The 144,179-nt window shown below is 36.6% G+C and overlaps 1 protein-coding gene across 2 annotated transcripts; it reads left to right on the top strand.

Annotated features, from left to right (window-relative positions):
* Nucleotides 1-31,767: 31,767 nt before the first annotated feature.
* On the top strand, nucleotides 31,768-143,909 carry LOC149563778 (FMN binding protein). 2 transcript variants are annotated; one of them, XM_089826905.1, is made up of 12 exons: nucleotides 31,768-32,222; nucleotides 77,302-77,364; nucleotides 77,648-77,734; nucleotides 80,553-80,651; nucleotides 80,846-80,941; nucleotides 128,884-128,949; nucleotides 129,097-129,187; nucleotides 129,483-129,550; nucleotides 129,642-129,707; nucleotides 130,339-130,389; nucleotides 143,293-143,357; nucleotides 143,491-143,909. In XM_089826905.1, the coding sequence occupies exons 1-12, from the start codon at nucleotides 31,980-31,982 to the stop codon at nucleotides 143,549-143,551; spliced, it is 1,056 nt and encodes a 351-aa protein (XP_089683031.1). In that variant the 5' UTR covers nucleotides 31,768-31,979; the 3' UTR covers nucleotides 143,552-143,909. The 2 variants fall into 2 exon arrangements, with proteins under 2 accessions (XP_089683031.1, XP_089683032.1); XM_089826906.1 differs by having other exon boundaries at nucleotides 77,290-77,364.
* Nucleotides 143,910-144,179: the final 270 nt, after the last annotated feature.

Raw genomic sequence — 144,179 nt, 5'->3', positions numbered from 1 at the left:
TTAAACCTTTAATAGGGTTAGCTCCTAACAAAGCTCACTTCGAAAGAGTGAAAAAGAGTGACATGTTGCTGGTGGTTTTTCTGAAATTGGGTTTCCACATAAAATTCTAGTGTCAAACTATGATGAATGTCTTATGATTTTTTTGCATGTGATGATGTTATTCATTATGCAATGCAAGTTAATTTTATGATAGTTTTACAGTACAGACCAAGCAACAACAAGTTAAACAAGATCAGTTGAACATTGATGTGTTTACTATTTAATCATTCAAGTGGTACATATAGACCTTAAGTAATTGATTCCCCCCCCCCCCCTGTCAGTTATTCTAAACAGTTCTAACATATGGTTGTTGATTTTTCTTTGGACATCAAAGTGTGGAACACACTTTTCTATTTACTTTGGGAGTCTGATGCAGGAGCATCCTGGGTTTGCTTGGTGGCTACTTTGGAGTTCATGGGAGGAGGCTCAATAGTTTCTTTGGAGAGTGCTTGGACTGGTACTCAGTCAAAGAAGAGGTTCTCGATAGAGGTTACTTGGTCATTGCTTGGTAGCTCTTGGTTAAGAACTCAGTGGATGAATGGACTTGGCAATCCTAGAGCTACTTAGTTGTTGAAGGAGCTCAACATAGCTTGGGGCACTCAATTATCAACGGTGCTCAACATATATTGGAGAACTCAATTTACTACGTGGTTTGGTTGTTGTGTTGACCGAGTGGCTTGGTCAATGAAAGGGCACAATTATACTTGATGATTTGTTGATGCTCGATGTTGGTTTCTGACACTCAATCATGTCTTGGTTTGCTGTGTTGCCCAAGTTATCTATGAGTCGACCTTTTGGCATTGAATTCAAGTTGTAGGTGTTTAATGAGTGTTGCAGCCAACTTATGGCTTATGCATATATTTAATGCAAGGGTTTATTTAATTTATAACATACTAGGCCAACATGTGGCTTAGTTGGGTATAAGTAGGGGTGCTGGAAAACAAGGGGTATCTAATGGAGTCTTAAGTCATTATTCATCTAGCTTGGAGAAGAGGATGTATTAGAAGAGTGAAGTTTGAGAAGGGCTAGTAGTTGAGGCTTGAGAAACAAGGAGATTTCTTGGTGGGATTGCAAGCACAATTTTAGATATTCCTTGAAAGTTTCTACCAGTGTGAATTTGGACTAGCTAGTATTGGAATTGGATCTTGAGGGATCTTGTAGAACTATTTTTGTAATTGTTGTTGTATTTGGCCAAAACCCCAAAGGCCTTAGAGTCAGGCACATTGCATGTAAACAATTATTTTATGAATAGAGAGTTGTGTTTGGTATCAAATCTTGTATCTTGTATTTTGTTTCTATTTTTTAGTTATTTGCAAGGATCCAGATTACCTCTAGTAGGGGTACCTCGGATTCTCACTATGTCAATACCTCAATTAAAGATAGATAGGATGTGAACAAGACCTTCTCAACTAAGAATTAGTAACGTAATGTAATGACTAAGAAAGAGAAAATTAATGATGAGGTTTTTCATTACTTCTCTTCAATTTTTGCTAAGAAAGAAGATAACCATCATACATATATGTCTTTCCTTCAAGTTATCCTGAAAATCATTTCTAAGGATCAAAATAAAATGTTGATGATGAAAATCTCAGAAAAAGAGGTAGAATCTTCTCTTTTTGGTCTTGGGAGTTATAAGGCCCCAAGCCTTGATGGGTTCCCAACTTTGTTCTTTCAAAAAGCTTGGCATATCATAGGGAAAGATTTGTGTGAGGTAGTTAGTGTATCAAGAAAAGGGGGATTTATCTTCAAGGACTTTAATAATGCATACCTTTCATTAATCCCTAAAAAGGTTGTGAAAGAATCCTTTGATTATTTTAGACCTATTGCACTATGCAATATTGTTTATACGATGATAGAGAAAGTTATGGCGAATAGGCTAAAACAGGTTTTACCATTGATCATTTTGGTAGAGAAAAGTGGTCTTGTTGTGGGAAGATCCATCTCTGAGGGTATAATTATGGTGTATGAGGCAATAAATTCCATAAGGATAACTATGGAGGTTGGGATAGTGATTAAATTGGATATAAAGAAAGCTCATGATAATTTTAATAAGTAGATTCTAATGGTTGTATTAAAGAAGTTTAGTTTTGTAGACTCTTGGTGTGACTAGGTGTTTAGTTGTATTTCAACACCTCATCTCTCTACCTTGGTAAATGGAAGCCCCCAAGGCTTTTTTGATGCCACCACTGGTATCAGATAAGGTGATCCACTTTCTCCTTGCTTATTTATTATTCTTGCAAAATCTCTAGGGAGATCCATTAATAGAGAAAATAGCAATGGATCATGGAGAGGGATTAAACTGACAAGAGGTATAGAACCTGTGACTCACTTATAGTTTGTATATGATATGTATCTTATGGGGGAGGCTTCAGAAAGAGAGGCCAACATTATTAAATCTACTTTGGATGCTAACAACAATGCTTTGGGTAGTTTATTAATTAGGCAAAGTTTAAGATTTTATTTTTCAATACTTCTACGCCAGTGAAAGAGCATATTTTTAGAATCCATGGTATGGATGTTCACACTCTCCCCAGTAAATATCTTGGAATACCTCTTTTTGGAGATGCAAATAAAGAAAACCTTTGGAAAAACTTGATTGATAGTTGTGTGAAAAGGCTTCACAACTAGAAGGGCAAATGACTCACATATGCTGGAAGAATTCTGATGTTACAATTGATGATTTTTTATATTTCTATTTTTTTCATGGTCTATTTGAAGATTCCAATTAAATTTTTGAGATTTATTAAGAAAAGAATGCAAAAGTTCTTTTGGAACAACATGCATGAATAAGATAAATTACCTTTAGTGGTGTGGGTTTCTATATGATAGACTAAAAAGAATGGGGGTGTTGGTCTTTAGAAGTGGCATTTGATTAAAAAATCCTTAGGGGAAAAATTGGTGTGGGACACTTTTTGAAATCCATCACAATTATGGGTGTGAATCCTATGAACTAAATACTTAGATTTAATGGATGACAATAGATTTTTCATTATTACTGACCCTCCTAGGGATTTTGCAGTGTGGAATTTCATCTTAGATTATAGGCATGCGGTTATCAATCACCTAACATTATAGATTGGGGATGGTTGTGAGACCTCCTTTCACAAACACTCATGGAATGGAGGGTCTATCCTATTTGAGAAAAACAATGTTCAAATTCTTATGCAACACATAAAGAATCTTTGGGGAGACAAGATAAAAGATTGTGGAGGTGTGTTCTTCTCCTATAGAATAATAATGGTGCTGGAAGGATGTATCATCTATAGGCCTTTGCGAGAATCTTAGGGAAATGATGATTGGTATCTTTGAGGAGAGATCAATGTCTTTATTTGAAGGGAAAGATAAAGTGATCTAGTGTGCAACTAAAAGTAGAATTTATTCAATTGAATTATGGTATCAATTCCTATTAAGAGATGATGTTGAGGTGGATTTTCCTTATAAATTATGTTGGGACAAGGACTATCCATAGAAATCCAATATTTTTTCTTGGCTAGCCATTCAAAGAAAGATCCTAATAGGTGAAAGAAGGAAAAGATATGGTTTTGTTAGCCCAACCATGTGTTTGATGTGTAGAAATATAGTGGAAGATGTGGATCATATTTTAATACAATGTGACATTGCTCAAAAATCTTGGGACATGATGAGGTTGAAATTGAATCTTATTGGCCCTCTACCAAATACATTGATAGAAATATTTAAGGGATGGCCAACTCATAGTAAAGAATCAACTCTATCTAAATTATGGTTAATTAATCCCTCAATAATGATATGGGAATTATGGAACAAGCATAATAAAAGAAATTTTCAAGAGGTTTAAGAGTCAACAAAAAGGATTATGCATAGGATCAATGCATCCATTGATAAATTTATGAGCTCATCCATTAATAATTTGAACCCAAACACTATTTTCTCCTCTTAGGATAGTCAAATCCATAAACAATGGCTAGTGATTAAGGCTAGGTATAGAAATGATGGTTATTCTCCCCCAAAACCTACTACTGGAAGGTAGGATGTAGTTTGGTTTCTACCAGAGCCAAGTTAGATTAAGACAAATTTTGATTACTCTTTGAAAGGTAACCTTAAGGTTTCAAATGGGGGAGCCATAAAAAGATATTGTAATGGTAAGATTTTGGAAATGGCAACAAAAAGGTTTCAGGATGGAACTAACAACCAAGTAGTGGCACATGCTTATCTATTAGCAATAAGAGTAGGGAGTGTGATGCATGATGATAATGTGCAAATTGAAGGTGACTCTAAATTAATAGTGGAGGATTTGAAGTTGGGAAAGGCACAAACTTGGTATATACAAAGTATTGTAAGAGAAGTGGTGAAAGAGTGGAATATATTCAAAAAAATTAAGAGAAGTCATAAATTACATGAAGAAAATAGAGAGCTAGGTTGGATTAAGATAAACTTTGATGACTCTTCAAAAGGTAACCTTAAGGTTTCTGTTGGGGGAGCCATAAAAAGATATTGTAATTGTAAGATTTTGGAAATGCCAACAAAAAGGTTTCGGGATGGAATGAACAACCAAGAAAAAACACCTACTTCTCTAATAGCAATAAGATTAGGGAGTGTGATGGGTGATGATAATGTGCACATTGAAGGTGACTCTACATTAATAGTGGAGGCTTTGAAGTTGGGAAAGGTACAAACTTGGTATATATAAAGTATTGTAAGAGAAGTGGTGAAAGAGTTGAGTATATTAAAAAAAAATTAAGAAAAGTCATAAATTTCATGAAGGAAATAGAGAGGCAGATAAAATTGCAAATTGGGAAATAATTTTTAAGCAGTAAGAAAAATAGTTTTTGAAGATTATATAGAAGTGAACCTGAATTCAAATTCAATATTGATTTTGATAAAAATGGTGTCAAGGGAAGTAATTATGGCAATGTCAAGCCTATGTAGAAAGTGATTAAGGGATGATGGAGCCATGGAGATGGAATTGACATCTAAAGTGGCACATTTAATTCATTGAGTGAAATGAATTCTTTTAGAGATGGTTGAAAGGACAGGGTTATAATTATTTGTCAGGTGAGTGATATGAAATACTTATATGAAGATTAGAGGTGATGGCCTACATGAGTTAAAGGAAGGTGTGCTCAACAAGCCTAAATAAATCTTAATTATTTATTTATTGGGAGTAGAGTGGGTGTGTTTAATTGAGCTAAGTAATTTATTTGGGAACAATGGAGGCTACAATTTTTATGGATTCAAATAAACAACTCAAATCTTTTAAGGGTCCAACTAGTAGTGAACAAGTGAAAGGGTTGCTAAAGATTAAAATGAAAGAAAAGGTTGATGTGATTATTGTTGTGGTGGGTGTTCCACTTTAGTGAGTTTTTTGAAGATGAGGATGAGAATAACTGTTATGGTTATGTGTCGTTCCTATGGTGGAGAGTGAGAGTGGATAAATCTCTCATGTATTAGAGTGCAATGATAGGGTGGCAAAGAGTGGAAGTGGAGTTGGAGAGGAATGGTTTCTTTGTGTGAGATGGAAAAGATATGCATCCCCTTGCAAAGTGCACCATGAAATGGGAGATTCAAGAACAAGAGCAAGAGTGCAAATGTCCAAGAACCAAAGATGTTATGCAATGGAAGTACAACTAAACTAAGAGAATGGGAAATACAAAGTTAAACTAGCAAGCACGAAGTGTTACAACCTTCCTACTTAAGCTAGATGTACTATTCTAATACATGAAAAAATAAGCTACACTAATGCAAAATATTCTAATATGATATGCAATAGATGAGGTGATGCAACAAGTCTTCGAAAGCTCCAAAGGCTACCTAAGATTCTTGTAGCATAATGTTAGTAAAAGCATAAGTGATCTGAGATGAGGAGAGAGCTCTCCCTTTTAAATAATAATGGACGATGGAGATCATGAGGCAAGAGGGGTCTAATCAAGGGTGGAGGATGAGAATGGAGTGATCCTTCTACATAAGTGTTTCCACCAATCATAATAAAGAGTTGACTTTTGTGCCTCGTGAGAAAAAAAGGCTTTACATCTATTTTTAAAGTGGGAATAATACTTTATGTGTGCACAACATAGGATAAGTGGGGAATGGGGTCTTTTATTTAATTAAAGGGGGACACATGTCTTTTAATTAAATAATAACTTAGGATATAGTGATCAAACTATAGAATAAAATTGAATTAATTATTTTTTGAGGATTTGATCAAAATAAGTGAATTAATAAATTAAGCAAAAATGCTAGAAAGGGGGCTAATAGTCTAGATGACCATTTTTTTGTGATTACATTTTCCTCTCTTTGACTAATGTCTAATGATCTAGGAACACATCAAGTCAAAGAATGAATAATCCAAGCAAGTGATAGAGCGGTCTGACTCCAAAGAATGATGTGTAGAGAGATAGAAGATCCTAAATGTAGTATGTTAGTGGTAGTATTGAACATGAGAGAGAGAGAGAGGGGGGGGTGGCAGGTGGGGGTGGAGGGAGGGAGGGGGGGAGGGAGAGAATTAGAACCCAAGATGAGCACTAATATGTTGATAAAAGAAAACAGACAGATCAAGCATATGCTCCTACGAAATAGATAGCCATAGAAAAGAAGTGATAGAATATTCTTACCCCCTCAAGATTGAAATTGAAATGAGATAGAGGAGATGCATAAATGAGCTAAATATGATCAAATAAAGATAATGTTAGGTCCATGATGATAGATAATCGATTAAAACCAAAGAGTGATCACCAAGAAGTGATATTATGCTCCAGTTTGACTAAGTTTGGCCATAAAAGGTAAAACTCAAGAATTAGATGAAGGCAAGAAGGAAGATGAAATTAAATGGAGAGTGGAAGAGATTAGAAATGAGGAAGGAATGAAGAAATGATGATTCCCTAATGAGATTTGAAGATTAAGCCTCAAAATGTCAACCAACTGCATAGAAGAAGGAATAATTTTAAACTGCAGTTTTGACCACCAAGATGATCTCAAATTTTGATTTCGATCCCAAAGAGAGATCCAAGATGCCAAAATTAGATAGGGGTGAAATTTGCATCACAAAAATCCAATACTTTGAAAAATTAGGTCAAAATGTTATATCAAGGATCCAAAAGGGTAGATAGATGTGATGATGGGATGGAAAAGAGGCAAACAAAAGCCAAGACGAGATGATATGATATGATCAAGAAGAAGCAAGAGAAGCTTAACATAGTTAGCTGACACGTTTGTAAAAGATAAAGAGAGAGCTCTCTCAACATGCAAAATGCAAAAGCTAACCTATAATGAACTCTAGAATGCAAGCTACTATGAAAAGGTGCAATTGCAAGGGATGCATAAGTAAACTCTAGTTTTCATCATCAAGCCTTATAAGGGACATTGAAATATCATACAATCAGCACTAGTATAAACTATGAGGATATGAATATGATCTATATTGGATTGATATGTCAGAATCAAACCTATGCATCAAAGACATATAGGTCAAGATGACTAGTGCAATTAGATTCCCTAAGTTTAATATAAAAAGATTACACCTGTATCAAGGCATGAGTGCTAGGATAACCCCCAAGTGTGGTCTTGCAAAAAATAGACAAGGATGATATGGTGTAGATCTTAAATGTCAAGTATGAATACTCATGACAATTGAGGTCCACAAAGTATACCCACAAGTAGAAAATAAGAGAAAACATGCCCCATGCCCCCAGTCCTCTAGTCCATGACATCCTCAAGAGACTATTAGGGAGGGAACACTCAACAAAGAACCTGTCATAGACAAAACACAAAGAAAATAAAACTAATAAGCCTCAACAAGTTTAATGTTCAAGTGTGTGTGTGTGTGAAAGTCACATGACTATCTCGTTAAGAATCAAATTTTACTAGTGAGAAATATCAAAACATCCTAGACTATAGATAAAGTATCCAATAAGTGTTGAAAAATACTCGATGTCAAGGGGAAGTGTTGAAATACACTATTTTAGCAAGATGCCAAATAAACACCAACACAACAAAGAGACTCTAGAAAGTTTAAGTGGGTTATGCCCCCTGGACCTAGACAAGAGTCAGTTCCTAGCTAGGTAAGGCAAAGTGAAAATGAAGCAAAAGAGTGCAAAGCAAGAATGATAGACATAGGTGCAAGGGGTCTTAAGTAGCACTTGTTTCTAATTTTTCACCACTTGGCAGGATTGACTAGCTCTTAAGCAAGATCACATCATTTTGTTCTAGTGTCTAGCAAGGTGAAGGGTATGTTAGAGTAGCAAGATGGTGGATAAGGAAAGATAGATAGGCAATGAGTATAAAGTGAGTGAAAGTGATCCATAAGGATTGGCTCCTCAAGAGTCCCCAAGCTAGGGAAAATAGCTATATGAAGTAAGTTTTGGACAAGTCAAGAAAGTGAAGAAAGGAGATAGCATGTAGGATAAGCAATTAAAGTTGATAAGAGAGATAGCATATAGGATAAGACCAATAAGAAAGATAGCATATTGGATAAGTTGTGGAATCCAATGAGCAAGATAGAATATGGGATAAGTAGTGGAAGTCAATAAGTGAGATACCATGAAAGCATGTAATCTAGAAGAGTAGACATGTTAAGAGGCCTATAAGAACCATGTTTTTCTTTGTGTGATCAAGACCAAGAGGTCAACTAGAATAGGATAGTGGTAGGATATAGCAATAATAAAGGAGCTAGGTATGAGGGCTATGAGTTATTGATTTAAGATAAGAAGGATCAAAATAGGGTAGCTAATGGATAAGATAGCCTTTGTCCAAGGATAGCTCAACAATATCAAGATCAAATAGAGAAGAGGGAATAGATGGGTGATGGAATAATTACACATGACATCTATTTTCTAGGTTTTCATCATGGTAGTTATCCAAGGTGCCAAAAGAAGTGATTTTCACCATAGGACAAAATTATTTCTCTCTACTTTTCCTACTGAGTTGCCTATTTACCAAGTTTTCACCAAGACACTTTTTTGTTTTTTTTTGTTTTTTTGTCTTTCTTTTTTTTTGAATTTTTAGATAGCATGAATAGTGCTTCTATTGGAAGAATAAGTCATGATAGGCGAAGACCATAGAAAGGTATGCTCAAATATGTTGATAGGGTTATAGAAGGTAGATTATAGTAGGAAGAGCATATGATGGATAAGAATTCATGTCTTGGAAAGCTAGAAAGAGTATGGATAACATGTAAGTGTAGGATTAAAAGGGCTACATAAGGGTTGGTGAAAAATTGGGCAAGATCAATATCAACACACACCTTAAAGGGTGATGGAATGACAAAGTGATTGTGGAGGAAATAGCTTGAGGTTTAGCTATATGAAGTGGTGGAGTAATCTTGGAGGAATATGGAGTGGAAGGCTTCAAAATAGTTATAAGAAGATGTTTGGAAGAAGATGAAATGAAAGTCTTTGGAAACTTGAATGTCCACTTTGATTTATTTTCAAGTTTCAAGTCTTTGAAAAGAGACTTGGGAATCCATATAGATTTTGATTTTCCTTTTCCTTTGGAAGTTTTAGAGCATATTTCTTCAATAATGGATTTAGGAACCCATATTTTCTTTTATTTCACTCTTTGGTTAGTGGACCTTTGTGATCTCTTGATTTTATTTTTCTTTCTTTGTAATCACATACCGATTAGATAGGACATAGTGATCTTCATTTGTAAATGAATTATTGTGTTTGTTCTTAAGTTGATCATCCAAATTACTTTCAAAAGACTTGGGATTTGTGGATAAATAAGGATGATATGGTGGGATTATATGGATAGATTGATGTGAAGGGTTCAAGGATGTGTGTCTTTGAGGTACAATAGGAGAAGTGGATGATAAGATAGGAGTGGAAAATGTAGGAGATGAAGGAACATAAGGTCCCAATATGGAAGGAATGTTTAAAGGCTTTAGCTTTGATGGATAAGGACCAAGAATACACTTAGGATGTTCAAATGGATAGTGGATAGGGATATCAACATCTTTAGAGTGAGAAACATGACCAAGGCCATCAATAGACTCAAGAGTAGCTTTTATAGGAGCATTTGAAGATTGACCATAATTATGAAGTGGGTATAGAGAAGTAGAATAAGAAGGGATACTTTAATCTTGACAAGTATCTTTGGATAGTATAGGCATAGTGACTTTCTCATGATTTTCAATAAACTCAATGGAGATAGTGAAAGTGATGTCTTCATCATACTTAGGAGGTGGGTAAGATTTAGCATATGGAAGAGTGACATCTTGAAGGAGATGAAAGGGTGCTTAATCTTGACCTTTCTTGACATTTATATCATTAGATTTTTTAGTTGAGTTCTCTTGACATGGAGCCACTTCTAAGGACAAGGGAGAATGAAGAGATAATGGAGTAGTGCTCAGAGTAGGCATAGTAGCACATAAAGGTTGGGGCTCTTTAGTCTTAGTAGCATGAATTTTTTTACAGCCAAGTGAAGATTATCTTGAGTTTATTTCAGAGGTAGCCCTTGAGGGTACACATAGTCAACATGGAAAGCATTAGGTTCTTTGTTTGAAGGAGATATGTTGAAAATCTTTGAAGATATAGGAAGCTCACGCATTTTGGAAGAAGTAAAGGTGTCAAGAAGACCATCACTAGACATAAGTTCATCAATATGATCTTGCTCAAGAGAAGTGTCCTTATCACATGGGTCATTAGAGTTCTCAGTTCCAACTACCTTGTCATTGATAGGATCTTAGACTTTATGCTTCAAATCTATGCAATCTTTGGTTTTATAACCTTTGTTCCTATGATAATTGCAAAAGTGATCATCTCTCCACCATTGAAGTTTGATTTTAGGTTCATAAGGTCTATAGTTGTCTGGTAGTGTGATGAACTCATTATCAAGAAGTGTTTGCAAGATGACATCATAAGAATCTTCCAAGGGAGTAAAAGTTCTCTCAAGAGTATGTCTAGGATCTTCTTGTTGTTCATTGAGTACAGGGGATGAATCAATAGCTTCATCAAAGATAGGTTTATCATAAAATATTGGCACAGGCTTAGAGGAGGTATCACTTGCTTACTCTCTCAGGAGGTCTTTAGATCCAATAAATGAAGTCAATTGATATTTTGGAAAGACAAAGTGTGTAGACTTAAAAAAAGATAAAGAATATGATCTTGAAGAAGATGACTCATGTGCATATTGAAAGCTTAAGGGAAGCTCATGTGATGATTACATTCTTTCCTCTAACCTTTTCTCAATTTTAGACTTCATTTCTATCATGCACCTAGTGAGATGAAGGTGAGCAAGATCGTCTATTTCTTCTAGTTCTTTGTATTAAGAGTATAGATCTTGAAACTCTTTAATGACATAGAAGAACTTGTGATCATCTAGACTTGGTTGAGGTTTTCCAGCACAAGGTTTGAATTCTAGGAGATTAGAGGAAGCTTATAAGGTGACACAAGACAACTTTATGTCCAAACTAGAGAGGTCAACTGTTCACTTGTCAAAGAGAGGTAGCAATGAATGAGTGACTTGTCAAGAAAAGTGTCTACGCACCTTATGAAACTAGTGACTCAAGTCAAGAGCTATGCAAGTAGCCTAAATAAAAAAAATAGATAAAGCAAGAGAGATGACAAGTGGAAAACTTTCCCAATCAAAGAGTGTAGTCAATAGATCAAGGTAACCTTTCAACAAAAGAGGGTCCTAGCAAGATGACATGGACCATGAATATGGAAAAGAACAAGAGTGGTAAGACCAAAGAGCCATTTTAAACAAGTAAAATGATGAAAATATAGTGGCAAGATACATAGGAAAAGTGTTTAGACTTGATTGATAAAGTTTGACAATAGTGGATAGCATAGAAAGTTTCATGTTCAAAATAAATATTTTTCCAAGAAAGATAGTGACACATGGAGTAGTCTTCAAAAAATAAAGCAAGGGACAAAGAAACCTTGCATGATACAAGCATATGTGAGGTATCAAAAGGAAATCCCTAAAACTATTATATGTGTATGTTTGAATGTTTTCCACGAGTCTAGTAAATTTGAGAACACATCAAGCAAGATCTACCTAAAGGTCACAATTCATTACTCAAAAATTTGGACCATGCTTGATGCCCCCTCACCTCACACAAAGTGGTTTCCCACAATAGATGTTGGATTTGTCATGTAAGTGTTATTGACACAATCAAAGAGACACAAATGGCAAGTGTAAAATCTTGGGGTGATCCGAGTAGTCCACTAGGATTGATCCTTCCACCAAGATGTTGAGAAGATAATAAAGCTAGCTTCTAAACCCTAAAGTGTCTTATTTGCAACACCCCTCTTGCACTTAATAATAGGACACCTTATCTTGCAATAAGTAACGAACCTCATGACCACAAGAGTACCTTAAGTATTGTCACCTAGTAATTTCCTCATGGTCCTAATCCCACAAGTACTCTCCCTAGGTGAAGACAAGTGTTATTCCCCCCAAAGCTTTGGCCTTTGTCAAGGGGTTTATTTATTATAGTGGGTCAGGTTAGCTAGGTTTTTCTCATTCCCACTTCAAGTCATTCCTATTGGTATCTTTCCACCAATAACAAGTCCTCTGAAGGTATAAATCTCACCAAGAGATTAAAAAAAAATGGATTTGCTCCAAAGAGGTCAAGATTTCTAATTTACCATAGAAGGTGAAGATCATACTCTCCTATTCCTTAGTGTTTCCCCCAAACATGCCAAGATGACTTAATTAAAACCACTAAAAAGTGGAGCATCCCACTCACTTTCGAGATCCAATAAAGGGTAAGATTTTTGATTCACCTATAATGTGAAGAGCATACTCTCCTACCAACAATGAACCCTACTCACAAGTTTTATGTGCCTAATGAAATGAAACAACTAGTACCATGTCACACTTGAAAATGAAAGAAAACACATAGAAACTTGTTTGTTTGTTTTGCTTGGGTAACCCTGTAAACAAGTTTATAGCCCTTTTATCTTTTTCAAGCATTCTTTTTTGTTTTAACAAGAATGTAATGAGAAATCCCTACAAAAAACCAAGTTAGGGCATAAAAAATATAATGAAAATTGAATATAAACCTTGCAAAACCAGTGTTAGGACCCATCAAAAAATCAAATAATTGAAATGAAAGAAGCATGGTCTCTAAAAATGTACACTAGGGTAAAAGCACTACATAAATCCTTAATAGAGTTGTAGAAAGTAGTATAAGCACTATAGAAAGCAGTAAAAGCACTATAGAAAAGAGTAAAAGTGCTGAAATAGAGAGAAAAAGCATCATAGAATATGCAAAATAATCATAAAGTTTGTTCAAATACTTTTTACAGATGTGCTACAAAAACATTCAAATTCTTTACAAAAATATCCAAATGCACTACAAAAAATTACAAATGTGCAACAAAAAATTGCAAATGTGCAATAGAAAAATCCAAATGCGCTACATAAAATTATAAATGTGCTACAACATATTGCAAATGGGCAACATAAAGTTGTAAATGTGCAATAGAAAAATGCAAATGCACAATAGAAAGTTGTAAATGTGCAATAGAAAAATGCAAATGCGCAATAGAATGTTGTAAACACACAATAGAAAATTGCAAAAAATGTTGCAGAAAAGTGTATATGCATTAAAACAACTATAAATGCATGAAAACACCTCATAGAAGGAAGAGGGAAACATGCAAAGTAAATGCACTATAGAAATGAGGAAATGTGCTACAAAAATATTCATAAGCGTTGTAGATATGCTTAGATGTGCTACAAAAATTATCAAATGTACTATAGAAAATTGTAAATGCGCTAAAACCCCAATAGAACGTAAAACTGGAAATTATGCAAAAGCATTATAGAACTAATTAAATGTGCTAAGATACTAAACAAAAGCATTATTCCAGTATTCAAATGTGATGTAGGAACTTGTGGAAGTGTTGAAACAAAGTACAAAAGCACTGAAACACTACACAAAAGTGTTGTTTCATCTATAACCATAGATAAATAAAAAGAATGCTAAATACAAGAATATAGAGCTGGAAACTAGTTCTAGCCCCATGGTGGGTGCCAAAAATGTATACAAAAAAAATACACTTATCTAAGTCCTTCTATCTAAGGGATCGCATGGATTGAGAAGCTCAAATAGTGACTTAGACCTCCCTAGTCATGATGTGCAAAGGGTAAAAGGAATGTTGTATCTCTCAAATGAGCTTAGATATGCAGCCCTTGCAAGGTGCACCATGCAATGGGAGATTCAAGAACAAGATAAAGAGTGTATATGTCCAAGAACCAAAGATGTTATGCAATGCAAGTACAACTAAACTAAGAGAGTGATAAATGCAAAGTTAAACTAGCAAGCATGAAGTGTTACAACCTTCCTACTTAAGCTAGATGTATTATTCTAATGCATGAGAAAAGAAACTACACTAATGCAAAGTATGCTACTATGATATGCAAGAGATGAGGTGATGCAACAAGTCTTCAAAAGCTCCAAAGAGTACCTAATATTCCTACAACATAATATTAGTAAAAACATAAGTGATATGAGATGAGGAGAGAGCTGTCTCTTTCAAAGAATAACGAATGATGGAGATCATGAGGTAAGAGGGATCTAATCAAGGGTGGAGGATGAAAGTTGAGTGATCCATGTGCACAAGTGTTTCCACCAATCATAATCAAGAGTTGACAATTTGCTCCCCATGTGAGACAAAAAAGGCTTTTCTTTTATTTTTAAAGTGGGAATAATACTTTATGTATGCACAACTTAGGATAAGTGGAGAATGGGGTCTTTTATTTAACTAAAGGGGGGCAAGTTCCTACTATAGGATAAAATTGAATAAATTATTTTTTTGAGGATTTGATCAAAATAAGTGATTTAATAAATTAAGTAAAAATGCTAGAAAGGGGGATAATAGTCTAGATGACCATCTTTGGTGATTACACAAACCACAACCATATATGCATAGTAATAATAAATTAAAATAAAAAAATTAAAGAAAATTGATCAATGCTTAATGGTTTTTGTTACTTCTCTACACTCTGTTGAGATGTTGCTAGTTAGTACTTAGAGGAGAATCTGACAACATCTAGACTCAGATATTTGAAATAAATGATAAATAACCTGCAAAATACTAGCATAAGTTTAATGAAAATTATTAATGATGGATGTTTAATAAAGGAGGGGTTTATATATATTTCATAAAATGTATGGACATTAGAGATTGACAATGGAAAAAATAGATTGAACGAGATAATTAGAGACTCAAAAGATTTGGGTTGTTAGAAATATGTTTAGCACTCCCCTTAGGATTTGTGACAAGAGCTTAACTATCTCCTATGTACTATAAGTTGAGTGGTTCTATCAGGCATTGACAGATCAGTCTTTTGGTGCAACACTGACCTCACTCTAATAAGTGTAATCAGAGCTTGGACATAGGTTCAAATCCTTAGACCCTCAAGTAATGTTGAGGCGAAGATTGTTAGAAATTTGTTCAACACTCCCCTAGGGATTTGTGACGAGGGCTTAACTGCCTCTTAAGTACTATAAGTTGAGTGGTTGTATCGAGCATTGATAGATCATTCTTTTGGTGCAATAATGACCCCACTCTAACATGGATAACTTTCCAAAAATGAAGATTGGTTTCTATTTTGAACTTAAAAAGTGGAGATAAGATACAATTGGAAAAATATTTGTGCTTTTGAAGATAACATTCCAAAAATGAAGAATTGAAAAGGGAATGATTTTGAAATTTGAACTTTGAGAGGATTTTCAAATTTTCATAATTTTTTATTTTTCCATTTATGAGGGATTTTTGAATTTTTAGAAATTTGATTTCCTCATAATTGTGATTTTTTTTCAAAATAATTTAAATAGAATAAAAAATTCAAACTATGAGAAAGGTGAAATTAATATGAAATTAATTAAATTTAGTTAGAAATAATTCAAAATGAAATTAATTGAAAATTGAGATGAAATTAAATTAATTTGAGAGTTAATTTTGTTAGAGTAATAAGATATTGCCTTATTAATTAAATCATTTTAATTTAATTATGAAGTCACTTATTATCTCTATTTTTCTTAAGCTAAACTTTAGACGTATAATAATTAATTATTTTTTTAATTATTATCTTGCAGCCTAAGTTTTATCCTGTTAGGGTTTTGATCTCATTTTATAAGGATTAATCTCTTTGTAATTTTATTCATTCACTTTTGATAATAGCAATCTCTCTTTTTGCTCATCAAGAATGTCTCATTTATGGATTTGGGAATTCCAACCTCCATATATTTTTGCTTCTCTCTTTCTCTAAAAGCTTTTTGCATGCAGGTGATTCTTGGGAGCTATGGGGTTGAGCTTTCATCAATTTCAACATGGTATCAGAGCTCTAGATCTTCATGCCCATGTTTTGTTTATGAGAAGTTTGTCTTGGCTTTTAGATTTGTGCTTTTTGTTCAAAGGGTTTCACTTTTTAGAGTTTTTTTGTATTGAATTTGGGGGGTCACCATCTTTTCATGCACGTTGAGCCCAAACAGACATCACCATTGAGCTCAGAGCACCCAAAAGCCTCTATTTTCATATAAAATTTCTTCAATTTGGACACAATAGGAATTTGAAACTAAAAAATATTCCTCCCAAATTTGGCATGTTTCCCAAGGAGTCAACTTTCTAATTTTTTAGCATGTAAATTGAGATTTTTTGTTTGAAAATCAAGATTTTTGACATGTTTCCTAAGGTAGCAATTTTTAAAATTTGGTGTGCAAATCACAATTTTTTGAAAATTGATATTTTGGTACATATCCCAAAGTGATGATTTTGTATTTTTGCACAAAATCAAGATTTTTTGGGCACACGAAATGAGACAATTTTGGTACGAAACTATCATGCTTCCTAAGGTAATTTTTGATACTAGTAGGCACATTTTTTAATGTGTTTTGGCACAAATCCTGAGGCAGTAATTTTTTTTTCTTTTCCAATACTTTTTTGACCTACATGTGGTTTTTTGGCCATAACCGTTAGATTGTGGCGACTGATCAGGAAAGTACTGTACATACTTCATAAATAGTGGGGTTCGGGGCATCGCCCCGAAATTTTTTATTTTTTATTTGGAAGTAGCCGACATGGTAGCCGACATATTATGGCCGACATATGGCCGACATGTTATAACCCTAAAGTGGTTTAATACTTGTATAAAAGGGCTTAGGGTTGGGTATTTTTCATAATGCGGTGATACAAAATTAGTTCTTGCGGTGGTATTGAGCTGTAAGGGATTACGGATTGTAATCAGGTTGTAATCACTGGATTGTAATAAGATCGGACTTGTTGTTTGGTGGACGTAGCCCAGGGATTGGGTGAACCACTTTAAATCTTGGTGCCTTGTGTTCATTTCTGTGTGTTCTATTATTTTCTGTTATTGGTTATATTTGCATGTAGTTTTTATTTCTGTCCATGGTTTATCCTAACAAGTGGTATCAGAGCAAGGTTGTCTTTCAGTTATCCTCTACAAGAAAGTCTCACGGTTAAGTGGGAGTCTCACAGTTGAGTGGGAGCAATGGCAAATGAGGGTAAGTTGAGGGTTGACAGGTTTAATGGGCAGAACTTCCAGTTATGGAAGATGCAAATGGAAGACTATTTATATCAGAAGGATTTATGGAAGCCGTTGGAAGGCAAAGCCAAGAATCAGGGAACTATGTCAGAGGCTGAATGGGATCTTTTGGATAGAAAGGCACTCGGAAGCATTCGGTTATGCTTGGCACCATCGGTGGCATTTAATATTACAAAAGCAAAGACGACAAAAGATTTGATGAAAACCCTAGCGACATTTTATGAAAAGCCCTCCGCTTCAAATAAGGTATTTCTCATGAAGCATTTATTTAATATGAAAATGGCAGAAGGTGGATCTGTTGCAGATCATTTAAATGAGTTTAATACTATTACTAGTCAATTATCTTCTGTGGGTATCAATTTTGATGAAGAAATTAGGGCTCTCTTTATTTTGTGTTCTTTGCCTGAAAGCTGGAATGGCTTGGTAATGGCGGTGAGTAATTCTGTTCCTAGATCTAGTACCCTAAAATACGATGATGTGATCGGTGTTATTTTAAGTGAGAAAACTCATAGAAAATCCTCAGGTGGATCTACATCAGGAAGTGCTTTAAATGCACAAAGCAGGGTCAGAACGACTGAAAGAGGAAGTAACTCTAGAAATAGTGGGAAATCAAGAGGAAAGTTAAAGGGGAGGAGGTCTCAATCAAGAGGACCAAATGATTGCTGGTACTATGGGAAACCAGGGCACAAAAAGAAAGATTGCTGGAATTGAAAGAGAAATGAAGGAGATAAATCAGATGGAGACAAGGAGGCAAATGTGGTAAGTAACAAATTCGAAGAGGATGCTTTGCTTCTGTCTTTAGAGAGTGTTGATGATTCATGGGTTTTAGATTCTGGTGCTTCATTTCATGCTACACCTCATAGAGGTTATTTCATTGATTATGTCCAAGGGGATTTTGGGCTTGTTTATTTGGGGGATAATGAACCTTGTTAGATTGTTGGAAAGGGAAAAATTAAGATTAAGTTGCAGAATGGGAATCATTGGCTACTACATGAGGTAAGACATGTTCCAAAACTAAGTAGAAATTTAATTTCAGTAGGGCAACTCGATGATGAGGGTTGTGTAGTTCCTTTTAATGATAAAAATTGGAAGGTTTCAAAAGGTTCCCTTATAGTAGCAAAAGGTGTGAAAGTAGGCACCTTATATCTTTGTACAGGTCATGTTGTTCCTTCTACTTTGATTGTTTCAGAGAAAAATGAATATTCAGGAACAATTACTGTAGTTGAGCAGGGAGAACAAATAGCTGCTGTAGATTCTGATACAGCACTGTGGCACATGAGTGAGAAAGGTATGAAAGTACTTCATTCAAAGCAAGTTTTACCAGGTCTGAAATGTGTGAATATGGATTTCTGTGAAAGTTGTGTGTATGGAAAACAAAAGAGAGTGAGTTTTGTAAAGACTGGGAAGGAAAACAAAAAGGAGAAATTAGAGCTTGTGCATACAGATGTATGGGGACCAGCTCAGGTATCTTCCCTTGGTGGCTCTCATTATTATGTTACATTTATTGATGATGCAACTAGAAAAGTATGGGTTTATTTCCTTAGACAGAAATCTGATGTATTTCAAACTTTTAAGAAATGGAAATGCTTGGTTGAAAATGAGACTGGTTAGAAATTAAAATCTCTCAGATCTGATAATGGTGGTGAGTATTACAGTCATGAATTTGAAGATTATTGCTCCACTAATGGTATCCGTAGACAAAAAATTGTTCCAAGGACTCCACAGGAAAATGGAGTGGCTGAACGCATGAACAGGACTATAATGGAGCACGCAAGGAGCATGAGGTTGCATGCTGGGTTGCCCTTACACATGTGGGCGGAGGCTGTCAATACTGCAGTATATTTGATTAATAGAGGTCCCTCTACTCCTTTGGGTTGTGGTATTCCAGAGGAAGCATGGACTAGTAAGAAGGTGAGTTATTCTTTTCTCAAGACCTTCGGTTGTGAAGCTTTTGCTCATATAGACTCTGAAAATAGAACCAAGCTAGAAGCTAAATCAAAGAAATGTGTCTTTGTTGGATATGGAATTAATGAATTTGGTTATAGGCTTTGGGATTTTGAAAATCATAAAATTATAAGAAGCCAGGATGTCATATTCAATGAAAAAGTGTTGTACAAAGATCTGTTGCAGCAACATGAGAAGAAAGAAGATGATTATGTAGTGTTGGATGATACTCCAAAAGCTGATGTTCCAGCCATTCCTCATGATGTGCAACAACCGCAACAACAAATACCACACACACCAGTGAATGTTAGACGGTCAACAAGGCAAATTAGACCTCCACAAAGGTTTTCTCCCTCTTTGTATTCTATTTTACTTACTGATGCTGGTGAACTTGAAAGTTATGATGAAGCTGTGCATGTGGATACTAAGATTCAGTGGGGGTCTGCAATGAAAGATGAAATGGACTCTTTGCTGAAAAATAAGACATGGGATTTGTGCAAGTTGCCTGCAGGTAAAAAGGCTTTACAAAATAAATGGGTTTACAGGTTGAAAGAAGAGGAAGGAGGTAAGAAAAGATTTAAGGCCAGGTTAGTTGTAAAAGGATTTGCACAGAAAAAGGGAATTGATTTTGATGAGATATTTTCTCCTATTGTTAAAATGACTTCTATTCGTACTGTTTTAAGTCTTGTGACTATTGAAGATTTGCTTTTAGAGCAGATGGATGTTAAAACAGCTTTTCTTCATGGTGATTTGGATGAAGAAATATATATGGCTCAGCCACAGGGTTTTGAGGTCAAAGGTAAGGAGAACTTAGTGTGCAAATTGAAGAAAAGTTTATATGGCTTGAAGCAAGCACCTCGGCAATGGTATCTAAAATTTGACAGTTTTATGCATGAGCATGGATATAATAGGTGTCATTCAGATTACTGTGTTTATTTTAAGAGGTTGGATGATGATAGCTACATTATTTTATGCTTATATGTTGATGATATGCTTGTAGCTGGGTCTAACATGGATCATATTAAGGGGCTGAAATGCCAATTAGCACATGCATTTGCTATGAAGGATTTGGGGGCAGCAAAACAAATCCTTGGTATGAAGATTTGTAGAGATAGGAAGAACAGAACATTGACGCTATCTCAAGCTGATTATGTTGAGAAGGTGTTGCAACGTTTCTCTATGGAGAATGCTAAAGCTGTCAGCACACCTTTACCTGGTCATTTGAAATTGACTAAGGAGATGTGTCCCAAGACACAAGAAGAGGAGGATAAGATGTCCAAGGTACCCTATGCTTCAGCTGTAGGCAGTTTGATGTATGCTATGGTATGCACTAGGCCAGATATTGCACATGCAGTGGGAGTCATTAGCAGGTATATGAGTCATCCAGGATTTGAGCATTGGAATGCTATCAAGTGGATTCTCAGATATTTGAGAGGAACATCCAATAAGTGTTTACACTTTGGGGGCTCTACTACTGATTTACAGGGCTATGTTGACTCAGATTTGGAAGGGGATATTGATACCAGGCGAAGTACTACAAGTTATGTCTTTACTATTGGTGGGGCAGCCATGAGTTGGGTTTCTAGGTTACAGAAGATTAATGCTTTATCCACTATAGAGGCAGAGTATGTTGCTGCTACAGAGGCAGCCAAGGAGATGATATGGCTTCAGTTCTTCTTGGAAGAATTGGGACATCCTCAGAAGGATAATTATTTGTTCACAGATAGTCAGAGTGCCATTCATCTTGCTAAGAATTCAGCTCTGCATTCTAAGACCAAACACATACAGTTGCGGTACCATTTCATTCGGTCAATTTTGGAGGATGGACAGTTAAAGCTGGAGAAGATACATACCAATGACAATTCAGCAGATATGCTGACAAAGGTTGTAACAAGGGAGAAGCTGAACTCCTCTTCAGCTTCGGTTGGTCTTTTAGATTGAACATGAATAAAAGAACAGTAGAGTCCAGGATGGTTTGATCCAGTGGGAGCCCCATGTGGTAGTGGTATTGCTACAGGATTAGTGTCCAAGTGGGAGATTTTTAGATTGTGGTGACTGATCAGGAAAGTACTGTACATACTTCATAAATAGTGGGGTTCGGGGCATCGCCCCGAAATTTTTTTTTTTTTTTTTGGAAGTAGCCGACATATTATGGCCGACATATGGCCGACATGTTATAACCCTAAAGTGGTTTAATACTTGTATAAAAGGGCTTAGGGTTGGGTATTTTTCATAATGTGGTGATACGAAATTAGTTCTTGTGGCGGTATTGAGCTGTAAGGGATTACGGATTGTAATCAGGTTGTAATCACTGGATTGTAATAAGATCGGACTTGCTGTTTGGTGGACGTAGCCTAGGGATTGGGTGAACCACGTTAAATCTTGGTGCCTTGTGTTCATTTTTGTGTGTTCTATTATTTTCTGTTATTGGTTATATTTTCATGTAGTTTTTATTTCTGTCCATGGTTTATCCTAACAATAACTTGCTCATTTGGACTTCATTTTTTGATCTGAAAGAAGCACCAAAAAGTTGATTCAGAGCCCATTGTGATGGTGTTGTTTATTTATATTTTTGATGCTATTTGTTGGCCTATTTTTTTTTTCAAATTCATAAGCTCTTTTTTGCACTCTAGGAGACATATTTTGAGACATTTTATTTTCTAGATTCTACTCCAGGCACATCTCATTCAGTTTTTTTTTTGTTGCTTTTTGTACTTTTTGATGGATATCTTGGTTGTTTCAAGTATGGGGATTACTTTTGTTGTTTCATATGATTTTTCATGGGTTTTACTTCTATTGTATCAACCTTGTGTCTCTTTTGATCTTTGTTAACATCCTTTTGTAGTATTTTTGCAAATGAACTGAGATAAAGTGCCACTCTATTGCATTTTGGGATCTTGGAGATCTTTGTGTTTTGTTGTACTCACACTACATTATAAAGTTCCTTGGGGGTTTTATGTTGGCCATATTTGCCATCTTCCTTTGTCAAGTGAGTGTCCCTTCCATGACAGTATCCTCATGATGTGTCGATGCCATGTGCCAGTATAGGTGTTTGTACTTCTTTTGCACTCTTGATGCTCCTAGTTCTTCTTTCTGCATGAGATATTGCATCTAGTTTCAGTGTTCATGTCTTACCTCTTAGCATTAGAGGGAGGTTATGTTGGTTATATTGCTTTCTTGGTTTTATGGAGTGAGCTATGTATTTAGTATTTGATCCTATGCACTAGGCTATTGCGGTGGCTGGATACCTATGCATTTTGGTGATATGGATCATTTACCATATAGATATTCTTTCATTCCTATTTTTGGAGACCATGAAGATACCTTCCCATCTTTGATTGATCAGCTTTTCAGACTTAGTCTTCTCTACTTGGTCATGTTCTATATAGTGGAGGTTCTTCAGATCAATTGTTTGGCAGTGTTTGCAGCTTCATGCTTCAGTGGTGTTCTTCATGATCATCTTTTGTTCCTATCTTTTGGAACATTCTTTCCATCTCTTTTTGGAGTAGGGTTTTTCCCATGTGGTTTTCTCTATTTCTCCTCTTTACAGAGATTTGGTTGTGCTTGGGTACCTCATCAGGCCTTGTTGTTGGGACCCAAATTTGCTTTTAGAAGTAGTTTCTATGTTTTTAGCTACTCCCTAAATTTATCTTAAGGGGGGGCGTTAGAGTAATAAGATATTACCTTATTAATTAAATCATTTTCATTTAATTATTAAGTCACTTATTATCTCTATTTTACTTAAGCTAAAATTTAGGCATATAATAATTAATTCTTTTATTAATTATTATCATGCAACCTAGGTTTTACCTTATTAGGGTTTTGATCTCCTTTTATAAGGATTTATCTCTTTGTAATTTTATTCATTCACTTTTGATAATAGCAATCTCTCTTTTTGCTCATCAAGAATGTCTCAATGTAGATTTGAGAATTCTAGCCTCCATAGATTTTTGCTTCTCTCTTTCTGTGACAGGTGTTTGCATGTAGACATTCTTGGGAGCTGTGGGGTTGAGCTTTCATCAACTTCAAAAATTTTAATTTAGGAAGAATAATTAGATAACTTGAATAATTAAATATAATTTAATGAAACTATAAGACTTAGGAAATTAAATTTAATTAACCAATAAAGATTAATTAATGAAGGTTAGTTGATTAAAAAAATAGTTATTTAATTAATATTAGGAGAAAAATTAAATGATTAAGATATTAGACTCTAGATAAATTATGATATTTAATTAAATAATTAAATAATTATTTAATTTATAAAATAATAGAATAATAATTAACAATTAATGCTAACTCACAAGACTAGTCAATTTTGGTGTCTACAATTTCCCATCTTTGATACAATGTGACTTTGAATGTTGTGAAAAATAATGTTTGATCAAATCATGCCCTCACCTTCCCAAATGATAACAAATGTGTTCTATACCCCCTCAAAAAAATTAAGCAAAAATGTATAGAATACAAATTAATTTGTTGACAATTAGGAGGATACAACTATTTAAAGGACCTGGGTCCACAAGGATCGAATAGGATTCAAAGTCAAATTTAGGTTGTAGGCCAACAAACTATAAATTGTGACCATGGCTCTAATTTGGTCAATTTTCACTCAAGACCTCTCGACATCAAGGGAGAAATTTCTAGTGTTTATATCTGTCTGATTAAGCTATGGCTAGTCTTTTGGGAATTGTGCATCTATCAGATTGAGATCACACATTTTTATGGAGAGAGGACAATAGAGGAGTAGTGAGTATCATACCCTATCTCATAATTACATCATTTATTATGTATTTAATACTTTTGTTTTTCCCCAAATTTTTTAACTATATCACACTTGCCTATCATTATTGTCGCATGTCGCAATTGCTAGTTTAATGTCACAATTAAGAAAGACACCACATTTATTTATTTAAAATACTATACATGCCAACAGAATGCCATAACTATGTAAATAACATTTTAAATCCATAACTAAACCACAATTGTAATATGTGTACCACATTTAACTAGTTGAAAAAAATTATGATTTTCAATTGGTTTTTTTGAGCATGAAAATTTGACATGTATTATGTTGTCGTTGATTGCAAGAGGTATTTGACATATTTTGATGTCAGGAGACAAGGTAGCATGGGATGCCTATTTAATTTCAACCATTGGAGGATAAGAGAAGGTTTTGAGACAACTTGGATTGTACTGGGTTTATTACATGCATGCGATCATGACCAATTATGGTCTAACCTATGCTCTTCTTGAGAGGTGACACTCAAACATGTGCACCTCACACTTACTAACTAGTGAGGTGATGAAGACACTAGATGATGTATATCACATCCTATAGATCCCTATTTACAAAGCAAGTGGTTGATTTTTTGAGCCATCATGGGATCAAACACATTGGTGTAGTTAGTGAGTGTAATAGAGGATCAATTAGGCTTGGCAATTCATATGACATTTCATGGGCTAGATTCAAGGAGAGAGTATATTGATTGATAATTATTTTGGTGGGCTTGATATGTAGACACAACATGGATTCTCTATGGGATGAGGTGCAATTCTTAAGGTGATGGTCAGAGACATGACAATCTATGTACATTGGCACATTTATACTTCCATATGTACTATATGGCTTACTATGGAGGTTGATTGATTGTCTAACTATTGCTTGAGATATATTGTAGGGGAAATCATATGGGTCATATTATATATTAGAGGCAATAAATAGACATGTTTCCATATTTCATTTGGAAAACCATACAAATTATGCCTAAATTGGTTAGGCGAGGAGGTAAATTTATCATTGTGTAGACAAATGGAGATTTTTGATTGGTTGAACAATAATGGAGGCTCATATGATTGATTGAAATAAACTTAAGTAGATTTTATGACACTTTGGAGAGGTATAAGACATTGACTACTCTAATGCATTATTTGTATGAAGATCACATGATGTTACTACTGGGGTCCAATCATTCCTACCCATGAAATATAGGTAGAGTTTTAGGGATTGAGGTTAGTACAATGGACTTGGAGGTCAAATGTTCTTGGTCTATGGATGAATAAAAAATATGATGCCTACTGGTGAGTCATAAGCTAGTTCCTTTAACAAATATTATAGTTCTCATTATAGGTGTTCTCATTAGGATATCTCAAGGTGAGAGAGGAGGTAGAGGATGAGGATGCAAAGGTAGATGAGGTTATGATAGAAGAGGTTGAAGGGACAATAGATGTTGTGTCAATGTAATGTACAAGGTAGAGGAGGAGTGCCACAAATTGTAGAGGATAAAGAAGATCAACTATAGTTGGTTAGGAGAGTAGGGGATCACATAGATGATGCCTTAACAAAGGATGCATGAGAGGGAGGTAGAGAGGAGGATGACGAAGAGGAGAACAGTGAGTCCTCCTCGTCATTAGAATCATGTAGTGACACTAGAAATAGTACTCATGAAAGAAGGGGGTGATGGAGATGACTAGGTGGAGGGAGAGGCTCTAGAGGTGGATGCCCTAGTAAAGGGAGGAGAAGATGAGGAAATGAGTGAGTTTGTACAAATATTGAGGGCTTATATCAGAGGCATGTTTACTAGTATTGATGTAACAAACCTTAGGATGGTCAATGTAGAGAAACCACAGGTGAGAAGAGAGAGCTATAGATTTAATTAGAGGTGAGGAAATTCATTGATAGTATCCAAGATATATCATTTTAGGAGCCCATTTATGGAGATTTGGTTGAGAGGCACAAAGAGAGATTGAGTACTAGCAACAATATTATGAATGCATCATTCCATCAGACCAAGGAGTGCCTAGATATACTGCCTCATTTAGGGCCTCACAAATCATAGTGGTCATAGGGTAGTGGAATGATAGTAGAGCTAGTCTGAGTAGTGTAGGATAGTGCAGATGTACCTAAGACATCTACTAGATAGGTTGTTGTAACATAATCTACTATAAGATCCTTTGTGCCACCTCCTAGAGAGGAGGATAAAGGCAACACAATGTAACACATTTTATATGTTGTTTGTATAATTTTGTCATAGATATGTATTTATTTTGATTGATCTTGTAAGGTCTCATTGTACTAGACACATTTACTTTGAGGTATATATGTGATACATATTTTTGGTAGTGTTATGATTTACCTTATGTGTGTGCATGATTTTATGATATACATTTTATTTATGATATGTATGTCTTATGTGATGATTCTATAATCACCCATGCATTGATTATGATGTATGACATGACATGATTATGATACATTTATAGATGCTAGAATTATGATGTGGTTGTATGATATGCTTGTAATGCTTATATTTTATATGCCATAATTAATTCTAGAATGATGAAGATATATGCAATGATTAAGTGACTCCCATATGCTATAATGATGTATGACATGATTCCTATGTAATGATATGTGTATGCATGCCTATTTTTATGATATTTTTTGCAAGCAAAATAGACAATTAATCATGTATGTAATATCTAGTATGATATGTCTGACGACTTGAATTAGGGCTGACTTAGTTAGTTAGAAGAAAATTAATAATAAGAATGAATTACTAAAAAGAATTAATTATTTAGAATAATTAATGACCTTATTGTAATCTAGATGAATGATTTTTGTGTCACTACTGAATATTGTCACTAGTTTCATCATTGCACATTTTGAAAAGAATGAGATACAAATGTACATAGATATTGACCATCTAGATACTACTATGATCTCTATTGAAACAAGTAGATAACAAATAAGGAACATTTTAACTCCACTCTAAGGTTCATATACTTGGAGTCGAGGCATGTGTGATCTATCAGAATCAAATGTAGCCATTGAAATGCACATCATAATTAGATACTTGTTAGATATGTGAAGGTTCTCATCATATACATCCCAAGCATAATTTTCCTAAAACATCATCGAAACACTTCACAAACAACAAACAAAAAAACATGCTTATGATCAACCATGACCACTCTCACCACTCAATTGTATACTTGAGGGGTATTGCTACCACATCATGAAAGATAAATTCATAATAGATTGACACAAATAACTTTGTAAATAACCCTACTAATTCTTGATTGAATTGATTTTGATGTTTGATTAGGATATGTTTGGTTTTAAAAATGGACTACCTGCACATAACTGATTTGACTGGTTTTGAGTGTATCTTTCACTATATGTGATAATTGATTGATTAACTCGATTGATAGTTGATATATTGAATTGTTGATAAGTTAGATCGTATCAATCCATTGTTGATTTATAAAGCTCATTATTTTGATATGAGTTTGATAGTTGATATCACTTTTTGCTTGTCCTACCAAAGATGATTTTATTGCAAGGATTTTGATATGCTTTTGTAAAAAAATAAATTTAGGGGTAAAATCTAGACAAGCTTAGGTAAGAAGATTAATAACACCAAACTATGAAAGACACAAACTACTAATCAACACAAAGCCCTACAAATACATAAATATAAACATGATAATAAAATAAACAAAATCAAAGTAAACCACCGATGCATGACTTTCATTGCTTTGCATTTCATTGAGATGTTGCTAGTTGGCACTCAAAGATTAATCCAACAACATCTAGACTCAAAGATTCAACATAAATAATAAATAAATAATAAATAATCTACAAAATTCTAACATAAGTATGATATAAAAAAATTCTTCATGATGAATGAGAATGAAGGAAGGTTTTACATATATATTTTAGATGGACCATTAAGATTGATTCTAGAAAACTAGATTGAACGAATGAGATAATTAGAGATTGGAAATATTTGGGTAACTTTCTGAAAATGAAGATTTTTTTCCATTTCAAACTAAAAAAGCAGAGGTGAGTTAAGATTAGAAATACATTTCTTATTTTAAAGCTAAACATTCCAAAAATAAAGAATTCAAAAAGGAATAATTCGATATTTAGATTTTGAGAGGATTTTAGGATTTTCAGAATTTTGATTTTTCAATTTATGAGGGATCTTTGAATTTTAAGAAATTTGATTTCCTCATAATTGTGTTTTTTTGAGATCAATTTATGAGAAAGGCGAAATTAATACGAAATTAATCAAAATTAGTTGAGATTAGTTGAACATTAAGATGAAATTAAATCAATTTGGGAAGTAATTTAATTTAGGAAGAATAATTAGATAATTAGAATAATTAAATGTAATTAATCAAATCATAAGACTTAGGAAATTGAACTTAATTAATTAAATAATATTAATTATTTAATTAATTAGGAAAATGATTAAATAATTAAGAGATTGGACTACGTAAGATCAAATGCAATTGATTAAATAATTAAATAATTACTTATTTAAGAATAGAATAATAGTCAATTTTTTTGATAAAAATATTAATTGCAAAAATAAAGTATACATTAAACTCAATTTAGGGGGCATACTGGCAGGAAAGAACTCGGTGAAGAAAACCTCCTCTCATAGCCCTTGATATAAAACTTAAGATGTAAGAAACAATTACAATAACATGACAAATAACTAACAATTAATGTTAACTCGCAAGTGTGATCAATTTTGGGTGTCCACACATATTTGTTGATTACTACAAAACAATTTTGTATTCCTTTAACCCACCAAAAATATCTTTTTTGACCATTCTAAACCATTGAAATATTATCTTGAGGAGAAAGTGAGCCTTTATGGCACATTTAGCAACAAGGGGCATGAGAACTATAAGGAAAATGGATGAGTGACATTCCCATTCCTTTGATTTATCATCAATTTTTGGTGAGGAAGAATCTTAATTAGGGGAGGATATCTAGTAGTGGCTATGGCTAACTTCGTGCACTTAATTGAGGTACCAAACTATGTCAAACTTTCTTGATTTTTTATTGTTGTTCTTGTATGTGACATAATTGCTTAAAGCTAAGGTTTCAACTTCTTGCCAATAATGATGCACTCTACATGAGACATTATGCGCGAAAGAGTCAAAGAGTGGTCCAAAAAAAGTGTTCACCAATACTTGACCCCAAGTGCACCAATAATTATTATTTAATTACCAATAGTGGTTCAAAAAATGTCCAATAGTGCCTCACAAACATCTACTAGTGGTTCTCAAATTTCCAATAGTAGTTTATAAATCACCACTAGAGGTGCACAAATGAACCAATCACAATTCAAAAATAAAATAAATAAGAAAACCATATATTCAATGATTAAAACCGACACTATTAAACTTGATTCACTAATAGATATATTTCCCTAAACTCTTTATAATAATTAAGGAAAAAAATCTCTTAAAAATATTTATAATAGCTAAACATTGTAATTATTTTTAAAAAAGATTACATGTTGCTAATTTTGATTTTTTTATCCCCTTATAACAAGAAATTACTTATTAAAAATAAAATAAAATACTTCTTCCAAATAAACCAACATCCCAAATTGATCAAATCCCACAATGCCAATAAGAGACACAATGCGTCATAGTTCCTGCCTAATGTATTATGGTTGTAGAGGTGTAGATGAGTGACAATAAGGTTAAATAGTTCTAAATTAGCATTGCGAATGCATTAATTTTTTCCTAGAAATGCACTTGTGATCTGATAGGATGGCTCATATTTTGTTGTTAAGCTCCCATCTTATATTATTATATCTTTGGGCATTTAAGCTCAAGAATAAGAGGCCAAAGTCCCTAATATGGCACTAAGTACTTAATATCATACTACGATTAATACATATTCTTTAGACAAATTTGCACCTATCATTAGCACTGGACAAAAACTAGGATATAGATATCGATAGAGATAAATAGTTGTATGGAGCAATAACAACATAAACATGTATGGAGAGGAAAAAATGATAGATAATATAGATGAGGAAGAAGAAGAGAGATAAAATAGTAAGATAGAGTGATACCAACATAAGTTGTGTGTGTGTGTGAGAGAGAGAGAATTAAATACAATTATTTTTCTTAATAAAACAAATAGTCAAAATAAAATCATGGTTATAATAAAACATCAAAATATATTATATTTTAATTAATGAAACTAAGAATTTAATTTTTATATGAAAACTCACATTTGAGAAAAAATGAAATGTATTGAAATATAAAAAGATTTTATAAGTAAAATTAATAATTGTTTAATTTTACACAATTAAAAAAGGTTTACTATTTAATGTTTTGTATTTCCAATTTTTCCATAAAATAAAGTAATTTTTAATTATGAAATAATATCTATATAATTTAATATGTACATTTGTAAATAATAATATGTACATTTGTAAATAATAAATAGACTTAATACATATAAATTCGATACTAATGAATAAATATGATGTAATAAATAAGAAATAGAATATAACTATTTAATTTTAATACATAGTTTATAAAAACTTAATAATAATTTATATATCTTTTAGAATTGAATTATTTCTTTTTTGTGGAATATATCTCTTAAAATTGAATTATTTCTTTTTGGTGGTTATTTCCTTTAGTATATTTTTTTGATATAAAATATAATTATTAATTTAATATTAAAATATATATTTAAGGTTTAAATATATTTAAACTATATATAAATTGTTTAAATAAAAAATAATAATAACAATAATAAAAAATGATATAATTTTTAAATTGCAAAACTTATCCATTATACATATTACAAACACTATTATAAAATATAATTTAAAAATAATATTGTTTGTTTAATTTATTTTTATAAAAAAAAAATAATAGTAATAATTTAACTACTTTTATTAAAAAATCAAATTTTAAAAAAATTAGAAATTCAAATACAAATATATAATATAATGTTTAATTCTATATTTGATTAAAATATGCATATTTGAACTTGGGAAGAAAAATAGATAGTAATAATTTATTTTTGATTGGACATTCATTTGTGAAGTGGAGGATAAAAATGATAGTTTTTTAAAAAGTTAATCCACTTGTTACAAATGTGGAAAAGATAAAACTATAATTAATGCATTGATTGATTCTTATAAATCAATGTATTTGCAAAGTGTTTGAAAAATCTATATGTAATGAAAATTAATTTTACTCTTTACTATTTTTACTCCCAACCAATGACAATAAAGATAATTAATTTTTTACATATTTTAAAATCATAGATAAATGTATGAACTGTAGTAAATACATGTCAACTGGCAAAATTCTTTCTTTCATGTGATCGGTTGTTTATAAAGTTTTAATTGCACCCAACAGATGCAATAGTATCCTGCTGTAGGCAGGAACTAAAAATTCAATTCAACTTACTTTGTTCCTCTATAAGTAGTAATTAATAAAACACATCACCTTGCTTACAAATAAGAACCGAGAACACTCGCACAAAAATCCATCTTAAATTTTGGCCTCGTGTTTTTGGCGACAAAGCTGTCTTATTTTCATAGTGGTTATAGCTCCTTGCTGTCCTTAAAAAACTAGTTGTTTTTCACTGTTCCTAATTCTAGGTGGCTATTTTATTCCATAATTCTCATAACTGCCCCCTAAGGTGGGAAATACCCAAAACAATGGCTTCCAGCATGAATTGGACTAGATGTACCACCACCTACTCCCATATTTTCTTAATAACTCCTCTCATTTCCAAGAAACAATCTGTTAATTTTTTAACCCGATTCAATACAAAAGCAAATCCATTCAATGCACGATCGTCAATTAGGCTAACTAATCCCGCATCTACAGGAAGTTTCCACCATCAAATTGTCGAATCAAATCACTGGCGTACGATGGCCTCTGTTTCGGAAGCATCACAGGTTGGCATTTAATAGTCGATTAGAAATTGTATGCGCATCTATATCTATATTTTCTTGGTTTTTTATGAAATCATACTGCCATCTCTGCTAAGGAATTTGGAGCTCTTAATTCATTAGGTTCTTTTACTCGACAACTTTCTTCCTCTACTGTTTCAACACAGTTTACCGTACCCAGACGATAAAACAGTAGTTGTTTTCCTTTCTTAAAACAGCTATTTAAACATGACAAGTCAGGACTTCTCAGGTTGTATGGATTATAATTAAGGTTACCCGGAGTCTCTGTGACGGGGATAAGGGTATGTGTTTCTGCGTCCCTGATTTTTCAAGCCAATTTTGGGGACAGCTAGGGACAGCAAAGATGAGGGCTAGATAAAGAATATATATGTGCGTGTGTTTTGTATTTATATGAAACATGGATGATGCATGCATATTTACATATGGAACTTTTAACACTTGACATTTGTGTTCAACTGAACTATCAATTCAAATTTTCAAACAACTGAATTATCAATTCAAATTTTCCAAAATTAATACATAATTTGAAGTGCTCTCAGAATTTATTGTCAATATGCATTTACTATTAAAAAATAACATACAATTCGTGGAGAACTGGGACTGCCCCTTCATCCACCCACGCCTCAAAGTCCTATGGAATCTCCTCCCCCCACATTTTGCTGGGGTATTTGGAAGGAGAGAAACAACAGGGTTTTCGAGGAGGAGGAAAGGGGTGAGGAAGTGGTGCGAGAGATTTTGAGTAGGTTCATCACGGAGAATGTTATGGTGGCAAAATTTAAAGTGCCATCGGAACCCTCGAGTAGGAAGCAGGTGGATATTGCTGGGAAGTGGAATATTCTCCCCAACTTCCAGAATTTTGACAATTCAAAATTGGTTGCTAGAAAAAGTACTCGTTGGTTTCCCCCCAGTTGGTCCATGGTCAAACTAAATTTTGGTGATGCTGCGCGGGGAGGGCAAGTGGTAGCTGGAGGCATACTGAGGAATGAAAAGGGTGATGTGCTGGTTGCCTATTCGAGACATTTGGGTCAAGGAACCAATAATGTGGCGGAGGCTACTGCCTTACTTTGGGGGCTAATATTTGCTGTGGAATTAAAGGTGAAAAGACTAACTATAAAGGGGGACTCAACTCATCATTGACTCTGTTCAAGGGGGTACTCAGCATGGGTGGGCCCTGCATCACATATTGGGCGACATATGGCAGTACCTCACAACCCTGGATCACTATGACTTACAACACACCTACAGGGAAGACAATGCGGTGGCAGATGCCTTGGTTGGTTTGGGGTTTGATTTGGAGAGCATAAAAAGCTGGAAGAGGGCTGAATCGTTGCCTAACTCTATAAATTCCCTAATTAATAGGGAAAAGACTCCTCTAAAGCAGGTTAGATGACCTTCCAATTTTGGAGAAGGGGCCAATTTGGCGGAATTGCTATCATTATGATACTTAAGATCATCTTGAGTTTGACAAGACGTTTCACAAGGTTTAATTATGTGGATTAATTCATGAATGGGCACAGAGAAGGGGATGCAATTAATAATACCGGCTTCAATTTTTGCACCATCATTTTTCGGCATTATGGCAGGATTACGGAAAGAAATCACATTATGACTAAGGCTAGATTTCTAAGCTATTATGTGTGGATTTCTTACACTCCCTATAATGATACTTTAAACTGGTTGGTGCATTTTGGAATTCGCAGTCTCGTGAAGCATAAGATAGAGTTTTTTTACCACTAGTTACTGCATTTCTAGCCTCGCCTTTGCGATTTTCTAGGTGCAAATGAGAATTACTGAGATTGAGGAAGGAGATATTGCTGAGGAAGTTGTTCACATGGGTGGGGACCTAAACAGGTTGGAGCCCACTAAAATGGAGGACTTCTCCAAAAGATAGAACACTTGGATTCTGTTGAAGGAGGGAGGGTTCGTACCCTACATGCAGGCTATGGCAGGGTACAATGAGAATTGTTCGCAACAATTTGTTGCTACCTAGAAGGATAGGCGTGTGACCATTAATGGCATTACGTTTCAGGTGAATGAGGAGGCTATTGCCATGGCGACGGGACTAGACATTACTGGGAGGAAATGGCAAAAGGTTACGAAGGTGGTGGATGAGGAAAGTATGACTAGTTTCTGTAGAGGCAATGAGGCCCCAAACCGTTACCGCAATGGTTTTAGGAGGGATAAACTGTCGGAACCTTGGGACGATGTTTGTTTGATGATCATGAATTACCTGACGCTAGAAGGAAGGCATGGTGTGTATTACTTTTATCACTTCCCACTTCTTAATCATTTTTGTAACATGGAGCTTGTTTGCATTCCTTTCTTTTTAATGCACGCACTTGAAGAGATTGTGATGGATGTTAGAGAAAAAAGGAAGGTGCCAACTTCACTATCCTTCACCAAGGGCTCATGTTTCGCCTTTTCCAATTTTTCTTTGCCCTTTGCCCATCTTGTGTGATTGCTTTTGACAATGTCCTCCCCTCTGGGGCTCCCCTACGCTTGGAATTTACGAGTGGCAGTTATGCCCCCACCCCTCAGCCTTCCCCTAGCTAAACCCCTGTTAAGGGTAGGAAGAACAAGATGGCCCTGGAACAGACTACTAATAAGAGAATTAAAATGGAAAAGAGGGTGGAGGTGGAAATTGGGGATTCGGATGAGGAAGTTGGTGGGGATAGAAGAAGGTCGAGAAGAATTGCTAAGACTCGTGGAAGATTTAAGCAACTGGCTTGTCGCTCTCAGGAGGATGAAGAGGATGACACTAACTTTGAGGAGAGTGAAAAGAACTCAGGGGACGGCTAGGAGAAGGGGAAAGATGAAACAAAGAAAGAGGTGGAGCAATGGGATGATACCTTGGATGGTACATGGGATTTTGAGGCGGACAATCCCATCAAGGACCCCTCCCTTGACCCCACCCATGTCTTTGCCACCATCAACCAGCCTCCAACTGACAACCAGGAGAACTCCAAAACCATGATTGGCTTTCCTGACACCATATCCTCCCCAATCAAAAAAGATGGTCTGGTTAACCTAAAAGCCCCCACTGACAATTTTGTGGTGCAAGATAACAACAAAACTCTGGTGAATAGCAAGGTCTTAAAGGTGGGAACGAAGGAGAAAGGGGAGGTTACCTGGAAGGATCTCTAGGAGCTCAAAGATAGGTGCAATGTTGTGGAGGAGGGCTTCTCCCTGTTCTCAAAGTTCACCCTTAAGATGACTTGTGTGGGTGCTACTACTCTGCAGCTGTTGGCTGATGCGTTGAAGGAGGATAGCTTGGGGAAGGAGGACTCGAAGCTTCTCTATGGCTTCCTTGTTGAAGACTGGGCCAAGGTGCTCTTGACTGGAAAAGGAAAGAAAAAAGATGCCACTTAGTGACCTTTTGTTTTCTACTGTGTTTGGTACTTTGTTGGTTTTCACTTTTTATTCTTTGCTGATGGTTTTGTTTTTTTGGTTAAACTTTGTTTTGGGCTATAGGTGGTATGGTGCGATGACCACCTATATGCTTTTTGTTAAACTGTTAAACTCTGCTGATCCTAAGGGTTGGATCCCTAGTACTTTTAATTACCATTATTTTGCTACTTTTGTTTTTGATGTAAATTATTAAGGGTGCTGTGTGTGGTTGTCTGCTGGTTGTTGGTTGGCTTTTTGCTGGTTGTGCCACCACTGTTGTAATGGGCCAGCCCCCTAGTTTTAGCTGCTTTATAATAAAAAACATACAAGTTATAAACTTATAACAAACTACTTAAAGGGCACGCTTTGACATATAGTTTCACTTATAACTATGATATGCAAATCAAAATACAAAAAAAAAATGAAGTACACTATGGCCTCAAATTTTCATCTCTAAGTACCACATCAAAAATAGAGTCTTTTTAATCACTACCACCGCAAATGTCCACTTTATTCAATAGAATCCCATCGAATTCTTTTGGCTTCTCCTCCGCATCAACCTGGCCATGTCTTTGGGATCAATAATCCACTATAAAACTGAAGTCAAATATTCTATTGTTTGATGGTGTGAAGTCAAAGAGCACCATGGACATCCACTAGCTTCTTTGCTTGTCTAGAGGTTAAGTCTATTCCTCTTGATGGAGTGGACAAAGCAATATGTGGACCGATCTCTCTTTGCAATAGAGGAATTAATAACCTATACAAGGAAGCAAGTGAATAATCTTCAATTGTAGTGTATCTCTCTTGTGCTATGTCCACCATCCAATAGGTTTAGTTTGAGCTAATATAGTTCCGTCGAACTTTGTTTATGGTTTACTTGATATTGTATCATAAAGATTTGCAAAGTCAAGGAACTTTTTGCAATGTATTGAGGCCTCTTCTTTTGTATATGTTCTATCAATGACCCATGTTAGCCTATTTAAAACCTCTTGGTTGTCACATGTAGGCACCCTTTCCATCCCTTGGTGCATACCATTTGGGATTTAAAGGTTGTGACATGAAGTGAGGTGCTCATTGTGCTCAACCTCTGCATCACAATGGGCATAATATTTTGCTTATATGATCCCAAAATAGGATCCTTATTCAAACTTGTTTTCTTTATTTTTCCAAGCATACTGTCAAATGTCTCATATATCTCTTCGATACTAGGAGAGTCCGTATCAGCACAGGTAATGACATTTACAATAGGTGAGATGAAAAAGATATATGTAAAATGCAAACAAAAAGTTCAAAGAATTAGTTGACATTTTACAAAGTTTGCAAGTTGGAACATTGGACAATAAAATTAATATATTAAAATCAGAAATTTAATATGAAAGTCAGCAATGTTAAGTTTTTTTGAACTAGAATATGAGAATGCAACAATCAGAAATAAAATAACAGATGACACAATTATTATCTTGGGAAAATCCTCATTCTCAAAGGAAAAACCCAGCCACACCCAAAAAATAGTTCCTTTATTACATTCTTAACATGATTACAATATTCTCACACTTATGATTGATAACTCTTAATAGACAATCAATAAGCCTTTTTTACCTTACTCACAAATCGATCACTTTGGCTATATAATCAGAATAATCAGAAGTCAAGAATATCTCACAGGTACTACTAATACAGAAAATGACATACAGATATTGATCATACGCAATAAAGTATGAAAAGACTCCAAATATCTGATACATACAACACTAAAGATCTTCACTTATTACAAAATATACGAGTTCTCCAAATACATAGAAACTTCCTACCGCAACTAAAGTCTAAGAACGAGCCAACACCATGGTCTCTATGGTAGACTCATACTATTAGCATGAATGCTGATGATACTACTTTGGGGGAGTATCTTAAGCATTGGAGAGTATTGACATGTTGTATTCATAACTGTGTTTGTCATTGATGTCAACATAGTATGGTTTCTGTAATGACTGGCTGAGTAGTAGACATAAATTTTAGTCGTACGGACAATGGTTTGATTGTTTGGTGATGCGCGGTTATGGACATGTTCGGCACAGTGTCTTGATGATGTGGTTCAGTGCGCAGAGTCTAAGTTGAAGACGTACGAAAGTTGTACCTAATTTACAGAGAGCAGTTTAGAGACAGAGTATTGGGAAAGCAGTTCTTGATGTTTGTTCGCTCTCTTACATCTGAGATGCAATAAGAAGATGCGTGGTTAGGCAGTGATAGAGGACAGTCTATTGGTGACGTCAGCAAGTGCACAAGCCCTAGTATCACACGTGTGAAGTTTTGTATAGACTGTGAGCCGACAATGCTATTGTAATTGTAATTAATTAATTATCTTGTTATAATTAATTGGGAAAGTCTCAAGGCCGATTGAAGGAATTTTTTTGAAGATATGGTATAAAGGAAAGATGTTTTCCTTGTTTGTAAAATAGTAATAGAAAGTGCAAAGTACGAAAAGGAGTAGAGTGTTTGGTAAATGCATATAAGCGATCCAAGGGATTATTGGATGCAAGTTTTGTGATTTGGTTACAAGATTTGAAGGAGTAGAAGTCTGATTGATAGGACAAAAGAAGAGGAAGGAAGTACATTTCAATTCTATTATTCTGCAAGGAATAATACAAAGATCATTTGGACAGTGGGTTCATTGGTCTTGCCCTTGAAGCTATTTGGACAGTGGGTCCAGCTATCTTCCACAACTCCTAACAGAGTTGGAATCTCCTAACAGGGATTCAAAGTCTCCTAATAGGGACTCATATGTACTAAATGTATTCATAAACTCCTGATAGGGTCCATCCGCTAACAAGGGACATTTATCTTAGAACATCATCTTGTGGGTACTGTCATCACCAGGGTTTTCCCTTAGAGCAATGGTTTCCCTAGTTAACATATCTGGTGTTGTTGTGTATGAGTATCTTGTTGTGGTTTTTGATTATATTGCTCATATGGTTAAAGTTTAATAAGGTTGATAATTGTGATATTAGTTGGATAACTAATTCACCCCCCTCTCTCAGTTATATTGGTGGACTATATATTCTAACAATTGGTATCAGAGCGTCAGGTTCTTGAAGGATAAGCTTAACAACTTTGGGAGATCGATGACAAACCTTTTCAGAAAGGATAGTCCTAGATTTGATGGGGCCAACTATGACAGTTGGAAGGAAAAGACGAAGACTCATCTATTGTGCATGGGTTTGGGTTATTGGATCTTGATAAAGAGTGAGAAGGCAATTGTGGAAGAAGAACAACTTGAACAATGCACTAAAGCAGAGAGAGATTTGGTCACGTGTAACATGAGAGCTAGAGAAGCTCTACTATCAGCTCTTCCAAAGAATGAATACAGTCAGGTAAAGTCTCTTCAAAGATCTCATGAAATTTGGAAAGCATTAGAATCTACTTTTGAAGGTGATACACATGCTAAAAGAATAAGATTGCAGAATTGGATATGTGCATTTCAAGATGCTAAGATGATGGAAGATGAATCTGTAAGAAGCTATATTGGTAGAATATCAGAAATTGTTGCAAGAATTCGGTCTCTTGGTGGAACCAAGGAAGAAGATGATGTAGTATGGAAGATCTTGAAAATTTTGATGCCACCATTCAAGCAAGCAGCTTAGATGATTCAACTATTAATGCCCTGCACTAAGGATTTCACAAAGGAAACATTGCTTAGAAGATTAAAATCTGTAGAAGTAGATTTGAGACAGTCTAGAGATCTAGCTAGAGTCGAAACAACTTTTAGTGCCCTGAACATTCGACCTAATTTGACAAGGAGTGCAAGCACACGTAGAGATTTTGCTGGTAGCAGCAGGTCTGAGGAAGACAAGAAGATTGAGGAAGGTATAGCCCTTCTTGTGAGAAGAGAAAAAGATGGTAAGAAGATCTTTAAATGACTTGTGATGAATTTAGTCATTAAGCATCTAAATGTCCTAAAAGAGAGAAAAAGTATAAGGGAAAGTTTAAGCCTAGAAGAGATAGAAATTGTTTGTATGCAAATGAAGATGAAGAATCAGATGAGAAAGGTCAAAGTGAAAGTGATGATGAATTGAGATTTGTGGCTATCAAAGAAGATGATCTTGATAGAGAAATTAGAGAAGAAAGAGCTCTAGTTTCCCAAGTGGAAAAGAAATTTGATTGGATAATTGACAGTGGTTGTTCACATCACATGACTGGTGATATGAATAAGTTTGTCAAGTTCAGGAATCATGATGGAGGTATTGTTAGAGTTGGTAACAATGCAGCCTGCCATATAATAGGAATTGGATCCATTACTCTTGATGGTAAAACTAACACTGACGATGTTTATTTTTTTGATGGATTGAAGCACAATTTGTTGAGTGTTGGACAGTTGGTGGATAAGGGTTATCAATTACAATTTACTGAGAAGACCTGCATTATCAAAGACAAAAATGGTAAGCTGATTGGAACAGGCACAAGATCCAGAGGTAATGTATTTCAGTTGAATCCTACTTAAATGACATGTTTAGTAGCTAAAGTGGACAACAGTTGGTTGTGGCACAGAAGATTTTGTCACATAAACTTTGATAATATTGTACAGGTTAGTAGTACATTTGTAGTTAGAGACTTGCCTAAGATTACAAAGCCTACTAATGTTATTTGCAAATAATGTATTTTGGCTAAACAAAATCATTTCCTAGCAAGAAGTTCACTACCATAGAGAAGCTGGAGATCGTTCACATAGATTTAAGTGGCCTTTCAAGAACAAGAGGATTCTATGGTGAAAGGTACTTTAAGATTTTCGTTGATGATTTTACTAGAATGATGTGGGTAGCATTTCTTAAAGAGAAATCTAAAGCTTTTGAGAAGTTTAAGATATTTAAGAATAGAGTTGAGAATGAATATGGTGTTAAGATAAAGTGTTTGAAATCAGATAGAGGAGGAGAGTTCACTTCTAGAGAGTTTAACATGTTTTGTGAAGAGAATGGAATTAAAAGGCAATTATCCTCATCTAGAACACTTGAGCAAAATGAGATTGCCGAAAGAAGAAATAAATCAGTAGCAGAGGCAGCAAGAGCGATGTTGTTTGAGAATGATGTTTCTAAGACATTTTGGAGAGAAGCAGTCAATATAGCAGTATACACTTTGAACAGAGTACAAATCAGAAAAGGTATGAACAAGACACCTTATAAACTATGGTTTGGTCATTCACCATCAGTTAAGTATTTCAGAATATTTGGAAGCAAATGTTACATTAAGAAAGATGATGACATTGGTAAGTTTGATTCAAGAAGTGATGAAGGTATGTTTCTTGGCTATTTATTGAAAAGCAAGGCATACAAATATTTTAACTATAGAACCAAGACAATAGTTGAATGCGCAAATGTAAAGATTGATAAAAAGTTTGGAACTAAGGAAAAGATGGTAGATTATAGTTCAGATGAAGAAGAAGATAATTATGGAATTGTTAGACAAAATACAAAAGTTTTTTTTCAGACTAACAATAATTTGCAGAATGATGTGTTAATTGTTGAGCAAAGAGGAGAGAAGAGATCTGAACCTAGAGATGAGATAAGAGTTGAGATGTCAACTCCTACCCCTAACAAGAATCTGACAAAGAATCACCCTCCTAAGCACATAATTGGAAGCAAAGACAAAGGTGTGATTGTAACGCCCCGCCAAGGGACCCAAAAGAATTAACCTAAAGTTTCACTAAGTTTGCTAAACATTTTTTTTTTTTTTTTAAAAGTAAGAATGTATAACATACACATCAAACACATAGTAGCGGAAGCAATAACATGTAATCATCAATAACCATACTTTGCAAGTTACATTTCTTAAGGATCCCAAGACGTTGCGTCACGTTTAAATTTAACTAATTCTAAGTCTAACAACTATCACATACATATGAAAGAATAATCAGAAAGTCCCATGTCCATAATATACATTTGATCCGAATGCCTCTTGGCAAATCAATTCGGAATGCTCAATCATCCACTGTACAAGTCACAGGGTATGAAAGGCTTAAAAGAATATACATATGTAAAGATAAAGATACGACATCCTCAAATTCATGATACAAAGTACCATAAAAATATATGAAACTATTCACCATACATGATACATCCATACATCCATAATGATAAAACATCTATCATAAAATCTAACCATCCATCATAATAATCCAAGAACATAGTGAAGGTAAATGCCAATCACGAAAACTCCAGCCACGGTGACCACGGAACGGATCTCAATGGTAAGAGTAAAAGCACTACCACCCGACCGCGTGGAACCTAAATGGTCCACTCCCACCGCGCTGAGGAGATAGTCTCAAGTCCCAAATAGGATAACAAAACCTATAATCATAAATACTCTCTAAGTCCAGGAAATCCTATAAGTATGCTAACTCAAGGGTTCCTAAAAAGATCGACATCTAAATCCCAGAGGTACCACAAGACACGTAGGAAACCTAATATGCAAGCGGGAAAGTGTCATCGCAAAAGTCGTGTATAAGTTACCCGAGCAATCCCTTAGGAATCCCGGGTCCCTACTGATCCCTGCGGCCATTAGTATCCTCTCGTACCGACGAGGCATACTATGGAATGCAAGGTCGTAACCAAGCGTTCTCTCTACCCCATCTTAGTCTGTACTAGCACTCAAGGCATGGGAGAGAACATACCATTATCTTATTAGGTTCATTTTCCCTTATTTAGTGTAAATGTTTTCACTTATTAAAACAACTTACAATGGGTTACTCCAGGCAGCCTCTTAGGGCCGCGATCCCCATTGCAAGCCACTTCCCAACACTACACATAGATAACCTACCCTAGGCTCCTGAAATCATAAATCAAAGAATCATAATAAAACCACCTCAGTTCTATACAAGCAACTGAAAAGACATCATAAAAGATAAGCCACAAAACTACATCAGTTCTTCATGAGCAACAGATAAGCACCAAATAATAATCATATGACCACGACAGTTCTCTATCAGCCACTGAAGGCATCAATGATAAATCACAAAATCCAATGGTTCTCCAATGAGCAACCAGAAAGTATCCCAATAGTAAATTACAATACTGATCGAAGACTCCAAAATGGTCAAGTCAAAACATGACATCATCAAGAACATAACAAACACTTCAGTCCTCTCAAGCGACCGAAAAGCAATCCAAGTATAACTGATCGAGACTCAAAAATGGTTATCAAATATAACTGATCGAGACTCGAAAATGGTTAAGTTAGGTATCTCAAATACATACACCTTAGCTTCACACAAGGAAACTGGAAAGCAATAACAAACAGTAAATACATCCATCATAGAGCATACTATCACATTACCTTGGTTGGTTTGAAAAGATCGAGAACAAATCATCATAACATCACATTCACAACCCCGAGCCTCTGGGGACAACCTAAACTGGTCAACGCTAAACCAACCCCATAACACTCAAAGCACAAAGAAAACATCAAAGTCTCAGAGATTGGATTTGAAAGTATATTATTGAGCTAAGGTAAGGTTTATGTTTCAGTTTAATGTCGAATTTCAAGTAACTAAGTTTTCATAACTACCCCTTACGATTAACCCATTTCTATAATAACTTCCATTAAATCAATAATCCAAATCTATAATTTAGTCAAATAATATTCATTATTAATTAACTTAATTAAACTGATTTTAATTAAATTAATCAATGATTGCTTGTTCTACTTACTTATTTTAATCTATTTATTAATTGTTAATTTATTAAAATTTAACCAAAATTATTAATAAATTTATATTAACAAACTATGTTAAATGTATTAATATTTAATTATTAAATATTAATAAAGATAAAAATATTTAATAAGTAAATATCTATTAATTAATATATATATAAATTTTATTAATTAAAAATTTTAAAATAATAATAAAATTTTGTTTGTTTTTTTTTATTTTTATTATTATTTTTTTAATAAATAATAAAAATTATAATAAAACAAAAATCGAATTAATTAACACCCTTCCATATACGTTTAAAGCCCGTCGGCTCTGCCGCAAGCCTGCGGCGGTAGGTACGTTGTACCTGCCGTCGCAGTACCTACGACACAGGTACTGTCGACCGTCGGCAGTGGGGGTGGGTACGGGTGATTCACTCCCCCCCACTTAAAACAATAATTATATATATATATATATATATTTTTTTTTTTAATGTATATTTCTTTTTAAAAAAACAGCGATTTGTTTTTAAATCGTTTTCTAAAAAAAAAAATTTTTTTAAATGAAATTTAATTTCGTTTTAAATATATATATATATATACTAACTCAATTCCTCTTTAATATATTAATATAAATATATTAAAGAATTGCCTCTTTTTTTTTTTATATTGGTATAGAAATATAATCAACCATACGAACTTTTAATCTAGAATTTCGGTATTAGATTCAACCCTTTCCCATTTAAATCTCATGTATACAGAAGTTTATTGACAAGCATCTGATAAATTCCAATATCGTAATGTTTAAACATTTATCATAGAGAATTCAGATTTACAAACCCTAGACACGAAGAAGACAGGAAAGGATAATTGCATAGTAAATCGATAATAAAAAACACAAGACCCTACTTGATCCTGATGCTATTATGCAATCTCCAGGAACTGTAAAAGAATTCGCTCCTCTCAGTAACCTTCTTCTGGAAAACTTTTTTGGTATCAGCCTTCTGAAATTTGCTTCCAAAAGTAGTCTCCCAAAAATTCCCGTCCAAAAACGTGTCCCAATTCGTGTCCCCCAAGAATGAACCCCCAATGTTGTGATAAGCAAATTTTCTCCTCAAACTGGGGCACTTAATTGTGCGTTCACCCGAGAAGACTCTTTGCACAACTGAGTTAACTCCAAAATAACCTTTATTATCTTTTATTTTATTTTGCATTCAACTTTCATGCACATTAAGTTGAATTATTAAATAACTTTATTTAATATACCACTTGACTTCTATTTTAAATTAATTTATTACTTTAATCTCATGTGCACTTTATGAAATTAAAATAACGTTATTAATTTCTATTATTTAATCTTTTAATTTCTTACTCAAATTTAAACTCATGCTTAGATCATGCGATCTAGAATTCTTAATAATTTAATATCTTTCAACTTTTAAATTTATTTTAGAACTTAATTGATAACATATTTAATTAATTTAAATAATAATAATATTTAGCATTTATTTAAAAATGAACTCCAAATATATTATTATTAAATTAAATAAATATTATACTGTTTTAAATTTATCTTTGAACTTTAATCTCCAAATTTAATTCTTTTATTTAATTAATTTCTCAATTAATTAAATATTAAAGATATCATAATAATTCTCCATTAAATTAAATCTTTAATTAATCTTTTTAATTAGACCTTAATTAATAGAAAACACATCAAGGACTCATATAACAACATACGAAAACCCAACATAGAAAAACACATACCAAATCAAACAAAAGGGTTATAATCACGAAATTACATCTTTTGATGCATTCGGAGGGTACTTAACTCAGATACTTGTCCTAATTATCAATTAGGACAATTGGCTAAAGGGTTTAGGATTTGGACTTAAGAGTTTATCTCCCCTCTCTTACCATTGAGACAATGCGATAGGGTACGCTCATCCTGGCAATTCAGGGAAGTCGATACCCGGTACCTGCAACCTGCATAAAATCCACGCATGTACAAACACAATATTCTAAGCTAAACAGACAATGGCAAGAAGTGGTGCATCGTGTAGATCCCGACTAGCAGGTGACTACGACTCCCTTCCTTAACCACATCAGAAACACCATATAAATAAAAACAAACACGCACACCATACACATGCAGTATGGGGTAAGTATCCATAAGAAAGCACGTGTGATAATAAACCATCTAACTAATCATCATCGATAACTGAAAACATTGAATAATCATCATACATGCATGAAATATAGAGTACCAAGTAATCTCATCATATAATAAACTGAGTGTAAAACAACATCTGATAATCTCTAAAATAATAATAATACTAATCATCAAACATAAATTGGCCTAAAAGAGTTTGGCAAGGATGACAGAAATGCGACTTAGGGGCAGGCACTACAGTGATGACAAGAAACATAGCAAATGAGGAGATATGTTTGATATATCAAGTTGAACCTAGGAGCGCAGATGAAGCATGTAAAGATGATCATTGGATTCAAGCAATGAAAGAAGAATTAGAGAAAATTGTGAAGAATGATACATGGGAATTAGTTCCTAGACCGAAAGACAAGAATGTGATAGGAACCAAATGGGTATTTAGAAACAAGATGAATGATCAAGGCAAAGTTGTGAGGAAACAAGGCTAGACTTGTATGTAAGGGATATTCACAACAAGAAGGCATAGACTATGAGGAGACATATGCACCGGTAGCCAGAATGGAACCAGTAAGGATGTTCTTGGCTTATGCAACAAACAAAAAGTTCAAGGTTTATCAGATGGATGTTAAATCAACCTTTCTGAATAGAGAACTTGAAGAAGAGGTATATAGCCTGAAGGTTTTCCTTTACCAGAAGACAAAGACATGGTATGTAGACTAAAGAAAGCTCTATATGGTTTGAAGCAAGCACCTAGAACCTAGTATGCAAAGTTGGATAGTTATTTGGCAAAGCTTGGATTTGCTAAAGGTACGAAAGATTGTAACTTATATTTGAAAGAAATTGAAAATGGTTTGCTGATAATAGTAATATTTGTTGATGACATCATATTTGGAGGTAATAATGAAGCAAGTGATAAGTTTGCTGAAGAAATGAAGAATGAGTTTGAAATGAGCATGATAGGAGAAATGAAGTTTTTCCTAGGATTGTAGATTGTGCAGAATAGTGATGGTATTTTCATTTCACAAGCTAAGTACCTAAAGGATTTATTGAAAAGGTTTGGATTAGAAAGTTGTAAACCTGTTGGCACACCTCTGATAATTAGCCACAAGTTATCCAACAAAGATATGACACCTACAGTAGAGCAGAAGAAGTATAGATCTATGATTGGAGGTTTGCAATATCTGACTCACACCAGACCAAATATAACAAATGCAATTGGGATTGTAGCTAGATTTCAAGCAGATCCTAAGGAGTATCATTTTGCAGTAGTAAAGAGAATATTAAGATATTTGAAAGGAACATCTGACTATGGAATTTGGTATGATAGATTAAGTGATTTCACTTTGTGTATATATTGATGCAGATTGGGCAGTCAATATGGATGACAGAAAGAAAACCAGTGGTGGAGCATTCTTTCTTGGAGGAAGAGTGGTTTTTTGGCTAAGCAAGAAACAAGATTGTATTCTGCAGAGTACAACTGAGGTAGAGAATGTTGCAGCAACAAATAACTGTAACCAAGTTATGTGGATGAAGCAAATGTTGAAGGATATCAGAATTGAGTTTGAAGAACTTGTTATCATTTACTATGATTACACAAGTACAGTAAGTATGTCTAAGAATCTTGTATTGCATTCTAAGACTAAGCATATATCTATTAAGTATCATGTGCTAAGAGAGAAAGCAACATAAAAGGAGATCAGATTGGAGTATGTGAGTACCAGAGATCAGAGTGCAGATATCTTTATGAAGCCTTTTCCTAAAGATACATTTGAGTACTTGAGAAGTATGATTGGGGTTAAGCCCTTGCCTACTTCTGAGTAGATGATGCAGTAAGTGCATCAATCTAGTGGTATAGAGCACTATTGTTAGACTGGATTGAATGTTGATGCTTCCCGTATAGGGGAGTATCTGTGATGAGCTCAGTCATTGAGGACTCTTGGTATTTGGTTTTGAATAGTGTCTTTGGAGACTCAAGCTAGTTGAAGAATTGGAATAGTGTATTCACAATTAGTATTTAACAATTGGTATCTTGTAATATTGAGGCATTTGACATTGATGTCAATGGGGTAGAGAATATGTATGAAAAACATCTCCTAAGCAATGGAAGAGAAGAACCTCTAAGTATAGATGGAGAGAGATATCTCTTTAGAGAGATTTAGAAAGATTCATGTAAGGAAGCTAGAATATGCACTTGGTGTATTGTGAGTTGTTTAGTGTGAAGTGAGCAATTGTTGTCGATCCTAAAGAAGAAGAAGAATAGAGTAGTTCATGTAAGGAAGCCAAGATATGCACCTGATGTGTTGAGAATTATTTAGTGTGTGAACAATTGATGCTGGTTAGCAGCAACAACAGAACACTGTTTTGGTATTCTTGGAACGTAGATGGTTTTTCATCCATGTTGCCATCAATGCCAAAGGGGGAGATTGTTAGCATGAATGCTGATGATACTACTTTGGGGGAGTATTTTAAGCATTGGAGAGTATTGACATGTTGCATTCGTGACCGTGTTTGTCATTGATGTCAATATAGTATAGTTTTTGTGTAGACTGAATGAGTAGCAGACAAAGATCTTAGTCATATGGACAATGATTTGATTATCTGATGATGCGTGGTAATGGACATGTTTGGCACAGTGTCCTGATGATGTGGTTCAGTGCACAGAGTCTAAGTTGAAGACGTACGGAAGTTGTACCTGATTTACAGAGAGCAGTTCAGAGACAGAGTAGTGGGAAAGCAATTCCTGATGTTTGTTCACTATCTTACATTTGAGATGCAGTAAGAAGATGCGTAGTCAACAAGTGCACAAGCCTTAGTATCGCACGTGTGAAATTTTGTATAGACTATGAGCCGACAATGCTATTGTAATTGTAATTAATTAATTATCTTATTATAATTAATTAGGAAGGCCTTAAGGCTGACTCAAGGAATTATTTTGAAAATATGATATAAAGGAAAGATGTTTTCCTTGTTTGTAAAATAGTAATAGAAAGTGCAAAGTGTGAAAAGGAGTAGAGTGTTTGCTAAATGCGTGTAAGCGATCCAAGGGATTATTGGATGCAAGTTTTGTGATCTGGCTACAGGATCTAAAGGAGCAGAAGTCAAGTTGACAGGCCAAAAGAAGAGGAAGTACATTTCAATTCTATTATTTTGTAAGGAATAATACAGAGATCATTTGGATAGTGGGTTCATTGGTCTTGCCTTTGAAGCTATTTGGAAAGTGGGTCCAGCTGTCTTCCACAACTCCTAACAGGGTTGGAATCTCCTAACAGGAATTCGAAGCCTCCAAATAGGGATTCATATGTACTAAATGTATTCATAGACTCCTAACAGGATCCATCCTCTAACAAGGAACATTTATATTAGTACATCATCTTGTGGGCACCATCCCTACCGAGGTTTTCCCTTTGATTAAGGGTTTCCCTAGTTAACATATCTGGTGTCATTGCGTGTAATGCTCCGCTCGGAGATCCTTGGAACAAGGAAGAAATACAAGCCAGAATATTTTTTTTTTACAAGTATGAGTGCACATAACCAATGAATCCAACATGGACAACCCATTTCTAGTTACTTAAGCATTTAATAATGGTTGTTTAAACAACAACAACAAAGGTTACATAAAACACATAAGTGAACACAGTCATAAACATGACTAACCATTGCTACAAGAACCTAGTCCAAGGTAGCAGGTAAAAAGTACACAGTGCAATCTCTGCACACATCTCAAGGTAATCACAGAACAACCTCATAATACCACATCGATCTTGGTAACCACTGGCACAAACCTCGGTGAACTACAAATCACAACATAATCTCATAAATCAGCCAAAAGCAATAATCAAAGCAACTGATACAGAAACATAAATCAAATCACTTCAATGGTGTAGACCACTCATGGTCACAATCACATCGCAACAAAAGATCAACAAGGTTGCATCCATTAGGATGATTTACAAAAGTCAAATGGGAGAGGCACTACATCATCCCCTCCAAAGACTAGGCTTACTCCTGGAAGCCTACAATCCAAGAGTAGAAACCAAAACACATCAAAAACCAAAAGTCAAAACTGAGCAATAGGAATGACTCAACAAACTCTCCACAAGTCAAACTAGATCACTCCAACATTCTCAAACCATCTCGTCAACCCCCAAATCGGTCAACCACAAGAGAAAGGTGTCACACTAACACAAGGTCCTCCAACAAGGAACCTCCTATGTGCTAGGAAAACCCATCTAGCCATAAAGTTAACAATACAAGGTAAGGAAAAACCCACTCTACCTCGTCCACAGGTGCCCAACTAAACATGCACCTACTACGTGACCACAAAATCTAGTCAACACATGACACACTTCCAACAAGAGTTGGAATCATGGGGAAGAACCACCCAAAATTCCCAAGAATACTATCATGTCACACATGAGCATCCTTGAATCCACATAAACTCTCCCCGAGAACAAAGCGGATGACAGTTTACCAACAAAATTACACACTCCCAAAAGGCTACTCACCACCAAGTGTAGGAGCACAACGCCTCTCCAAGGTACAAAAGCTCAACTACCACTGGGAACTAGGGTTACACAACCCACTAGACAAGATATCACCATTCCACAAGGTTGCAAAGAATCTCAATAGTGGACAAAACCATGTAGTGTCTGCATACCAACTCATAAGATGGTAGTAACATGTATCCAACGATAACATGTCCTTCCAGCACCATGCTGGGAGAACCACACCCAACCTACCACTAAACTCAATCTCCAACCTCAAGTCAATGATCAATGAGAAAACTTGATTGAGATAATCCTCTAGAAGAAACAAGCTCAGGGAGAAAGAACTAGAGAGTATTAGGATTGAGAGGGAGTCTCTCACTCAACCCCTGCACTAAATCAGCCCAAGACGCGTTAGGGAACTCACAATTCCACCAACCATCAACATACTCATTTGAAAACACTAACTGAGCTAGTGGCATAACCATGCTTGCCTACTCTCTCAAGAGACAAAAAGGATGCGGAGATGCGCCAAAGACAATATCCAAAAAGGAGAATCTAGACTCATCAAAGAACTGAGTCACTCCCAAATGACAAGGCAACATCATCCTCAAACAAGGAATGCTCACAAACCACACTTCACCTCACAAGGGTGGGTCGATGCAATACGAAACACATAAACCCAAGCACAAACCCCAAAAAGTACCTAGTAGATTATGAAGACTAGATAACTCTTCCATTACGAATACCATGAAGAGTTAAACTTCTCCAATGGCCATAAATATGATATGTCATGATTGAATTGGCCTCTACTCGATAAAAAGGGTACTCGGAACATCGATCAGCAACTCCAGAAGTGCGAATGAGTTGATTGTTGTTTCCCCATGTGAAATTTGACATTAGCATAGTCTCGCATGAAGTTTCTCAACAAAACAGACGAGAAAGTGCAATGAACCAGGTGAGAAAGTGCATGACCACTAGTTTCTTGCATGAAATTTCAAATCAGCACAAAAACTACCTTCACTCCGAAGGCCATAACTTTCACGTCCGGACTCGGATTGACTCCATTCAAAAGTGTCGGAAAGATATCGACAAGGACTAGAACATGATGAAGCTAAGAGAATCCTAAGGCCTAAGATTTTGAGTCACCACTCAGGACAAAACCACATAGGCAAAATCAACAGTCTTGGTCACCAAGACAAGTGACAAACAAAACGTCCAAAACCACTCAAGAACACACATGCCTAAAACAACATAAGACATGGAATGATAGGTAGTTCACACACTAAAAACCATCATTACTTATCTTTCATAATTTCATTACTTAAACATAACATGAGCACTAATGCACAATGAAATTGAAAGGTTTTCAAAGCAAGGGTTCAAGAGTCACCATAAAACAAGTACATATCTTTCAATTTCTTTTCAAGAATTAGCATTAGATTTACTCATCTTTTAAACCATCCAATTACAGTAACAACTTTAAATCTACCAAAGACACACTATCATGTTCTCCATGATATTATCCCTTGAACGTACTACCAGAGGTTTGAGATGAACATGATAGAGTCACAACACACAACTAGGCAGCAGTAAAACACATCCAGAATAGTCATCATGAAACATAATCAAAAAGCCCAAATGGGGGAATTGTCAATTCCAACAGCAAATATCAGAAAGAGCTCATTTCAACAATAATTCAAGTGTGACAACTGCTACAAAGAGAGCGATAGATAAAATTTGATGACTATTCCAAGAGAGGAAAATACATAAAACCAATGTTAGCCCCACAACATGAGGAAAGTACCTCTAGCCAAATAAAATAGGGCATCAATCAAATCACATTACATGTGATGACTGAGAACAATCACATAAGAGGGATAGATCACCACACAATGCTAAGGAATACATTATCCTAGCAACGTTAGAAAACACACTCACACACATCAAGCAGTATACCATCAGTAATCTCATGCATATTCAGACAACAATAATTTCCTTAATTATTTTTCCATGCAATGCAATATTTAAATATTCATCAATTTAATGCAAATTTCCATGAGCTTAAGAAGCAATTAGATTGGGGACTTAAGTCATTAACCCAAGGATAAAATGCAAAACCTACTACCTTGCAATGATTCACAATAAACACTCATTTTACTCAAAGAAGGGAACCATTTCATTATTATAATGACAAAACGCAAAATCACAAATATGATTCATTGATTTACTTACAATTAGCAGAAAACAAGGAAACAATGCACCTTTCTCCACAAGGAGAAACAAAAGAGGCACTCAAAGCCAACACATGGACACCAATCAGTGGTTCCATCCAAAAAGGTCACAGATGCAACCAACCAAACAAAGGCACATCGATTCCATCTACAGAACAAGGGAAGACTCACTTCCTTCTCCTCACACTGATCGAGTTGCATCTATTGGACAAGCAAGTCCATCGCAAGTAGATACCAAAGCAACAAAGATCATGAGCTCTCACCAAGACACTCGCACTCACACAACGCAACATCAACCATATGGGCAACATATACACAGAGATCCCAATGTTTGAACATGGGCTCTAATACCAGATGTAATGCCCTGCCCGGAGATCCTTGGAACAAGGATGAAATACAAGCCAATTTTTTCTTTTTTTTTACAAGTATGAATGCACATAACCAATGAATCCAACATGGACAACCCATTTCTAGTTACTTAAGCATTTAATAATGTTTGTTTAAACAACAACAACAAAGGTTACATAAAACACATAAGTGAACATAGTCATAAACATGACTAACCATTGATACAGGAACCTAGTCCAAGGTAGCAGGTAAAAAAGTACACAATGCAATCTCTACACACATCTCGAGGTAATCACAGAACAACCTCATGATACCACATCGATCCTGGTAACCACTGGCACAAACCTCAGTGAACCATAAATCACAACATAATCTCATAAATCAGCCAAAAGCAATAATCAAAGCAACTGATACAAAAACATAAATCAAATCACCTCAACGGTGTAGACCACTCATGGTCACAATCATGATCCATCACAACAAAAGATCAACAAGGTTGCATCCATCAGGATGATTTATAGAAGTCAAATGGAAGAGGCACTACATTGTGTATGAATATCTTGTTGTGGTTTCTGATTATATTGATCATATGATTAAAGTTTAATAAGGTTGATAATTGTGATATTAGCTGGATAACTGATTCCCCCCCCCCTTAGTTATATTGGTGGACTATATATTCTAACACATACACTTTAGTTTTTATTTAGGGGGAGAATGGAAGCAATGAATTTGTTAATGTAAACTAGATGAGATGAGTTCATTAGTTAAACATCTTTACTCTAAGCCATTCAATACAAGAGAGAGAGGCTTCCAAACATAACTCTCAATATAACTCAAGTTAAATTAGCACCACCCAAGTGAGGTGAAGGTATGCCAATACTAAACCCAAATTATATCAAGGAAGTACACAAGCAAGTCTTCTTTCATGTAATGTTATCAACCTTAGATTTACAATGTAATTAGATTGAATTTATTCGATTGATTGATTAAACATTAGAATGATTAACTTGCCTAGGGTTAATTGATTCAAATGCAAGAAACATGTGTACAACCCTATCAAAGCAAGAACTTAGATTTGACACACAAGGACAAGAGATAGAAAGTAACTAACCTCAAAGATGTGTAGGGGAAGACACCTTTAAGCTTAGAAAACAATAGACTGGAAACTACAGGGCATAAACTAAGTCCAGATCTGGAATTAGGATAGAAAACCTAGAAACCTCATAAAGTGCTGATTTGTAGGTATAGATTGACCTTGTCAACCTTTACCAGTATATGTTCCACCAAGTCGATGTGTTCCCAAAGGGCAGAAATAAAGTTGACCTCAAATCTTCCGAAAGCTTCCGACATTAGGTTTTCAATTCCGAATTTGCAATTCTCATAACCTATTCTTGCACACAAGAAAATAAGAATTTTGTTGGGGGAGGGGCTTGCCTTGGTCAGACTTCTGTTTAGGAATTACCTTGAAAGAGACAAGTATGAAAGCATGTAAAGAAGTAAGACAAATGCAATAATTCACTTTACTTGATGAAACCCTTGTGAGGAAGAGGCTTGCTATGCTAGATGTTGTTGATGTTGAGTCTTCAATGGGAAATGTAGGAAATCCCCACAAATGCAATGGATCTAATCAATACCCAATCGTGAAGCCATGGATGTATATGTGCACATGGGAGGAAGAAGAAGAATGCCACAATGTAGATCTCCTCCCTTGATGAACGACAAAATGCTAGATCTTGAAGAGGAAATGCCCACAATGAATCCTTGAATCTTGAGAAATGCTTGAGAATGCTTTGAGAATTTGATATATGCCTTGAGTATGATTGTTTGATGTCCTTCATGCGTGTGTGTGGTATATATGAGATCGAAGTGCCCAAGCTCCTTTGTATAATAGTTTTTGGGATAAAAAACAAAGTGAGCCAACTGGGCCACCAAATAAAACAATTTAAACACTCGAGGCAATCCCGGTCCCGAGACCAAAAAGGGCCTCGGTATAGGTCGACTAGGTTAACCTATACCAAGGTCATCTCGAGGAGAAATAATCTGGGGTATCAAGGATGGTGCGAAAAGAATTGGGAAAAAGACAAGATAGGGGGAAAAATTAGCCGTTTGAGCACAAATGCTTCCATGGACCATAAAATCACTAGAAGTTGGGAGCTAAAATGGTCTTAATGAGTGCTTCCAATTTAAGATGCTATATTTAGTCCCCACTTTAGTGGGAGTATGAGTCTACCTCATACTCACGGTAAAGTATATCAAAAGCAAGAGCTGATCTTATCATGATTAAGAAGACAAAGAAACTACCAAGCCCCCAACAAACTTGAGTCTTTGTCATGTCCAAATTTATAACGAGAGAGAGAGAGAGAGAGAGAGAGAGAGAGAGAGAGAGAATGTTGTCAACCCGCCCAATAAAGTTTGTGTTCCTTATTGTAAACAATACCAAAAAGGCGCATTGCAAAAAGAGATGGCATTTGAATGGTCCAACAAGTGTGTGTGACATGCTAGTCAACCCATTGAGATGAATTGGACGGTCTAGCAAGTGTGTATGGCATACTTGTATTGCCCCTTGTACTTCTTGATTGAACTTTACAATCTCCTGGCTAATGAACTTGCAAAATATGTTAGTATTCCAATAAGGATAGATTTAAATTAATAAGATTAGATCTAGTTAACAAAATTTGTATGCAAGAATATAAGGTCCTAACTCCCTCTTAACTCCCTTCTTAAGGAGATGTTGTGGTTAGATGCTTAGTTCCTGGGGCTCTTATTATTTAGAACAACTCTCCACTAAGTACCATCTCCTCATTGTATATCCTCTTTCCAAACCTTATGGATAATCAATATTGATGTATCCATCCTTCCTAGAAGAGATTTCCTTCGTTCTAGGCTTTATGGATAACTTATTGAGTATACTCATCCTTTCATATGCATATGACTTAAGCTTTTCAGTACACTGACCTTCAGAGATATTGAATCTCCTTCTTTCATCAATTTGACACTCAACTGCTTAGTAAAGCCTTCAAAGATACTGAAATATTTGCCTTGTGTTGTCCTCAATTTTGACATCACAAAATTGAGACAAACCTATGGAATTTTCTCATGGATTTATAAGCGCATTCTCTTTGCTTTACACATTGACGAGGCATTATGAAAACGATTCATTATCTTCTAATTGTTCTTTATGTAGTCTTGTCTATGTGTTCTTTTGAAGGTTTTCCGTCGAGATTAACCCCAAATTGTTTGTAGGGAAGAATTTTCCTTCTCCCATTGCAAACACTTGATTTTTGGTTAACTTTCTCATCTTTTCTTGCTTTCTTTGTATTATAAATAGTTTTTGCTTTTTTTCTGCCTTATGTGAATAGCCCTTGGAATTCCGCTCGTTTTGAGCTAACTTAGGTTAAAATCAGAGTTGTCTAGCTCGAATTATAAGGGAAAAAGTATGGTTTTTTCAGGTCAACTGCATTTTTTAATAAAAAACTCATAAAATTGGGCTTATTATTGGCAATTAATTGCATGACATATGATTATATTTTGTATTTAAAGTGGATTTTGTGGTCCATTTTAAAATTTCAGCGCATTCTGAGTTGATTTGACCATAGTTTTTTTTATGTTTTATGAAAATAGCCCTTTTCAAGACTATTTTTCATGGTACTTTATTAAATTCTATAGTTAAATATTAAATATAATTACATGAGACAATTTAAGTGCATAAAGTGAGATTTTTATTACACATTGCATACATCAACATACAAATCACTATGTGAAACCCACTTCCAATAAAATATAAGTCCTAGCATTAATTAAATGGACTTTTTCAATGCAATAACACGTTTTAATGTTAATTGTAACAGATTTCCACAATCCATAAAATTCTGTATTCGCTTCTGGGTGTGATTGTGTATGTTTTTTAACATCAACGTTTCGGATCATACTCTATGATCCATCATCAGGATGATAAAGAGAGCTAAGAAACAAACGTTTTAATGTGTTAAGTGGGTTTTTAATATGCATTTGCATATTTAAAACTTATTAAATCAATGTAAGTGGCAAAATCTAACCCATTTACATATGTTGTTGCATGTATAAGTTTATTTTAATAATATTAATGCATTTAAATGGGGTTTTTCTAACCTATTGCATATACATCTTTTAAAATTACCACTTAATGGACTTTTTATGTTAAAATACATGTTTTAATAACATGTAAATGCACTAGGTGACAATTTTGGACCCAATTTTGCATGTGTATATAATATTTAAAAACCTATTTCACTTAGCCTAAGCCAAAGAGATGTGTTTTGGCCCAACTATATGCATTTTAAAATGTGTTTTCATTGTTTAATACACCACCAAGGCAAAGTGACAATTTTTTGACCAATTGCATGTTTTTTAAAAACATGTAAATAGTCTCCAAAAGTGTGTTTTGCACTAAGTTATTCACTAAAAAATCATGGTGGCAATTTTCCAAACAATTGCATGAGTTTTAAAATGTGTGTTTTCTTTCCAAAAGTGCGTTCAAGTGACTTTTAAAACCTTATAAGGCAAAATGATGATTTTGGAGAACATTGCAGGCATTATAATATATGCATTTGCTTAAAGAAATCCTATTTTAAACTTGCAGCCTGCATTTGGAGGGTTTTTGGGCACATTTTCATATGCAATTGCAACCAAAAGGTGCGCTTTTACTTCATAACATGAGACTTTTTGATCGAACACCCAAAAGTGACAATTTTTAGCCCAAAAAACACATGTTTTTGACTCCCAAAACTTCACTTTTTTTGGCCGTTTTTCTCCAAAAACGGATTTTGCAGCCTTCAAATGCTCATATCTTGAGCATTTCTTGGTCATTTTTGATGATCTAAGGGTTGTTTTTGTCTAAAATACCCAAAGAATACATTGGGCTACTACAAAATGGATTTTGTTGAGTGTTTTCTTCATCTCTCAACCCATCTAGAGCACTTTTTTGGTAAAAAAAGGCCCTAGTTTTGAACAATTTGCACCAAAACAACAAGTGATTGGATCAAGGTAAGTTTGAAAGCATTTCCAATCCTTCCTAGCTTGCATGTCTTCTAAATCACTTGATATGCTTTGGACACCATTTTCCAAATTCTTTGCATGTTGCATATTGCTTTGTCAAAACAGTTACTAAAATGATGCAATATTTTGCTCTAACTTTCTACACTTGGCAAGCTATGAATTTTGACTCATCTCTTGCAAGGATCGAGTCAAGATTCGAAGTCTATTTAACACTTCATCTTGCAATCTTTCTAAATCCAAGAAATCTCTTTGATTGCATTTTTAGATTTTTCACAAGTGCTTAAAATGATTTCTTCTCTGGCTTCTTGAGAAAAAGGTTTGATTCCTTGTTATTTTTCTTAAGGTTTTTGTTGTATACATTTGTTATGTTGTGTATGCAAGTCTCATTATTTCTATTTTCAGATTTGCATTTGTTCTACATATGTCAAGTTACTTCTTCTATTCTTCTGTTTTCTTCTTCAAGTTGCATATGCAAGGTCCCATTTACTTGCATATGCAGTCGGGGATAAAATCTCGTTCTAATATAGAAGCAAGTCCCTCTTTTACCCTCATGAGAATGCAAGTGCAAGTCCCACCAATACGCATTCGATGAACCTCCATATGGCTGCCCTATGGATGAAAAAGAATGTCCCACATGCTTGTTGGATACATAGTATAACTTACATCTATTAAAGCATGCTATGTTTCCATTTCATTACACTTCACTCCTCATTTGCACATCTTAAAGCTTGCTGTCCGCATATGCAATCCTTTCCAAAAAACCCGTTTTTGGTTTTTCTACTCATTTTGAGCCATTATGAGCTTAACTCATTTGCTCATTTTGCTCTCCGCAATCATCCCAAACACTTTCCCTATTCATACTTTGCCCAAATCCATGTTTTTGCACATCAAAATTGAGAAATGGACCCATTTATGCTTGAAGGAACATACAATGACTTCTTTTGGAAAATCAATAATGACAACTGGCATAACCCCAAACATGCAAAGAAGAAAGAGGAACGTGAAGCAAGAGTGATCACATGATGGAGCCTATAAGAAGGTGAAAGAATGATTACAAGCATAGATTGTTTTCAAGCTAAAAAAGGTCAATGGACACTCAATAGAACAATCAAGGATGCATATTCATTTTCCATTTCAAGATGCTTCCACCAAACATGAGCACAACAATCGTGGAATATTAGGCATCTTGTAACAGCATGAAGACCAATAAAATTCGATGTAATAGAATTTGTTTCTTGTAAGACACTATTTGTAATTGACATTATATGTGATGGAAAAATGGGATGTAATTGCATGTGATAGTATCATGTGCAAATTTGTAACATGTAATCAAGTTGCAATTGCATTAGCCATGCAACTTTGAATAAAGTCAAAGTAGTTAGTTAAAGATAAGTCAAGATGATTGAGGTTGTTCCACTTTTTCTTCCACCTCTCTCTCCTATTTTCCTATATAAAGGAGGGAGCTCATTGTAAATAATCATCTTTTGGCAAGGCAAAAAAATTCTTTCAATTTGTATTGTGTACTCTAAGACTTTGTGCTTGGATGTAAATTAGATTGCTATCAATAAAAAGAGGCAAGTTGCTTTCAAACTTGTGTTGATTCAAGGTGTTATGCAACAACATTTTTTGGATTTTGATTGCGAGCTTTGGAGCTTTGATCAAGAGGGATTTGAATTTGATTGTGCAGACTTTGAGCTGCCTATTGCATTCAGAGTCAATTTGAACTTTTGAAGACTTTGTGCTGTAGGAGGACAAATTGTAATTGATGGTAGTGGCTGCAATTACTTAGAGATAAAGACTTTGGGCTTCAGTTGTAAGTGCTTTTATTAAATTTGAAGAGTATCCAGTAAGAGACTTTGTGCCTTACTATTTATTCAGCTTGAATCTTTATTCGAGACAAGTGCAAGAGACTTTGTGCTCTTGTTTTTGTTTCACAAAATATAAAAGGTAAACTGCTGCCGCTGGTGTTGTTCTTACATCAATTCCAAGGTCACTAGTATTATTGTAGCAATAAGACACTTTTTGTTAAGTTGGAAAGTTAGAGTTGTATGCAAATCATTCTAAAAAAAACAGGAATTGATCAAGAGAACCATCCTTTTTGTAATTTCAATTAGGTTCCTATTGAAGCCACCTACGATAAGAAGGGAGCCTCCCCTATTGTTGAGAGGAGAGAGAAATCTCATGAAATGTTGCCTAAAGTCACAATTTTGTAAGAAGTGGTTAGTGACGTACAAATTTTTTAGCCAACACCTTGATTCCTTATAGGAATTATAACACTTAATGGTGTGTCATTGTTCGTAAATTTGATGCAATAATGTCCTCTATTACAAAATAATGTACCTTGGGATTATCCTACAAGGAGTCTTTAGACTTTTGTCTTAGTCCTTAGAATTGAATCTCTGAATTCTGATTTATGTGTTGTTGTGGAGCTATAGTGTTGTGGTGTTACTCAATTTATAATGGTTTATGGAGTTACACCAAGGGAATAATGATGGGAAGATATAGGATTTTAATGGCTTTATGAATGAATATTTAATATGAATATTATTGAGAATAGTTCCCCTTGTGCTTAGTTAGGATATTAACAATGGTGGAATGATAGTTATCGGGGTCTATAATAACAAGAGTATGGAGATGATCGATGGTTTGTTGTTTGTGATTGTATCTTCCTGATTGATGTGGGTATTACTTTCAGACTGTGATCATTCTCCTTGCCTCTGACGTCCTTTACTATGGGGATTAATTACTGGCGGAAGATCTTTTGTCTATTCTCCCTCTGTGCTATCTCCAAGACTCTCGTCCTTTTTGACTAATGAAGTCTCTTTACCATGAATTGTTCATATGCAACTGGTTGGTGTCCGCTTATTTAATTTTCTCTATCATCCTTGTTGAATCAAACGTTGGCCAATTCAGTCATTATGCTTGATCCATTGACTAACTATACTCCCTTTCCTTCAATCTTTTCCACTTACCTTTCTTTCTTTAATTCGATGCCTCCCTATTGGTTGCCGCGTAGGATATATAGCCTATCATGCTGACAGGATGCGACCGAAGTATTTGGTCACATTCTTCAACCTTCATATTCGATAATTTGTTTTAATAAGAAAAAATATTTTTAATAAATAAATCAAAGTATTATTTTGACAAATAACAATGGGGTAATTATTATAATTCATAATAATTAATTATCGATTTGATTAACAAATAAAATTATTATTATTTTGATTAATACATATTGATCTTGCTATCATTTTTATAAATGAATTTTATTTGGAAATATATTGAATTATTATTAAATTTTACTTAATGAATGATGGTAGTTTTAAATTATTATATTGATAAATAAATAAACAATGATTATTATGTGAACTGAATTAATTATTAATCTTACAAACAGTACCTAGGATTTTGAGTTACAGTGGTGAACCGATCCTTGATCAGTTTTAATTATGATAAGTGTTTGCCTTGTAGTTCAAGGGTCATTACAATGCTAGTTAATCCATCAAAGATTCATCCTCAAGGGACCTCGTGCCCCATAAGGGGGAATCTGAAAAAAATGACCTAGGCACGAGGATGTGTGTGTACTTAAGGGATTGGAAAAGGCACAAGAGCCAAGATCAATCTTCTTGGATTGTTTGGAAATCCAAGGAAGGATCAAAAAGTAAAGATCGGGCCTCGTGGATTATTTGGTAATCCAAAGAGGGATAAAAAAGCTGCAGGGATCAGGCTTCCCATGCTATTTGGTAACCCATGGAAGGATCCAAAAAGATGCAGAAGAAAAATCATCATAGTTTGTGTGTGCTTAGGTGAACAAAGTGTATGCCCTTACGCTAAAGTGATTGCAAATTCCTCAATGAGAGCAATGGCTTTAATAGAAGTGCACATGCATCCACTTGAGACGTCTCCACTATGAAATGCCTCCAGGAGAGAACATTTCAAGTGGAATAAACACATGACAAAGGAAAGAGCACAAGAGGGATCTACAAACTCAGGGGTCAATATGATCATATGGTAATATATGAACTATTATGTCAAATATAAAATACCATCATTCTCCAAAGGAAGTAGAACTACATCATGATGGAGGAAAAACACATAATAGGTACAAAGAAGATTCTTTTTAGGCCAGCATCACAGAGACCAAAATGAATTGGTACAGCCATGTCGCAAGCATCCAAGTGGATTACACAAGGCTACATATATGAACAATGACACATACAACACAACATGCAACAACATATAAAAGAAGAGAGATACAAATAGAGGAAATGTGTATAATCCGTTCAGTTACTTTATCACCTTGTGCTAATAGAGAAACAAGGATTGTTTAAAGCAATCTATACAAAACATAGAACAAGGAGTACATCGTGGGGGAAAAAATAGTACAATAGGCAAACACATAAAGACTACCATGCTAGAGAAGTCATATAAGCACGTGCGCACCCCCCATCTTGGTTTGTATCATTAGGGAAAGGTGGGAAACTTGCAAGAGGAACAACATCCAACACAGCCAGATCTAAACAAGAACTTTGCTAAGAGTCACTATGCTTGATACTGGGAGTAATCATCAACTGTTTGGAAAGCATGTTAGGCAAATCATGATCAACATCAATAGTCTCATATTCATCATTACTAACATCTGTATTAGCCTCACTAACTTCATCATCAAGAGTATCAACCTGATCAAGATTAATCCCAACAAAATCTTAGATACAAATAGAATCATGATGTTTATCCATTTGCATGTTATTATTATGATTTACTGCCTACAAAGGCTCAAGCATGGGTTGGTTGAAGGAAGACAGTAGTTGAGAAGATGATGCAGTTTGAGAAGCATGAGTGCGTGCTTTAGCTTTAGCTTGACAGTTCTTACAAGGCTTACAAGCATGTTGATTACAAATGGTTTAATGAGATAAAGTAGGATTGGGATCAATAGACATAGGTTTTGAGGAAGGAATAATGATAGGCTAGGAGATTAGAGATTTGAGGAATAGTTACTATGAAGGAGGAATAAGTAGAGTAGGTAAAATAGATTTGGAAGGATTAATCTTAAGTTGACGAAGTTCAAGAATCTTTTGAATTTTGAAAATTTGGTAGGATCGATAAAGATAGTCAGGATGGGTTGGCGGCTTTTGAGGTAAAGAAGGCCAAAAGAAGTCCATGTCAGCATAATCTTGAGGGTGAGAAGTTTGATAAAGAGAATGATTAATAGTGATGATTTCTCCATTGTGGAGAAATTTAAGACATCTATGAATGGTAGAAGCGACAACTTGCATGGAGGAAAGCCATGGGATACCAAGCTTGACATTGATCAGAAGTATGGATGCCATGTTTATCCATTTGCATGTTATTATTATGATTTACTGCCTCTAAAGGCTCAAGCATGGGTTGGTTGAAGGAAGACAACAGTTTAGAAGATGATGCAGTTTGAGAAGCATGAGCGCATGCTTTAGCTTTGGCTTGACAATTCTTACAAGGCTTACGAGCATGTTGATTACAAATGGTTTTATGAGATAAAGTAGGAGTGGGATCAATAGACATTGGTTTTGAGGAAGGAATAATGATAGGCTAGGAGTTAGAGATTTGAGAAATAGTTACTATGAAGGAGGAATAAGTAGAGTAGGTAAAATAGATTTAGAAGGATTTATCTTAAGTTGATGAAGTTCAAGAATCTTTTGAATTTTGAAAATTTGGTAGGTGAGGGTGAGAAGTTTGATAAAGAGAATGATTAATAGTGATGATTTCTCCATTGTGGAGAAAGTTAAGACATCTTTGAATGGTAGAAGCGACAACTTGCATGGAGGAAAGCCATGGGATACCAAGCTTAACTTGACATTGATCAGAAGTAGGGATGGCAATAAAGGTAGTATCCACAACTTTACCACAAAGGGTCACAGGCAAAGATATAGAACCTTGAGGACAATAAAGAAAACCATTACAAGTTTGAATCCAAACTTCAGATGTGTCATAGGAATCTTTATGCAATTGTTTGTTGAAAAGATTTTCTCTAGTGATAAAATTAACCATGGAAGAAGGATCAACTAAAACACCATGGGAAGGGATACAAGCATCCCTAGAAATAATGTAAAGAGGACTATCATCTGCTTTAATAGTTGTAGAATGGTCAAAGGTGATAGGAAGTAAAGATTTAGGTTCTAGTGGAGGGAAATTCATAGGTTGAGACTGAGATTCAACTTGATTAACAACATGGTTAGCTTCTTTCTTCTGGTCATCATAAGCACTATTAGTAATAGAGGAAGAAGGTTGATTAATAACATTTGTTGAATGAGAGGGTAAAGGATTGGTGTAAATTTGCAAGAATTGGTTAGGAGGTGCAATATATCTATTCACATTATTAATGTCAGCATCAATGGATATAGCATTAGAATCAATGGGATCTTGGATAACATTTTACAAAGAATAACACTCTTCAATATCAAGGCTAGGCTGATGACGATATTGACAAAAAGTATTTGGATTGAATGATTTGAGCATTGATTTGCTAGTATCCATAGGTCAGATGGGAGAAAGTATAATAATATTAGCATTAATTAACTTCGACATCACAACATGTAAAGGTTCAGATAAAAAAGTATGCTTATGATTAGTACGATACATAGAGGAAAAAGTAGCAAAACCTTTAGATGCGGCAGCAACCTGATCATCTATTGTGTTTGTTGTCTTGTTGATTTTGATATAGTTGTTGGGATTGGATAATTTGCTTTGATGAACGATGACATCACTCTTATCAATAGTCACAGGAGCTATTGGACTAGTGCTTTCAAACTGACTCACTTGTAATTGATAATGGTGAAGCATTGCACAAAGTTGTGAAAAGGAAGTATACTCAGTAAGGAGAATCTTATCGCTGATGTCTTTTTCCAAATTAGAAATAAAAATACGTTGAATATCATGATTAGGCACTGGATAAGATATTTGAGCATACAAATGTTTGAGTCTACCAATAAAGTCATTTTTTTCTGACAATTTGTTTACAATGCATTAAATCAGTTAAAGAAATTTGAGGACCAATAATGTTTTAAAATTGTTGAATAAAAGCATTGGCAGGCTTTTGAATCAATAGACTAAGGGGATAAAGAGCAAGACTATTGCAAAGTTTTGTCCCTAAAGGTTCGTGTGAACAGCTTAGCCATGAGCCTATAGGCGTGAGCAAAATCACTATATATAGTTTGGAAAGTCCTAACATGAATCATAGGATTGCCCTTAACATGAATCATAGGATTGCCCTTACTACTGTAAGTCTCAAGATAAGGTATCTCAACTTGTTGCAGAATAACAACACGAAAGATGTCTATAGAGAGAGGATTGTCAATGTCACATGTAGAAATGTTGTATTTGGATTGTGTCAATCAAGCAACTTACTGTTGTAAAGTCGAGAAAGTTTGAATTAGACTACTAACGGTAGGATTGGAAGATGCAATAGTAGGCATAGACACATTAGATGTGGTAGCAAAATTATTGTAAGAAGTAGAGGGAATATTGAAAGTAGTAGGTGGAAGAGTTAAAAAAGTGGGAAGAGGATTGGAATATATTTAAGGCACAACATGATATGAAGGCAATGAAGAAGGTAAGGAAGCAGGAGGAATACTTGTGGGAAGTGTGGGATTATGAAGACCAACAATTAGAGGGTTAGAATCTTCTGTAGAAGTTGAAATAAGAGGTGGCACATAAGTGGGAATGCTAGGAGTGGAAGTTGAAATAGGATTGGAAGGTTCAATAGTTCTGGAGGGAGAATTATGTAATATCCCCTTTTTAGCATGACTATGATGGTGGATTTAGCCTATTACTGGGTCCTTGTAGGCTGATACTAATGATTGGAGGACCCTGTTGAGGGTCATGGCTCTGTTTGGTGGGACTTACTATTTATTGTAAGTCAATGGATGGTTTCGATGAGCTCAGATGTGTTAGAGGAGTAGAATGATGCTATTAGTTTTTATTTTTGGCTTCTGGTTTGGGCTCCAAGAATCTTGGAAGGAATGTCTATTTTTAGTGAAGTCCATTTGTTTGAAACTCTGGGTGAATTCATCAAGGGTCTCCATCCACTGTATGCCAAGAATAACTTCCATGTCAGCTAGGTCCACTATGAAGAAGTCCTCAATTACCGTGTGATTTGCCATTGTGATGCTCAGTTGAGGAACAAGGTGCGTGCAGGGCAGGAAAGTCCCTCCAGCTACCTTGACCTAAAAGCTTGCATGTGCTTTTGTAGGAAGACTTCTTTGCTTTACCAAGGATGAGTTTATGAAATTCAAAGTAGCTCCGCTATCCAACATCACCATAACCCTTTGTCCTTGAAGGGTACCCTGTACATGGAAAATTGTGCATCTCGGACTGCCAGCCAATGCAATGGATCCTTCGCGCTGTACCAAGGCGGCGATTCTCTCCGTACGGTTTAAATTGGCCATGTTGGTGTCAATGTTAGGTTGGTTATCTTCGATCAACATTTCTTCCTGTTCGTGTTTGTCCTCATCATTGGACATGACCTCGATGTAATGGATCTTCCCCTTCCCGAGGCATCGGTGGCCAGGCTCCCAAGGCCCCTTGCAATTGAAACACAATTTCTTCCTTAAGAGTTCCTGTCGGTGGCTTCATCTAATGATGGCTTCTTGGGCAGAGGTTTGTCCCTTGGAAACGTCGCCGGTTTCAGATGTGAGTAACTTCGAGAGGATGAGGATGATGCCGACGACAATGCCATACTTTGTGCCTTACTGATTGCTTCTGACAGGGTAGATGGATTGAATCCCTTCACCCAACCTTTTAGCGATTCTGCCAGTCCGTCCATGAAGAGCACGACTCGCCTTCTTTCAGAAATGTCTATGACCAAAATAGAGAGTTTCTGAAACTCCACAATGAATTGATCTACCGATCTAGTTTGCCTCAGTTGCACCAAATCTTTGAAATTGAGCTCGGGATCTTTGCCATCAAATCGTTCTATCAATCTCTCTGTGAATTCCGCCTATGTCTTTATTTGATCATGCCCTAATGTGATGGTGTCGTGGTGCCACCATTTGTGCGCAACTCCCTCCAAGTGCAACGCGGCAAATTTGATTGCTTCTTCTGGCATAGGATTCAGCTGGAAGTAGGTATTGGCTTTCATCACCCACACTTGTGCTGATATAGAACCCGATCTGTCAAATGGAGACAAATTCACCTTACTCAACTTTCTCCTGAGATCATCGTTAAAGTATCCCCCTCTGTTTCTGCCTCCCAAATATCTCATTCTTAGATCTGCGTAATCTTTGTAGGAAATATCTTCTTCAAGGTTTGCATTCTTCCAGTCTTCTTTCATCTCTTCGAAAGTTGGTTGTCTCTCTCCGTGATGTGCCTTTGTTCGTGGTGGGAAAATTGGCATGGAAGGTTTAGAGCGTGCTGGCTGAGGATGTGATTTACCCGTCACTGAGTCCGCGTTGTGACCATTTTCTTCTCCAGATATTTTGTTCTCTGCCAACTTCTTGAGAGTTTCTTCCATGAGTCGCTTCGTGTTAGTGATCTGTGCCTGATTCCTGGCAAGTTCCCTCAGAAGAGCCACAAGTTCAGTAGCGGTTGGTTCCCGTTCGTCTGCCATTTGACCAATGAAATGTGTCCTTTTTTGGCTATAAATTCTCATTCACTGTCCACAGGCTGGCAGGAACGGAGTGCTTTGATACCACTGTAATGTCCCAGGCTATGGTTAATAGATTTCCAACAAGAAACAACTGCGAATATGTCCTAGTATGAAGTTCGTACGATTCAGGAATTTCTTCTGAAGTGGTCATACAATGATTGAGGATGATTTGTAGTGGTCGTATGGAATCAATTTGGAAGTGGTGAAGTGAAGGGTAGCCGTACGTGGTATGGACGTACGGTGGGATGAAGCAGCCGTACGGTATGGGGAGTGTGATGTACGGTGAAAGGACATCCGTACGGTGACTAGCCGTACGTTGCAACAAATGGCCGTATGGTGGGAACTAAGGGACGTATGGCAGGCTTTCTTGTTCGGCCGTACGTTATGTTAATGATGCCGTACGTGGGGAAGAACTTCCAAGCCGTACACTGATTTGGAAATGATGAAGGTGTGGGGTGAAGGGGAAAATGTGGGGTGAAGTGTGAAAGCCGTACTAGTAGAGAGAGATCTGTACTAAATGCTTGGATACCACGCGTTACACATGTGAATGCATAATTCATTCGTACACCATACAAGAAGATTAGAGACTCAAATATGAATTATTTCCTACAATATTTGGTGAAAGATACACAAACGAAATAGGGTGAGGGTTGCATCCCATCGAAACCACACGAGCCAAATAGGGAAGATCTTTCACTTCCGAAATGGCAAACAAGAGTGAATCCCCAACAGGAATTCGCAGTACAGAGAAATATAATCAAAAGCATACCTACAGACTTCCTACAAGCCATGCTTAAATACCCATTGGGAGAACCTTTCCGAGGGTGTACAAAGATGGTAGACGGCGACAAACTACGGAAACAAAATAAAAAATGGGTCCGAGGTAAAATAAATCAATCGGCCCATTACAAAGATTAATTTATTATTTGTTTTATAACGGGAACATTACATAGCTACCTTTTTTGGTGGTGGTCTCATGCCCTGTGTATCTCCTTGGGGTCCTTCAAAGTTGGTTCTCACCGTCTTCGGGCTTAGACCGACCATCATATTGATAGCGGAGAGCGGATCTGTAAGCTGTGTACTTTGGATGAGATTGAGATAGAGATTCACTTTCTTTTCCGTTGTCCTATCTACTATGAAATTAGAGGGAGATTTTTTTGTTTGTTTTGAGAGTGTTTCTCTCTTTGTCATTTCTTCAGTTACTATGATTAGTGGTGTCTTGCACTTTATCTTCAAGAGGCCACTTTGCTCCATGATAGTACTGTACAGTCACTCCTTCCTCATCGACATACTTCTACTTAGCTCATTACTGCCTTTTTCACACCATTATCTCCTTTGTGTGGTGTTAAAAGGTCGTCTAGCTCTACCAGCTCCTTCTGCCATTCCAGATCTACTAGATCGGTTAGATCCCGTACCATCTATTTGTAGCAGTAACACTCTTTTATGAGTTCTCAGAGACAGAGCAAAGCTTCTACCCATCGACAAGCTTATCCATCTGTGACTGATTTCTTTCTGCCTAGAAAGGACTCCTAGTCGTTTCTCTTGGCCTATCTTTGTTTCTTTTCTTCTTCTTATTTTGTTGTATGCTTTTATTTTCAGGCACTTTTGGGTGCTCCTACTGTTGTCAACCTCATTGTTGCAACCCTCTAGTCCCATAGACCTTTTGGTGGTCTTTTGTTGGACATTAATATCATTATCTGATCTTATCTTATCTAGCAAAAAATTGATATCCAGATCGAATGTTCCCTACCAAGATTCTACTTTGTCTCTATGAATTCTCATAATTGCAAATTCACATTATAAATTTAACATACCTCTATTTTGGCAATATTAACTCTCAGGCGCTATTGGTTTTTATTGTTCTAATCACAACTTGGATCGGTTGTATTATAGTAATACAAATATTGATTATTTCTCTACCACTAGATGATTTGCGTACTTGGGACTATCTATATAATAATACTTTATATCTTCCTTACTGCTTGTTCCTTTACTGGCAACACGTTTACAGAATACTGTGGCTTAGAGATTGTCTTAATTGGTATGTTCTATCCGTTCCAAAATGATTGAATGTTTGATACTTCTCAGCTTGACCGAGTCGCAGGTATAAGTGCCTGAGATTTTGTGTGGAATTCCGTTTGTCCCCGTAACATCATGTGACTTTACGTGGTGTGCTTTTCTATGTCTACTTGCTGCTCTTTCTAAAGGAAGGTAATTTGTCTTTGGAATGTTATGTCTCCCTACATCTTATTCAGACTGTACGATTACGTGTATGAGTCTGTTTGATGTTATTCGCTCCTTCTATATAGAATTCAACTTAACTTAATACTCAAGGATAAGTTGTACTGGCTTGCAATTGGCAGATTAAATTTAAACTTGATGCCTTATTTTATTGATCGATGTTGGATTTTCCTCAATCCCAAACTTTATTGGGTGCTCTTACTATTCACATATGTAGCCCACACTGTTGGGGATCTTGTCTTGAACATGCCTCCTCCACATCAATAGTTTGACTATTCGAGCCTCTACCTCCATAGATGATGGCTGGAAAATAACGTGTCTTGTATGATATTGCCCACTTATAATACTTGTTTTATTATTTCCATTCCTTATGATGTCTATATTGTTCAGGATGGAATGAATGACTTCGCCTATTATTCGATGATATATTCATTTGCTCCATCATTTATATATAGGATTTCTAGACGCTCAAAGGTTGACTAAGTTGTGTCCCTTGGTCATGTGACTATTAGTTTATATCGGGAGTTTAATTTGTATAATTGCAATATATTTAATTTGATAATTATGCAATAAAGTATGAAATAAATTTAGTTATTTCTTATTATTACTTATCGTAGAAATTGATTATAATCTCTACGGTAAGATTTCATATATTATATACATATTTCAAATATACATGGATTTCTTATTTAGGAAATTACATGCATTATTTGGAACTTGTTTCAGGGTTATCACAAGTATCTACTGATTTGGAATGCCTCTGAGACAAAAGTATCACTCTCGGCAAGATGTGATAAATGTGGTTCAACCACTGCTAAATCGCTGATGGAAATGATTGATTATGATAGTGATGTGATTGTCGACCAAAACTGAAAGCTTGAGCTGATCAGTTCTATTGTGTCCTCCCATAGTACAAATAAACTAAGGTTTTTGAGATCTATTTAAAAAAAAATGTTTGCCATATTTCATGTGATGCCAAATTGTTCAACAATATAAGAGTGGGAATTTTACATTGTGGGGGGGAATAATAACCAATGCTCCATTCCCATTGTTCGACAAATGCTTATATGGAGGCATTTTCTAATTTGATGTATATGGACCTTCATGGAGGAACTTGTATCAAAGATGATGTACAAATAAGTATTTATTATCCTTGAGTATTACATTTTTCTACTCATTGTAGTCTCTCTCTTATTTGTATTCTTATATGTATTACAAAGAGCTATTTACCTTGATCTTTTCCTTCATCTTTGGGGATGTTCTTGCAAGAAAAGAAGATTGGTACATTAGGCATATTACCAAATATTGTGCAAGACTCAATGTTATGAAAGTAGCTCCAAAGAAGTTTTGATCTAGGATTCTTTAGTCATTTGACGATCATGCTAGATAAAGTGAGGCTCTTGAAGTGAATATTTTTGATGATTGAGATTATTGAGTATCCTTCTATATCAAGAAGGATCCTAAGATTTCATTAGAGGCAACCTTGGACAAAGAGGTCAGGAGGGTACTTAAGAGAACCACATTATCTTAATATCTAATGTTTCCAAGCATGAGGATAAATTCACAGTGTAGTACTTTCACTCATGTTACTATGAATCAAGGTATGCTTTTGTGACAAAGGGAGCAAATAGATGATATGTTTCAATTGACTTTTGATGATCTTAATCATATTTACTCAAAGGGAGTAGACCATGTCGAGATGGATTCTTCAGTGGTCAAGAAACTATAATAGTTAGAGGACTATGATTCATGAGATGAAGTTCCATATGTGCAAACTAAAATGTCCTTATACGAATGCCTAAATCGTAGATGGATACTTGGAATGCTATTCATTTAGAGTACATTATCACTGAAGATTTGACAACCGATATTTTCTCTAAGCATTCTCTCAAAGTGAAGTTTGTACATTATTGAAGACAAGCTTGGAGTTATAGATCAGAGCCTTTAGTGAGAAAGAGCCTTAATGTCAGTGATTACTTGAGATGTACTATAATACATCCTTTTCTGTGAGAGATTGTTTGAGGTGAAAATTTTTGTTTGACTCTCTGAAAATGTTCATGGTTAATGTCATGTGAGTTACTACATGACTTTGTGCAAACATCATGGAAGGTGATGATCTTACAATAGTCTAACCTTCTATCATGATGGATATTATATGGTCAATAGCTAAGTAGATTATGATAGATTATATATTGTAAATTAATATCAATTGAGAGATAGATATTGTCACATAAATATCTATAAGTTGTATTATATAGATATATCACTAGGAATTAATATCTATGAACAAACCATGATTATAATGTACCTATGGTAAGTATCACATGGGTGATATGTGTACACATACCTTATGGATATCTTGGGTACTTGGTGAATATCACGAGACTTGATATTTGTAGGTCATTACTCCTGATATCATGAGATGATATCATTATGATGGATATCTTCAAATCAAGATATCCGAGAAAATGCATACAATCTAATAGCACATATCTCATAGATAACTTTTGAGTTGTTGTACTGAGATATGACATGGTGCATACTATGAGAAATAGTATTGGAGATACCATTTGTAGATATTTTCTTGGTAGGCATCATGGGACTTGATGCCAGCACATACCAAGAAAATATAAGTATGATGAATATCATATGATTGATATTCCTTGTTGAGTTATACTTTTGATGATATTGAAAGATAACATCTATTTGGGTGGGTATATGTTGATATACTTAAATACACCATTTTTGAGAATATCATATTTAGATGATATCTCTATGTATTGCTTGAGGGCAAGGTGTGTTAATTCTATAACAATCCTTCCTAGCCAAGAGGGAGTGTTAATGTTGCAGCTTCAGTCGGATTGGTTTAACCATGAGATACATTGTTATGATTACTAGTTAATCATTCTAATTAGTAATAACTAGACAATTAATATATACATACATATATACATATATACACACATATATATGTATATGTATGTAAATGTATGTATGTATAAATAATCATATATAATTAACAATTGTCTAATAAATACTAATCATAAATAATGAAACAATATGTGTTGATAAATAGACATGTCCCATGAAGAGAGTTTGTGAAGAAAGAGACAGAGTAAATTTGGTCACATGGCAAGTACGTCCTAAGATGGGTAAGACCGTAGGAGCTTTGAGGGAGCTCACTTGTAGATTGTTTCATGCGCCATTGGCATAGTAAATCTACCATCCTTCTTAATGCTAGTGATTAGTAGTGAAGGAATTAGAGCTTAAGTATGTATTATGAATTGATGATTGTTCTTAATATAATTTGATTTAAATGCATAATCTTAAATGTTAATCATTGAGAATTGGCATTCTCCTAGTAGAGAACATTATAAGTTGCCATTTCCAAGTGCAATCCAAACCTTGATTAGGAATTTTAGGGAAAATTAAGGTCCTAGTTGTTAGAGTAAATAATTATTTATTAATTATTTATTCTTTTACTTAAGTTTACTTAGGTTAATGCATTTATTTATTAGTTGTAGTCTAGGAGTTGTTGACAACACGGGAGTTTGTTCCTATCTAAGTCATACTTATCTCCTCACCTTGATCGAAGATATCCCACCTTTTGTAGATGTATGCTTAGTTGTCAACCTTATCTTCTAACACTTTCCAGCTTGTTCTACAAGCTTCCTTGAGGCCTTTATATTCGGGCTCTCTTATTGTAATTTTATAACTCATTTTTAAGGCATGTTGTATAGCAACATATTATTCTTTGTTTGCAATATCTTTTGTCTCAGTCCGTTTAGTTTTTCTAAGCTCCACCTCTTCCTTCTTTGGTTTCCCTTCGATAGGTTATTTGCATGCAAGTGATCTTGGCGAGTTGTGAAGTTGGCTTTCATCAACTTCTACATGGTATTGGAGCCTCCCTGCTACTTCTTGGCTGAAGGATTTTTGAAGCCACGATTCGGAGACACAAACCCTAATTTGTTTGTGATTTTTTTCTTCAAATCTGGGGGAAGAGGATTTTCGAAGCATTTTGGGCCTAAATGGACGCTGCCATTGAGTTCAGAAGGCCCGTTACAGTCAAGAGTCATATAAAATTTTCCTTTTTTGGCTTCTGTAGCATTTGGCAAAATTTTTTAGCCCCTCGGAAGGATTGTACGGACGAGTTTTCAAAAAAAAAAAATTAAAAAAAACCATTTTTGGGTGCACCACCACAGTGTAGCTTGGCAGCCACCATGGCCTCGCTAGTGCCCAGCCCGCGCGCCGTTGCAGCTGGCTGCGTTGCCATGGCGACATCGCAGCCCGACCGCCATCGGTGAACCTCCCTCCAGCCACCGTGGCCCACAGTGCCGCCAGCTTCAGCCGCCCCTGCGGCCAGCACCGCTAGTGCCGACCGCTTGCCCGCCGCCCACAGCTGTCTGCCCGCGTGGAGTTTTCGTCAGCGGTATTTGGCCTGTTCTCCGGCTGCCACATAGCACGAGTGCCATGTGGCCCCTAACACATCAGCCTCCTGCCACGTGGCTCTTTTTTTGCTGCAATAGCTACAAAGCTGTCAATTTTAACCCAGTGGAATGCTGACGTCAGCCTGCATCAACACCCCTACCAGCACTCCAGGTCCTTTTTTGACCTACTCGCGGTTTTTTGGCCATAACTTGAGCATACAGAAGTATTTTTCCGATCCGAAAGAAGTGCCGGAAAGCTGGTTCCGAGACGGAGACATTGGTGCAGGTATTTTCAGGTTTTGATGCAGTTTTGTGGCTCGTTTTTGCAATCAAAGTCCGAAGGTCTATTTTTCACTCTGGCAAACATATCTTTTGTGTCCCATCTCCATTTTTTGAAAACGTTATGTTTTTGGAAAGCTGGTTTTTTCATCTTTTTAGAAATGTCATTATTTTCCTTCAGATTTTGCCCCATGCTGTTTCTATCATGGTTTTGGCGTTTTTTCTCTATGGTGGATATCTTGGGTGTTCCAGGTCCGAGGATTGTTTTCATGGCATGGGATCTTTTGTTTTCGGCTATACTATCTTTTGTATCAGCTTTTTTCCTTTTCTGATCATTGTAGCTATCATTTGTAAGCATCTTTATGCAAACACACTGAGATAAAGTGCCACTCTTGCATTTCGGATTCATGAACATTGTTTTGAGATAGTTGCACTTGCACTATTTTATAAAGCACCATGGGGGGGATAGTTGTTTGCCGCTTTTGTGCCCTTTTCCTTTTTTGCCCCATGCAGAGTCGGTGACCATGCCTTTATAGGTGTTTGTAACTCTTCAACTCTCTCGTCGTTCTTGGTTCTTTCTGCAGAGGATTTTGGCCCACCTTTTTGGTTGCCTGTCATCTCACCTTGTCTACATTAAGGGGGGGTTATTCTGTTGTTCTAATGCTTCCTTGGTTCGATGGTTCGATAGTGTGAGCTATGTATTCAGTGGTTGATCCTATATACTAGGCGATTGCAGTGGCTGGCTACCTATGCATTTCGGTGAGATGGATCATCTACCATATCGACACGCTCGGTTCGTGCCTTCTTCTTCCATGGAGGTTCTTCAGATCAGCAGTTTCTTTCTAATGACAGAATTTGCGGCTTCTTCATGCTTCAGTGATGCTCTTCATGATCTTCTCCTTGTTCCTGTTTTCTGGGACATTCTTGTAGTTGGAGGCTTCTTCATTTCTTCACTAGATTTTCGTACCTCTTTTTGGGGGAGGGTTTTTCCTATGTGGTTTTCTCTCTTTCCTCGTTTTCAGAGGTTGCATTTCTTTGCATTTTACATGGGTACCTAACATGGCCTCGTTGCCGGGACCCATTCTGCATTTCATCTTAGCTGTTGTGAGCTTAAGTGCATTCCCCTAAGTTGCACTTAAGGGAGGGTGTTAGAGTAAATAATTATTTATCAATTATTTATTCTTTTACTTAAGTTTACTTAGGTTAATGCATTTATTTATTAGTTGTAGTCTAGGAGTTGTTGACAACATAGGAGTTGTTGACAACATAGGAGTTTGTTCCTATCCAAGTCATACTTATCTCCTCACCTTGATCGAGGATATCCCACCTTTTGTGGATGTATGCTTAGTTGTCAACCTTATCTTCTAGCACTTTCCAGTTTGTTCTACAAGCTTCCTTGAGGCCTTTATATTCGAGCTCTCTCATTGTAATTTCATAACTCATTTTCAAGGCATATTGTATAGCAACATATTTTTCTTTGTTTGCAATATCTTCTCTTTCAGTCCATTTAGTTTTTCCAAATTCCACCTCTTCCTTCTTTGGTTTCCCTTCGACAGGTTATTTGCATGTAGGTGATCTTGGCGAGCTGTGAAGTTGGCTTTCATCAACTTCTACACTAGTTGGGGACACTATATTCACTCTCATTACTACTATGACTCTCTCTAATGGTCTTTTTGTTGAGATTGAATGCAAACTTTAAACAGAAAAATGCAAAAAATAATAAATATGTCATTATATGCTTCGAGCTTTGGAAAAAAATGAAAGGAAAAACTTACCTCTTTGTAGGATCTGCAACCTCAAAGCCATAAATTGAATTTCTTTTCAAGTTGGCTCCTTCTATCCCTTCTCAAAAGAGAAGTTCTCCCTTCAAACCCTGCTGCCACTCATCTTTTTTCTTCATACACACATGTTGAAATGAGAGAAAATGGTACAGCTATTATCCTTTAGGGTGAGCTACGAACTAGGGCCTATAGAAAAATATTTTAAAATGTTTTTTTCAAGGTTGCAATGAGATGGGGCTTCTTGGAGACTCTTGAGACTGGTACAACTCTTTTTTAAAATAGGAGACTGGGGTACTTGGAGTTGCCTTTTTGGAAAAATATAATTTAATGATCTTTGGGGTGTTCCTTGTCATGATACAGGGCAGGGCTGAGGAGTTGGGGCCTTCGGCATCAAAGCTTAATCAAGGCATTCAAGGCTGTTGATGTTTTGTAGCTTCTGTCAGATAAGAAGATATATATAATTATAATGATTATTATTATGAATGGACATGTCCCTTAAGAGACATATCTATTCATAACTCATTCTCCATATAAATAAAATTGATTGCTGCAATTGAAAAACACATACCACAATGGCAGTGTCATTACATTTGCAGTGATCCCAGGAAAATAAAAAAGGCCACATGGATATTGATGGCCCATGGCATAATTCACACTTCAGTGCTTTTAACTAAAGCTTGAAATTCTTAAAGAAATGCATTTTAGGTTTACCAATGGTGTGGCTGTTGGCCATTCTGGCTCAGTGTGTCTCATACAAACCCAGGGCAGGGATAGACTGTGGGTGAACCTAAGCCTTACGTGGATTAGGATTAGATCCTGGCCTGGACCAGGCTGGTTTGTAGAGGCTTGCTGACGAACCTGGAAACATAGCTCAAACCTTTTTATAGCTTCCCTATGATCTGCAATAATTGTACTTATCTGTATTCTCTTTCTGGAATTTCATGCTTCATTGTTTTTGCCGAGATCCAGATGAGTTGCTATCCTAAGTTAAAGCTTTATAGTGTGAATTAGTTGAAGGGTCTTGGTTTGTCTAGGCTTCCTGCCAAATTTGGCAACATAGCTTAAACCTTCTAAGATCTTCTCTATGATCTGTAATACTGTATTTATCTATTTTCTTTTCACTTTTCTTTTCTTTACACTATTCCACTACTTAGCTAGCTACTTTTCTTTCTGGCCTTTAATGCTTCATTTCTTTGCCTGAAGTCCATACAAATGCTTTCCTATATTTAAGCTTTGTAATCTGAATTAGTGAAAATATCCAAAATAATTATATTGTTTAGAGCAACAGTTGAAAATGCAATTTGACTGTACAAAATAGCATGTTCCTAAAATGTTAGATTGTAATTTTTTCTGACAATGTTATAAAAGTGACTCTGGCAGAGTTTGGCTTCAGATAAGATGGATGAACAGACAAATTTTTGGCAGCAAGTCGAAGGTCATCAGGTAATACTCCTCTCTTCCCAAATGCATATGCATACCTAAATTCCTAGAACTAAAAAAGTGTTATTTAGCTGGTGGCAATTCAAGAACAACAGAATTATTTAATTAACAAGGAAAGAGATATGATCACCAGGAAGATAGATGTTGGATTTTTTTATGGAATTATTATTATTTTTGTTAACATTATTTTCAATAACTTGTTTCTAAATAATAACCTACATCAGAAACTGTAGGTTTTCATAAAGATGCTATACACACAGCTATCTTACACAATTTTATCTGACAGAAATTGGCAGCTAAACTTCCAGCAGTTGAAAGGGTCCGTACACTTATTGATTGTAGCTCAAGTGGCATACTCTCTACCTTCTCTCAGGTTATACAAGCTTTGAATTCTAGATCTGCTGTCGTAGTAATTAATTTTCTTGTACTTAAGTTATAGAAATGGCTAGGCTGGACATTGTTGGGGTCTTATCTGTTGCTTGCAAACAGATTTTCATTTTATTATTCTAGTTTTGACACTGGTTTATTGGGCATTTACTTGAAATTGTTAATTACATTATTTGCAATGTAGATTTGCCAAATTAATTCCCCTAAACAGCTTTGTGAATTCAAAATGCATAGTAGATAAGTGCATGATAAATTCTCTCGGAAGTATGTGTGTATTTTGCTTATATTTTGATTGTATTAAAGCCTCTGTAATCCTGCTCTGTTTGTGTTGACAATACACTGCAGAGACTGAATGTAGAATTTCCGTATGTTACCCCAGGTTTTGAGAACTTGTGTTGGCGGGGGGGAGAGGGGGGTTGGGGAGCGGGGGTGGGAGGCGATGGTGAGGAATGGGTTTCGGGGACAGATGTTCTCCTCAGAGCAGGGGGCAGCAGTGAGGATGACTATATAAAAAATATATAAGGAAATTTTAAATATTCATATGAAAAAATGGATAAAGCATGCTTATAAACATTATAATTTTATCTGACAGAAATTGGCAGCTAAACTTTGAGCAGTTGTAAGGGTTTCTACACTTATTGATTGTAGCTCAAGCAGCACACTCTCTACCTTCTCTCAGGTTATACAAGCTTTGAATTCTAGATCTGCTGGCTTAGTAAATAATTTTCTTGTACTTCAGTTATAGATATGGCTAGGCTGGACATTGTTGGGGTCTTACCTGTTCCTTGTGAACAGATTTTCGTTCTATTATTCTACTTTTGACACTGGTTTTGGGCATTTACTTGGAATTGTTAATTACATTATTCGCAATGTAGATTTGCCAAATTAATGCCCCTAAACAGCCTTGTGAATTCAAAATGCATAGTAGATAAGTGCATAATAAATTCTCTCAGACGTGTGTCTGTATTTTAGTTATATTTTGATTGTATCAAAGCCCCTGTAATCCTTCTCTGTTTGTGTTGACAATACACTGGAGACTGAATGTAGAATTTCCGTATGTTACCCCAGGTTTTGAGAACGGGGCGAGAGGGGATGGAGAGGAATGGGTTTCGGGGACAAATTTTTTCCTCAGAGCAGGGGACGGCAGTGAGGATGGCTATATAAAAAATATATAAGGAAATTTTAAATATTCATATGAAAAAATGGATATGGCATGCTTATATACATTATAAAACTTTTAACAAATAAGGTGTGTATTAAATAATTTACATTGAGAGTTCACATGAGAGTGGAATTTAAACGATTTATCAAAACTCACATTATTTAATTTTATGGACTGCCAGAGGACAGGTTTCTGAAAGTTTCTAAGTTTCCATGACATCCCTGTTTCCAGGACAGGTTAAATTATGCTGGAAATGTATCCCTGGGTGACACTGGAATTTCCTTTTCAATAAACAGTTTTAAATTATCTATAAGAGATGTGACCCTATGTGCAATAGAATCTCCAACCCTGTTAATAGTTGAAATGATTTTATCTAAAGAAGACAGAAATTTATAACAGTACAGATAATGATAATATTTTTTTTCTTTACTTGGCAAGGTCTTGAATATTTGATTCTTATTGAATCAAAGCAACAGTATTTCTGTATCCTTTCTGTTTACAAATTTAAAATCTTAGTGATGAACAGAATATGCAATTTCTTTCTTGCAACAAGAAATTTGCCTCGCGTTGTATGTGGCTAGCCCGACTTTGCTTCACAATCAAATCTTTACCCCTGTTTGATAATAGGTGTGAGTGCTTTCTAAAGGATACAGAAATGCATAGCAATTTAGATCTCTTGTCTTGCTATATGTACATTATGATGAGTTGAATTTTACTTGAAGAGGAGCACAGAGCTTCTATGGCCCCAATGCAACTGGCAGCATGAAAAAATGGTCAAATTGTTTCTTTTTCAGATTCTTATTCAGAATAGTGATAGAACTTGCTTTTATGATTCCAACTAAGGAGACATTGCTTAACATATTACAGACCAAAGGAGAAAACATAACATCCCAATGGCTTCTTGTATAATCTATTATAGACCCAAGGAATAGGATTACAATATCCTGCTTTCAAATCTATTATAGAACCAAGGGGAAAGGGATTAATTTCCCACTATCAGATTTGTCGCAGATAAGAGGTAAAGAGATCAACATCCCACTACTGTGTTTGTTTCAGCCCAGTGGATGAAGAAACTCGTTTCCACATTGGCAGATTTACAATTGATCCAGGCTTGAAAAGAACCAGACTTTTGATGGTAAACAAATATCTGGAGGAGAAAAAGAATAACATACACTTTATGGCTAAATTATAGACCTTGGGGAGAATGGGATAACCAGAGACCTAGAGATGAAACTAATATTCCACTGAAAGATTTACTGCATACATGACAATGTATCATTGGTAGGTTTGCAACAGACACAGAGGTATGTTCCACTGGCAGATTTATAAGAGATTCGGGGAGGAGAGTTGTCTAATATAAATAGTAAGGGCAACAAGATACTGAATATACGTTGAGTTTGAAATTAAACCAATCTTATTCTCTTTCTTGAATTAAAAGGAGTGTAATTTAATGATTAGAACCCGAATTCACTTTATAATACAGTCCAAATAAGCAGGTTGTTTGATTGGGTCAACTTATTTTTGCTCCAAGTTTTGGTTCTATTCTGATGTGAAATTAAAAATTTCAATCAATATATTGTTTCTAATTCTTCTTTTTCTACTTACACTGAGAAACCTTTGCAACGTTCTTCTCTGGATGCAGAAATATGACGGCTATCCGTCAGGATCAATAGTTGATTTTGCTTCCAGTGAAGATGGGTGTCCAATATTAGCAGTTAGTAGCCTTGCAGTTCATACTAAGGTTCGTAATATAATTATTCGAGTTTGATTTGTTGGTATAGTTTCATCCAAATGTATTCATCTGCTTTTGGATATGATTTCAGTTTTTAGAACTGAGATGGTAAATGAGATTTATGTTGAGTTTACAACTTACAAGCTTTCATTGGCATTGTGATTATATTAACCATAGTCCCTCACATGCATTGGTGATGGCAGGATCTTCTGGCTAACCCAAAATGTTCATTACTTGTAACAAAGGATCCAGCAGATAGAACAGATTTGATTGTCACCATCCATGGGGATGCATCTTTTGTGAGTTTTCTCTACTATTTCATTTGTTAACATGACATTATCTTTAGGCACCATATTTCTTACCTTATCATTTAAAAGATTTTCAAAGTTGATTAAGCTGAGGACTTGATATATGCAGCCAAGGGAAATGTTCAAAATCAAGAGGAGCTGCCCTAGATGATTGTTGTCCTATGATGTTCCAAATGGCATTATAATGTTGTCATTGTGGCATATCCTATGATTGAATTTCATTGCACAACACTTCTTACCTGATTGATTGAAATACACAAACAAATCTCTCTCCTCTTAGTGCTAGCTGAATCAGAAAAAAATGGTATTTGTTTTCAAGGTTTAGTATTATTAAAGGTGATAAGTAGAAGATTATATATGCAGCCAAGGGCAATATTCGAATCAAGAGGACCTGCCCTAGATCATTGTCATCCAATGATGTTTCCAATACTATTTTCTTAGTGGCATATCCTATGATAAGATTTCATTGCACAGTAGGACTCTCTCCCGCCACCCTAATTGAATTCAAGATTGGTCTACTTTAGACTTTACTTGCTATACCATTCCTTGAGCCCATATATGATGTTGCTTATTGTTTACCGCATGGGGTAAATAGTTTAATGCATACAGACAATAGAGAAGAACATGTAACACAACAATACTCCTATTATTATTCGGATATATGCCAAAGAGATTACATAGTGCTTCCAATGATGATTACAACCCTGATCCAAAGTCCATTTCAGACAATGTACATATACCATTCTGAAGGGGTGACTCAACCGTCGCGCCCATTCAGAAATAATTAATTATACTCGTCGGCTACATAATAATTACCGACTACATGCTAATCTACCTATCGGCTATTTTATAACTTTACCAACAACATCATCCCTCCCGAAAAGAAAAGTCGTCTCCGGATGACAATTACAAAATATCCACCTGTGCCGCTTTCTCGGCTTCCAACTCCTGGGTACATTGAGCCAAGTGTTGTTGTACTGCGTTCAACTGGATGATCAACTCCTCCCGAGCTTTCTATGCATCCACCAAGACAGCCTCACGTCCAACACCTACTCCGAGTGCCTCAAAGCGTATCACCCCTCTCAAAAGGCTTGCTCTATTGTACTCTCCACCTCTAGTACACAGACACTCTATGCTTGCAGCAGCTCTAAGTCTCATCAACTGGTCATACTTCCCACGATTGATAACTAAAGCAACTGGGGGTCTAGGGGGCAACGTCTCCAATGGGGTCGAGGGGCAGTGCCCCCGCGAGGTACTGGGGCAGCACCCCAAGCGTGCTCCCTGTTGCGATACAGGGCGGGGTTGAGGGGTAGCGCCCTTGCTGCCAAGACCAAATTAGCAATCTCAGAACCACACAAAATTCCATGGAATGCACCATTTTTGTGATTTTCTTCCGATCCCACGCTCTTTCTGGCAATTGCTTATGTTTTACTACTTGTTTATGTCTTTCCCTTCCCTTGGGCATCATGCGTTATTCATTCTGAACATTTTTGATTTTTCGTCGTTTTTTTTTTTTTTTGCTCCTCTTCTAATTGCTTCCTTTTGCTAATTTGTGATGGTATTATTTGCAGAGGCCACACATATAATACTGGTGGGTGCCTAATCCCTCCTCTTCGGTCACTCGGAAGATGTCTGCAAAACCCAAACCAAAATAGCTCTCCCAAGATGACGACCTTTGCCCGTGCATGCTCGTACGGTGGTAGTGCTTTTCATCTCCTTTTTTGTGTGATCGTACGACAGCAATGCCTTTTATTCACTGTGTTTTGCATGACCGTACAGTGAATGTCTGTGAAGAGAATTGACCATCGTACGGTTGAAGATCTCTTGATATCAGCCGTCCGTACGGTATGGATGCTAGAGAATTTGATTGTCGAATGGTCGAAGCCTGCGTGATTAATCTGCTGCCCATGTGGCTATGTGGATGTACGTATGGTTTTTCTAATTGTTCTTACGGCTTTGCAAATGCTCCCTATATGGTTTTTAAAACACTCGTACGATCGGTTTTATAAACACTCCCTATACGGTTTTCATAGTGCTCCTCATTATTCATTGACGGGGGAACGGTTCTCACATAATATATTTTTAACTTGGAACCATTCACCGCTTTTGGAATTTCTTTCCCGTCCAATGTCTGTAGCTTTATTGCTTCGTTATTGCCCACTTCCAGGATTTGGTATGGTCCGACCCATTTGACTTTAAGCTTCCCCAGTTTTATTTCGTTTCGTCTGCTATACTTCAACACCAACTATTCCGGTTGAAACTTGTTTAGTTTTAGGTGTTTATCATGCCACGCTTTGCGCCTGTTCTGTGTGACCTCTGTGGCCCATTGTGCCTGCAATCGTCGCTCATCAAGTTTATTTAAGTTACACGATCTCTCCCTCAGGTTTTCGATATCGCCCAGTTTGTTCTCAAAACTCGGTACCATGAATTCCGTCAGCTGCCACTCCTTGCTGTTAATAATTGTATTCTTGATTTTAAAACTTTCACTCCGTACTGCTGAAGTTTTTATTAAGCCCTTCCTCTTTGTTCCTTGTGTAGACTGTATGATGTGTTTTCCTTGCTGCCGGCACCTTTCTACTAATTTCGTGGTGTGGTGTAACCTTTTCTTTCCGCGCGGTCCATTCACCGTGTATCGTACGGTGGAATCTTTCCTTTTGTTGCCTTTATCTTCAGTCGTAATTGCCTTTCCTTCTTCCATTGCTTTGTATTCCTTCGGACATTCATTTTTCTCTCCCTTTTCGTTGACCCTTAACATATTACAGCTCGGAAAGAGCTCGTAATCCTCCATCTGCCAGTGGAAAAGGTCGTTCAACGAGTCTAAGTCGTCCTCATTCGACCCTCCTTCCAGTCTCAATACTCACTCTTCGTCAGGTTCCATTCTCTTCCCCTTGTCATCCCCTCCACCTTTGCCTTCGGAATCCGACGACGCTGCCTCCTCACCTACCATTTGTGTGTGCAGGTCAATTATGAATCTTCTATCTCCGTGCTCCATTAATAGGGTATTTTTCTTCCAGTCATGCTTAACCCTTGCTTGTACAAGCCATCCTCAACCCAGAATGGTGTCATATCCTCTCCTCTTCAGCAGGATGACGACGAAGTCGAGTAGGAATGTCTGTGTTCCAATAGTCATTGGTTGTGCCATTAGGATCCCGAGAGGTTTAATACCATGTTGGTCCACCCTTAGTAATTGGAACGTAGGTGGCCACAACGTCGGCTATCCCAACTTCTTCTAGGTATCTTGTGGTAGGATGTTTACCCCGGAACCTCCATCCACAATTGTGTCTGAAAGGACCGTTCCTAATATACCCATCTCTACGACCGTCGGATGCTGTCTGGATGTGAGCACTAGCAACATTGGGTCCGCTGCACTTGCTTCGCTTTCCTTTTCCCGTCCATGTTCTTTTGGTAGTTTATCAATCGGGGCTATGTTCGTGAGTGTTGTCCGTAGTTGAGGCATTGTGAGGATCAGATCATTTAACTTGATTGGTATTTCAGTTTGTAATATCTGCCTTATGATGTTTTGTTCTGCGCAATTCCTTGTTGAGGTACCAGTAGTGTCCTTCAATTGTGATTTCTCTGCCTGCGTTGCTTTCTCAATTTTCGCTCGTGCTTCTTCCAATCTCTTCTTTTCTTTCATCAGGTTGGGGTACAATTTTGCTTGTTTATAGGTGATTGCCAAGACTTCTTCTTCGTCCGCACCGATGCTAATCAGATTCACTCCAGATTTCGGGCACTTGGCATCTTCATGATCTCCAGGACTGCACCAGCTGCATAACAACTTTGGTGTGTTTGTTGATGTACAGTTTTGTGCAAGGTGGCCCCACAAATTGCATGCTCGACATTGAACCATCGGGCGGCCGTTCACATCGTACTGAATTCGGTTGTGGCCCCCATTATTATTGTTGGTATTGTTGTTTTGCCCTCTTTTATTATTTTTGTACCCCTCCGAAGTGGCACCATCATTGCTTGTGTTTCCGCTCCCTCCTGACGCTTAAGTCTCCTGTGTCAGGAGCATTTGTTGATGCCCTCTTGTTTTCATATTGAAGGGGCATTCTTTTGTGGAATGTCCCATAATCTGACAAATATCATAGAATTGGTTTTTCAGGCAGGATCCCTTCGTGTGACCTTCTGTCTTGCAATCTGTGCACCATAGCTCGTTTCCCTTTGTCTCTTTATACATATTCTTAAATTCCTTCATCATTTTGATCATATATTTCTGGAGAGCTCGGACCTTCTTATTGTCCTTTTTGTCACCATTGTTATCTTCTTCTGAAGACGAGTCATCAGAGTTGGATGAGCTACTTTTCTTCTTCTTTTTCGTTTTCTGTTCACTCTCTAAATCCATCACCCGATTGTATGCTTCGGTGTATGATGATGGCGGCACAATCTTAATTTTCTTCCTTAACTCCGAGCATAGTCTTTCAATGAACCATCACTTTTTCAGCCCATCTGCCGGCTTACTTTCCATTTTATTTATTAATTCTTTTAGTTTTCTGGCATACACACAGACTGTTTCATTTTTCCCTTGCTTTGTGGTGTAGATTTCTGTTACGATCTCATTGTCGTCTCGCAACAATTGAAACTCGATGATAAACTCCTTTTTAACTGTTGCCTAGGAAGTTAATTTTTGGGGATTTGCATCGGCAAACCAATCAATTACTACACCCCTTAGGGTTGCTGGAAATTGTCGGACCCATTCATCTGTGTCGGTTACGCCATTTGCCGTCCAAATTGTTTCGCATGTCTTATAGTGTCTGATTGGATCGGCCATTCCATCACCATCAAACTTTGGCGATTTTTCCTTTGGTCCAACCATTACTATCCGAGTTTGAGGTCCTTGTTGTGTACCTGCGTTGTTTTGCGCTCCCGCGCTGTTCTGCACTCCTCTGCTATTCTGCACACCCGTGCTGTTCTGAACACCCGCATTGTTTCGGATAGTCATCTTATTTCCCACAGCCATGCCATTTGGTGAAGAAGGGTCTTCGTTAAGCAAAGTTGTTTGTTCGGGAAGTGTATCGCGAACAAAGAGTTCACGCTTGTGCTCCCTCGGCACTCCGAGCCGTGCGAGTTAATTCCCTTCTGTCTAGATTCTCTTCCCTCGACGTATACAACTTAAGAAATTCCTCCCTTGTTTCTTCCACCGAATCCAATTACTGTCGAGTCTCTTCCAACAATTCTTCAGTGCTTTGGTGTCTGTCGGCAATCTGCTGAAACCTCCATCTGCGCTCGATCTATTGTGCCAAAATTAAATTTTTTTGTGCGGTGTGTATTTCATCTTTTTCCTTTATCTTATTCCTATCCTTGTTAAGCTGATTCGACATTAATCTTCATTCCTCTGCCTTCGTTCCAGGTCCATGGGGCAACGGCACCAAATGTTTACCGCATGGGGTAAATAGTTTAATGCATACAGACAATAGACAAGAACATGTAACACAACAGTACTCATTTTATTATTCGCATATATGCCGAAGAGATTACATAGTGCTTCCAATGATGATTACAACCCTGGTCCAAAGTCCATTTCGAACAGTGTACATATACCATTCCGAAGGGGTGACCCAACCATCGCGCCCCTTGGGAAATAATTAATTCTACTCGTTGGCTACATAATAATTATCGACTACATGCTAATCTACCTGTCGGCTATTTTATAACTTTACCGACAACACTTATCTTTTCTCCAGATTGATTCCGAAGAATCATAATAGAGGCAAACTCCAAGGAAATCAAGGATGCGCCCCCATATTTTTGGAGCATCCTTGCTTTATGAACATTCTGTCAACAGGGGGATGCCTAGGGATGCCCTCGAGCCATCCCCAATTTTGGGAAAAATATGGGCGATGTCTCGGAAACTTGGGGATGCCCCAACAAACAAAAAGGGATAACTAGCTATCCCAAGGACTTCTAGGGACATATTGATGTTCACCAACCGTCTCTTGATAATTACAATTAAAAATCGAAGAGCAAAGGAGGCACTTATTGATATTGTTTTCAAGAATCACATGGAAATGAATAAAAGTTTTTTTTTTTTTGTCGTTGGAAGGTTTAGGAACCTAATATAGGCCCACACGTGCACTTCTTCAGCTTAGAGCCAAGGACTGAGGGGCATCCACGCCGTCAAAATCACGTGAATAAAAGAATTTAACTGCTACTTATATCCTAGGAATAACTTTCCCTCAAGAATAAGAATGTCATGACCCCTCCTAAATTGACAACTCGACAATTATAAATAATTAGAAATTTACATATTAAGTAAATGTATAATAATATATTAATTAAATAATATATAATCAAGTATTAATATTACCTCAAATATACGTATAAATGATAAAAACTGTTATATACTTGATTGGAATCGAAGTGAGGTAATAGAAACATCGAATACATTTTTATACAATAAAATTGCAAGTCATCCTTGATGATAGAAGAAATGAATTGCCATCAAGTGATCACATTAATATCATCGAGACATATGAATATACGATCGTAATTCATTTAATATACTAATAATATCTATTAGCTCCTTATTCATTAATGTTGTGTGTTTTATTCAAAATAATAATAATATTCACTTATATATTTAACAATAATAAATAATAAATAATTTATAATTTTCCCTCAAAACACATACTTAATAAACTAAAATAATCAATATATACTTTCCCTCCACAGTCAAAATACGTAATTGCATGACATGGCATTTGGTGCATGTATATAGATAAGCAATGTAGCAGCAAATAAGGGATGGAGAGGACATATAAAACAATACCGATAAGAGGAGGCATAAGGCATTAAATGAAATATAGAAAGACAAACCAACAATAAGTAAAAAGAAGCATAGCATATTACTATATTAGCCATAAGGGAGAAAATAAAAAGACAAGTATAAGAAATAGTAAGGAACATGGCAGAAAATAGAATTTGTAAAAAGCTATTAATACTCATTGGGTATTGATGGATCATACTTGAAAAAGACCACAAATTATTGGCAGCCCATAATTAGTTATATAAAATGTCAAATACATGAAGGGAAGCATAATACAAGGGAAGAGAAGTAAATTTAAAAATACAATTACAAAGTGTAATACATCTCCATTATTTATGTAGGGCAAAGAAGTGAATTAAGAAAGAGTATACCATACTCACGTGCCAAGAAAAAAATAATTTATTAAGAATATTAACATTCCCCCAAAAGGGGAATGAAGAGGGAGTACCCCTTAGGTAGATTAAAGTGGCGAATATAGATAAGTAAGAGATGAAATAATAAAGTGGAAAAAAACATTTGTTTCTCTCTCCCTTTTGAATAAAAAAAAGGATTTTGAAGAGTAAATTTATTATAAACTGGAGTTAATTTATAGTAAGAGGAAATTCTTTGGGTAACTGATCAAAGAAAGAGCCACAAAGATGAAGCAAAGAGGAAGGTAAGGAAGGTATTACTTGTCTCTAGCTAATTCAAATAGTGGGGACATTACAATGGTATTAGAGCATAATCTTGTGATCTTGCGGGGTAGAAGAAGATTTATAAAAGTAGTTCTCCATGAAAGGTTAATAGAGAGGATAAAAGCTATGGATCAACGAACAACCTGTCACAAACTTGTTACTGAGCATTGCACCTATAAAAGGAAGATAAGGCAATGCAATCAATAACATTATAGTCATTAAAATAAATAGAGATAAGTTCCTTTTTGAATTATGTATATAATTTTTTTAAGTTATATAAAAGTAGTTCTCCATGAAAGGTTAATATAGAGGATAAAAGTTGTGGATCAACGAACAACTTGTCACAACCTTGTTATTGAGCATTGCACCTATAAAAGGAAGATAAGTCAGTGCAATCAATAACATTTAAAATAAATAGAGCTAAGTTCTTTTTTGAATTATGTATATAATTTTTTAAAGTTAAATATTATGCATACTATAATTAAGTTGAATGTTAAAATAAATTTTATCAACTTTACATAAATCTACATTTATGATGATGCAGGGATTTACTCGAATTAGAAATTATCATCATGAGTGGCATGTCAAAGAATATAGGATGGAGGGAATTGTGAAGGGGAATTCCAATATCAAGAAATTTGTAAATTGGACTTAATCGATAAACATGATAAGTAATAATCTGATTTTTATTCTATTAAAATAATTATAAGAAATTTATTTAAAGAGAGTAAAGGAATCCTACTGTAAATGGCTTTCCTATGGAGTCTACGGTCAAGGGAGAACCGTTATAGGTCCTATTGTAGTACTAGTTAAGGGAAAGATAGTAAGGAAAATTGCAAATAGATTTATGGAGTCTACAATTAAGGGAGAATCACGAGGGCGAAAACTGCTAAGAAAGCACCCTACTACTTTGTGATAAAGGAAGAACAACTAGGGCACCCTATTGTAGTACTAGTTAAGGGAAATACAATTTAAGCACACCCTATTGCAAATACCTTTCCTATAGATTCTACAATTAAGGGAGAATCATGAGGGCACCCTATCACAAAAATAGTTAGGGGAGAACTGTTGTGAAAGCTGTTGGCCATTTTTGCCCCCCATTCGGCCCATCATTGATAACTGATCTGAGAGATTTTCAATGGGTTGAATTTTTTGATGTGGGTTAACACGCTTTTGGTCGGGTTAACATTTCATGTTAACTCGGTCTCTTCATTGACCGAGCTAGTTCAGTTCCTTCATCGACCGAGTTAGCTCATTTTCCTTCATTGCCGAGTTGCGGGTTAACAACCATTTTTGCGTCAGGTTAACATTTTGCGTGAACCATTTTCACAATTTTGGGGAGTGACTTTTCTTGCTTCTGCAAAATTGCGAAATCACATGTTGCCTCCACCATACATTTGGGAATGTACTGACCAATAGATTCATGACACATGGCGGATCCTTCTTGTGTTGTGCTACTCTTGATCGTCAGATCTGTATACATATTTAGATATTTTTGAAGTGTATTACAATTGTCCATTGGAGAATGAAGTGATCTTGATCTACGGTTTGGTTTTAATCACTTGGTGAGGAGATTTCTTGCAGCTTCTGAGCCGTCTATTTCAGAATGAAAATCTACGTCGACAACTCATCTTATTGGGGGCAAATTAGTTTTATTCCACGCGGGTCGACTCTGCATTTTCACGGCAGGTTAACATTTCATGTTATCCCATCCCTCATTTTCTTTTGATAGTGGCGCAATTTCTTTTTTTACTGCCATAATACATTACAAGGACTGCTCTTTAATGCTGAGCGACATTCTTTGGCCTTGTTTGCATGACATCTATGCTTCTCCATGTCTCACTAATGATTGTAATGATCAAATCTCATGGGATTTGATTTCTTACGGCTAGGTGCATTTGTTTTGCCCTTTCTGTCACTTCATTACAACAGATTGTATTTCATGATCAGATTTAGTTCTGATATTCATTTATTGCTGCTCTTTGCAACTTGACTCCACCTTTGGTTGGGGTTTGAACTCCATCGTTTAGATCTGAGTTATGCTTGAACTCTATAAAAGGCAATTGTAAATATGTTTCAAGGTTTCTGGTTTTTTGAAAAAAAAGCATTTTGTTGTGATCTCTTAGGAGTTCTTCATAATATTTCTTGCAGATCACTTTGTAACTAGTTGGATGAATGTTGTTGAACTATTCTTTGAATCTTGAATAAAGGAACAATTCAAAAGCCCTTATTGTGTTCATTTTTGCTGTGTAAGTTATTGGTTTGATATAATTTTTGTGATTTATTTCAAATCCCTGAATTATGTCCTAGTTTTATTTGCAAATGAGTATGGAATATTCATATAGGTTACAAGTCGTGGGTTTATGCTTCTTCTCAGGTTGCTAACTGTGAGTGTCATCACTCCCCTCAACACCTTGTTTGAAGTATACTCTTGTGAAATATTTATATATGAGTTTTCTAAGGTCAATATTGTGCTCCCCTCTAACTGTTCATAAAAGCTTCATCGTGTTAGGTCAACAATATTCCCATCTTATTGTTTGGTGTATCCCCTCAATTTAGTTTTCAGCATTTACTTTCATGCATTCAATCCTTCTATCTCTTTCCCTCCCAAGTTCAATTTTTTGTTTAAGGAGCAAATAGGTGAAGCATCATAAGGAACCGTCCTAGAACCCGGAGATTCACTTCTAATCCCTGTACACCCACTACCTAGGAGTGTTTCCACATTACTCGAAGTGACTGAATTAAAGGATCCAGTCAGGGTGCAACTTTTAGAGATAACAATTTTGACACGCCCAATGGGACCAAGAGCTGATTTCTCTCAATTCTTTCCAAGCTTTGTAGGACTATTGTTTGATGTGGACAATAGTTTCTTTTGCCTTTGGAGGCAAGGTTTTAACACATCTAGCAGCTCTGGAAGTGTATCAGCTGGTTTTAAGCAGATTAAGTGCTGGTATGTGGAAAATCAGACTTGGTTTTTATGGTTTTCAATGATTCTAGCTATTTTCCATGTCATACAAATGTTTCAGCATGTCTTCCTATCATATAAATTAACCTTATCATCCTCATTTCCATGAAAAACCCCATATCACATCCTACCAACCATGTCAAGAAGCATATTATGCTGGTTATTACCAACAAAATATCATAAATCCTATATCAGCAAATATCCAGCAAGTTCCATATGTTTACGGACCACCCATCCCTTCTCAAGCCTTGTGGCAGTCTACCATTATGTGTCAACAACACTATGAGAGTTGATCTATTTCTAGTTATCATGATGATTTTCGAAATCAACCTCAGGATATTGCTAACACATGCCTAGATGACATTTTATTTAACTTTCAAAATGAGATGAGGAGTATTGACAGGCATCAAGAGCATATTATGCAGCAGGAGGAGTGGGCCTACCAAGCTGACCAAAATCAGCAGGTGATAGATTTGCAGCAAAGGCAGCATGACGAATATTTTGAAAGGGAGATAGCTGTAAAGGAGAAGCAGATGAGATGGTTATCTGCTCGGCTTCAAGAGATAAAGACCCGATCCCCTAGTGTCCTTGGTTTCAAATCAGAATCTCATCAGTCTATTAACCAGCCTGTGAAGGTGGAGGCCCCTAAAGAAGTAGAACAACCCTTACAAGCAGTTATAATGGCAGAGCATTCAAAGAGAAAGTTTCCTAGCTTCAGGCAAGTTGATTTTCCTCAGAATCCCATTTCAAGCTTCAAGCATGTTGAGCCTCTACAACTTTCAAGTAGGCCTCCTAATTTCGAAGTTCCAAGCTTTAGGGGTCATAGTGTTACAAAAGAGACAGGACAACCCCTTCATGAGTCTCTAAATGAGCAAGGTCAGCCAAATCACTTCTTTAGTCCTCAAGTTGAGCCTAAAACTGATAATCAAAGTATCAAGCAATCATGACAATCCGCTTGGACCAAATATCCTGGTTATGAAATGCCCAACCTCATTAAGCTTATCCAATGTGTACCCGTTCAAGACCAGAGGGCTGAAAATAAAGTTAATGTTTTTGGTTTAGAGCCTATAGAACAAATAGAGGAGGTTCAAGAGAAAAGCCAGGTGGTACAAGAGATACCAAACTTTATTGCTGAGCTGCCTATGTTTTATAAGCATGATGTTGAGCAATCAACAATTTTGGCAATGCTTGAAGGAGAACCGCTTTCTGAAGAGGAGGAGGTCATGTTTTGGTCTGAGGAGCTACCCTCTTTTGTTGAGATAAATGAAGAAGATTTGGGCACAAACGCATCAACATCAAGTTTGCCACAGCTGAAGGGTATGGGCTATTGTGATGGTTTGCTGGTTGAAGACTCTGAAGATGAGGAAGAACCTTCCCAAGACATGGAAGTTGACCAAGCTTTGGGAGAGGACCTTTTTGATAGTGTTATTAATGATTTTTGCAAGAATATTGATGTTTATATGTCAAATACTTGCATGATGGACGGAAATGTGTCAATATGTGAACAAGGTCATACCTATAATGAGTTGTTAGCGGCCTCGACAAACTATGATGGTCCTTTAACCTTAGAGGAGGAGATGATATGGCAAATGATTATGAAAGACAACCATCATAAGGAGCTAGAAAGAGAAATAGCCACCACGAAGAATTCTGATTTCACTTTCTTAAGAGGCTGCCTAGTTAGATATTTGTCTCAATTTGAGACAATTGAGATCTCAGTTATACGAGCACCCATGTCTAAGTATGCTGATGAAAAAGAACAAATCCAGCATGCTAACTCATTCCAAGTTGCCAATTGGTTCTTTCAGCTCGATGAAGTGAGTACAGTTAATTTTGTACTTCAAGAAATATTGCGTCAGCTGGCCAAATGTTGGCTATTTTTCCATCTCTTCATATTTTCCAATACACATATTTATCATTGCAAACTAAGAAGGAAAGGCAAATATTTCAGCCAACTAGTAAATGGTTTTGTTTAGCATTTCTTACTGCTAGTTAGTCTAAGATAGGTTAGTTTTCAGTTTTGTTGCTCCAGCACAGGCTTGCTTTAGTTCTTTTTGTGTGTTTTCCGCTTTCCAAGAAGTGCATGAGGACTTTTGCTCCTTTTCTAGAGTCATTCTGAGCTTTCTGGAGCTCTCTAGAGTTTAGTTTTTGCTGGTTGCAGAATTTTATGAAATTGCAGGTGGGACGTGTCATTTGTTACCGGTGACTCTATGCCCAATGGATTGCTTAAGGCCATTGATCTATGCTTAGCAGGCAAGCATCCCCTCTGAGTCGCCAAGAATGTTGGCCATTTTTGCCCCCCATTTAGCCTATCATTGATAACTGATCTGAGAGATCTTCAATGGGTTGAATTCTTTGATGTGGGTTAACACGCTTTTGGTCGAGTTAACATTTCGACGTTTCGTGTTAACTCGGTCTCTTCATCGACCAAGCTAGTTCAGTTCCTTCATTGACCGAGTTAGCTCATTTTCCTTCATTTGCCGAGTTGCAGGTTAACAAGTTAACATTCTGCGTGAACCATTTTTGCTATTTCGGGGAGTGACTTTTCTTGCTTCCGTGAAATCACGAAATCGCATGCTGCCTACTCCACCATACATTTGGGAATGTACCGACCAAAAGATTCATGCCACATGGCGGATCCTTCTTGTGTTGTGCTACTCTTGATCATCAAATTTGTATACATATTTAGATATTTTGAAGTGTATTATAGTTGTCCATTGGAGAATGAAGTGATCTTGATCTACAGTTTGGTTTTAATCACTTGCTGAGGAGATTTCTTGTAGCATTTGAGCTGTCTATTTCAGAATGAAAATCTACATCAACGACTCATCTTATTGGGGGCAAATCAGTTTTTATTCCATGCGGATCAATTCTTCTTTTTCATGGCGGGTTAACATTGCGTGTTATCTCATCCCGCATTTTCTTTTGACAGTGGTGTGATTTCTTTTATTGCTGCTATAATACATTACAAGGATTGCTCTTTAATGCTGAGCGACATTCTTTGGCCTTGTTTGCATGACATCTATGCATCTCCATGTCTCATTAATGATTGTAATGATCAAATCTCATGGGATTTGATTTCTTGTGGCTAGGTGCATTTGTTTTGCCCTTCCTGTCACTTCATTACAGCAGATTGTATTTCATGATTAGATTTAGTTGTGATATTCATTTATTGCTGCTCTCTGCAACTTGACTCCACCTTTGGTTGGGGTTTGAACTCCATAGTTTAGATCTGAGTTATGCCTGAACTCTATAAAAGGCAGTTGTAAATATGTTTCAAGGGTTCTGGTTTTTTGCAAAAAAAGCATTTTGTTGTGATCTCTTAGGAGTTATAATATTTCTTGCAGATCACTTTGTAATCAGTTGGATAAATGTTGTTGAACTATTCTTTGAATCTTGAATAAAGGAATAGTTCAGAAGCCCTTATTGTGTTCATTTTTGCTGTGTAAGTTACTGGTCTAATATAATTCTTGTGACTTATTTCAAATCCTTGAATTATGTCCCAGTTTTATCTGCAAATGAGTTTGGAATATTCATATAGGTTACAAGGCATGGGTTTATGCTTCTTCTTAGGTTGCTAACTGTGAGTGTCATCACTCCCCTCATCACCTTGTTTAAAATTTACTCTTCTTGTGAAATATTTATATATGAGTTTTTTGAGGTCAATATTGTGCTCCCCTGTAACTGTTCATAAAAGCTTCAACGTGTTAGGCCAACAATATTCTCATCTTATTGTTTGGTGTATCACCTCAATTTAGTTTTCAGTATTTACTTTCATGCAAGCAATCCTTCTATCTCTTTCCCTATTAGAATAATCTTTATGTTTCTTTTTAATGCTCACTATTGTATCTTTATTGTATCTCTGTAAATATTAGAATGTTTCTAATATTTAGGTGTAGTCTAGAATAGAATGTTTCTATTCTATTTGACTCTCCTCTTTGTATATATAGATCATTTTATCTCTGCTTAATAAGTTAAGTATTCTGCAATTTACATTTGTAACATGGTATCAAAGCCAGTACTTGAGTTTTTTGAAAAATTTATAATTTCATTCGAAATTATTTGCTCAAATTTTTCGAAACTTGCCTAGGTTTCTTTCTTGAAAATCGCAAAATTTTTTTTGGACATTTTTCACTTTCAAATCGAAGTTTTTTTAACCTGCAATTCGCGATTCTTCTCTACAACCTGTAGGATTTTATTTTCTTTGAAAATCGCAAGTTTTCTTTTGCAAAAATTGTGACTTGTTCTTTTGCAGAAATCATGGCTTGTTGGAATGATAACCTCGTCTAGCGCACGGGTCTAAATAAAAACGCAGGGATTTGATCCAAGGCAAATCGTCTGTCGAAAACGTGTTGTTTTGTAGAACGCCGAGATAACGACTTTCTTAACTAGCACAATCTGCCTTTTTTTATATATCCTTGTTCGAATGGTCATTTAGTACAAATCCGCCTTAATCTGCCATTTTTTTGCCCTCAAAACCTTCATTGGCTGCCGACTATTATTTTGCTCGAAACCCTAATTTTCGGGGTCTATTTTTTTTGGTTTCATATTTCTGGTGAGTTTTTCGAGATCTCAAATGGGTCTTCAACAGATTTTTCTGGGTGCCTGGATTTTTTGAGCTAGTGGATCCGGATTCCAACAATATATTATTTCTAGATTTTTCGAGCTCTCTTCTGGGTACTTCTCCGATTTTTCTGGGTCTTTCATTTTCTCACCTCGAAGTTTGTGCTATTTGAGATATTCACATATTATGAGCATCTGTATTAGCAACATCAGAAGTCGGACTCAATTAAAAAGCAAGCCAATGCTGCCCAAACACTCAGAGTAGAAAGAATTTATCTACCATGCCTTTAATGCCAGCATACCTACAGATCATGTGAAATCTTCTGCTTGGTACATAGATTCCGGTGCCTCCCGACATTTCACTCACAGGCGTGATTGGTTTGTTGAATTCACTCCCTATTCTAGCTCAGTAATCTTTGGAGGCGGCGAAGAATACAATATTGTCGGCAAGGGCAATGTTCAGATTCAACCCGGACGAAGAAGATTCATGTTCCTCAATGTATGTTATGTTCCTGGCATGAAACATAATCTTCTATCTGTTAGTCAGATTATGAAGCACTCCCCATAGTTGGATGTCATTTTCAGTGGAAATAAGTGTTTGATTATTGATCATGCTTCTCGCACTACACTTGCTATCGGTCTTGAGGATCATGGTATTTATAGGCTTGTAGATTCGAGCGATTCCCTTGAGCGTGCCTTCATCTCCAAATCATCCTCTCTCAACCGCTTCTGGCATTAGCGATACCGTCACCTGAACATTCAATATCTAGCACAACTTGCTCGGGATAATTTAGTCCATGGCCTACCTGATATCCAGACCCAAAACCATCATGTTTGCGGAGCTTGCCAAGCAAGGAAGCAACATAGGACACCATTTAAGGATGGTGAATCATGGTGGGCATCTAAAGTACTCCAGCTGGTCCACGCTGATGTATGTGGTCCTATGAATACTCATGTTACTGGGAACAAGTACTTCTTACTCTTTGTGGATGATTTTAGTCGCAAAATGTGGGTATATTTTCTTAAGCAAAAATAAGATGCTTTTCCTTATTTCAGCAGTTTAAAGCCCTAGTAGAAAAAGAGTCTAGTTCCCCCATCCGTACTCTTAGGACCGATAATGGGGGGAATTTTGTTCTTGTGCTTTCTCTGCCTTCTGCACTACTCATGGCATTAGACGTTAGTTCACCACACCTCACACCCCTCAGCAAAACGGTGTTGTAGAGTGTCGAAACCATACCATCACAGAAATGGCTAGGGCTATGCTAGAACATAGAAATGTTCCTAGAAAATATTGGGCAGAAGCAGTATCCACAACTGTCAACCTTCTTAACCGGTCAACCACCCTTGCAGTTAACCATAAGACTCCTGAGGAAGGCTGGTCTGGTCGCAAACCTAGGATCAACCATTTGAAAGTTTTTGGCTCTCTAGCATATGTATGGATTCCTGATGCCAAACTCACTAAGTTGGATTCCAAAAGCCAGAAACTCGTGTTTACAGGATATAGTAACACACATAAGGCCTACAGACTGATTTATGTAAACATTGATCGTTTAATCTTCAGTCGTGATGTTGTGTTTGATGAGGAACTCAAACCATTTCAGCTCTCTGCCTCCCCGCCGCATTTCGAGATTCAATCTTCAACAATCTTTGATTTGGGTCCTTGGGTCCTTCTATTTTATATGAGTCATCTGATGCTATTGATACACCACCTCAGCCACCTCCAGATAATATAGCTCCTGCTCTTGCTCCTCATCTAGCTATTCCGATAGCATCTGATATTGGCTCCTCTACCCTTTGGCCAAAATGGTGGGCTCAAACGATTAGTGATCTTCGTCCTGATGAACTCATTGAGGGTAGAACCTCTAGAAATAAGAGCATTCAGCACAACACAGTTAATGTTGCTCTTATGGCCAACATCCACAGTATCCCTGAGCCCCAGACATATGCAAAGGCCAAAGGAATTCCAGAATGGGAATAGGCAATGGATGCTGAGCTTCAAAGTCTTCAAAAGAATCACACCTGGGTTCTTTCAAATCTCCCTCCTGGGAAGAAACCCATTAGCTATAAATGGGTCTATAAGGTCAAGTACCATGCAAATGGTACCTTGGACAAATACAAAGCCAGACTTGTTGCTTGAGGATTCACCCAGCGCGAAGGCATTGACTATGAGGAGACCTTTGCCCTGACAGCCAAGATGAGCACTATTTGCCTTCTTGCCATTGCAACTTAGTATGGTTGGAAAGTTTATCAGATGGATGTGAAAAGTGCTTTTCTCAATGGTGAATTACAGGAAGAAGTCTACATGACACAGCCCCCAGGTTTCAAGGTTGCCGGTTCAGAACCAAAAGTATGTAGACTCTAGAAGGCCCTCTATGGTCTTAAGCAGGCCCCTCGGGCTTGGTACATAAAGATTGATCAGTACTTGGTTGCTCAGGGATTTCAGCGTAGCCCGTCAGACAATAATCTGTACATTAAACACTCTGGTAATGATATTCTTTTTCTTCTTGTCTATGTGGATGATTTGATCATTACTGGGAGTTCAGAACATTTGATTTCAGAAATCAAATAGGATCTATGCAGAACTTTTGATATGACAGATCTCAGATTGCTTCATTATTGTTTAGGTATTGAGGTTTGGCAAACTGACAACAATGTTTTTTTGTCTCAGTCCAAGTATGCCAGAAATTTGCTTGACAGGTTTCGAATGCAGGATTGCAAACCTACCTCCACTCCTATGGAGACTGGTCTGAAATTGTCCGCACAATCTGATTCTCCTCCTGTAGACGAAACACTCTTCAGGCAACTAGTAGGTAGTCTCATCTACCTTACTACTACTAGACTTGATCTCAGTGTTGCAGTCAACACATCTCATGGTTCATGACGAACCCCAAGACTGATCATTGGATTGCAGTGAAACGTATGTTGCGCTATGTACATGGTACTTCAGATTATGGTCTTCTTTACACAAGGAGTGCTACTCCTCAGCTCAGTGGATTCAACGATTCCGATATGGGCCAACTTAGTTGATGACAGGAAATCTACTTCTAGCTATGTGTTCAGTATCGGATCTACAGCAATTACTTGGACCAGTAAGAAGCAACAGGCATGGGCACTCTCCTCTATAGAAGCGGAATATAGAGGAGCTATCATGGCAACTTGTGAAGCAGTTTGGTTCCGTCAGATGCTTGCAGATATGCATATTCCTCAAGCAAGTCCGACTTCTTTGTTTTTAGACAATCAGGGAGGACTCAAACTTGCCAAGAACCCAGTGTTTCATGAATAAACCAAGCACATAGAGCTTCATTGCCATTACATCCGATAGTTAGTAGAAGATGGATCTATTCAGTTACTCTATGTCCCTACCTCAGAGCAACCAACAAATATTTTTACAAAACCCCTTGTTCCTGACAAGTTTGTTAAATTCAGGGGATCTATTGGTGTAGTAAATAGATTGAGCATTAAGGGGGGATATTAGAATAATCTTTATGTTTCTTTTTAATGCTCACTATTGTATCTTATTGTATCTCTGTAAATATTAGAATGTTTCTAATATTTAGGTGTAGTCTAGAATATAATGTTTCTATTCTATTCGACTCTCCTCTTTGTATATATAGATCATTTGATCTCTATTTAATAAGTCAATTATTCTGTCATTTACGTTTGTAACATTCCCTCCCAAGTTTAATTTTTTGTTTGAGGAGCAAATAGGTGAAGCATCATAAGGAATCGGCTTAGAACCCGAAGATTCACTCCTAATTCCGGTACACCTACTACCTAGGAGTGTTTCCATGTTACTCGAAGTGATTGAATTAAAGGATCCAGTCAGGGTGCAACTTTTAGAGATAACAAAAGCACCCTACTACTTCGTGATAAAGGGAGAATGGCTAGGGCACCCTATTGTAGCACTAGTCAAGGTAAGGACAACTTAATGAACTCTAATGCAATAAGCTTTCCTATGGAGTCTACAAAAGGGAGAACCACTAGGACACCCTATTGTAGTACTAGTCAAGGGAAAGATGCTAAGGGAGCCTTTTGGAGAAGAAATGAGGCAAAAATAGAAACAAGCATCCCACTAAGTAGACCACCTCATGTGGATGCATAACACCTGCCATCGGGGACAAGGGGGCCAAAGTTTTTCCCTTGGGCTTAGTATGGGATTGGCTTGGAGTAACTTATCATGAATCTATTTTTCTTTGAAGATTATAAATATGCATGTTTGTACCGATGTTTACTTTTTGGTTGTAGGATTCATAATCAAAAGCATAACAAGAAAAGAGTTTTATAAATAGGATGCATATATATTGTCTTCTTTGTGTCTACTTCATGTCTTCATGTATAATGTGTCTTCAGTGTATGCTTTGTGTTTTCATGCATCTATGTGTCTACTTTGTGTATGCTTTGTGTCTTCATGCATCATTACATATACCTTATCTATTGTTTGTGTCTTCTTGTATCGTATTATATATATATATATATATACATTCCACATGGGGAGATTTCTATGAAATATCATTGCTTGAGGACAAGCAATTTCAGGAAGGGTGGACTGTCATGAACCATTTCTATTAAGTAAATGTATACTAATATGTTATCAAGATATAATTAAATAATATATAATGAAGTATTATTATTATCTCAAACATACATATAAATGATAAAAAACCATTATATACTTGATTGGAATCAAAGTGAGATAATAGAAACATCGAATAATATTTGATACAATAAACTTACAAGTCATCCTTGATGATAGAAGAAATGAATTGCCATCAAGTGATCACATTAATATCATCGAGAGATATGAATATATGATCATAATTCATTTAATATATTAATAATATCTATTATCTCCTTATTAATGCTATGTGTTTTATTCATAATAATAATAATAATATTTACTTATATATTTAACAATAATAAATAATTTATAATTTCCCACTAAAACACATAATAAACTAAAATAATCAACAAATAATTTCCCTCCACGGTCAGAAGACATAACTGCATGACATGGCATTTGGCGCATGTATATAGATGAGCAACATAGCAGCAAATAAGGGGTGGAGAGGGCATATAAAACAACACCGATAAGAGGAGGAATAAGGCATCAAATGAAACATAGAAAGAAAAATCAACGATAAGTAAAAAGAAGCATAGCATATCAGCCATAAGGGAGAATATAAAAAGACAAGTATAAGAAATAGTACGGAAGATTGCAGAAAATATAAATTGTAAAAAGCCATTGATACTCTGGTGCCCCCACTTTTGTTCTTCACATGTTAAAGCAAATGAACCTTAGATGTTGAGTTAAAAGTGGTATTCTTCTGATTATCTTATGATGAGTCTAGGTCTAGTTTTCCTTAGGCTAGGAGGTCTTTATTGGGTTTTCCTCATTTGCTTTCTCTTTCGGTGAACCGGGTGGGTTATCCTAAATTCATGTCTCTTCATGGGTAAGTTTTAGTACCTAACCCGATAAAGATCATATTTTACTCACAACATAATGCATTTCCTCAAAGATGAAATTCAAATTCCCAGTCTTCATATTGCAACTCCTACGAGAAATTCCAATCTGCCCTCTCCTCAGCAAGTTTTGGCCCATGAAGGTAGATTTTTCCGACACAGACGAAAGAGTATTAGAGAATGATAGCGGAAGTCAGGTATCAGTGAGATCAGGTCAGATAGATAAATGAGGCATTGGATCAGACTCCTATAGGCAAACATGAGACATTGAAAATCATTAAAGTGGTAGATTCATTCTTATGTGGGATATTGAGAATATACTTTAGTGACTAGTGATGGGTAAACATTGATCGTGGATCGCAAATGGAGATAATGTACTATGCCAATCAGCGATAAAGAAACTAAGATCGCTATATGTTATAGCGATAAGGTGAAACAAAAAGTAGAACTCATGATCGCTATGGGGTATAGCGATTGACTGCATCGAAGCATTCAACAGTTTCGATGGAAGGTGATGGTCTTCATTCGATGCTCTGACAAAGTGACATCGCGGCGTCGTTGCAGGTAGTGTGCGGTCGTGGTTGATGGTTGCGAGGTTGCAGGCAAGTTATAAAAATGACACGATTGGCTCTCGCCACTTCGTAGAGGTTAGAAAGATTAGCTGTTTTTAAGTTGCGAAGCTATGGAAGTTTAATGCATACCTTGTCGCGTGATCTCAAGTGATCAAGGTGACAACAGTAAAGGCTTGGGTAGTTAAGTGTGAAGTCATCACAACGTCGCGAGTGAAATAAACGTTAAGCCTTGGACCATGGTTAAGTTGTGAGGTAGTAAATCAAACACTGATCGCATGTTCATGGCTTGTTCCTGGTTTGAAGGTTTCTAAGTTGCAATGTTGCGCAGAGCATAGAATGACAGTTAAGGCTAACCTATGGTTTAGGTTGCGAAGAAGCAAAAAGTTCACAATTGCACCATCGCAAGCAATTAAAGTTAATCATGAGTTAAGGTAGTGAAGCAGCGAAAAGTTGAGGATCATTTCGTCGCATGTGGTTAGAGTTGACTTGAGGTTAGTGTTGCGACAAAGCGAACGCATGCATTCACGGCTTTGTAGGTTTAGGAGATGAGTCGAGGTTTTAGGTTGCAAGGTTGCGATGGATGGTAACAGTCTTCTATGCAATCATTGCAGTGTCACAGATGTTAAGGTTGACTTTCAAAATTGGGTTGCGAAGCTGCGAAAGGTGATTTGGGCAGTTAAGTGTGAAGCGATCACATCATCGCGAGTAATAATGTAGTTAAAGATTTTCAAGTTGCAAAACAACGAAGGTTGAAGATCGCATGATCGCAACCCAGTTCTAGCCTAAAGAAATTCAAGTTGCGATGGTGTGAAGGGTCAACATGACAGTTAAAGTTTAGGCTGTCACAACATTGCAAGTGAAAGAGATGTTAAATCTTAGATTGTAGTGAAGAGGCGAGGTAGTCAGTTCAATGGTCATCACTAGATCGCAAGGTGTTAATGTTAATTCTCAAAAAAGGCTGCGAAGGTGCGAAAAGTAACCTAGGGCATTCAAATTTTTAACCGTCGCACCATTGCAAGTGGTTAAGGGTAATATGAGGTCAGAGTTACAAAGGTGCAAGAGACAACAACAATTATGTCAAACAGTTATCCCATGATCGCACAGGTTAAATGCATTGTATGAATGATAGTTGCGAAGAAGCGACAAGGATTAAAATAAGGAAGATTGCTAGGTTTTAATCGTGATCGTTGATTTGAGATTGACGTTGAGAATTCAAACTTATGTGACCATTGAGATCAAATTAGTTTTGGCGCCAAAGTGATTGTTACAGATCAGAGAGGAATATAAACCATTTTGAGGGTTTCTAACCATTTTTTCTTTCTTTCTCTGATGTATTGGATTGTAGCTAATGACTGTTGGATTTTTGAGCAATTCAAGTGCTTTGTTAATGTAACTAATGAATCTGTAATTGGCCAGGATTCCTAAGAGGGGGCCTATATATGTAATTTTCTAAGTTAATGAAAGGGTCGGAAAATTTTGGTGTGAAATACTCTTTGTTGCAGAGATAAGAAGGAAAGTGTTTGATACCATTGATTTATTGTTCCATGCATATGTTAGTTTGTGTATTTCTTTCAAGTTAGATTAGAAATCTGAAGACAAACAGAGTTTTGTTTCCTATTTCAATTTAACGAACTGACAAGTAATCAGAGAATTACTAAGGTTAAAAGAAATACTTCTATTGTGATGTGTAAATCATAGTTTTGCATCTTAGCTTCATATCATTTCGTCCTGCATTTTATTCATATTACAAGTTTCCACAATTGCATTATCAATTACACGGATTCATAATGTGTCTGAATTTCCGGAATTGATCTCATCCCAAGACCAATCCATTGCCTGAGTTAGTCTTGCCTAGGCCTAACTTGGTTTGCCTCTTCTGTTCTCTGGTCAAGAACATCCCATAGTAGAATTAGAAATTAAAAAATTCTTTGAAAATCATATGCAAGGGAGCTGTACCTGTAATTCAGAGGGAAATTAGTCATCAAATAACATTTTCCCAACTGTTGTATTCAATTGTTCTTCACACATTTGGGCACTTTGAGAGTTATTATAAGAAAGAACAATCTATTTACCAACATACTTGTTGGGTATTGATGGATCATACTTGAAAAAGACCACAAATAATTGGCAGCCCTTAGTTATATAAAAACTTAAAAGTCAAATATATGAAGGCAAGCTTAATACAAGGGAAGAGAAGTAAATTTAAAAATACAATTTTAAAGTGTAATACATCTCCAACATTAATGTAGGGTAAAGAAGTAAATTAAGAAAGAGTATATACCATACTCACATGGCAGGAAGAAATAAAATTATTAAGAAATAACATCCCCCCAAAAAGGGAATGAAGAGGGAGTACCCCTTAGGTAGAGTAAAGTGGTGAATATAGATAAGTAAGAGATGAAATAATAAAGTGGGAAAAACATTTATTTATTTCTCCCTTCTAAATTTTAAAAAAAAAAGGATTTTGAAGAGTAAATTTATTATAAAGTGGAGTTGATTTATGCTAAGAGGAAATTCTTTGGGTAACTGAACAAAGAAAGAGCCACAAAGATGAAGCAAAGAGGAAGGTAAGGAAGGTATTACTTGTCTCTAGCTAATTCAAATATTGGGGACATTACAAAGAATCTTTCAAAACAATTCTTCCTCAAATAGTTGATCAAGCTAAAAATAAAGATATCTAAAGAAGCTACTCAGCTTCTCCACTAAAATTTTTACCTTTATGTTTCTTGTCAATTAGCAGAATGTCTCTGATACTCTTGTACCTTGATTACAAATGTCTTTGATCTAGTTCTTTAATTTCTTACCATATACAACTATCTGCTATTGTTGTCTTTTCTCTTTGGGGGAGTATAGAATTTAAGGCGTAAATATTTTGAGCTTTGGAGTAGATTGCAAGAGGTGACAAATGTATTCCCTTCAATGATCCTTTGTATTCATCATCTTCTATTACCCCATCTTTTTGTTTCTCATGACAACTTAATATGTAGACACTATCATGTTGAATATTTGACCCCAAATTGGTCCTAGCAATCTAAGAATTAGTGGCCTTTGCACTTGAATAGATTTGTCCTTAAGTGGAATAGATCGAACTTACCTTCAAAGTTTTAGTTGACCTAAAGCAGTGTTGGCTTCTTTCTGACTCGCTTTCCGAGCACTTTTTTAGAGTCTTCAAATCAATTTGTTATGATTGTGTTTTTCTGAATTTCTTGACAACCACTCATAACTTTGTACAAACTTCCTCCGGAACTTTTCAAAGACTCTAGGGATAAAGAAACATCTTTCATTAGAGATAACATCAATTTTTGTGAATGCATGACCTTGAAAATAAAAAATTTGAATCCATTGCTCTTAAAATATTGTTGCCTTTGTAGTGTTATACATTTTCCAAGAGCTTCCATAATCCCTCCACGACCTCATCATCCTTGGAAGCATTCAGGAAATTGCATACAACTTCGGTTTAAGAGCATTGACAGCCATATGAAGAGGGTTGTTTGTTGTATTCCGTCTCTTTGTGACAATAGGCCTAATATTATCCTCATAGAATTGCAATTTGGGATTCTTGTTTTGAATTTCTTGCTTTATTTGATCAAGCATACCATCAAAAGTATCATAGAGATCTCCAAGGCTAGGTGAGCCTCAATCCGCATACTTGATTACCCCCATAAGTGATATCATATCGATAGAGAAAATATACCTGCAAGCAACATTTAAAAATTAAAAAATTATGATATTAATATTATTTAATAATTACCCTTCAAAAAAATTATTATTCAATAATTATAATTATAATTTAAAAATAAAAAGTAAAACTAAATATAAACTCAAATAATTTTTATTACCTGATATTGGATCACCAAGTGTCATTAAGCACTCCTTTTTTCACCTTCTTCCCTTCTTTTGTCTTTGATTGAGCTCACTTTTCCCACTCTCCACAAACCACCATGGATTGTAGAGCATCCTATACATCCAACATCCTCTCCATCAAAATAAAATAGCTTGCTTATGTAGTCATAACTGGTTTGAGGAAATAGTGCAAGTGAAGTGTGATGATTGCATACCAACATTCGTATCTCTCTAGCCTCTGCCACTGCTACCTTCACCTTATCTATTCTGCCAATGCCTTGCATTACATGTACACAATGCAGAGTTCAAAAAATATGTCTGTAAGTTCTCTAAACCATTAAACTGACTTACAAGAATGTGTTAAATCTGTCACAACCTGCACAATACTGGAAGACCAACCTCCTCTACGCTATCCTTCAAAATGGGAAACTAGAAATCAGTGTCCTTATGTTTCCCAAAACGATCAATACCTGTACAAAAGTATGTACTAATAGGGCATGCAATAATAATACTAATGAGTGGCCAATGTCAGATATCAGTCCACCCATCAATGACAATGGAACAACCAATTCTAACCCATGTTTACCTCATCTCCTTCATCAACATGTTTTCTTTTGAATATTGTTTGTGGAGGACGAAGTTACACAACCTATGTTCTCGAGGGGGAGCTTAAGAGGGTCCGATTGCTAATGTATCTATCAAAATAGCTTTGAAATAAGGTGACCTTGCCAAATGAAATGGAATAGCATGGGCATAAACAAGACTGACCACTGAATCATCAATTTGTTCACATTTTTGTATATTTATTAAACCCTATCACTGCTTTCCTCACCTACAATAAGTGGGCTTCCTCTTCCTTCGATCACAACTCTCTCCAACAGATGCATTTTTGCAAATCAATAGATGACTGTAATGTCCCCACTTAGAATATCTTGAGATTAAGTGAAAATTAACTGGAATTCTTTATACTTATCATGAATTACGATCTATAATATCGTTGTGATCTATGATAGGTATTTGTAAGCAGTAATATTATGCAACAACGAATTGGTAATAATACTTATTATTATAGGGTTATGCTTTCAGATGTGTTTATGTATTCTTACAATAATAATAATAATGCTGTTGTTTATCATCTGAATTCTTAATTCCTGCAACTAAGAGGCCCTCTAATATATATTCTATTGATTGCCACGAGTTTAAACCAACTATTTGAGCCGATATAAAATGGATAAAAGTAAGTTTTTCATGTGTCCCTCTATAGTTCAGGGGAATGACTCTTTATATTTGTGTTCTTGAGTGAAGAGTCATATTGTATGGGACATGTCCTTTTGCCCCTTCATAATCATCTCCCATCATAACTACTAATCATCTTTTATTATTACTTTGATTTTCGATGATTCTACATCATTTATATGATATGGTTATCAGTTTATTATCATTAACCTTAATCATTGTTTTTATATCATGCTCTGTTCATCATTTATTCTTCTACATTTGCCAGAAACTAATTTATTTATTAAATCAATCTGGGATATTAACTTTCTTTCATACTGAACCTTTTTCCTGATATCAATTGGTAATCAAATACTCATAACTAAGTAAACTGGTCTCGTTGATGGTGTAAGTTGGTTTCTCCTTGTTTCCGTTTTCTTCCATTACCGCTGGTGTTGTCCAATCTAATACATGTCTCTATGAAGTTGATAATCGACGATGGATTCCCTTTGCTTGTGAATGGCTTACATGTGAATTTGGCTTGCATTGAATTGTTTTTCCTAACTAACATAATTGCCGGCCATTAGAATCAATCCAGTTAATAATATTTCATTTCTCATGTGTACTTCCAACATCTATGGCTAACAATCTATTTTCAATTTGTTGTTCAATAGTTTTTTATTACTTTATATCGATGTCCTCGTGAGAGGCTTAAAGTTTTTTTTCATTGATGATATGATATATCACGTGTTTACATATTGTTTTGCCACTTTTGTATCAGCCGGTATGAGTAATTGGTATAGCTTCTAGATAGATTAACGTTATACATATAAGTATTCTTATGTAGTTAGATTGTAATTTATTATTTGTCTATCTTTTTATTTATTATTTTAATATTATTATTTCTTTATAGAATTCTTTTTAATTGTTATTACTCATATATATAAAATCTTATTAATTTTTTCAGTAATAACTATTAGTTTTATTAATAAATAAAGAGTGTTACAGTGATAGTTCCATTGCTGATTAACAACAAAAAATCCCCACTCGTGGCTCTATGGCAGCATCATCTGTGCATCTGGTGTAATGTTTCCAAGTACGAAGGACTGGATACTTGGTGGAGATGAGCTCAGGAAAACCCGTATGGCGTGGAGAGACCGGTCATACAAGGCAAAGAAGGGGTTTGTACGGAGGAGATAGGAGGGGGAAGTACGGATTGTCATCCAAGAAGTTTGTACGGTGCCAGAGGAAGACACAGGAAAGGCCGTATGGTGAAGGGGCAGTACACCAAGTGTCGTACGGTGGGTGTGTCAGGGTGTCTTCCGTATGGTGGAGACACAAGGAGAATGATGGTACGGTAGACTAGTGGCCGTATGACAAAGTATGTTTCAGGTCATATGGTGAAATTAGCAGGCCGTACAGTACAAGGATGTGCAATACAGTGTGTTGGGTGAGGAAAATCATTAGTAAGTACTTGAGTCGGAAGTGATACAATCACAAGTATGAAGGCAATCTCACTCGTACATAATCACAACAAATTTAGATGAATTCCAGACAATTATAGAGACTTGAATACGAATAATCCTTCAATTAATATTTGCCAAAAGATGGTGCTCCGATTTGCCAGATCTGAGCTAAGTAATACAGGCGCCGGAATAGGGTGAGGGTTGAATTCCACCGAAATCAGAATTAGCCAAGTAGGAAAAATCTTTCACTTCCAAAATGGCGAACAACAGAGAATCTCCAAAAGGAATTCGCAATATAGAGAAAATAATCCAAATTGTATACCTAAGGACTACCTACAAGCTGTGCTTAAATAGTTGTCAGGAAAGCTTTCCAAGGGTGCACAAAGATAGCCAATGGCAACAAACTACGGAAACAAAACAAAAATGGGTCCGAGATATATTAAATCAATCAGCCCATTAACAATAGTTTGATAAATGATTTATTTTATAACGGGAACATTACAGTCCTTCTGTCCCAAATTTTGCTTGTCCTCAAGCAAATGCAATGTTGGGTGCTGGAGAATGTGCTCGCCCTCCCACGTTGCGTCGTCCAATGGCAAGTGTTTCCAACGCACCAAACATTCCTTCACTATGCGGTTCCATAGGGTCTTCTCATGTACTTCGATGATCTCAACTGGTTCCAATATGAGCTTTCCTTCTTCGTTGAGTGGTGGAAGGTCTCTGGCTACCATGACGTTCTGCCCCACAGCCTTCTTTAGGCATGAAACATGAAAGACATTATGAATATGGCTTCCCTCCGAAAGTTCCAGCTCGTAAGCGACTTCACCAATGCGATGAACTATGCGATAGGGGCCATAAAATTGTGGCTTCAATTTTTCTTTTCCCTTTTCTTTTAATTAGGATTGTCGATAGGGTTGGAGCCGGAGATAAACCAAGTCTCCTACTTCGGAACTTCTCTCCATTCTGTGTCTGTCGACGTATATCTTCTATTGATTTTGTGTCCGTTGTAAATTTTCCTTTAGGTATCTGAAGATGTCCTGTCCCTGAAGCCAGTCCCTCGCCCTTGGTGCGCGACTATCACCCAGAACTGTGTCAATGAAGGAAAGGGGTTCGTACCTGTATAGAGCTTTGAATGGTGCCATCCTGATGGACATGTGGTACGTGGTATTGTAACAATATTCCCTTAGGTGTATCCATTTGACCCATGCCCGTCGTTGTGTCAAAACGTAGTTCTAAAGGTAACCTTCGAGCCACTTGTTCACAATCTTCGTTTGTCCATCTGTTTGAGGTTGGTAACTAGTACTTGGTGACAATTTTGTCCCTACCAACTGAAACAATTCTGCCCAGAAAATACTGATGAATCGCCCATCTCGATCACTGACAATGTTTCGGAGTAACACGTGCAGACAAAAGACTTCTCTAAAGAACAAATCAACAACTTGTGCAACCTGAAAATTCGAGATGGCAAAGAAATGTGCGTACTTTGTCAATCTATCAACCACCACGAAGATACAATCTTTTCTGTTCACCTTGGGAAATCCAGTCATGAAATCCATTGAGATACTTTCCCACTTATGTTCTAGAATTGGTAGAGGTTGCAGTAATCCGACAGGTAGAGTATGTTTGGATTTGTTCTGCTGGCAAACTGCACACACTCTTACATAATGCAATACGTCCCCTTTAAGTCCTTTCCATGAAAACCTCTCCCGAAGACTTCTGTAAGTTTTCAGGATGCCCGAGTGTCCTGCCAAGGGTGAGTCGTGTACTTCCTTCAAATTTTTTTGTTTTAATTTGGATTCCGGCACTAAAAATATCCGATTCTTATAGTAGATGATGTCATCCACCATTTTGTACTGATCATCCTAGGTGTTGCCATCCATTAGCTCACAGACAAATGTGTTTTTGGAATATTCAACCAACAAATGTGCCTTCTAGTCAGCTGGAATCTGGTTTAGTGAGTAGATGGCATTTCCTTGACAAGGCATCTACAACCACATTGTTCTTTCCTTTCACATATTCAATGTCAAAATCAAAAACTTGAACCTTGCTTACCCATTTTTGTTGCCTCTCGTTCAAGTCCCATTGCTCCAAAAAATATCTCAAAATTGTGATCCGTACGAACGACAAACTTGACACCCACCAGATACTGCCGAAACTTGGTTAGTGCATGTATGATGGCCAACATCTCTTTGTCGTAGATGGAATATAAGCGTTCGGTTTGTGTAAGCTTCTTGCTTTCATAAGCTATGGGGTGTCTATCTTGCATCAGTACTGCGCCAATGCCTTCTCTGAATGCATCGCACTCCAAAATGAATGGTCAAGTGAAATTAGGTAATGAAAGTACGGGACAAGTGCTCATTGCCTCCTTCAGCTTATCAAAAGTGAGTTCTGCCTTTTCATTCCACTGGAAAGACCCCTTCCTTGTCAGATCCGTTAAGGGTGTGTTGGGCTAAGAGAATCCTTTAACTAACCTTCGGTAATAACTACACAATTCGGAAGACCCTCGCAAATCCATGAGTGATTTTGGGGGAGGCCAATCAAGGATAGCCTGAATCTTCTCCTGATGAACTTGAACTCCATATTTACTGACAACATGCTCGAGGTACAGTATTTCTATCATACCGAATTCACACTTGGATTGCTTGGCGAACAAAGACTGTTCCTTCATGATCCTTAGAACTTCATCTAGATGCATTAGGTATTCCTCCCATGTCCCGCTATAAATAAGATCATCAAAAAATACCAATAAATACTTACGCAACTGTTTGTTGAAGATGCGATTCATGCATGACTGGAATGTAGCAAGTGCATTTGTTAATCCGAACGGCATGACCAGGAACTCATAATGCTCGTAGTGACAACAAAATGCTGTCTTTTCCACATCTTCCTCTCATGCAGATCTAATGGTATCTAGAACGAAGATCTATTTTCGAAAAGTAGATTGCACCATGCAATTCATCCAGCAACTCATCTATCCTTGGAATGGAATGTCTATTCTTTATTGTTTTTTCTGTTCAACGCACGGTGGTCCACACACATACGCATCGTCTTGTCCTTTTTGACCAAAACTATTGATGATGCGAAGGGACTAGAACTGGGATAGATCCATCCTTTCTCTAGTAGTTCTTGAATTGTCTTTTCGATCTCATCTTTGAATTTCTTGGGATGGCGGTAAGGTGTGGTTATGGCCAGCTTGGTTCCTGCTTCCAACTCGATAGTATGTTCAAACCCTCGAATGAGGTGGTATGCCGAGAGGAATGTTTATAAACACTTTATCATTGTCGGTCAAAATCTTCTGGAGATCATCATCTTGGGGAGGTGTCTGTTGCCTCTTTATAGGTTTTGCCAAAACAAAACAATGTGCAACCCAAGCAACGTCGTCATGCCGAAAAATTGCCTCTATCCAATGTGCAGAAACTTCCTTCGGACCCTCATTTGCCATTCCGCAGAGAACAACCTTCTTTCCATCTACAGTAAAAGTGAAATCCATCTGTTTGAAGCTCTGAGTGTATTCATCAAGTGTCTCCATCCACTGTATGCCCAAAATAACCTCGATGTTATCAAGGTCCACTATGAAGAAATCCTCGGTCACCGTGTGATTTGCCAATGTGATACTTAACTGAGGAACAAGGTGTGTGTAGGGCAGGAGAGTCCCTCTGGCAACCTTGAACTAAAATCCTATGTGCGCCTCCGTAGGTAGACCTCTTCGCTTCACTATAGATGAGTTTATGAAGCTTAGAGTGGCTTCACTGTTGAGTATCACCATAACCTTTTTTCGTTGAAGGGTTCCCTGTACACGAAAAATTGTGCACCTCGGGCTACCAGCTAGAGCAATAGTTCCCCCACGATGTACCAATGCTGCAATTCTTTCCGTGCGGTTCGAACTAACCATGTTGGTGTCGTTGTGATGGTGGTTGTCTTCAGCGGATATTTCTTCCTATTCGTCCTCATCATCGGACACAACCTCAATGTAATGGATCTTCCCTTTTCCAAGGCATCTGTGGCCCAGTTCCCAAGGTCCCTTGCAATTGAAACATAGTTTCTTCCTTCAGAGCTCCTGTCTGGTGGCTTCGTCCAACGACAACTTCTTGGGTGGAGGTTTATTATCTCTGTCCCTTGGAAACACCGGCGGTTTGGAATGTGAGTAACTTCGCGAGGATGATGTCGATGATGATGCCATACTCCGTGCCTTCTTAATGGCCTTTGATAGGGTGGTAAGATTGAACCCTGTTACTCAACCTTTCAGTGGTTTTGTTAGTCCATCCATGAAGAGCACTACCCGTCTTTTTTCAGAAATGTCCATGAGCAAAACAAAGAGTTTTTGAAATTCCGCAGTGTATTGGTCGACTGATCCAGTTTGTCTTAGCTGTGCCAAATCTTTGAAATTGAGTTCCGAATCTTTACCATCAAATCGATCTATTAATCTCTTAGTGAATTCTGCATAAGTATTTATTTGATCATGTCCCAGTGTGATGGTGTCATGATGCCACCATTCATGCACGACTCCCTCTAAGTGTAACACCACGAATTTAATTGCTTCTTCTAGCATAGGATTCATCTGAAAGTAAGTATCGGCCTTCATTACCCACATTTGTGCAAATATGGATCCAGATCCATTAAATGGAGACAAATTTACTTTACTCAACTTCCTTCTGAGATCGTCATTAAAATATCCTTTGTTCCCGCCTCCTGAGTATCTCATTCTCAGATTTGTGTAATCTTTGTAGGATATATCTCCCTCCAAATTTGCATTCTTCCAATCTTCCCTTAGCTGTTCTTGCATTTCTTCAAAGGTCAGTTGTTTCCCTCCGTGTGGTGCCTCCATTCGTAGAGGAAAAGATGGCATGGAAGGTCGAGAGCGTGCTAGATGAGGGTTTGCTTTACCCGACACCGAGTCTACACTATGACCATTTTGTTCACCAAATATTTTATTGTCTACCAACTTCTTGAGAGTTTCTTCCATGAGTCGTTGAGTATCATTGATTTATGCTCAATTCCACGCAAGCTCCCTCAATGGTGCCACGAGTTCAGCGGCTATGGGTTTCAGTTAGGCAGTCATTCTATCAACAGAGTGAGTTCTTCTCCTCTTCTGGCTATAAACTCTCATTCAATGTCCACAGGCTGGCAGGATTGAAACTTTGATACCATTGTAATGTTCTCAAGTATGAAGGACTGGATACTAGGCAGAGATGAGCTCAGGAAAACCCATACGGTGTGGAGAGACCGGTCGTACAAGGCAAAGAAGGGGTCTGTACAGAGGATGTAGGAGGGGGAAGTATGGATTGCCGTCCAAGAAGTCCGTACGGTGCCACAAGAAGGCACAGGAAAGGCCGTATGGTGTCAAGGATGGAAGGCCATACGGTGAGGGGGCAGTACACCAGGTGTCATACGATGGGTGTGTCAGGGTGTCTTTCGTACGATGGAGACACAAGGAGGATGATGGTACAGTAGACCAGGTGGTCGTACTGCAAAGTATGTTTCAAGCCGTACGATGGAATTAGCAGGCCGTACAGTACAAGGATGTGTAGTACGGTATGTTGGGTGAGGAAAATTGTAAGTACTTGAGTCAAAAGTGATACAATCACAACTATGAAGGCAATCTCACTCATACATACTCACAACAAATTTAGATGAATTCCAGACAATAATAGAGACTTGAATACGAATAATCCTTCAACTAATATTTGCCAAAAGATGGTGCTCCGATTTGCCAGATCCGAGCGAAGTAATACAGGCGCCGGAATAGGGTGAGGGTTGAATCCCACCGAAATCAGAAATAGCCAAGTAGGAAAAATCTTTCACTTCCGAAATGGCGAACAATAGAGAATCTCCAAAAGGAATTCGTAGTACAGAGAAAATAATCCAAATTGCATACTTAAGGACTGCCTACAAGCCGTGCTTAAATACCCGTCGAGAAAGCTTTCTAAGGTTGTACAAAGATAGCTGACGACGACACAAACTACGGAAACAAAACAAAAATGGGTCCGAGATATATTAAATCAATCGACCCATTACAATAGTTTGATAAATGATTTATTTTATAATGGGAACATTACATTTGGCATCTGTTTTTTTTTGCTATATATCTAGATTGGACAGTGTATGGATGTCTTAGTAATGCAACTCTACCTTGCCATTAGTTACCATTTAATTTGCTGATGATACATCACCAAATCCTTCATTGCTGCCATTTTTAGGAGCAAACCATTCCATTGGGGAGGTGGGTGATAAGAAAGCTTAATTTTCATCATCATCATCCTGAACCTTTCAATCAGGTGAGATATGATGAACAGATCTCTTAGGTTCCAAATCTCAAACCCAACATGCATTTGATTAGAAATGGAGTATTATTAGCAGGCTATCCATCTCAATTCAATAGGGCATCAACTATGTTACCTTCCTTGTCGCTGATCCATTCTATTTGGAGGATTCTACAATTGGGTCCAATTGTTACTAGTCAAGGAGATCATCAGAAAAGCTTGACTGAAGTTTGTTATGGTTTTAAAAAGAAGGAACATTTACTCCACTTCTTTTCATTGGTGTGTTCAAGATAGGGGTGCCTCATGTCTTAGAGGACCATTTCCTGCATGACATTAATAGAGTTGTCATGTCCCCAAATTTTAATGTAATAATTTAATTTAATTAATTAATTAATCGGTTCCAAAATTTAAATAATATAATAAAATGACCTTTAACTAGTTACTTTAATTAATATGGGGCCTAAGTTAAAAATATTTGTATTTGTGGTTCCGATTGATTTAGTATATCTCAGACCCATTTTTATTTTAATTGTTTCCGTAGGTGTTGCCATCTGCTATCTTTGTCACCGCTCGTGAGTTCTTCCGAAGGGTATTTAAGCACGACATGTAGGTAGTAGTTGTCATGCGATTTGGATTATTAGCTTTGTCTTGCAATTCCTGTTGGAATTTTGTATTGTTCATCATTTCGGAAGTGGAAGATCTTCCCTACTTAGCTTTTCCGGTTTCGATGGGATTCAATCTCACCCTATTCCGTCTATATTGTTTGGCTCGAATCTGGCAAATTAGAGCGCTATCATTATTCACAACTATATTATAGACTTGGTTCCAAATTGATGTTTGTGTGTGTATTCAATCTTTATTGTGTATCTTATTTGGCAGACCGAAGGCTATTAATATCTCAACACCCACTCGTACATGTTCTACTCACTGTCCTTGCCTCCACCATACAACCCCCCTTGTTCCACTCCGTTCTGTTGCACTCAGTACAGTTGCCTCCTGCACCGCACGACCATTCTACCCAACTGTACGACTTTCCAACCAAAACGTACGGTCCTACCCATTACACCATACAATCCTCCCTTCCTAATCGTATGGCTCCACATCTTTTCACCATACGAACATCTAGAATACCGTAGAACTTCACATCTTTGCACCATACATCATTTAAAGACAGTCACCCACTCAGCGTACGACCACCTACTGAGTTGACGGAAAAATCAATATACACAGGAGCTAAGTAAGACAAGAACATTACAGTGGTATTAGAGCAATTGCCTTCGGCTCGAGATCCCCTTTGGGAAGTCATTGCCTTCGAGTCGAGATCTTCTTCGAGAAGTCACTGTCTTCGAGTCGAGGTCCCCTTCGGGAAGTCATTACCTTCAGGTCGAGATCGCCTTCGAGAAGTCATTGCCTTCGGGTCAATATCCTATAATGTCCCCAATTTTGTCGACATTAGAGTTTTAGGGATTAGCCTATTATTGTGATCCTCGTAGGCTAATTATTGTGGATAGAGGGTCTTCTGTGGCAGTGGCTTGGCTTGGGAGGGTCATATCTTGTCCACATTTTAGTAAGCTACAGGCTGGCCTTCGTTTGGGCTTAGTTTTGTGTACTTACTATTTGTGGTAAGTTGGTGTTGATCGAGATGGACCCTTTCTATTTTTGGAAAGTGCATTTGGTCACATGGAGAAATGATAGGTATGACTCCTATTTCAAACGACATATTTAAATGATGAGTATTTTGGGAGTTATCATATTTTTAGTGGCCAAATTATTATTAATTATTAAATGGCTTATTATAAAGTTATAATTTAACTTTATAATTTCACTTAAGTTGGGAGTTGAGTTATCATTGGAAAGTCTCATTTATTAATTAGTTAAGCTAAGTCAAGTGAGAGAATTTAGAGGAAGCTTCTAATTAATGTTGTGTGGTGAAGATTCTTAAGTGAAGTTAAGTTTTGGCAACAAAAGAGAATTTGAAGGTTATAAATACAAGCCCATTTGTTGAGAAAAGCACACATAAATATATATTTGTTTTTGTTGCTTTTGTGGCTTTTTCTGAGTTCTGATTTTCATGCCCTTGCTGAAGTATAAGAGTCTTAATTCTGGGTTGTTTCATTGGATCTACAACTGAAGTATTGTAGACTCAAAACTGAGATTTAATTCTGGGATTGCTTTGCAAATAGTAGCTGAGGTAAGACTATTTGCTAATTTGTCCTACGGTTTTATTGTGGCTAAGGAGAAGATTAATTGTTGGAGCTGATTATTTTCCAACCTACTGCTGAGGTATAATAGTTTTGGAATTTGAGTCTTGTGAATTAATTTGGGAGTCTTCCACTTCTGCTCTTGTCGTAGCTTCAAAGACAACTACTGCGCTAGAAGTTTGTGATGATTCTTATTTGCATTTGGGAGTTTTATCTCATTGAAGTTTGGCATCCATCATCCTTAGATCAGCGTGAATGTTATTTGCAATTACAAATGCCTAATATCCTTTCTGATTGGCGTGATTTCTGTCCTATGTTTGGCAATCAAATCCCTGCCACTAAATGTCAAATTGCTGCACATTTGGGAAAGCTTTCAGTGTGGTTCTATCTGCATATATAAGGTGAACAGGATTGCCCTATCGGGCTGTACACATTTCCTTGGTCTAGGCAGTATTCGGATCTGAATTTGGGTGTGGTATTTCAGCCCTGTTAGATGCTTCAGTGGCCTACTATAAGGAGTGACTTTGATCTGCTTCAATGGTATGTTAAATCTGTTTCTAGTGAACAATTAATCTTCTATTATTGGGCGTCATTTTGTGACTACTGTAGCGTTACATCTTAGGCTACAAAGTTTGATACTTCGCCAGGTTCACTATTACATTTTACATCTTATTGTATGGGTGTTTATGCGGTGAATAGAGGATATGTTCATTTAATTGTGTATCATTATTCTGATATCAACTAAAGTTGTGTATGCAAAGTTTATTTTTGAATAAGTCAAAAAATTTGGTGTTTGTTGAAGTTATAACTGGTTGGGGTTTTTACATATCCCCTTCAAGTCAAGATCCCCTTCGGACCGAGTCCTCCTTCGGACTAAGTTTCCCCTCGGAATCAAATCCCCTTTAGATTAATTTCCCCTTCGGGTCAAGATTCCCTTCAAACCAAGTTCCACTTTGGGTCGAGATTCCCTTCGGACCAAGTTTCCCTTCGGATCAAGTTCCCCTTCAGACCAAGATTCCCTTCGGATCGAGATCCCCTTCGGATTGAGATTGCCTCTACATAGAGATTCCCTTCGGGTCGAGATTGCCTCCGAACAGAGGTCCCCTTTGGAACGAGATTCCCTTCGGGCCGAGATTTCTTTCAAGCTAAGTTCGCCTTCGGGATATTACAGAGGTCAGTGAAGAGTATAGTGTTTTGAATAATTCCGAGCTGAAAACAAGTTACAAAACCCATAATGGCCATACAAATGAGACCAAGTATGCACAGACTAGAAGGCCGTACGGATTGGAATGGACGATAAATACAGAGGCCATACAGTCGGGTATTGTTGGTCGTACATTGGGCTCTAGATGGCCGTACGGTGTGCCAAGGTGAGTGTGGGAGGTACGGCAGATGGAAGTGACCGTACGGTGGGGAGAGATGGACCATATGACGGGAAGAAATAGGTCGTACGGTGATTATGAGTGAAGTAGGAAATGGCGATTGGGAGGGCCGTACAGAATGGCCGTATGGTGGTATGATGATGTCATACGGTATATACTACCAAACGTAGAATGCTAGTTGGACGCTATGTGAAGGCCAAGGTGTCCATACGGTGAGTGTATGGAGGGTTGGGGTGATACAAGGTAATTTGGTGATGCCACTTTAGAATGCAAAATGCAATATATTAAACACAATTTGCGGAAGCCAGAATATGAAAAGATACATAGTTGTTACCAAATAGTAATGATATTTCCACATACAAGTAATGTTTCGATTTGCCAGATCCAAGCCAAGTAGAACACAGATGAAATAGGGTGAGGGTTAAATCCCACCGAAACTAGAGAGCCAAGTAGGGAAGATCTTTCACTTCCGAAATGGCGAACAATCCAAAACTCCAATAGGAATTCGTAGTACATAGAAATAATTCAAAAAGCCTGCCTAAGACTACATACAAGCCATGCTTAAATACCCGTCGAGAAAACTTTTTGAGGGTGTACAAAGATAGCCGACAGCAACACAAACTACGGAAACAAAATAAAAATGGGTCCGAGATATATTAAATCAAACGGCCCATTAATGATAGTTTGATAAATGATTTATTTTATAACAGGAATATTATAGTCCTCCCGTCCCAAATTTTGCTTGTCCTTAAGCAAATGCAATGCCGAGTGCTGGAGAATGTGTTCACCCTCCCACGTCACGTCGTCCAATGGCAAGTGTTTCCAACGCACCAAATATTGCTTCACTATGTGGTTCTGCAGGGTCTTCTCACGTACTTCGATGATCTCGGCTGGTTCCAATATGAGCTTTTCTTCTTCATTGAGTGGTGGAAGGTTTGTGGCTACCGTGACGTTCTGTCGTATGGCCTTCTTTAGGCATGAAACATGAAAGACGTTATGAATACAGCTTCTCTCCGGGAGTTCCAACTCGTAAGCGACTTCACCAATGCGACGGACTATGCGATAGGGGCCATAAAATCGTGGCTTCAATTTTTCTTTTCCCTTTTCCTTCAATGAGGATTATTGATATGGCTAGAGCTTGAGATAAACCAAGTCCCCTACTTTGAAACTCCTCTCCATTCAGTGTCCGTCGGCGTACATCTTTTGTTGATTTTGTTCCCGTTGTAAGTTTTCCTTCAGGTATTGTAGGATGTCCTGTCCCTCCTGAAGCCAGTCTCTCGCCCTTGGTGTGCGACTATCTCCCAGCACTGTGTCGATGAAGGAGAGGGGTTCGTACCTGTACAGAGCTTTAAATGGTGCCATCCCGATGGACATGTGATACGTGATATTGTAACAATATTCTCCTAGATGTATCCACTTGACCCATGCCCGTTGTTGTGCCGAAACATAGTTTCAAAGGTATCCTTTGAGCCATTTGTTCACAATCTCCGTTTGTCCGTCTATCTGAGGGTGGTAACTAGTACTTGGTGACAATTCAGTTCCTGCCAATCGAAACAATTTTGTCCAGAAGATACTAATGAATTGCCTATCCCGATCACTAACAATGTTTCGGGGTAACTCGTGTAGATGAAAGATTTCTCTAAAAAACAAATCGGCAACTTGTGCAGCTTGAAAATCTAAGGGGATGGTGAAGAAATGTGCATACTTTGTCAATCTGTCAACCACCACGAAAATACAATCCTTTCCGTTCACCTTGGGAAGCCTCGTTATGAAATCCATTGAGATACTTTTCCACTTATGTTCTGGAATTGGCAACGGTTGCAGTAACTCGGCTGGTAGAGTATGTTCGGACTTGTTTTGCTGGTAGACCACGCATTCTCTTACATACTGCAATACGTCCCCTTTAAGTGCTTTCCGTGAAAACCTCTCCTGGAGACTTCTGTAAGTTTTGAGGAAATCCGGGTGTCCTGCCAAGGGTGAGTCGTGTACTTCAAAATTTTCTGCTTCAATTTGGATTCCAACACTAAAAATATCTGATTCTTATAGTAGATTATGTCATCCACCACTCTGTACCGATCATCCTGGGTGTCTCCATCCATTAGCTTGCAGGCAAATGTGTTTTTGGAATATTCTACAAATAGATGTGCCTTCCAGTCAGCTAAAATCTGGTTTAGTGAGCAGATGGCGGGTTTCCTAGACAAGGCATCTACAACCACATTGTTCTTCCCTTTCACATATTCAATGTCAAAATCAAAACCCTGAACCTTGCTTACCCATTTTTGTTGCCTCTCGTTCAAGTCTCGTTGCTCTAGAAAATATTTCAAACTGTTGTGATCCGTACGGACAACAAACTTGTCACCCACTAGATATTGCCGAAACTTGGTTAGTGCATGTACGATGGCCAACATTTCTTTGTCGTAAATGGAATATAAGCATTCTATTTGTGTAAGCTTCCTGCTCTCCTAAGCTATGGGGTGTCTATCTTGCATTAGTACTGCGCCAATGCCTTCTCCGGATGCGTCACACTCCAGAATGAATGGTCGAGTGAAATCAGGTAATGCAAGTACGGGACAGGTGCTCATTCCCTCTTTCAATTTATCAAAAGTGAGTTGTGCGTCTTTGTTCCACTAGAAAGACCACTTGTCAGATTCGTTAAGGGTGCGCTGAGCTGAGAGAATCCTTTAACAAACCTCCAGTAATAGTTGTACAGTCCGAAAAACCCTCACAAATCTGTGAGTGATTTTGGGGGAGGCCAATCAAGGATAGCCTGAATCTTCTCTTGATGAACTTAAACTTCGTATTTACTGACAACATGCCCGAGGTACAATATTTCTGTCATACCGAATTCACACATGGATTGCTTGGCAAACAAAGACTGCTCCTCCATGATCCTTAGGACTTCATCTAGATGCTTTAGGTGCTCCTCCTGTGTCCTGCTATAAATAAGGTCATCAAAAAAACCAATACATACTTATGCAATTGTTTGTTGAAAATGTGATTCATGCATGATTGGAATGTAGCAGGTGCATTTGTCAATCCAAACGGCATGACCAGAAATTTATAATGCCCATAGTGACAACGAAAGGCCGTCTTTTCTACGCCTTCCTCCTTCATGCGGATTTCATGGTATCCGGAACTGAGATCTATTTTTGAAAAATAGACTGCGCTATGTAATTCATCCAACAACTGATCTATCCTTGGAATGGGATATCTATTCTTTATTGGTTTTTGTTTGATGCACGGTAGTCCACACACATGCGCATCGTCCCGTCCTTCTTCTTGACTAATACTACTAATGATGCGAAGGGACTAGAACTGGGACGGATCGATCCTTTCTCCAACAGTTCTTGAATAGTCTTTTCGATCTGATCTTTGAATTTCTTGGGATGTCAATAGGGTGTGGTTATGACTGGCTTGGCTCTAGCTTCCAAATCGATAGTATGTACAAAGCCTCAATGAGGTGGTATGCTAGGAGAAATGTCAATGAAAACTTTATCATGTTTACTCAAAATATTCTAGAGATTATCATCTTGGGGAGGTGTTCGTTGTCCTTTTATAGGTTCCGCTCAGACAAAACAATGTGCAGCCTACGCAACGTCATCACGCCGAAAAATTGCCTCCATCCGATGTGCAGAAACTTCCTTGGGACCTTCATTTGCCATTCCGCGGAGAACAACCTTCTTTCCATTGACAACAAAAGTGAAGTCCATCCGTTTGAAACTTTGAGTGTATTCATCAAGTGTCTTCATCCACTGTATGCCTAGAATAACCTCCATATCATCAAGGTACACTATGAAGAAATCCTCGGTCACCGTGTGATTTGCCATTGTGATACTTAGCTGAGGAACAAGGTGTGTGCAGGGCAAGAGAGTCCCTCTGGCAACCTTGACTTGAAATCCTGCATGCATCTCTGTACGTAGACTTCTTCGTTTCACCAGAGAGGAGTTTATGAAGTTTAGTGTAGCTCTGCTATCGAGCATCACCATAACCCTTTGTCCTTGAAGGGTTCCCCGTACACGAAACATTGTGCACCTGGGGCTACCCACTAGGTCGATAGTTCCTACGCGTCGTACCAACACTGCAACCTCTTCGTACGGTTCAAACTAATCATGTTGCTGTCGTCGTGATGTTGGTTGTCTTTGGCGAGTGTTTCTTCCTGTTCATCCTCATTATCAGACATGACCTCAATGCAGTGTATTTTTCCTTGTCCAAGGCATCTGTGGCCAGGTTCCCAAGGTCCCTTGCAGTTGAAACATAATTTCTTCCTTAGGAGTTCCGGTCCGGTAGCTTCGTCCAATGACGGCTTCCTGGGTAGAGGTTTAATGTCTTTGTCTCTCGGAAACGCCATTGGTTTTGGGTGTAACTTCGAGAGGATGACGTCAATGATGATGCCATGCTTCATGCTTTCTTAATAACTTCCGACAAGGTGGCAGGATTGAACCCTTTTACCCAACCTTTTAGTGGTGTTGTCAGTCCGTCCATGAAGAGCACTATCCGTCTTCTTTCAGAAATGTCCGTGACCAATATAGAGAGTTTTTGAAATTCCGCAATGTACTGGTAGACAAATCCAGTTTGCTTCAGCTGTATCAAATCTTTGAAATTGAGTTCTTGATCTTTACCATCAAATCGATCTATTAATCTCTTAGTGAATTCCGCGTAAGTATTTATTTGATCATGCCCCAATGTGATGGTGTCATGATGCCACCATTCATGTGCAACTCCCTCCAAGTGCAACATCACAAATTTGATTGCTTCTTCTGGCATAGGATTCAGCTAGAAGTGAAGTAAATATCAACCTTCATTACCCACGCTTGCACAGATATGGATCCAGATCCGTCAAATGGAGACAGATTTACTTTAGTCAACTTTCTTCTGAGATCAACGTTAAAATATCCTCGGTTTCTGCCTCCTAAATATCTCATTCTCAAATCCACATAATCTTTGTAGGATATATCTTCCTCAAAATTCGCATTCTTCCAGTCTTCTCTCAGTTATTCTTGCATCTCTTCAAAGGTTGGTTGTTTCCCTTTGCATGGTGTCTAAAAAGATGGCATGGAAAGTCGAGAGCGTGCTAGATGAGGGTTTGTTTTACTTGACACCGAGTCCGCGCTGTGACCATTTTGTTCTCCGGATAATTTATTGTCTGTCAACTTCTTGAGTCTTCCACGAGTCGCTAAGTATCGGTGATCGGTGCATGATTCTTTGTAAGTTCTCTCAGTAGTGCCACGAGTTTGGCAACTATTGGTTCTAGTTCAGCAACCATTCTATCAACGGAATGGGTTCTTTGTCTCTTCTGACTATAAACTCTCATTCATTGTTCACAGGCTGGTAGGATCGAAGCGCTCTAATACCACTGTAGTGTTCCGAATAATTCCAAACTGAAAATGAGTTACAAAACCCAGAATGGCCATATGGATGAGACCAACTATGCACAAACTAGAAGGCCGTATGGACTGGAAATGGAGGGTAAATACAGAGGTCATATAGTCAAGTATTGTTGGCCATAAATTGGGCTCTAGATGGTCATACGGTGTGCCAAGGGGAGTGTGGGAGGTACGGCAGATGGAAGTGACCATACGGTGGGGAGAGATGGACCGTACGATGGGAAGAAATAGGCCATACAGTAGCTATGAGTGAAGTAGGAAAGGGCGATTGGGAGGGCTGTATAGAGTGACCGTACGGTGGTATGATGATGTTGTACGGTATATACTACCAAACGTAGAATTCTTGTTGGACGCTATGTGAAGGCTAAGGTGTCCGTACGGTGAGTGTATGGAGGGTTGGGGTGATACAAGGTAATTCGGTGATGCCACTTTAGAATGCAAAATGCAATATATTAAACACAAATAATTTGCATAAGTCGGAATCCGAAAAGATATACACTTGTTACCAAATAGTAATGATATTTCCACATGCAAGTAATGCTTCAATTTGCCAGATCCGAGCCAAGCAGAATACATACGGAATAGGGTGAGGGTTAAATCCCACCAAAACCGGAGAGCCAAGAAGGGAAGATCTTTCACTTCCGAAATGACAAACAATCCAAAACTCCAACAAGAATTCGCAGTACATAGAAATAATCCAAAAAGACTGCCTAAGACTACATACAAACCGTGCTTAAATACCCATCGGGAAAACTTTCTGAGGGTGTACAAAGATAGCCGACGGTGACACAAACTAAGGAAACAAAATAAAAATGGGTCTGGGATATATTAAATCAATCGGCCCATTAACAATAGTTTGATAAATTATTTATTTTATAATGGGAATATTACAAAGTTGTGCTCAAGGTATGGCAATCTCTTAAGCAAGATGTAGTTACAGTGTGTGATATACATTTCTTATGTTGGAATGTGAGCATATCATTGTATTGGATAAGATTGCACAGCTAAAGATTTCGGTCTAAGAAGAAAGAAAACATAGAGAAGGTCGAAATGATTGGTAGAGCTATGGTTGAGCTTGAGGAATAGATTTCTAGTCATGATGTAGCCCAGTATTATCTATGATAGAATATTATGAATGAACCATAGATGGTGGCAAATGCAGATCAAGTCAGCTCGACATTCATGTTTGATATAGATGATGAGTCATTGTTTTGTTTGATTCAGATGATGAGCCTTATCTCATATTCTTCTCTTCTTCACTAACGTGCCTTCACAGATCAGCAGGCGGAAAATATTGGAGGGCAATTATTTTTATATTGAATATTGCATGTGTTCATTTATACACATGGCTTCTTTAGGAGTTAGGTAACGAGTCCCTCTCTTACCTCACACTAAGCAGTTGGAGACTTTGTGCTCCCCCCCATCTTGGGCCGCTCAGAAGGATATGTCTATTGTAATAATTTTGTATTTGCTATGATTTAGGATTTTCTTCCCAGAATCTTTTCCTAAATGAGCCTTGAATCCGGTTTTATAGTATATATAGTGGCTTGCCCCACTTTTGCCTTAAAAAAAATATCCCCAAAAGTTATGAACCGCCCTTTACAACATCAGAGTCTACAGACTAATTATCAGAAAACCCTAAGCCCAAACCCACAATTATCAAAATTTGCAGTTATGCAATTTGTTCTTCACAACAAATTTGCATGGAGTACGCCCAAAATCCACAAACCAGTTACATTTGCATTTGCATTACATCATAATTTTCATCAGTACAAAAATTTCAATGGCACAAAAGCTGGAAATCTAGCTTCAAATCTGTAACATTTCCAACAGCAACCAAAAATATCTCTTGTTATTATTTTTTATATTTTTTCTGCATTGTCTATTTAACGAGACTTTATTATTTAATAATTATAATAATAATATTATTAGTTCAATAATGGACTATTTTCATTTATTTATTTTTAATTTTAGTATAATAATAATTATTTAGCACCATTCTAGATAGGGGGTATTACAATGTCCTTTTCTAGAACCAATGATATTATCCTCATGCCAACCAACTTTACCATTTCAACCTCTGTTTCAATATTTCACTTCCATAAATTCAAATCCCACGTCCACTATCTCACATTAGATGGATTCTAACTCTAGTATAGCTCCCATGGTAATCTATTTTGAAAACATGACATAGGGAATGCTTGTTGCCCCATTCTGTTTTTCCCTTGTTGACAGATGAATTGGTGGCAAACTGAAGCAATGGTTTCTTGGGGTTGGAAGGACCTTAAGGGCGTTCCAAACAGTCTAGTGGAAAAGAGGCTAATTTTGGATTTTCAGAATTAGAAGGGTCTACTGATATTCTATTGACTTCATTTCAATTTCTTCACTTCGACCACCCTTACAACTGGCACTACTGCTGCTGCTCATTTTTTGGTGTTTTGTATGATAGCAAATTGAAAGTTTGAGACCAAATCAATGAAAACAATTTGAGTTTACAAACTTACTATCAAACAAAAACTTTTAAAAACTAATTTGTAGCTTGACATTTGCAGCTATTATTTTGTTTTACATCTGGAGCTTTTGCAAAATGAGGTAAAATGCAATGGAGAGGTGTCCAATCTCACCTCTCAAACTCCCTCGTCCTTGCAACACCCTTTAACCAGTGACTGGAAAGTAAAAACCTAGACTTGGAGCTTGGAGGTAGTCATAAAATTCCAAACAAATGATGTGTTTGTTTGTTTTGGTGGGATTTTAGAGTGTATAAGGGGCATGGGAGGATTCACACCACCTCTAAACCTTCTTAAAAACCAATAGCTTTTTTCCTAAGTTGCGGGTTCGGATTCTGGTTCGTATGCGGGTTCGAAATTCACTCAATTTTTTTTGATTGGGTTCGGGTTCGTACATACAAGATTTTTTTTTATAAATAATTTTATATTCTTGTGAATGTGCCTCTACCTTGATTGGTTTGTTGACTCTGTTCTGTAACCTGTAACAGTAACAACTGTAACCTCTGTTTACAAGAAAATAATGACAGAAAAACTGTAGCATGTAATCTGTAACCTTTGCTCAGAAGACAAAGTAAAATACAGTAGAAAAAACTGTCGTTCACATTACCTGACTCTTTTGGATGCATGATAATGTTTTTGGATGCAAAGTATAATGTTTTTGCCCTGCCTTTTGGACACGCGATAATATTTCTAGGTGCAAACTATAGTCTATAATGTTTTTGCATTTTGGATGCACAAGAAAAATGACAGCAAAATAAATCTTGGATTTACGATACAAAACCAGAATGTGTAAAATGTTTTTAGAAAACGCAAAAGCAACCAAAAAACCCAGTGTTGTTTCAGGGTTTTAATTAAAAAATGTTTAAAAAATCATTTGAAAAGTCGACCACGACTAAATTTGTTGGTCATTCACTCCGGGTTCCATATTGGCTCGATGTGTTTTGTCATCATCTGTGCAAAATCACCCCATAGTCATCTAGGGTCCTTCCCATCGAATGACGAGTGAATTTACCAGTCTGCAGGCGAATTTGAAATGAATTCGAATTTGGACCGAACGGACTTGCGAATTTGGGGTTGCAGGGACAAATATGGTAACTTATTTTTTCTAAAAAATATCATGCTTTATAAAAAAATCAAATGCCCCAAACCATGCTTGCCAAGGGGGACACCTGACCATCCCCAAGACAGTCAGGGGTGTCCTCAGCCATCCGAAGGATGGCCAAGCATTCCTTAGAGTTTCTGTGACGTTACCAGAAAGGGTAACACATACCCTAGCATTTCTGCTGTTTTGCAAATTTGGGGGGGAATGGTTGGGGAATGTTTCCTAATGTCTTTCTGTCCCCAAAAGGAAAGTGGGACAAGGACATGAGTTCCAGGGGTGGGAAGGTGTCCGTATAGAACACAATTTCCCTTTTTTGGCAGAGTTATTTATTAAGACTGTAAAAGGCTTTTATATTACAATTATCTGAAATTGACAATCTCAAACTAATGAGAAAATCCCATACTTAAATTGAACGGTTTACATTCTTGATTACTCTTACTTGCACTCTGTCATTAGGATGGATTTGAATGTAGAAAACATTACTCCTTTTTCTCTTTTTATAACTTTGATGCATTTTTTGGGTTCCTGATATTTTCTAAACTTTTTAAAAGCCAATAGCTTTTTTCTAAAAAATATCATGTTTTATAAATAAATAAAATGCCCCAAACCATGCTTGCCAAGGTGGACACCTGACCATCCCCAAGACGGTCGGGGGTGTCCTCAGCCATCCCAAGGATGACCAGGCATTCCTTAAGAGTTTCCATGACGTTACCAGAAAGGGGAACACATACCTTAGCATTTCTGTTGTTTTTCAAATTTGGGGGGAATGGTTGGGGAATGTTTCCTATTGTCTTGCTGTCTCCAAAAGGAAAGTGGGGCAAGGACATGAGTTCCAGGGGTGGGAAGGCGTCCCCATATAACACAATTTCCCTTTTTTGGCAGAGTTATTTGTTAACACTGTAAAAGACATTTATATTACAATTATCTGAAATTGGCAATCTCAACCAATGAGACAATCCCATATTTAAATTGAACGGTTTACATTCTTGATTACTTTCACTTGCACTTTCTGTAATTAGAATGGCTTTGAATGTAGAAAACATTAGTCATTTTTCTCTTTTTAAAATTTTGATGCATTTTTTGGGTTCCTGATATTTTCCCAGTTTTCTTATAATAATATCCCTAGAAATAGAAAAATTATTTCATCTTTAGTGTTGCTGAGAAATTCGCAAGAATGATATTTGCTTCTATGGTTTGACATTTGTTTTGTTGATCAAATTCACAGTTTTATGTAATTTGATTCATTGTTAAGCTATGTATCTTGTAGGTTGAATATGTATGCCTTGATTTTACTTTTTAAACTTTTCTATACTGGGAAAACTGATTATCTTATATCTTTGAGATTAAGCTGAGGGTCTTAATTTTCAGAGCTATTAGATTTCCACATTCCATAAGAATGCTATGCTGTTTTCTGGGTTTGATTGTGTGCATTTTTTGTTTAACATCATCGAAACAGCATAGTGGTCTTTATGTTGATGGTTATGAATTCTATTTTTGAGTTTGTGTAGAGTATTGTGTGTGACCTGTTTACTTAGATATCGTCAGTACATTGAAGGATCATTTATTTGTGCAGGTTCCAGTAGAAAAACAAGAATCTAGTCGGGCATGTTACTTGAGAAAGCATCCAGGAGCATTTTGGGTGAGTTGCTATTTTCCTATTCTATATAGGCGTTTACCACTTATCCCTTCTGGTTCCTTAACTAGGATAATTTATTTATTGTTTCATCCATCCTACTTATTTTATATTGTTTTGTAAGTTCCTCAAACAATAAAATGTATCTGCAAGGTTGATTTTGGAGACTTTCAATTTGTGCGGATTGAACCAAAATGTGTAAGATATGTTTCTGGAATAGCCACAGCCATGCTAGAATCAGGAGGTGGGCATTATTTTGTTTCTTAATTAAATAGCTTCTGCGTCTTTTATGATAAAATTCTCTTGCTTTAATGCAAATTTTGTATTCTTTTTAGCATGTTAGTTTTGAAACTTGAAATTTTTACTATTATGCAGAATATATATTGTTTTGTATGCAACAAGCTATTGGAAGAGAATGACAAAAAAAAGAGTATTTCTTTGTAGTTTAAATAATATATATAATTCTGTTACATTTTTTATTGTGATTTGTGGACACCATCATGATATACCTTCAAATTTTAACTTTTCAATATGCACAGACTTCACTGAAGAAGAATACAAAAGTGCACTAGTTGATCCAATATCCCAATTTTCAGCCCCTGTGGCGGTACATTCTAATTGGCACTCTTCCACGTGTTATGGAAATTTCATTTACTGCTAATTGTTTCGGCATTTGATTTATATTTTGTTGGAAACAGTCCCACATGAACAGAGATCATGCTGAAGATACAAAATTGATTGTACAACATTCTACAGCAATTCAGGTACAGTTGTTGGTATCATACAGATCTCTAATTCAAAAATCGTTAAGAGGTGCTTGTGTGCTTTAGTGGGTCCTCCTATCTTGTGACTATTACTAATGTATACGAGTGTGAAGTCGTAGAAGAAATAATTACTGTTGATCATTAGAGTGGTGACTTGAGTGTTAAATACTCCACTTAGTGAGCAATCCCACAAAAAATATCACACATAAGTCAGGTATATATTTACTTTGCAAAACAACTCCCCCATTTGATAAACTGATACTAAATTTCTACACTTGATTTTGACTAGATGGTACCACATCTTGTTGCTTTAATTACGGACATTTGTGCATCATAATTAACTGCTTATTTATATAATTACCTCAAGGTAAAAACCCAAACGCCTATCAGTAATATTTTGTATCCCTATACAGTACGTGAAAGATTGTTTCTAAAATACTCAAAAAAGGGGAAGGTTGAAATTTGTGGGTTGTAACTATGTACGTATTTAAATAATTGCCTGAAGGTCAAAGTCCTGTTAGTTATAAAATTTAATGCTAACTTACTATCTAAGGCTTGTTTGCAAAATAAAGATCATATCTCAATATAAAATAGGGGAAGGTCTTATTTTCTGATTTTATTTCTTGTGCAGGTTGATTATGCCCATATAATTGATTTGGATAGGTTGGGTTTCAATGTTAAGGTGATCAAAGCTATTTCCTCCTTTTTTCTCTCCATTTCTATTATAGCATTGAATCTATAGACTCTTTTGTAATAGACAGTAGACTCGCTTCTTCATGTCACTTATATACGGACTTACATGCTTCTTAATAAATCTATAGCTCACAGGCATGACTAACATGCTTTCCTAGGGATATATGTACTGAGCCCTGTTGGCTCACAGCCAATCATGTTGAAGATTGAAACTTTTGTGTTTTGAGAGTTTTCTGTTTTTTTTGTTTCTTCAAATATATGCTTTCTGTTGCTTTTTTGGAATATGAATTACACAAAAATGCATGGAAATTGAAAGTGCAAAATCTTTTTCTTATATTTAATTATGCAAACTACAGCAATGATGGCAAATATAATAATATATACAATGCACACACTGGAAATTCAAATGGTAAGAACCTGGTAATGCTGCTATGTAACGTTGGTTTCCAAGATTGCATTATAATTATCATAAAACAGGCCAGAAATGATAAGGATCCTTTTTGCAAATGAAATGCAGGTCTGATATGGTGAATATTGGTCCTTCCTACACCCATGATGATTCAATTAACCCAATCGCAACCTTAAACCAGAATGCTGCTTCTCTATGCCTGATCACAGCCTCTTCTGTGGTTGGCGTTATGCAATATGAATGCTCAAAATGTTGCCAATCTGCCTCAGACATATCAGAATAGCTAAACGTCCCAATTCCCAGTAATAAAATAATCTTCAGCAAGAACAAATGATCTAACAGATTCAAATTGGAATAATACCTTGCATAAAAACGCCAGTTACAAACCCCAAATCGATTCAGAAGATAAGTTATCAGATTTTATACAATTCATTGGCATAGTTAAACCAATTTAAAGTGCCATTTCACAAGAGAAAACCATTCTCCCAGCAAGCTCAAACCCTTGAAACTACTCAATATCATATAATAAAATGCTCAAGAATAAATATCCATCTCCAAGTGCTAGCTTTTATTATATTTCAATTAAAATGGCTTCTCCTTCATACCAAAAGACTATTGGCTTCATGTTTACACTTTTCACTTAAAAGGTTTGATTTTAAAGTTGAAAAATAATAAAGTCACTTTACTTATTTAAACTCCCCAATTGCTCCAAGAATGACCTTTTCGTTAATATAATGATATTCTGATACGCAAGGTCCTTGTTTCATGTGCTCATGATTGAAAACTTCTCATCCCGATTTCAACGAGCTATAACACTAAGGTTTCCATTAAATAATTTCAATTAAAATATCAACCTTTGTAAATATAATTAAATTATAACCAATAGTGCACCCAAAATGGCCTAACAACACCGGAATTGAAAATCTGATAGCACAAGAGTGATCCTGATGATAAAAGATGATGAATGGTCCTGACTAGGTGACTTACTAAAATAGATTATCTCTCCAAGAATCTTGGAGCCCAACCTAGAAGTTAGAAGTAACATCTGAAAGCATTATATAACTCTTCTAAATCATTTGAGCTCGTTGGCCACATCTATTGACTTACAATAAATAGTAAGTCTCTCAAAATGGAACCAAATCTCACAATTGGCTATAGGAGAGCTGAATAACTCCATAACAAGGTCCTCTAATCACCAGTATCGGTCTACAAGGACCCAATGATAGGTTAAATCCATTAACTTTGACACAACTCAAAAATGGGGACATCAATCCGTCGTCCTTGAAATTGCTTGTCCTCAAACAATCTTCCGTACAAGGTGTTGAGGGAAAGGATCTTTGCAAATGTAATAACACTTATTATTTTTGTGTGTTCCAAGTGCAGATCCAAATGCATAATATAGGAGTATAAGAAACATGTCTCAATGTTAATCAATATTGGTTATGGTAATTTAATTTACATTAGACATTATTAACAACAATTTATATATGTCTAATTGATGATTAATTAAATGCAATAATGTTGAACCAATGACCATTGGGGATTAACTCTAGATCAATTCGATTTGACTGAAGCTACAACATTAACATTCCCTCTTAGCTAGGGAGGATTTTTATATAACACATTATGCTCTCAAGCATATAGAGAGATATTATCTCAATATGATATTCTTGGAATGACAGATTTAAGGATATCAACATATATCCATCAAATCAGATATAATCCCACTGATGCTATTTCATCAACACTCCCTCTTAGCGAGGGAGGATTTAAACAACACAACCATCTCACAAAATGGTGATCTGATTCTAAACGATCTTATCAATCTCACATTCTTGTGATGTGAGCACTAGCATCAACACTGAGATGCCTATCAACAAGATTATCATATCCTAGAAAGATACGAGTTATCTGATTTTTGGCACACTCCAGGACAATACTGAATGTAGTCTATGAGAGAACAACCTTGATCTTAGGGACAAGAAAGTAGTCTCCATTATGAAAAGTATCACAATCTTTGGCACACTCCAGGACATCAGTGTTAAGTGTCATTGATGTCAAATAGACTCTTTTCTAGATGAATATCAAACCTTGCATGAAATGATTATCTTGTACATACCTATGTGAATCTGAATACTCTGTTCTTCACATTACTGTTGTGTATAGACTCACAGCAAGCTTTGTATCTAAACAAATATGCGGTGGCTGGAAGATATCTTGTTGATATTATACATAGGGTTGCATATCAGGTGATAGAACAATGTTATAAGACTGGTTACGAATGAAGAACTTACAGCAACTGTTGCATCGTAGTTGGATAGAAAAAGATACATTGGCAGCCTCATGAATATTTAAAAATAAACCTTGTGTGATAATCATTCTTCAAAATGTTTGACAAAGAACTACAGGAAACGAATTCTGTTTAGAATTGCCAATAAATATATTCACAAGGCACTGCAGATGTAATTTTATTTGGTCACGTAAAAGAAAGTAATAAAAGACAAGGTTCAAAAAGGACAAAAGACAAAACTGGGAAAAGACAAAATTGGGAAAGGACAAAAGAAGTTTGTCTTAATATTTCCTAGTATGAGTTGTGGCAGCCCAATGATAATAAAATAGTCTTATTAAAGTTTTGGTGACACAAAAAAATTATTGAAACGGTGCATTGGTTTATTATTGGTGACGTGTTCCATATTAATATATTTAATGTTTGGTTAGAGGACAGTTTTATTACAAAACAAAGGAAGTTGGAACGAATTTCAACTAAATCATCCTCTATATATATTTCATATTATTGTGTCCATTGAGGATGGTAAAAAACAGAATATGTTTTGAAGAAGAAGCCAATTACATGAACAGAAAAGGTATTGAGAGTATATATTATTAGAAGAGCATACAAATGAAAACAAGTTTTTGAGATTGTATAAAATCAGAGAAGCAGATACATCAGGAACAAAGATCAACACAGAAGTTCAAACGAAGATTTGTGACAATGTACAAGGGCAAGTATATTTGATTTAGTTGTATGTTGAAATTTGACATGTCACAGGATTTGAAAATTTTATGTTGAGATTTTGAAGAAAATGTCAGTGAAACAATTGTTCCTAGTTTGACAGTGATCAAAATGTTTTGATGTTTATTAAAGTGATATCAGATCAAGGCCAAACTTTCAGAAATTCAATTCAATCTTTGTATAGAGATAACATAATGTTTTAAAGCAAATTGGATTGTGTTTTGGATTCTAATTTGTCAACGAGTTGGATACTCATACAGATTAGGTGGGTGCTCAGTTTAAAAGAGTTATAGCTCTGAAAAAGGGGTTGTTGCTCCTAAGGGTTGAAGCCCTTAAAGTTGTATTTGAAGAAAGATTGGTGAGACTGGATTATGACAGTAGCTCCTAGCAGTCTGGGTGTTGGTGGTTTTTCCCGAGTTGGGTTTCCACGTTATATCTTCTGCACTCTTCTTGTGGATTGTGTTTATTTGATTATTGTTGTTGATATTATGGTACACTGATGAAATATTTAACACAAGTTTAGCAATAATTTAAATTGGCAAAAGATTTTAGTATAATCCTAATTCACCCCCCCCTCTTAGGATTATTATTGTGTTATACAATCAGCTTAATATAGTCTATTGTGATACCTTAGTTATCATGATCTCCGATACATTCTGGGACAAGTTAATGAAGTCTATAATGATACTAGATCAAGAACTCAAGAACAACGAATATAGTATCATGGTCATCGGCACATTCTGGGACAACTTAATGTAGTCTAGCATTCCATGTTTGTTATCATGATCTCCAACACATCCTGGGACTGCTTAATCTAGTCCATCATGATAACAGGTCAAGCCATTGTTAAGATTGTCACCTTACAATAGCAACCTCACAAACACATCAATGAAAGATTGTCACCTCTCATGATGTTTTCCAATAGAATCATGTAGTAACTTACATGATATCCACCATGAACCATGTCAGAGGATGGATCCACCATATCTTCTCCTAGAGGGTGGAACAAGGGTTTTCACCTCAACCTTCTCTCTCACAGAGGAGAATTGTATTACAAGGAGGTTCATCTCGAACTTATCCCTGTCAATTTGTTGACTTCTTTGTCTAGGGTTTCTTTTGATGGAACATCAGACCTCCTTTGAAACTGATATCAACCTTCTAACCTCCTCGTACAAGGTTGTCTCCAATATAGTCTCAAACTCCCTCTGAATAAATACAAGGATACTTTACAATCTCAATCGTCAAGGTTTATCAAGAGCCTCACGTTATCCAACATGATCTTCAAATGACTAATGAATCCTAGGTTGAAACTTCTTTGGAGCTACTGTGATAAAATTGAGTTTTGCACAATATTTGGTGGCAACCTAATGCACCATTCTTCTTTTCCTACAAGAACATCCCCAAAGACAAAAGAAAAGATCGAGGAAAATAGCGCTTTATAATACATATTATAAACACAAATAACAAAGAGATTACAAAGAGTAGACAAATGTTATACTCAAGATAATAAATACTTATCTGCACATAAACATCCTTGATACAAGTTGCTCCAATGAGGGGCCATATACAACGAAGCAGAAAACATCTCCATAGAAGCATTTTTCAAATAATGGGAATGGAACATTGGTTTATTATTCCCCTACACAATGTAAATTCCTTCTTACTCCATTTTATAGAGTTTTCAGTCACTATTTATTCCTATGACTACACACATCAAAATCTTTCTTCCTTTAATGCAATCTCTTATACTTCTTGGTTCTTCCTTTTTGTATGATAGATTATGAGTTCTTAATAGGCCATGTTATTGACCATCACTTAGACTATCTATGTTCTCAATGTATGAATTGTCTCCCATTTCCAAGCTTATAAAGAAGATGCATCCAAACATGAATAACCACACCGAATATTTCCACCTTGCTAAATTGTATCTTATCAGGAATTCTCACCATGCAATAATTGCTAAGTGCTCACAATAATGTGTTATAGAGATGGAGCAACAACAAGCTTGTGACAATCCCACAAAATTATTGTCGTGTTTAAGCAGCCAAAACTTTTCAAGTTCTCGCAACCAAAGGCTATCGGCTCAAAAACAGATTGCACAACACATATCACAATGACCTTATCTAGAAATCACTATCCGCTTCCATGTTATAAACATAGTGGAATTGATGTCTTTCGCTAATTTGTGACGATAATTTTTTCATCGGATGTAACAAGATGGTGTCATTTCTACAGATGGTGTGTATTCTTATTGCATGCAAGTTGTATTTGTTCATGCTCAGTTGTTATATATTCTTCTACAACAGTTGCAAGCAGTTTGTAATAGAAATCAGCATGCATCCTAAGTGTTTGAGAATATTCCGAGTATAAGCTCTTCATTTAACACCTATATCAGCAAGGGATATTACACTGTGAACTTTATCTTTGAAAACCAGCCCCATTGATGAATTGTAATGTCCCAATTTTTAGCAAGTTCCTGCAATTGGCTTGGTCGGTTCACCATTGCGACCCTCATGAGATTTGAGGGTCTTAGTTGTGGGGTTATAGGCTTTTCAATAGCCTATGGTGTGTTTTGGCTCCCTTTGAGGGACTTACTATTTATAGTAAGTCAAACTATTGGTTTTAATGAGCTCAGTTGAAATAGAGTAGCGTGATGCTCTTAGTTTTTATTTTGGGCTTCTAATTTGGGATCCAAGAATCTTGGAGGGAGCGTCTATTTGTAGTAAGTCACCCCATCATGTTCATTCATCATCTTTCATCATCAGGATCACTTTGGTGTTGTCAGATTTCAATTCAGATGCTTCTTCAGATGTTTTCTCAAGATGGGTGAATTATTATTATTCATTTAAATATGCTAAGGTTGTTATTTTTGTTGGTGTCGTTGGATGGTCACCTCAGTACATATCTCGTTGGAACTGGGATGAGAAGTTTTAAATCATGGGAATAGGAAACAGTGGCCTTGCGTGTCAAAATATTAAGTTATGGTGGAAATGGTCATTTTTGGAGCCAAAAGCAATTAATAAATTATATTAATGACACTTTATCATATTTTAATGTTGTGTAAGTGGAGTTCTTTTGGGAAAGTGGTGTCATTTGGAGATTATAAATATGAGGACATTTGATGAGAAAAGCATCCGATTATTTGATTATCTTATTTTGCTTTGTCGTCTTTGTGATGTTTCTGAAGTCTGATTTTTTTTTGCACTTGCTGAAGTATAAGGGTTTGTTCTTGAGAAGTTCATTGTAATTCATTGTTGAGGTATTGTGAATTAGTTTTCTGAGAATTAGCAAGCAATGTATTACCTTGAATTATGTGCCAAAGTTGTATGTTGGTCTTCAAGAGTCTATTTTGGACAATGAAATGCGAGAGTAAACACACCACCTAAAAGAACAAAACCCATAGACTCTACAAGATCATTTTCTTGCAGAAGTTGTTTGATTTGGACAATCGATGGTAATTGGTATGTTTTTGGATGAAAAGAAATGAAATATTTTAATAACGTCCACGGAGCTAAGGAAGCCTATGGGACCCACACATAGCACCCACCCCCAAAATAGGGGAAAATTTAATCTAGCTGTAAACTTTTGGTTAGCTTGTCTCTATGTCGATGACTTTTGATACTTAGGTTCGCTGTTCTCCTCAATTAATTCTCCTCAAATAAGTAGTTCAAGTCTCTTTCCTCTAAGATCTCAACATACCTAGATCTGAGGTCACTGTATGTCAGGAACTCCGTGACAAAGTAGTGCTTCCTCTCCAGCACCCCCATATTATAGAATAAACATGTTCTGTCTGCCCACTCTTCTTTTGGAACCTTCCATCTACTAGTTTCACATCTCAGCTGGTGAGAACTATTTTTGAGAGGAGCTATAAGCATTTTTTCTTTCCATTTAATAGGTGCCCTTATATAGGCCTTTTCATCATGACTAGAAGTGGGCTTAAATTCTTTAATATAGTAAGATTTTTTCTGCCCCTTGTGTCTTGTCCAAATGATATTACAATTTTTTTTTCATAACAAACTTATTTATTTCTTTATTACTAACTGGGTATTATGGATGTTAACATCCCATTTTCACATCCACTTGTCATTTTGTTTCATCCATGTGCCTTTTCGCTCGTCAAGCTTTCAGTGCCAACCATGTTTTTCCAAACCTTGAGTTTTCTTGAAATAACTTAGCATTCGAACCAATGCGATGACTTCTGACGAAAAAGAGCCAACCTCAGCCAATAAGATCTCATAGGGCACCGTAGTTTTGGTTTTGAGATTGCAAGTAATTAAGTGCTTTTGAATTCTTTCTACCTGTCACCATTTCTGTTCGGACATATTGCCGCCCCAAACTTCACACCCGTACAAAATCACTAGAGTGACCAGTGGACCAAAAAGGATTTCAATGGTCGTCCAATCCCATAATTTTGCATTCCTACACCTATTTTGTAGAGAATATAACACCTTCGAGCTCCCTTGAATCCTCTTTGATCTGCATGTATCCCAATTGATTTTGTTTTGAAAGTTTATACCCAAGTATTTGTACTCATTCACAATGTCAAGAGGGTTACCCTCAAACAGAAACTCGTCTGTGGCACCCCTATTCCTTTTCAAAGAGAAGATCATAACTTTGGTTTTGCTTGTGTTCACTTGCATTCCCACCTCATGGCAAAAACTTTCCAACGCTTTCAAGTGTTGTTTCAACCCCTTAGTCATCTTAGCAAGTATGATGAGTTATGATATTGCTATCAGGGTTTAATAGTACGATTTTTGAGTCAAACTCATTGACCCTTGTTTGACTCAAAAATCACACAGTTAAATCCTAATAGCAATATTATAATTTGACTTGTTGTGGAAATTATCTCCTACTTATCAATTGATGAGCTTAAGGAGCTTTCTAATGAATGGTTCATAAGGCACAACACTTGGTGAAGGTTTTGCAAATGGGGTTGCAAGCTTTGGGTTTAACCATGGAGGAAACTCCGTAGTTAAGCGCACTCAGGCTGGAGTAGTACTGGGATGGGTGACCTCGCAGGAAGTCCCAGTGTTTCACCCCTGTGAGCATCACCTACATCCACTAAGTGCTAAGTGTTCCATTTATTCTCATGAGAGATGGATTCATGTTGAATCACTACTCATGAAACAAGGGTCAACAAGTTTGACTCAAAAATCACACAGTTAAATCTTGATAGCAATATCATAATTTGACTTGCTGTGGAAATTATCTCCTACTTATCAAGTATGATGAGGTCATCTGCATATAGGAGCAGTCTTATCACAAAGTTAGCCAGCTGCATCCCCTCATCGTTGGTCTTGTTTAGCCATTCTTCCAACTTGTTAATGTAAAGCCCAAATAAGGTTGGAGATAGCGAACACCACTATTTAACCCCTATGTTGCTGCCAAAACCTTCGGATAGCCCTTCCGCAATTCTAATTTTAGCTTTGACCTATTCACATAATCTATGAACAGCAGTCATAAGTTCCGTATGAACTTCCAACTCTTCTATTCTATCCCAAAGTTTGTTACGTGGCATTGTGTCAAATGCTTTTTAAAAGTCCACGAAGCAACAAGAAGCCTCGGCCCCTTGAGTGTCCCAAATTTTCTCTACCAAATATCTGAGAGTGACCTTGTGATCTATAGTGGAGTGTTTCGGTCTAAAACCCACTTGCCCCTTTGCTCTTTTACCTTATGTTTCAACCCATTTACTAATTTTTTGTTCTACCATGCTGCCAAACAACTTTCTGAAGAGGGGATTGATCATGATAGTTCAATAATTTGAAGGATTGTTTATGTCTCCACCTTTGTGTAGTGGAATCACTACACTAGTTGTCCAATTTATAGGAAAGCCTTCCTTATTGACACTGTTGAAAATCTTAGTGATGTGTAGCGCCAGGATTTCAACACCCCATTTTAAATATTCAGCCTGTTGTCCATCTATTTCTTGGGCTTTACCAACAGCTAACTTCCTTATGCCTTGCATAATATCCTCCTTGTTGAATAGATCAACTACGGTCTCAATTGTCAGGGTTCTATGTTCTCCCAAGACACGCTTGTAGAGGGTCTTGGCATACTCCAGCCATTTGGCCCCTACGATGTTGTTCTCTATCAGTGTCTTTCTTTGTTGAAGTTCTTTCCAAAAAAATTGGGGCTGTTTTTCCCAAGATTGATCAGCTCAATCCTTCTCAAGCTCACATATTCCTCTTTCTTTCGTTTAACCAGCTGTTCATATTGCTTTTTGCTTTCTTTGTTCATGTTCCCTCTACAACTTCTTTTTGCCATTTTGCACTCATCATCAAACCATGGGTTAGCCGGAAAAGTATTCTTGTCTTCTCTCTTGGTTCTTGATCTTTTACACTTCTCCAAGGCTTTATTGATAGTAAAGACAAGATTATCTTTGTCCATGGAGTGTTGTTTAGAAGTCTTGAAGTTGAAATAGTTTCCCTAATCACTAGACAGCCAGATAAGAGAGTCTCGAAAAATATTATGATTTTCTTGTGCCATTAATACGCTGCCAGTCGGAGACATCTTTCTCTTTTGCAAGGGTTTTGGGGCATTATGCTGCTCTTTAATGTGAATGGCCAACCTCATCGAAATAGGGTTATGATCGGAATTTAGTTCAATGGGGCATTCCTCTATCTCGAAATTAACTATTTTTGAGACAGTGTCTTGAGAGCATATGACATTGTCGGCAACACTTTGCCCATTGTATCTTTTGCATGTGATGCCACCTGATTTAGGCCATTTTTCCATACTATTACATATGACCATGTTGTAAAGGCAACACAAACCTAGTAATTCAGCCCCATAGTGATTGACCTTTCCCATGTTGTCTTGCGATGATATTACCCATTGTTGTACCCCCTCTTCTTCTAACCAAAAAGGGTCTCTGCTTTCCTTGTAACTCCCCATAAGGCTGAGAGTTTGATTGTTCTCTGTTCTAGCGTTAAAGTCACCTATTATCATTATTGCCCCTAAGGAGCTAAAAGCTGCAATGTCTTTTTTGAGTGCAGCAAACAGGTCTTCCCGGTCAAGTTTATGTTTCTTATACATTTTTGAGCCTTTAGGAGCAAAGTAGCAGGCAGCCACCATTGTAGAAATCTGATTCTCTGTTATTTCTATCCATATGTACTGTTTGTTTACATCTTCTTTCTCCAAGTTTATAAATCTGCTCCAAGTTTCTCTAATTAAAATGGTGATGCCTCCTTGCCCCTTGCCATTTTCTGTCCTATCGTTCCACAGTGAGACCTTCTTGTAACCCTCAAAATCTGGGACCCTACACCCATCGTGTTCCCATGTCTCGGTAAGCATAATAATGTCATCATCTCTAGCTATCGGCCCTAACCCAGGTCTTCTTCTCCAAGGATAACCTCTGCAATTCCAACTGACTATAGTTAAGTGTTCCTGGGTGGGCCTAAGTTCCTATTTATTGTGTGTAATTTTGTCATTGATTTGGGCTTTACCATTTTGCCGCCACACCCATTTTCCATTTTCTCTTGCTGTTTCACTTTTTCCCATTCCTTTCTTCTTTCATCTTGCTGAGTTAAGGTAAGGTCATCATCAAGATATATATTTGTGCCTTTGAGAAACGTCCTATTACTTAGGATGTTGTGGACACAATGGCTTGAGCAAAGTTCCAAAATAAATAATCTGGAAACAAACATATAACCAACAACTCTCAACCCATGTTAGCTTGGCTTTTGAGTGTTCGATTTGGATGAAATCTAAAGCTAAACCGTGTCAGATGTTGTGGATGCAATGGTGAGCATGGATTTGCTCCAGAATTCAGGAAAAAAAATCCATGCTCACCATTTCATCCTCTTCGTCGTATCCGTTAGCTTTTCTTTTAAAATAAGGTGTCGATCATTTAAATTCACATTCTTCTTCATTTGGTAATTCGCACGGCTCAAACAAGAAGTCGACGCACCACTGGTAAAGCTCCTTTTGCGATTTATTTCTAACAAAGCTGAAACGGACAAAGATTTATTCCCACACAATCCACACTCTCTCAAAAATAATATATCGCTGTATATAGACCTGTTGACCCAATGACATGCACCGTAAATAACAGGCTCAACTAAATCATGTAAATTCAACTCTCAACTGTAAAAACGTAACTTCCACAACATCATTATTCGTCTTAATGACTCAATACAGCTGCTTGATTCCCATTAAACAAGCCGTTACACTTGTTCATTAATTCCTTAGTCACTCCTCAGTAAACTTTACACTCAAATGGCACTGTCCAGCTAAGAATAGAGTTTACCATCAGCCCATAGAAAATAAAGGAGTGGGCACCACAAAAAAACGGTTACAAGGAATAAATTAGTTGTTTTAAATAAAACTCACTAAATCTGAAGTTTTCGCACCAAAACATAGGAAAAATTGAATCCATAGAAGACAACCAATAATGTGGTACATCATTTAACTTGGCGCAAGCAAGCAGGTGATGTCGACAAGCAGGCAGATGAAGTAAACAGGTAGACAGCTTAAACAGGTATCCACGTAACTCAAACAGAGAGCCACATAATGAAGTAGCTCAAGCAGCTCAACCAAGTAGCCAAGTAGTTCAAACATGCAACCCACTTGAGCAGGTCAAACAGACAACCATGCAGCTTAATCCAATTTTCTATTATTTGAAGAAATCTTATGAGATTTATATGACCTTGATCATCAACCGTTGAGGTCAATGACAACATACTCAACACGGGACTTTATGAAGTGCCTTCCTGTTCTAGCTTCTCAATCAATATGTTCTCTGGATATGAAGTGTCAATGGAAGAAGCTAATACTTTTCTGCAAAATCTATATAAGGAATCATTTCCTGCTGACAAACATGATCTTCTCTTCAAGGGTGACTCAGCTTCAAACCCAGTGGCTTCCATGCATGCTATGCATTGAAAACTCATCAGTCTTCAGGTGTTTTGAGTGAGAATGGTGTATCATGAATCATGATAGATGAGTAATGTCAGGCTTATGATATGGATCGAGTATGGGGTCGTCACTGTTCATTAAGACCTATGACAGCAAGGCATTGTTGACAAATATGGATCTGAAGAAGCTTGACAAGGTTTATATCAAAGATCTGAAAAAGCTTAACAAAATGATTTTACCAGAAGCAAATGCAGATTTTTGTTGCTTGGATTAAACTATAATTAATGTTTACAGATTACAAAAGGTGTATAATGGGGTTAGAGAATGATCCATGTGCAATATAGATGAAAGCGATATCACATCTGAATTCAAACAGTTACCGTAGAAGGAAAACAGCATTACTGTTCTTGATGGATTTTTCCTGGAACAGTAGCAGTGAACTTCTAAAAATGAGAAGTAAATAATGGTTTAGTGTGCAGAAATCTTGCTGATGAGTTTAAACTTTAATTTGAAAACTTATGCTTGCAATTGTGATGATTTTAACTCTTTTATAAGCATAGAGATGTAAATTAGTTGTGAAGTCGAATCTAATTTGCAATAATGGGAATTCCCAGGTTGGCTATCATGGGAAGGCTGCCAAACTTAGGATTCCCTTTCCTAGGCCTGCTGAGGATCGGAGGTAATTGCATATATATTCTTGAATCACGTCAGTAGTAGACTTTCTCCATAGCTATTGAAACAAATGCTTCATGAATCACATGTACATGTTAAATTTATTTGCCTTAATTGTGCATTAACATTTAGCATTGCAGGGATGTTAAAACCCTTATAGTGCAAATGCTCGAGGCTGCAAAGGAAAGTTCTACACAATAAGATTCACAAGACTGTCATAGTGCATATCTTGTCTATGCATATTAGCTATGAAGTTTATGTCTTCAAAATTTGTATTCTTGGCACAAGTACTGAATCCTTGATCCAAAGTGCACATAAATTTGTCAGATGACTAAAGATAGTTTGTGATCAACGACACTCATGTGAATAGTTAACTTGATATGTGTACCATTTATTACTTGGTTTATTTATGATATTTGTATATATTTGGAGATAAGGTTTCCAGCTAGCAAGATTTTGACGTATGCTGGAGAAATAAGTGGCTTCCTTGTTACATTGCGTTAATTTCTCATTTCATTTATATAATAACAGTAGACACTAATGGTGTATTTTTCTTGTATTATTGGGCATCCTGTTGATTCTTTACAGTTGACAGTGTAGTGGCATTTTATATAACAGTTGATTTTTTGAACTTATGAAAAATAACTCGTATCTATACTTGAAAGAGTTTGATGCACTAGATTGCTTGCAGTAAACAGAATTGGGAAAGACCACATATAATATCTGTTCCAAGGGTCATGACTAAAAGTGAAAATTCTAGTGGCACGATATTCGGAATGCGAATGTTGACCTCGCGTGCTTCATTAGGTAGACCACAATATAACACCCA

This window comes from Cupressus sempervirens, chromosome 4, assembly GCF_028749045.1.
Source record: "Cupressus sempervirens isolate cs-2001-9-10 chromosome 4, ASM2874904v1, whole genome shotgun sequence".
NCBI lineage: Eukaryota > Viridiplantae > Streptophyta > Pinopsida > Cupressales > Cupressaceae > Cupressus > Cupressus sempervirens.
Note: the sequence above shows the minus strand (reverse complement) of the source record. Positions and strands in the feature narration are given on the sequence as shown.

Excerpts from the sequence above, each read along its gene's own strand:
- LOC149563778 (XM_089826905.1), top strand. The coding sequence starts at position 31,980 with ATGGCTTCCAGCATGAATTGGACTAGATGTACCACCACCTACTCCCAT. Across the intron at positions 129,708-130,338 it reads AACATTCTACAGCAATTCAG|GTTGATTATGCCCATATAAT; the intron begins GTACAGTTGTTG and ends TTTCTTGTGCAG. Across the intron at positions 130,390-143,292 it reads GGTTGGGTTTCAATGTTAAG|GTTGGCTATCATGGGAAGGC; the intron begins GTGATCAAAGCT and ends GGGAATTCCCAG.